At 43.8% G+C, this 124,807-nt stretch overlaps 3 protein-coding genes and 1 long non-coding RNA gene across 5 annotated transcripts in view; 2 read left to right on the top strand and 2 right to left on the bottom strand.

Moving 5' to 3' along the window:
* LOC129706063 (potassium voltage-gated channel subfamily KQT member 1-like) overlaps positions 1-40,381 on the top strand; it is a 49,307-nt gene extending 8,926 nt beyond the window's left edge. Inside the window, exon 4 of the mRNA XM_055650031.1 lies at positions 39,052-40,381. Within this exon, the coding sequence (XP_055506006.1) occupies positions 39,052-39,207 (156 nt within the window). The 3' untranslated portion in view covers positions 39,208-40,381. The remainder of the gene's footprint in view (positions 1-39,051) is intronic.
* An 18,190-nt stretch (positions 40,382-58,571) lies between these two features.
* Positions 58,572-83,465, bottom strand: LOC129706065 (uncharacterized). Its single transcript, XR_008725003.1, has 3 exons — positions 83,044-83,465; positions 82,039-82,119; positions 58,572-60,551 (listed from the first exon to the last, which is right to left on the bottom strand). It is a non-coding gene; the product is annotated as an uncharacterized LOC129706065 (long non-coding RNA).
* Positions 83,466-84,487: 1,022 nt separating this feature from the next.
* Positions 84,488-87,915, bottom strand: cdkn1bb (cyclin-dependent kinase inhibitor 1Bb). The gene is made up of 3 exons (XM_055650033.1): positions 87,442-87,915; positions 86,886-87,020; positions 84,488-85,291 (listed from the first exon to the last, which is right to left on the bottom strand). Exons 1-2 carry the CDS (start codon positions 87,884-87,886, stop codon positions 86,896-86,898), a joined length of 570 nt encoding a protein of 189 aa, XP_055506008.1. The 5' UTR covers positions 87,887-87,915; the 3' UTR covers positions 84,488-85,291; positions 86,886-86,895.
* A 2,892-nt stretch (positions 87,916-90,807) lies between these two features.
* On the top strand, positions 90,808-120,849 carry cdkn1d (cyclin-dependent kinase inhibitor 1D). 2 transcript variants are annotated; one of them, XR_008725004.1, is made up of 2 exons: positions 90,808-91,098; positions 118,846-118,980. XR_008725004.1 is itself a non-coding variant. In XM_055650034.1 (2 exons), the coding sequence occupies exons 1-2, from the start codon at positions 116,841-116,843 to the stop codon at positions 118,971-118,973; spliced, it is 513 nt and encodes a 170-aa protein (XP_055506009.1). In that variant the 5' UTR covers positions 116,784-116,840; the 3' UTR covers positions 118,974-120,849. The 2 variants fall into 2 exon arrangements, 1 of the variants encoding a protein (XP_055506009.1); XM_055650034.1 differs by lacking the exon at positions 90,808-91,098 and adding an exon at positions 116,784-117,225 and having other exon boundaries at positions 118,846-120,849.
* The last annotated feature ends 3,958 nt before the right edge of the window (positions 120,850-124,807 follow it).

The following is a 124,807-nucleotide window of genomic DNA, read 5'->3' on the forward strand; positions in this document are numbered from 1 at the left end:
CAAGATTAAAACCACATTACAACTCGTGATTGCAACCCGGGCTGATGCTAAGGGGAGGATTACAGAACCACGACAAGACATTGCAGAGAAATGTAGATGTAGCCCAGTTCATTCCACAGATCAGACTTCCCACCATTAGCACCATCTACACTTCACACTGCCTCACATCTATCAGTCACCATAATCAAACTCTTGTCCCACCCTGGTCATTCCTTCTTGCAGAAGGTACAGAAGCTTGAAAGCGCACTCCATCATACTCAGGAACAGCTTGGGGCAAAGTCCAATTCACATTTACCTCGAAGATAGACACAAAAAGCTGGAGTAACTCAGCGGGACAGGCTGCATCTCTGGAGAGAAGGAATGGGTGATGTTTCAGGTCGAGACCCTTCTTCAGACCATTGTGGACGTTGGACTTTGTCTGTGGAACTGATGCGCTACAATGCTGAGAACTATATTCTGCACCCTGTATCTTTCCCTCTTGTACCTGAGTTTGCCTTGATTGTATTAATGTATGGCTTATCTGATCAGTTTGCATCGCATGCAAAACTTTTCACTGTACCTCTCTGTACAATTAACAATAATTCTCCTTTCAGAAATACAGGCTATCTTTATGCTGTAAGGACTAGTTTGGTTGAAAGGCACAGCATTGAAACAGGCCCTTTGACCCAACAAGTCCATAGCAAACTTTGGATGGTATTATCTGATTGAATAGCATGCAAAACAAAGCTATTCACTGCACCTAGGCAACCAGTGGGGAAGACAAAGGTACAGATAGTCCAGGAGGTTGTGGAGTGAAATGCTCCCGTCCAGTTGGAACAGACTGACTTAGACAATAGGTGCAGGAGTAGGCCATTCGGCCCGTCGAGCCAGCACAGCCATTCAATGTGATCATGGCTGATCATTCCCAATCAGTACCCCGTTCCTGCCTTCTCCCCATATCCCCTGACTGTGTACGTCAATGAGTTGCGCATATGTTAGTGCTGGGATAGGGGCAAGTTGGGGGAGGGTCCCTGACTTGTGGACCTGCACTTGTTAACTTGTTGAGGGCAGCACGGTGGCGCAGCAGTAGAGTTACTGCCTTACAGCGCCAGAGATCTGGGTTCGATCCTGACTACGGGTGCTGTCTGTACGGAGTTTATACGTTCTCCCCATGACCGTGTGGGTTTTCTCCTGGTGCTCCGGTTTCCTGCCACATCCCAAAGATGTACAGGTTTGTAAGATAATCAGCTTAGGTAAAATGGTAAATTGCCCCTGGTGTGTACGATAGAACTGGTGTATGGGGTGATCGCTGGCTGGTGCCGACCTGGGGCTAAAGGACCTGTTCCCATGCTGCATCTCAAGTCTAAACTAAACGTCCGATTAGCAGAGAAGGTTATTGGCTGCAACCTTCCCTCCATTGATGAACTGTACACTGCAAGGGCCAGGAAGCGAGCGGGCAAGATCATCTCTGACCCCTCTCGTCCGGGCCACAAACTCTTTGAATCACTTCCCTCTGGAAGGCAACTCCGGACTGTCAAAGCTGCCACAGCCAGACATGAAAACAGTTTTTCTTCACGAGTAGTTTGATCTGGTATTTTGATACTCCCTTTGATCTGGTATTTTGTTGGTTCACACGTTTGATCAATGGTGTTTTATCATTAATGTTTTATTATTATTAATGTTTAGTGTTTTCTGAGTCATTCGTAACTGTCACTGTATGTCATGTTGTTACGTGGGCGGAGCACCAAGGCAAATTCCTTGTATGTGAATACTTGCCCAATAAACTTACAAACTTAAAAACGGAAGAGCTAAAATAATTCAGACAGTTGGGCAACATTTATGAAAAGAGAAACCAATATTTTGGGGTTGGTGGTTTTCTACAGATGTTGTTTGACTAACAGTCAACTCTAACTTTTAATTAAGATTTTAGCTTAATGTAGTTTAGAGGTGCAACTTGGAATAAGGCCCTTCGGCCCAACAAGTCCATGTTGTCCATCGATCACTCGTTCACATTAATTCTATGTTATCCCACTTTCTGGTCCACTCCCTAAACACCAGGGGCAATTTGCAGAGGTCAATTAACCTACAAACCCACACGTCTTTGGGAATTAGAAGTATCTGGAGGAAACCCACGCATTCACAGGGAGAACATGCAAACTCCACACATGCATCAGGATCAAACCCAGGTCTCTGGCAACTGCTGTACCAGCTGAGCCACCATGTGCTGCTAAAATTAGATAGGACCTCTTTTAAAAGATTATATTTGAGATTTATTTCAGCATTTATTGTCCTAATTTGTTCTCAAGCTCTATCTCAACATTTATGTGTTTAACTGAAGATCCAAATTAAGACATAAAGAATTGCAGATGCTGGTTTACAAAAAAAGACAATGTGCTGGAGTAACATTGGATCAATCAGCATCTCTAGAGAACATGGATAGACAACATTTCATGGCAGGACCCTTCGATTAAAGATTGTTGGTGGGGGGGGGGGAGAAAACTGGAAGAGAGGTGGGGGCGGGACAAAGCCTGGCGAATGATAGGTGGATACAGGTGAGGGGACCTTTTGATCAGCAGATGCTTGGACAATGGCCAGAGATGAAAAGACAAAAGGATAGAGGAGAAGAGAACTGTGAAACCAGAGGAAGGACACAGGTGGAATATCTCTGGAGAACATGGGTGGGCAATGCTTCAGGTCAAGACCCTTCTCCAGATTGATCTAACTTGTGAATTTATTTCTTTGCGTATGGATTTGATACAACAGTTGGTTTAGGTATATTACGTAGCCGCTACACCGCTCCTGCAATGGACAAAATTAGTTTGAAGGATTGTAGTATTCAAATTAACTTGGGGCAATGGGTCTTGCTTGTGGTTTGACATGGCAGCTGTAAATGTAACAAGAGCCAGGGTCACGATCAGTAGTGCTGCCTTTATTGTCACAACGCTGATTAATGCCACACGACAACTAATTTCTCTAATTGTATAACAGCATGTGCGCTGTAATGCTACAAGTTAAATTAAATCCATTCTGACAGATACATTAGTGATCTTCTCAGCACTTGCAGCCATGCGTTTCCATACACCAGGCTCATCGCTTCCTGCTTCCTCCACCCTGTATCTAAACTGAACTGACCTTTAACTGATCAACCTCTCAATGTTAAGATGCGATTTCCCTAAAGATCCCTAGATCAACAGCTATGAAGTGAGTGAGCACCAGTATTGTGATTTGTGCCAGTTACTTTATTGTTCAAAGTTTTGTTCTCAGCACAGATGTTTAAGAATTAACTGCAGATGCTGGAAAAATCAAAGGTAGACAAAAATGCTGGAGAAACTCAGCGGGTGAGGCAGCATCTATGGAGCGAAGGAATAGGTGACGTTTTGGGTCGAGACTGTTTTTCGGACACGGAACGTCACCTGTTCCTTCGCTCCATAGATGCTGCCTCACCCGCTGAGTTTGTCAGCACAAATCATCTTTTTCTTCTCAATCAATGAGAACCTAATCTGCAAGTTTAGAAGAGTTTGCCCTCGATTAAAACTCGCAGCATGGTCGACACGTGGTCCTAGGAGGTCCTACGAGGTCACTGGAACTCTCCTTCATGCTCGAGGGAAGTTCCCGCATACTCGCAGCCTCAGCTAGGTTTGGCATGGTTCTTTTTAACTCGTAGTGCAGTGGAGTGGGGTTGCTATTTAGTTACAGGCAGTCGAGGGCAGCCGTAGGCAATCTCCTTCGCTGACCGGGCATTTTAATTGGCTCATTGGAGTTTTCAGGACCAAGGAAAACCGACCAGTAGGTAAAATGCTCGCTAAACTTTATTAAACGTTGTCTGGCTTCCTCAAAGTGTGTCCACTTCTTCACCCCCCCTTCTCTCCCTTTCTCTTCCCCATTCTCCTCTTCTCTTCCACCCCTTCTCCGCGCTCTTTAAAGGACTTACCGTACATTGTGTAGCCGTCTTTTACCTTCCTCTTCATCGTGGGTGTGAATTTCCCACTCCCCCGCTTCCCCTGGCCCCCGCCTTTGCTGTGTGTGTGTGTGTGTGTGTGTGTGTGTGTGTGTGTGTGTGTGCGTGCGTGTGTGTGTGTGTGCGTGTGTGTGTGTGTGTGTGTGTGTGTGTGCGTGTGCGCGTGTGGTCGATGTGCGTGTGTGTGACAGTGTGTGCGTGTGTGCGTGTGTGCGTGTGTGTGTGCATGGGTGCGTGTGTGTCTGTGTGTGTGTGCGTGTGGGCGTGTGTGTGCGTGTGTGTGTGCGTGTGATTAGTTCGCCGCAGTGGGACAGCCCCTTAAGTAGCTTTAAGGACGAAGGACCAATTTTAAAGGAGATGTGCGTGTGTGTGTGGCACATGTGCGTGTGTGTGTGGTGTAGTGAGTGCGTGCGTGTGTGTGTCTGTGAGTGCGTGCCTGTGTGCGTGTTCTTGGGCTGTGTGTGTGTTATTGTGTGTCTGTGCGTGAGTGTGTGTGATGTGTGTGTGATGTGCTATGACGTGTGTGTGGAGTGTGGTGTCTGACAGTGTGTGATGCGTGTGTGTGTGTGTTTGTGCAGTGTGTGCGTCAGAACAGTGCGGTGCGTGAAGCAGGCGTTTGGCCCACAATGTTGGTGCGTGCGTGATGCGTGCGTGTGCGTGTCATGTGCCTGTGCGTGATCCGTGCCTCCTCTCCCTGCAGGTGTGCGTGCGTGTGTGCGTGCGGAGTGCTTGCGTGCACGATGTTCGTGCGCGACGCGCGTGGGTGTGTGCTGTTGTGCGTGTGCTCTGCCGCGCGTGCGTGCGTGCGTGTGCGTGTGTGTGCGTGCGTGCGTGTGTGTGTGTGTGTGTGCGCGCGTGCGTGTGCGTGTGTTGCGTGTGCGTGTGCGTGTGTGTGTGTGTGTGTGTGTGTGTGCGCGTGCGCGTGCGTTATGTGTGCAGAGTGCTGGAAAATCGAAGGTTGACAAAAATGCTGGAGCTTCCAGCGTGTGCGTGTGCGCGTGCGCGTGCGCTGCTTAGTGTGTGCGTGTGTTTGCGCGCAAGTGCCGTGCGTGCGCGTGTGCGCGTGCGTGTGTGTGCGTGTGCGTGTGTGTGTGTGTGTGTGGTCGGTCGCTCCGGCTCGCGGTTTCATCGCTGACAGTCGATCCAGCTCAAAGTTTTTCAGGCGAGTGCCCTCGAGCTTGAAGGTCGAAGACAGTCTTCTGAACTGGCAGATTAGGTCGCCGCAGTGGGACAGCCCCTTAAATCGTAGCTTTAAGGTGAGAAGGACCAATTTTAAAGGAGATGTGTGGGGAAAGTATTTTACCCAGACGGTGGTGGGTATCTGGAATGCGCTGGTAGTTGAAGCAGACACGTTTGAGTTAGGCACATGGATATGCACGGAATGGAGGGACATCGTTACGTGTAGGTAGATAGTGATGGTCTTGGCATTGTGTTCAACACAGAGGTTGTGGCCTGAAGGGCCTGTTCTTGGGCTGCACTGGTCTATATTATTGGGTGCTCTGTGCTGTTGAAGTTGTCAATGATGCTCGATGCATCACAGATGTCTATCCTGACGTCTAATCATGGAGTTTGGTAATCTGACAGTGTTCACCCGATACTGGTTCCCTTTGGTTACTGATTTTTAATTCAGTTAGAACATAGAACTCAGAACAGTGCGGCACGTGAACGGGCCATTTGGCCCACAATGTTGGTGCCGAACGTGATGCCAAGCCAGGTTGATCGCATCTGCCTGTACATGATCTGTATCCCTCCTCTCCCTGCAGGGTTTGAAGGAATATGGATCATATGCAGGCAGAGGAGATTTGTTTAAATTGGCATGATGTTCAGCTCAGACACTGTGTGCCGAAAGGCCTGTTCCTGTGCTGTTGTGTTCTATTTGGCTCTGCCGAAATCTTGCTATTTTGCTTAAGAAGGAACTGCAGATGCTGGAAAATCGAAGGTGGACAAAAGTACTGGAGAAACTCAGCGGGTGCAACAGCATCTATGGAGCGAAGGAAATAGACAACGTTTCGGCCCGAAACGTTGCCTATTTCCTTCCGGATTTCGGCCAAAACGTTGCCTATTTCCTTCGCTCCATAGATGCTGCTGCACCCGCTGAGTTTCTCCAGCACATTTGTCTACCTTCTTGTTATTTTGCTTCCAGACTTAACAGTTCTTTTGCCAAGTCAGCAAGCCTCATTGCTAATCTGTAAAAACTGGTAAATGTACCAGCCTTTCCAAGCCGGTCAGTGTTTGCTCAAGATGTGACGAGTAATCTTGGAAGTTGAATGTAACATTTGGTGATGATTACTCCAATAGCTTTTTGAAGTTATTGTAGTCTGTTGCACAATACCATCTTGGTTTGGATTTTATCCAACTGCACCCAGATCAAAAATAAATTGTACAACACTTAACAAAATAGATTCAGAGCTCTTGCTGGCATGACTAAATGTAATAGCTACAGTCAGATACTTTGAATGTGTCCAAATGCAAGGAAAGCAGATTTCCATGTTAGTAACTTAGTCAGTGGAATTTTATGATGGTTTCCAGATTTATGAAGGTTTTCATGTCATTGTAGTCAGAATACAAAGCATATGAAAGATGCAGCGCGTACTCAAGACAATATGACCCATGCTTTAGTTTTCGGCACAGATATGCCGATAATTAGCCAAAGACTAGATATATTACCTGAGGGCAGTGCCAAAGTCAAGTAAAGAATCTGTCAGGCAGTGTAGAGACTGAGAGAGAAGTGGCTACAACATCACAATGACTTGTATTTATGTTGGACCTGTGATATGACTGAACATCCCAAGATGCTGAAGGAGAGTATTTTGAAACAAGATTTGATATTATGCCATACATTGAATTATTATTGCAGATGGCCAATTAGTTTGAGGGTTTTTAAGGACAGAAGCACAGAGAGGCTGAGTGCTTTCAGGAGGTAATGGTGGGTTTGGAGTTTTGACAGCTGAAAGTGCTGTGGGGGTTTGAGGGTTGCCAGGCTTAAGAAAGTTCCAAGATCTCGGAGATATTTAAGAACAAGGTGGGTAGTAAAGGCATTGGAAGACCGCAACGTGTGATCGCTGCAGGTCAGGAAGAGCCTTGGAATAGATTAGTCTGTTCCATTACATAGGAGACAATCATGACTTTCAGAAAAGCCATTCCAGTACTGTGCCAGATGGAACGTCAATGAAAAACATTATGGAAGGATAGATTTAAATTGAGATCACCATAATATGTACCCAGTGGCTTGGGGAGAGGGGGGAGGGTGGAGATATGGTAGCTAGGGGAAGGGTTGCACAGACACAGGGGTCAAGGATTCTATGAGGAGAGTGGTGATGATGACGGCAGAATGAAGCCAAGGGGAACAGTACAGTGATTGACTGTTCAATGGACCAACCAACGTATGAGTGATTGAGAATGCAGTAGGAACTTTCTTTTGTAGTAAAATATTAAATATTATTGCAACTCTGCATGATTTTATCAATGATATGTTATCCAAAACTCAACGACAATATACCAACAAATTAAAGCATTAGATCAATGAATAACATGACTGTTTAATGCCCTACCAATGGATAATTAAGCATCAAACATAAAATGATAAAACAAAATGTCTTGGAGACATTTTAATATTGACATAGACATGAAATAAATAGGGCATCTCATTGCCTATTAGGACTTAAAGAATGAGAAATAAAGAAGGGAAGGATGGAAAGTAAGACTGAATTAGAGGAGATGAACATAAAGGTAATTCACAGAAACGGGGAATAAGCAAGGAATGATACACAATATTGTACACAAGGTCATGTGATAGGACATTCTGCCCATCAAGTCTACTCCATCTTTCAATCATGACTGATAGAAACATAGAAACATAGAAATTAGGTGCAGGAGTAGGCCATTCGGCCCTTCGAGCCTGCACTGCCATTCAATATGATCATGGCTGATCATCCAACTCAGTATCCCGTACCTGCCTTCTCTCCATACCCCCTGATCCCCTTAGCCACAAGGGCCACATCTAACTCCCTCTTAAATATAGCCAATGAACTGGCCTCAACTACCCTCTGTGGCAGAGAGTTCCAGAACTTTGTGAAAAAAGTTCTTCTCATCTCGGTTTTAAAGGATTTCCCCCTTATCCTTAAGTTGTGACCCCTTGTCCTGGACTTCCCCAACATCGGGAACAATCTTCCTGCATCTAGCCTGTCCAACCCTTTAAGAATTTTGTAAGTTTCTATAAGATCCCCTCTCAATCTCCTAAAATTCTAGAGAGTATAAACCAAGTCTATCCAGTCTTTCTTCATAAGACAGTCCTGACATCCCAGGAATCAGTCTGGTGAAAGCCGTCTCTGCACTCCCCCCATCCAGTATGGCAATAATGTCCTTCCTCAGATTTGGAGACCAAAACTGTACGCAATACTCCAGGTGTGGTCTCACCAAGACCCTGTACAACTGCAGTAGAACCTCCCTGCTCCTATACTCAGATCCTTTTGCAATGAAAGCTAACATACCATTCGCTTTCTTTACTGCCTGCTGCACCTGCATGCCTACCTTCAATGACTGGTGTACCATGACACCCAGGTCTCGCTGCATCTCCCCCTTTCCCAATCAGCCACCATTTAGATAATAGTCTGCTTTCCCGTTTTTGCCACCAAAATGGATAACCTCACATTATCCACATTATACTGATCTATCTCTCCCTCCTAAACCCATTCTCCTTCCTGAAGGAGCGTCCTCTAATTCTGAGGCTATACCTCTAGTCCTAGACTCTCCCCAAATTCCTCTCCACAAATTCTGATTGTTCACATCAATCAAAAACAGAATCATATGCAGCACGTGAAGATGGTTGACATGGAACCAGTTTCACTTGTCTCCAAACAGCCATCATCAAATATCAGCTTGAATTTGTGGTACCAGTTCTTTGCAGAGTGGTTTGGTGACTAACTTGGTTAGCCAACAAGTGCGGGTGCAAACAGCAAATACAGGCAACCACTCTTCTGCTGAGCATGTAATTGTTAATCCCCCAGAACTGATGCAGTAGTTCTTTTTATGAAGTTGTAAAGTTGTTCCCCTGACCATAACTTAGTTTTAACTGATGCATGGCTAAATATTTTTCCTAGATTGTGAGCGTTATAATAATAGAATTTGTTCACTAATTTTTGACAGTATCTGTTACTTGACGAAGAAATCTTTACTCTTGCTGATGGATTTAATTAACCAATGAAAGCAAATCCCACAGGAATTTCTTTCTGTTTTATAAATACTAAAAAAAAATCAAAGCCTACAGTTTCAGCTATGTAACAAGATTCATATATTTTGAAAGCAGCTTCCCTGATCTTGGCCAAACTGCAAGAAACACAAAGCATTCCTGGTGAAGGTGGTCACTTGGGACCCTTCTAAACAAAGTAATGTCCCGACCCAAAATGCCGTCTATCCATGTCCTCCAACAAAACTGCCTGACCCACTAAGTTACTCCAGCACTTCTGCGTTTATTTTTCTCAAGATTCCAGTATCTGCAATTCCTTGTGGCTACCTGGCTTTGTTTACTTTCCTTATAGAAACATAGAAATTAGGTGCAGGAGTAGAGGCCATTCGGCCCTTCGAGCCTGCACCGCCATTCAATATGATCATGGCTGATCATCCAACTCAGTATCCTGTACCTGCCTTCTCTCCATACCCCCTGATCCCTTTAGCCACAAGGGCCACATCTAACTCCCTCTTAAATATAGCCAATGAACTGGCCTCAACTACCTTCTGTGGCAGAGAATTCCAGACATTCACCACTCTCTGTGTGAAAAATGTTTTCCTCATCTCGGTCCTAAAAGATTTCCCCCTTATCCTTAAACTGTGACCCCTTGTTCTGGACTTCCCCAACATCGGGAACAATCTTCCTACATCTAGCCTGTCCAACTCCTTAAGAATTTTGTAAGTTTCTATAAGATCCCCCCTCAATCTTCTAAATTCTACCGAGTACTAACCGAGACTATCCAGTCTTTCTTCATATGAAAGTCCTGACATCCCAGGAATCAGCCTGGTGAACCTTCTCTGTACTCCCTTTTCTTATGTTGAGTCAATCTTGGCAAAATTAATATCGATGTTGAGAATTTCAGAAGCAAGAACCAAAAGAACTGCATACACTGGGCAGATCAGGCAGCAGAGTGAGTTGACATTTCAGGTCAATGATCCTTCAGGACAGTGAAATCGGGAAGTGGCGGCGCTGTTGGACGGCTGCGGCTCGCCTGCAGTCCGTGTTTTTACTTTTTTTTTGGGCTTGTTTAGTTAAATATTTGGTTATTAGGTTGTGTTATGTGTGGGGGGGGGGGGCTGAAACAGGGCTTTCTGTCTCTCCCGTCGGGGGAATGCGACTTTTTCTTGTCATATCCCCCTTCTCTGCCTCCGTGTGCGCTGAGGCCTAATGGCGGAGCTGGTGGTCTCCAACCTGAGACCGACCTCGAGCCTCCGGAGGTAGAGCCAGCCAGGACTCACCAAGGCGAGGCTGGCCATCTTCGAGCTGTGGCGGCATTCAGGCGCTCCAGTGGCAGCGGCATGACTCGGCGCTCCGGTGAGGGCGCCCCGGTGCGGGGCTGAGACGCTCCGGTGGCAGCGGCACAACTCGAGGCTGGGACGGCAGCTACCCTGAATAAGGGTTCCGTACCGAAACGTCACCCATCCTTTTTCTCCAGAGAAACTGCCTGACCCGTTGAGTTACTCCAGCACTTTGTGTCTACCTGTTAACCAGTGGTCTGTTGATTGGTGTGTTCACATGACTTATTGTTCAGGTTTACTTCCTGCTGCACACGGTTCTGCAGATGTGGAAGTACTTCATGTAATCAGGTCATCACGAGGTGAGTGACCACATGGCTGTGCTTTGTTGCAATGTGACCATTGGCCAAAGAAAACACTGATCGTTGATATTCTTGCGTTTAAGATCAGTCGACATTTCAAAATGATGCAACAGTCTCTGCTCCAACCCTTCAACTTCCAAATCCTTCCCTCCTGTTTTCTCCCTTCTGTTTGCAGTGGGGGGAGGTTGAGAAGTGCACTGATATTGGTTCAGCTCCATCTCCTGCTGGTACTTATGCTGAGATTTGATTACATTGCTCTCTGGCACAGACTCCATTTATTAATTAACAAAGCAGAAAGTCAACAGTATTTTAGCTCCTCCTGCAAGCGGGCACGGGCTGTTATACACAAGTGACATCAACATTACTGTTTTCCCTTCACGATTTCTAGTACAGTAACATTGAGGTGATACAAAGAACTACAGATGCTGGTTAACAAAAAAAATAAATAAATAGACAATAGACAATAGGTGCAGGAGTAGGCCATTCGGCCCTTCGAGCCAGCACCGCCATTCAATGTGATCATGGCTGATCATCCCCAATCCTGCCTTCTCCCCATATCCCCCGACTCCGCTATCTTTAAGAGCCCTATCTAGCTGGCTCGAAGGGCCGAATGGCCTCCTCCTGCACCTATTTTCTATGTTTCTATGTTTCTATGTAAATGTCTCCACCTGGGAACTCTTTAGGAGTTTGTAAGTGGATAATGCTGGTTGAAGCTGCTGGCACTGACTCAAGCTGTAACTGTACATTTTAAAGAGAAAATATCCATCGCTTCTGACTGGCGATCAACGTCATTACAAAGCTGTAGGAAACTTGCTGAAAAATGGGTAAGGAGGCTCCTGGCTCCCCGACCAACGCCAGTCTGTTTCACTGTGAAATCTCCTCAAGGTATGCCGACTTTGTTTCCCTCTCCCCTTACTAGGGCTGAAGAAGGGTCTCGACCCAAAACGTCACCTATTCCTTTTTTGGCCACAGAGCTGTATGATCTGCTGAGTTACTTCAGCATTTTGAGTTTATCTTTGGTGTAAACCAGCATCTGCAGTTCTTTTCCTCCCCAGGCTTCCAGGCATGGCTATGGATGCCTCGGTGTCTGCGGCGGAGAGAGTTCCACATGGCCAAAGAAGCCATGGTGAAGCAGCAGCTGTGTGTGAAGACCATGCATCAGGTTGGCACTTGGACTGAGCACCACAGGGCAAGGATGATTGTCACCGCTGCAGAATGTTTGATAACCTCACATTCAAGCCCAGGTGAAAAACATGAACAAGGGTCCTCAACCTGAAACATTTCCTTGTTCTCGTTGTTCTCTCTCCACACATGCCAACAGTTTCTGTTTCATTTCAGAATTGTTTCTTTAAAGTTTCATTTATAGTGAAAAACCTACAAACCCACAGAGAGTGGTGAATCTCTGGAACTCTCTGCCACAGAGGGTAGTTGAGGCCAGTTCATTGGCTATATTTAAGAGGGAGTTAGATGTGGCCCTTGTGGCTAAAGGGATCAAAGGGTATGAAGAGAAGGCAGGTACGGGATACTGAGTTGGATGATCAGCCATGATCATATTGAATGGCGGTGCAGGCTCGAAGGGCCGAATGGCCTACTCCTGCACCTAATTTCTATGTTTCTATATAAACCTGCCAACTGATGACAGCAACCCTGGGCTCGAAAACTCCACCGAACCATACATTCCCATCACTCAACAGGCAACAATTACTAACAGTCACGATTCATACCTAATAGTCAATCAGCCCACCACACCCTTGCATTTTAATCTAAATTCTCACGGCCACAATCCACAGCTTCAACACATTGGCCAGCCACATCACCCACAAACACACAGAGAGACTTACTGACATACTTCCAATAGTTGACATGTTCACAAATACCACAGCTACATTTCAGTAGAAATATCTGCAAGCTGCAATTCTGCAAAATAGTTTAAAAATCATACAGGGACTCGGACAACTGATGATAACAAAATCAAATGAAAGTTGAAACCGGCAATCATAATATATTCATACTGAGATTGTATTTAGCATCAGCTACATAGCCAGTTTGAGTAAAATCATGCTTAATATCATTTTAATTAAATCCTCATCAACAACTAGAGAGACAGCTTCTTCCCCTCTATTATTAAGTTTCTGAACAGTCCTTCCATACGCTAGGGTATTGTCAGATTCACCCTAACCCATTTGTAGACATGGGACTTTGTCTGTAGAACTGGTGCACTACAATGCTGAGAACTATATTCTACACTCGGTATCTTTCACTTTACTCTACTCATTGTACTTGAGTTGATGTGTAGTATTGTATTGATGTGTAGTATTATCTCGTCTAATTGAATAGCTTGCAAAACAAAGCTTTTCACTGTATCTCGGTCGGTGTACACAGGCAATAATAAACCTCAACCTAAATCATGGTTTACTGACTGATGGACGTGGCAACCAAGCAGGGAGCAGATAGCCAAACCGTTAAATATGGTACATTGATGGATTTTTGTTTACTGGGAACTGTTCCGCTCTGTCTCCTGAATGCAATGTGATATATACAGAGTACACATTCCCTGCCTGATAGAGCTGATAAACAGAAGCCACATTAAGACACAATGTCACTTAAAAAGAAATGGATTCAGATAGAGTGAAAGACCCAGTAAGTGGGGGAAATGCAACAAAAACACTCAAAATAATTATAATGATATAAAAAAAAGCTGGAAAGTGATTCCCGGAACGGTTACTGTACTTTTGTCATAAGGAAAAGGAAAATAAGCTGATAAACAGAAGCCACGTTGAGGGTCACTTAAAAAAAATGAGGTGGAAAATGTTCTACTGGGAATTTATAATCTTGTGGGAAGTGATTCCCGAGGTGTATGAGATGTGACTAGGATGGGGACTAGGGGAGATTATGTGTTCGGCACGGACTAGAAGGGTCGAGATGGCCTGTTTCCGTGCTGTAATTGTTATATATGGTTATATGAGGACTGGAGACATTGTGACACGGCCTTTAAAACTCTAAAAGTGCTTCTCACAGTCTTATAGGATACAGATCTTCCAATATTTGTTACGTTTTACCATATTTACATAAAGCCTCTCTTAAATAAATAACTTGTGGCACCAAACTTCCTATCCAACACAAAGGGATTACTGACAAGGTTTCTACCATATATATACCAACATATTTTCAGAAGCACTGCGTGGATTTGGAAACAGAATCATAAAGGCCAATGGAGCACAGACTAATAGTTGTGTTTTAAATATATACAAAATATATTTTTTATTGGTAGATGGCATCAATTCATTTGACAAATATATTTTCTTCTTCAAACGAAGGAAGACATCAGAGTATCCAAAAGATAAACATACATCTCTACTCCACTATACTGTAAACTTGAAGTGTTGGGTTTCCACTAACAGTTTCCCCAGCACACCACATCTCTGGAGAATGTTTACAGGAATGTTCTCACTGCTGAAAGAATCAAGTGGCTGTTCAGGACATCGCTAAAGTTAAAAATCCAGCAGCACACTTTTATAATATGATAGTTAATACTTAATGCAATTAAATTCATAATAAAAACATTCTTTTCTCTGTCACTCCATCCATTCTGGAAAGCTCAGCTACATGGTTTGTATTCTTTCATCTAATCAATCAAAGCTCATTAACAGGAGAGAAGGAATGGGTGAAACTTCAAAATGGTCGAGACCCTTCTTCAAACCCTAACCAGTCTGTAGAAGGGTCTCGAGCTGAAACGTCACCCATTCCTTCTTTCCATAGATGCTGCCTGTCCCACTGAGTTAAGGGCCTGTCCCACTTGGGCGTCATTTGCGCGACAGGCGTGACAGTCACGCAAAACTCATCTAGCAGGGCCCTGCGTCTTTTGGGAGCCATTGCCATGTTGTTCGTACTGTAGTTATTTTAGTCTGATCTCCTTAACAAGGATTTTCCAAGTGAAACATTTTCAAAACTCAGCCCGCTTGACACCTGGGTGAGGTATCACGTGGTGCGGTGCGCAAACGGCGCGCTGCCACACGGTTACGGACGTTGTCGCACGGTGACGCATAATAAACGGTGACAATGTTCGTGCGTCACGGTGTGTAACCATGCATCACCACACGCTACACGTACACCATCAGTACATCAGCGTGCGCCAGGGATACGTCACGCAGGTGGCGTGAGAGGATTTTGAACATTCCAAAATCGTGGTGCGATAGGGAAGCTCCACGCGTTACCGTGCGTCACTGCATACGCCACCACGCACGTGTCACGATGAGCCAACCAATTTTTAGGATGTCGCATAAATGATGCGCAAATGACCCCCCAAGTGGGACAGGCCCTTTACTCCAGATTTTTGTGTCTATCTTCGGTTTAAACCAGCATCTGCAGTTCCTTCCCACACAAGCTCATTAACAAGCATGTACAGACATTTATAAAATCATGTAGGAATGGATAGAGTGAATGCACAGAGACTTTTACCCAGAGTAGGGGTTTCAAGGACCAGAGGACATGGGTTTTTTTAAGTTTAGTTTAGTTTATTGTCACGTGTACTGATGTACAGTGAAAAGCTTTTGTTGCATGCCAACCAGAGAGGGGAAAGATGTAATTAGGAACCCGAGGGGGCAACCTTTTTCATAGAAGGTGGTTCATGGGGTGAGGGGAACATTAACAAAGATGATTAATGAAGGCCAAGAGCAGAAAGCATGGAATCACATGTGGGTTGTTTTCAAGTTGATAATCTATTACCAGTGTGGTGCCACAGGGATCAATGCTGTGATATAAACACTAATTATATTAATGACGTGTGTGAAACCAGGTTTGGAAAGTAAGAATACAACATCTCTGCTAAGTCGATATGAAGCAAATGAGCAAACAAATCACAGAGCATAATATCAGGTCATTCATTCAGTTGCAAGAATGGAATGCTTTTTAAATAATGGGCAATTAGTAAAAGATATAGAAGTGTGAAAACACACACCTCCAGATTCGGGGACAGTTTCTTCACAGCGGTTATCAGGCAACTGAACTATCCTGCTGCAACCAGAGATCATATATAGAAACATAGAAAACAGGTGCAGGAGGAGGCCATCTCATTGGGACCCTCAGACTATCTTTGATCAGACTTTACTGGCTTTACCTTGCACTAACTAACATTATTCCCTTATCATGTATCTGTACACTGTAAATGTCTCAATTGTGGTCATGTAGTCTTTCCGCTGGCTGGTTAGCGTGCAACAAAGGCTTTTAGCTGTACCTCGGTACACGTGACAATAAGCTGAACTAATAAAGACACAAAGTTCTGGAGTAACTCAGCGGGTCAGGCAGCATCTCTGGAGAATATGGACAGGTGACATTTTGAGTCAAGACCCTTCTTCAGAGCGATTTTTCCAGACACGCTGCCTGACCCGCTGAGTTACTCCAGCACTTTGTGTCTTTTCTTGTATCCGGCATCTGCAGTTCCATGTTTCTATATGTTTTGGCAACTAGTAAATGTTGTCTTCAAAGGGATTTTTGGGTGTTGGTTTCTGAAGTGGCAGGAATGGAAATAGGCAAGTTAATCAAGTTATTGAGGAGACAAATAGTGTGTTGGACTTAATTGAAACTAGTTTGGTGTACAAATGTTAAAACAAAAAAATGCTGAGACTTTACAGAACTTCACCGAGATTTTATTTCCAGTATGGAATGGACATTTGTTCTCCATAACTAGAGAAAAATATACTTGTCGAACTCGCTGCAGAGTGAATTGGATAGATTTGGCTCGGGGGATGAGGTTGGATTGGGAGGAGAAATTGAGTAAGATTGTCCTCTACCCTTTCCTTTATCCAGCGGTACCATCGGACGTTTGCATTTCCTCACTTTTTTTATGGATGACACAAAATTTAATCATTAATGTGGCATTAGAATGCACCCGTCAGAAAAAAAAGTGATATGGGAATGTCAATCAACAGCAACATGGCCCCATTATTTGTTGGAGTTCCTTATTTTTGGATCATGGATTTTATATCTTCAGTATGCCACGAACTGTTGCACAGATTTAAAAAAAGACATAAAAATCAGTATCTCGTGTATACGGGATCACTGCGCCAGGCTCTCAGTTTCATCAACTGTGGAAAAAGTATAATAACATCAAATGTTGCTCAGCAGGTTTGGCATTGATCTTTGGAATTTGAATTATTAACATCAATGGTTGCTGTGGTCTTTAATTATGAAGTGAAAACATTTCTAGCACAATGATTCGAGTTGTCAGGCGAAGTATGAGTTTGGATGTAACTTGCTTTGTTCAATGCTAACCCTGTAACATCATCATTCCGAGGTGAGGTGAGGTGAGTGGCCATTTGTGCATTGGCTTTGTGAACCCAGATGTAAAGCCACAACTTCCACAGGCTGTGGAGGTCAAGTCAATGGATATTTTTATGGCAGAGATAGAGAGATTCTTGATTAGTGCTGGTGTCAGAGGTTGTGGGACGAAGGCAGGAGAATGGGGTTAGTAGGGAGTGATAGATCGGACATGATTGAATGGCAGAGTAAACCCGATGGGCCGAATGGCCTAATTCTACTATCACTTATGACTTATAAAACAAAGCTATATAATTACAGTATGTGCCACAGTCTGTATAGCTCATGGTACTACACATTGATGTGTTCATTTATAAAAAATAGCTTGGGTGTAACCTCAATTACTCATGGTTCTTTGGTAAACTATTGATGTTAAAGTTGTGTTATGGCTTTAGGTGGAACCTGCATTGACTGTAATTGCCTAGTAACCATGTGTACCATAATTATTCCTGATTGTGGTTATATGGAAGATATAAAAGTACCTAAATATTTGTTACTCTTGGCTAAACCCTACAATTAGTAAATGGGACAAAGTCACCTGTTACAATGAGTGTAAAGGGATTGTGTAATATTTTTTTTAAATAATTCTAATGATATGGCTATTACTAAAGGCCCTGTCCCACTTTCCCGAGTTACTCACAAACTCTCCCGAGGTTTCCCCTTGATTCGAACTCAGGGAATGTCGGTAGCGAGTCCGTAGATGTTTCGTAGCGGCTCGTAATGCCAGCCGTAGGAACTCGGGGCATCAGGTAAGTCGGGACGTTTTTTCAACAGGTTGAAAAATGTCCACGAGTTTAAAAAAATAGCCCCGAGTACCTACGAATGGCTATTACCGTAATTCTCTGAGTTCAAATCAAAGGGAGAGAGTAACTCAGGGAAGTGGGACAGGGCCTTAGGAATCCCAGCATTTATTGCACACGGTGACTTTCCCTTGAGAAGTTGAAGGTGAGATATTATGTTGAAGCTCTGCTGTCCATTGGCTTAGCAGCGATAAAGGAACTGTTAACATTCAGGTTGGATGGTGGGTGACAGAGATAGCTTTGTTGGTGGTGGTGATTCTGCTCCCTTCCTGATGGTTGCAGCGTGGGGAAATGCCATCAAAGACTTGTAAGCCTACTCCAGATATAAAATACCCAGCTCAGTGGAAAATGCTTGGAAAAGGATGGTTCAGGTGGTGGGTTGGTGCCAGCGAGGCAGCCCTGAGCGTGTTTCATTCTCACCAGTGGAGACTGTGCCCCCAATCCTACATGCTCAATTGGGCACCTTAGTTCTGCTTTGAGGTCCACTCAAATCTAATCATGTTTGAATAAGGCTAGAACCAAATGAATTCTGACAGATAGCAAACAGGGTTTCAGAATGGACTTTGACTCGTTTCATTTGACAAGACTGTAACGATCCTTATATCTCTTTCCTGTAGTTTGAGAATAGGCTGATAGTAATATTGGCAGGGTTAGATCCAGGGTCCAGCAGCTTCTGTATAGTATCTGTTTAATGCACTGTTTTGGATTCTGTATATTCTAACAAGCACCACTGGTACACTTATAAACACCAGGCAATGTAGGGACATGTAGACTTGACTGGTTGATGGATTCCTTTGTTTCCTTAAATCAGATCAAATTTCATTTTCAGGGCCTGAGCATTGCTTGCAAGGCCAGCATTTATTTTCTATCGCTGATCGCTCGATAAGATGATGATAAAATGCCGCCTTAAAAGACTGGAATCCTTCTTATGTTGGTATACTCACACTGCTGTGAGGTAGGGAGTTCCAGGACATAGACCAGATGACCAGTTGGAAGAAGGGTCTCAACCTGAAACGTCACCCATTGCTTCTCTCCAGAGATGCTGCCTGTCCCGCTGAGTTATGACCAGATGACTATGACAGATAAGCCATTCATTACCAAGTCAGACCTATGTACAACTTGGCGGAGCGCTGGTGAGCAGTCGTGTTTCTATTTCTACCCTGGGAAAAAGGTTCTGACTGTTTAACCTGTCCCTTAATTTTATATATTTCTATTAGCTACCCCCTCAACATCCAATACTACAGAGAAAAAATTCCAAGTTTGTGTCACCGATCCTGATAGCTAATGCCCCCAAGAACTGGCAGAATTTTGGTAAACCTCTTCTGCACCGTCTCCAAGTGCCCGCAGCCTTCCTGTAATGTATAGTCATTCTCCAAATGTGGTCCAAGCAAAGTCCTATAAAGCAGCAACATGCCTGCCTTCCATGACACTCAAACTCAGTGAAGACAAGCATACCATACACATTCTTTATAACTCTATCTACTTGTGTTCCACCCATCTATATTTACATCTATGAATTGAAAAACATTGAAAACAGATTTAACCGAGAGCAACAATTTCCAGCTCAAATTGGCCTAATTGTTCAATTTGGCTGGCCATTTCACATACCCTTTGCAACGCAGTCCAATTTCCACATTGGGGATGCTCAGCATGCAAGCGAACCTGGACCACATTCCTCTGGCAGTGCCCATTTTTGGATGTTCTCAGGACAAAATGGTCTTACAGACCACGGTTCTGCCCCACATGAATTTAAATACTCACCAAAACTTTTGGGCTTCTACTTAGTTTAGTTTATTGTCATGTGTACCGAGATAGAGTTAAAAGCTTTTGTTGCGTGCTATCCAGTCAGCGGAAAGACAACACATAATTACAATCAAGCCATTTACAGTGTACAGATACATGATAAGGAAATAACGTTTAGTGCAAGGTAAAGCCAGCAAAGTCTGATCAAAGATAGTCTGAGGGTCACCAAGATAGTAGTTCACCACTGCTCTCTAGTTTGGTGAATGATTCAGATGCCTGGTAACAGCTGGGAAGAAACTGTCCCTGAATCTGGAGGAGACAAAAGGAGATTTTGCAGTGGAGTAGACGAAGGGTCTGAAGAAGGGTCTCGACCCGAAACGTCATCTATTCCTTCGCTCCATAGATGCTGCCTCACCTGCTGAGTTTCTCCAGCATTTTTGTCTACCTCTGACTCTGGAGGTGTGTTTTCACACTTCTCTACCTTTTGCCATATGGAAGAGGGGAGAAGAGGGAGTGGCCAGGATGCGACTCGTCATTTATTATGCTGCTGGCCTTGCTGAAGCAGCGTGAGGTATAAATGGAGTCAATGGAAGGGTGGTTGGTTTGTGTGATGGTCTGGACTACGTCCACAATTCACTCCATCTCCTCTTGGCTCTGATCCCTGTGATCCTTGGACTGCCCCTCACTAACCTTCCCACCGCCTGCTGCACCCCACTCCTGTCAGTTGTACAACCTGTGGCTCAGTCCATCCCAATGCCTCCTTCCCTGCTACAGGGTGTGCTGTAAACCATCCCTTGCCCCTGTTCATCTCCTGTGCTACTCTCTGGCATGGTGAGTGGAGTATCAGGCAACTCAATTTCAAGAGACTCCTGGCTGTAAGTACAATTGCTCTCGTAATGTCCTGAGAATGCTATGAGACATAACAAATATGTGTTCAGAGGTAGTGGTTTATTTACAAGACAACACACTAACTATTTATATGCTAAGAATGTAAGACTTTCCGTAAACTGAATGTTCTGGACTGCTTGTGAAAGTGGGCAAGGCAGCATTATCCTGCTGGGAACAGACGATAAACAAATCCTCGCACAGCTACCGAGGCAACAGTGTGTTCCACATTTAAACATACACCACACTCTGCTTCCAATCTATTTAAGCAGTAGTAAAATACAAGTAACATATCAATTGATACTTTAATCTGGAGTCTTCCTGATCTCCTTATAGGACTTGTTATTGAATCAAACCCATTTCAATACTAGGTTTGAAGACAGAGAATATTCAACTACTCTGTCAGACTGGCTGGGCAAGTGTAAAGTTCATGAAGTCTGCACTGGGTCCAATCAGACATTACCTCTTGATATTATGTCTTTCAACATCTAGACGTGGTACATCTGTAGATAACCTCATCATACTTTGGGTCTCCAACGTAGGTTCTATCTGCCCTTGATTCATAAGAAGCTCACCTGACTAGGTTTCCTGTTAGTTTATGAACTGTGTGATGTACGACTGACCTTGCTGCAGTGTCCTGTCTTATTAGCCAACAATGTCAATTAGGGATGGACACAAAATGCTGGAGTCACTCAGCGGGACAGGCAGCATCTCTGGAGAGAAGGAATGGGTGACATTTCAAGTCGAGACCCTTCTTCAGACTGTGAGTCAGGCAAGGGGTAGTCTAGAGATATGGAGGGGCAAGGTATGAAAACAACAGATCAAAGCAGACTGTTCTGTGTTATATGTTCTATTCTTCCTCTATTATTTTCTGAACATATTGTCACCATTATCATTCCCAATCATGACTGAATCTATTGCTCCTAGATAACCAGGAAGCATGAAATTCCCCTCACTCCCTCAACACTTGCATCAGGGTATATGGTTGCAATATTATACACTTGCACTCATGCACTAGTTAGGGATAAGCCATCACTGACATTAATTAATGTGAAGAGAAGTTTGCTGCAGATGTATTTTAGTTTATACTGCTTTATTGTCAGGAACATATATAATAGGTAGAGCACAAGCTACCGCTCAACTGCGGTACATATAGTTTCATCTCCATTGCTTTGCCAATTTTGGTTTGCAAATACCTGTAAATACCTGTAGTAATATCACACATTTTATTTGTAAAATATTGCACCTCTAAAAATGATGTGTTGCACGTAATTCCCCGTAGATCCCCGAGCTAACTGAGGCTTCTAAAGCAACTTGTTGTTTTGATTGGTCTGGTCACTTAAAGTAACATGGGTGTGATGGAAAGGCTATTCCAGAAGGTTTCTGCTTATAAACTCTTCACTGTATCTCGGAACACATGACAATGTTGTTTGTTAAAGTAAAGCACTTATTGAAAGTTTTAGGATACTAACTCATCCTTTGAATGTAGGTGTTTGAGAGAAGATCTCAGCTAATTGTAATGAGTCACTTGAAAAGGGAACTGTTGATGCTATCAAAGTGACGTTTCGGGTTGAGACCCTTCTTCAGGTCTGAAGAAGTCTCGACCCGAAACGTCACCCATTCCTTCTCTCCAGAGATGCGGCCTGTTCCGCTGAGTTACTCCAGCTTTTTGTGTCTATATTTGGTTTAAGCCAGCATCTGCAGTTCCTTCCTACACAGGTTCTTCATAACACCTGAAAGGTACAAGCAGTTTCAGTCTGAGCAAAGGAGCAAGAACATTCCAACCAATTTCAGGGTGTTTAGAACCAAGTTTAGTTTGAAACGGATTTGTTCAGGAATGGGATTGCTGGTGGCTTCATGTTGAAGTAGAGATTGGGAAAGATTGTGGCAGATTTGAGGTGTGCCTTGAAATGATCCAGTTCCTAGCGTGGCTGTGTGTCAAGACTAACTGTCTCCATGTAGACAATTAGTACTCTGCCACTCCACTTATATCTCTGTCTGTAACCACACAAAACTCCTAAATTACACTCTGGAGGAGGCAGGTTGGCTGCACAACGCAGCTTATTAAATGCAACACAGATATTTCTGATGTAAAACATGCACTTTGTTTGCCAACAACAGTACAGCATTCAGTGATTTAATAAAATTGAAATCTCCTGTTGGAAGTCAGAAGAGCCAGGCAAAGAATTGCATTCTTTATTTTAAAGATAATTGTAAATTGTGAGTGAAGTGGCTCGCCCTGTCATTGTAGAGGAATAAGTCAGGGCGATTCATTGCTGTGCTGGCAGCTTATTACATTCATGCTGCCTACTGTTTTATTGCCTCTTGTCTCTGGGTGCCACTGTGACTCAACTGAAGGTGACAACCAAGTAAACTATGCAGGCCGATTCCGAGAAGGGATTCTGGATTTCCCCCCACCTGAAGGAGCTCTCCTCTCCATCTTTTATCAGTCTTCAATGTAAATATCTGGGAATTATCAGATTCAGATTCAAAGATTCAGATTCAATTTTAATTGTCATTGTCAGTGTACAGTACAGAGACAACGAAATGCATTGAATTATTATCCCGTGGCTCCGTATTATTATTGTATAGAAATTAACAGGTCACACTCCTACTGTTTGCAGGGTTGTCAGTAAAATGGAAGTTGTCATGTGGCTTATGCCTGATTTTTTAGATTACCAATTAATAGCAGAGGGGAAGATGCAAACGCCGAGGGCTGGAGTTGATAGGCGAGGAACACGGATGAGGTGATGTTTCAGTTTATTTACATGTTGTTGAATTGATTTAATTTAGATAAATGTTTTAAACTAAGTTTTGATTTAATTACGCTTCAATGTTGTGAATCTTAGTGCATCATGGTGGCACAGGTAGTACAGCTTTCTGCCTCACAGCTCCAACCGTCTGGGTTCAATCCCAGCCTTGGCACTGCCTATGTGGAGTTTGCATGTTCGCCCTGTGAGTGGGGTTTCCCCTAGATGTTTGAGTTTTCTCACACATACCAAAGACGTGTAGGTCGGTAAGAAAATCTGCTGTAACTTACCCCAGCTATGTAGTGAGTGTAGAATTTGTGCAGAGTAGGAGGAAATAAGGGCACAATGAAATGGAATTAGTTTAGAATCAGTGTAACTGGCAGGTTGGTGGTCATCGGGGACATGGTGAGTTGAAGGGCCTGTTTCCGTGCTGCATCTCTCTGTGACTAGTTGAAGCAGCATTCATAGTTATTGACTGCTGGCTGTGCTGAGGTAGGGCTTGGCTCACTGGCAAGGATTTTTCTTATATGCCTAATGGATGTGGGGCTTATTCTGGCCTCACCATGCAGTGGTGTTACGTCTGACAACACCTCACAGGTACCAGAGCTTCATTGGTGAGGATTGGGCAAGTTGACAACTGGGATTCACAGAAAAGCTTGTACATATCAAGTAGATCATCAGGAATGGTATGTGGGTCATCACGGCAGTAAGGTCAGGCCGGTGAAGCTTTCAAGGAGGTTTGCAAGAGTAAAGAGGAAGCATGCTAGACATGTTGTGTAGGAAGCAACTGCAGATTCTGCTTTACACTGAAAACAGACAAAATGCTGGAGTAACTCAGCGGGACAGACAGCATCATTGGTGAGAAGGAATGGGTGACGCTTCGGGTCAAGACTCTTCTTCAAACTGGGAGTGAGAGATTGAGGGAGACATCCTCTCCCCTGACTGTCAGTCTGAAGAAGTCACAACACAAAGCATCATCCATCCCTTCTCTCCAGAGATGCTGCCTGTCCCGCTGAGTTACTCTAGCATTTTGTGTCTGTGCTGGGAAAGGGTAGCTGGCAACTTTGTAGAGTATGTAATGAAATTGTTGCTATGTCCACTACCAGAAGGAGACAGCAGCAATGGCAATGACCACAATGACAAAGAGACCAGATGCAATGAATCCACATTGCCGCTTGTAATCACACGCATTTACAATGGAAAGGAGGCTCGATAAATGAGGAATAGGATTGTGAATTACACATACAGATTTGAGTTTGCCGGTGGAGTTTGGCAAAAGGATCATTTCTCACCAGGATGTGAACAGGATATAAACAGTAGTGTTTGGATTATTTGGAGTGGATTATTTTAACTTGGAATGCCAACAAAAGCATACGAATTCTGTGAAATGAAGCAAATGTTAGGGTTACGTAATCAGGGTGTGTGAGGGCTGGCTGGAGGGTGAGTAAGGAGTGCATGTTACTGAATCCACTCACCTCCTACATGTACAAAGCCCATCAACAGTTGCCACCTGTCCTGGAGATTTGCTTAGAAATCAAACTGGAAACGACATGACCGTTTGAATATTTGTTTGAATTCTACAGTAAATTGCATTATTTAGAAGTAATAATTGATAAAATATCACAGATGCTACACAGTTAACAAAAGAGTCAAGAATAACAGAAAAAAAACGGAAAATGATGGAAAAATGTAAGTAAAATATGAAACAAAATGAGTCATATTTTCTGGAGCGTCATGGGCATTTTTAAATCATTGCAGTGGATGGCTTATGAGGAGAATAAAGCAAAAGAGTATTGCAATTTTGGCACGACCACAATCGTACTACCACGTACAGTTCAGTGCCATGAAAGTTTGTTCCATAGCACTCACAACTTGGATGCCAGTATTACTAAAATAATGACATATGGCAACGGCAGCTTATCAGGATACTTGTAGTGAATGAATGAATGAATGAACGAATGAACGAATGAATTAAACTTTATTGTCATTCAGATATACACCTAGACACAGTGCACCTTGAACAAGATTGTCGATATTTAAAAAGTTCTAGCCTCGGTTTTGTTGATTGTTCAATAATCTTATGGCCTGGGGGATGAAGCTGTTGCAGAACCTGGTTGTCCCGCTCTTCATGCTGCGGTACCTCCTCCCAGAGTTCAGCAGTGTAAACAGTCCATATTGTGGGTGTGTGGAGTCATATTGGCAAATGCATTAGTATTTTCACCATTCGTTACCAACCTGTCTATCATACAGGGTAAAAAAAAGAGTAAATGAGCATGTCAGACAGCAACATTGGAGAACATGGAGAGGTGACATTTCCGATTGGGATCCTTCTTCAGACTTGACCCAAAATATCTCCTATCCACATTCTCCAGAAATGTGCCTGACCCGCTGAGTTACTCCAGCACTTTGTGTATTTTGTTGGTACACAACATCTGCAGTTCCTTGTTTCTATATTGTACAGGGTAAGTAGATCATTAACTCCGTGCTGCCTGGCTACAGCTCCACAGTCCTTGCCAAATGAACATATATTGAGCACCAGGAAGCGTTTTCCAAACGTACTGTTTAAATGGAGCATCCGTCAACTACTCACAACCTGCTTGCTTATTGGTTTCTCTTCACTACCAAAACATTTACCTTTGATTTTCTTTCCCAGAGTTCTTTAGAGTTGCTGAAGTCTTCAGAAAATAATATAGAACAAGTCTTGATTTCAAGTTTCTGCACAATCCAGTCCCTCTCATACCTGGATGCACAGAGTGGAAGGATGAACATAGGTTGCAGAGAAAAGGGAAAGTTGCTAGAGGAGGGGAATGGATGGAGAAAGAGAAAGCTATCACCAAGACGGCATTGGTGACAAGTCAACTGTACAATTAGACATATTCCCCTAATAAACCTCAAAGGGACATCAGTGAGTTGGGGTGCACATCCACCTATTCCAGATTGATATATAGTATACAGCAGGCACCGTTGTTATAGCATTGAAGGTTTTGCAGTCAGAATGTTGAGGGTGAAGATATTGTTTCATTACCTGCATTGTCCGTGGTCCTGGGAGGGCTGAACAAGGGTAGCAGTGGTTTAGCTCTGAAATGAAGAAAAATCTCTCTAGTTAGTAATCAGGAATCCTTGAAACTCTCTTAGAGAAGTGCAGATGCTGAGTCAATGTACAGTCAAGACCAGGGAACTAGGAGCATCAGAGACTATTGGGGATAGGCCAAGAATGTTGGTATTGATGTAAAGGTTCATCTATCATCTAACTGAATGCAGAACAGAACTGGGAGCCCAAGACCTAATCCATCTGTTTCTAGTTATAACACCTTTATACTGTTAATGAGACAGATGTAAAAGGATAATGTGAATCCATATGATCGAAAACAAGTGAAAATTAAACAGAGAAGTGATACCATTGTAGATCAAAGGAGGCATTGATAGAAATATTACAGGTTCAAAATAAATTGTTCCCAAAGAGGAAACAGGCACTGAGGTGATTGGAGAGTGGACAAAGTATTACTGAGAAAACTGTCCTTATAAAAAGAGGATCGACGCAAAATGCTGGAGTAACTCAGCGGGACAGGCAGCATCTCTGGATAGAAGGAAGGGGTGACTTTTCAGTTTGAGACCCTTCTTCAGACTGATGTCAGGGGAGAGGGAGGTATATAGATAAGAAAGTGAAAGGTGTGAAAATAGGGCAAAGGGAATGGAGATAAATGAAAATGTAGAATAGATCATTATTAGCTGTCATAGAGTCGGTGAGCAGGAGGAATCACAGAGGGGGTCCATATAGAATGCAGAAAGGGGAGACGCAGCATATATTCTGTGGCCCTGGTAGAAATAATGGAGACTCTGCTATTTGACTTTAAAGATCAATAAATTGAAGATCATGTTATCATAATTCTGGCTGGGAGAAACAGGAGATTATACTTGGTTGAATAACATGATTGTGCAGATTTGTCAACAAAATATAATTCCGATAACACTGATGTGAACAGAGTGTGACAAAGATTGAGAATCTACGAGGATAGAAAAGTCCTGGAAGTTGGAAAGAAATACAACTGAGGTTATTGTGAACTCCATTGGAATTATAATAGACATCAGTGGGCAGTCTACAGGATGTGTTGAGAGGGATGTCTAAGGAGGAACAGAACAATTAAGCAGATCACAGAAATAAGGGAGGCAAGGCTGGTCATCTAAAGCTAAATAAATGAAATTGTTTTCACTTTTCCTCTGAGTACATTCATTCAGGCATATTGTGCCCTAATAGTGATACAGTTCATGCATCTGCACACTGTACCAGATTTCTCATTCACCACATGACAGAGGTGTGTAATAATTGCTGAATGATACCTATTTGAATGAATTTCACACATGCCACTGATATAGTGAAGTAACGTACTGAACTGATCTGTGTCACACATTCCCTACCTTTCTGTGTAGGAAGGAACTGAGTCACCCATTCCTTCTCAAATAGTGGGTCCAATGTACTCCGACAGAAACCTGAGCAAACTTAAAATGTCTTTTCTTTGTTTCTTGTGCATACACTGTTAATTCACAACAGAAAAGAACACATATGTATTGTGTAAATAAATTAGATGAAGTGATTTTGAAAGAAGATATTTAATTGCCTCTGTACTCCACAATTTGAGATTTGTAATAGAAAAAAAAACCATATGTGGTTAAAGTCCACATTGTCAGATTTTAATAAAGGCCATGTTTGTACATTTTAGTTTCACCATGTAGAAATTACATCACCCCCCCACTTCATTTCAGGACACCATAATGTTTGGGACACAGGAATGTCATGAAAATGAAAGTAGTCATGTTTAGTATTTTGTTGCATATCCTTTGCATGGAATGACTGCTTGAAGTCTGCGATTCATGGACATCATCAGTTGCTGGGTGTCTTCTCTGGTGATGCTCTGCCAGGCCTGTATTGCAGCCATCTTTAGCTTATGCTTGTTTTGGGGGCTAGTCCCCTTCAGTTTTTTCTTCAGCATATAAAAGGCATGCTCAATTGGGTTCAGATCGGGTGATTGACTTGGCCACTCAAGAATTTACCATTTTTTAGCTTTGAAAAACTCCTTTGTTGCTTTAGCAGTGTGTTTGGGATCATTGTCTTGCTGTGGAATGAACCGCAGGCCAATGTGTTTTGAGGCATTTGTTTGAACTTGAGCATATAGGATGTGTCTACACACTTCAGAATTCATTATGCTACTACCATCAGCAGTTGTATCATCAATGAAGATAAGTGAGCCAGTACCTTCAGCAGCCATACATGCCCAGGCCATAACGCCCCCACCACCGTGTTTCACAGATGAGGTGGTATGCTTTGAATCTTGGGCAGTTCCTTCTCTCCTCCATACTTTGCTCTTGCCATCACTCTGATATAAGTTAATCTTCGTCTCATCTGTCCACAAGACCTTTTTGCAGAACTGTGGTTGCTCTTTTAAGTACTTCTTGGCAAACTGTAATCTGGGCATCCTATTTTTGCAGCTAACCAGTGGTTTGCATCTTGTAGTGTAGCCTCTGTATTTCTGTTCATGAAGTCTTCTGTGGACAGTGATCATTGACAAATTCACTCCTGACTCCTGAAGAGTGTTTGTCATCTATCGGACAGGTGTTTGGGGATTTTTCTTTATTATAGAGAGAATTCTTCTGTCATCAGCTGTGGAGGTCTTCCTTGGCCTGCCAGTCCCTTTGCGATTAGTAAGCTCACCAGTGCTCTTTTTCTCATTTAATGATGTTCTAAACAGTTGATTTTGGTAAACCTAAGTTTTGGCTGATGTCTCTAAAGGACCTGTCGCACTTAGGCTATTTTTTAGGCAACAAGGCTGTAGCCACATGATCACCGTGGTGTCGCCTGTATGGTCATAAGTTGTCTCTTCAGTCGCCCAAAGAGTCGTAACGTCTTTGTGGTCGCTGCTGGATTTTCAGCGTCGAAAAATTTGCGGAGACAGTCGGCGACAGTGGGTTTGACGCCAATGAGCGTAGCTTGACTTCTCGTGACATAGATGCTGTCGTAGTTGTCGCCAGGTGACATAGGTTGTCGCTGGTGCTGACTTTGTTTTGTTGTTAAAGTAATGATTCTATTTCAAATTTTACGTCGAAGGGGGGTCCAATCGCCGGTTGTTCAGCGACCTGCTACGACTATGACAGTCGTCGGCAGTCAACTAAACATAGCCTAAGTGGGACAGGCCCTTTACAGTTTTATTCTTGTTTCTCATAATGGCTTCTTTGACTTTCATTGGCACAACTTTGGTCCTCGTTGATAAACAGCAATAAAAGTTTCCAAAGGTGATGGAAAGACTGGAGGAAAGACTAGGTGCTGAGAGCTCTCTTATACCTGCATTATGGAGGCATTTAAACACACCTGAGCAATTACAAACACCATGTGCCCCAAACATTATGGTGCCCTGAAATGGGGGGGGCTATGTATAAACACTGCTGTAATTTCTACATGGTGAAACCAAAATGTATAAAAATACCCTTTAATAAAACCTGACAATGTGCACTTTAACCATATGTGATTTTTTTCTATTACAAATCTCAAATTGTGTAGTACAGAGGCAAAAAAATAATGGTGGATCTGTCCCAAACATTATGGAGGGCACTGTACTTCTAGGTCATTTATATATACGCTTGCTTCTCTTAAAAATGCTTCCCCGTGTCCAATCCATTAAAATCAGTTATTATAAACACTTTAAATGAATCACTCAGCAACCTTTTAAATTTGAGATAATACAACACAAGTTTACGTAACCTAACCTCTAAACGCAAGTTGTGCTTCATCTCTGACAGACACAGGAATCGCATGCAGCAATTAAGCCAGCCATGTTGCTTTCATTAACAAAAACAAGGCAATTTTGTACTGCCTGGTCAGTAATGATTTGAGCGTGCTGTGCCAGCATTAACGGGTCTGTTTATGTCTTTATCACCTCAGCAGGGGCCCAGTTTCATGAATGGCTACAGCAGTAAAAGATGGTCTGCACAATTTAAAAGCAACCCACAGCTGTTGAAGGTTTATGTTTATTATTGTCACGTGCACCGAGGTACAGTGAAAAGCTCGATGGTATATCTGATCCAAACAATCAGTTCAAACTCAAGTACAATAGATATAGGAAAGGGGGAGGTACAAAGCGCAGGACATCTTGGTGGGTAGAACGTGAAGCAGATGCTGACTGACTTTCAGGAATTGAAGCATGTTCTACTTTTTGAACAAGATTGGACCAAAGAAAGAAGAAGAGGAAAGGTGATCAAGAGCCACAGGGATCAGGAAGCCTCTCAGCACATACTCACCAGTCCAGGGACTGTACACTGTCCTAGTATGGTTAACAATACCCTTTAAGCACCATGTCTCACCACTGCTGTGTGCTCACTGATCAGTGCTCCACACTCCATCACTCACCCACTGACATTGTCTCTCACTCAGTACTCATCCCTAACTTCATCTGCCTCAGTGCACACACATACAGTCTGCACTGTTGCATGCTTCACACCCACATCTTGCACCAAGCACACATACAGATATTCAACAATAAGCAGGTGCAGGAAGGAACTGCAGATGCTGGTTAAAACCGAACATAGTCACGGTGGCACAGCGGTAGAGTTGCTGCCTTACAACAAAAAATGCAGCGCCGGAGACCCAGGTTCGATCCCCACTACGGGCGCTGTCTGTACGGAGTTTGTACTTTCTCCCCGTGACCCGTGTGGGTTTTCTCAGAGATCTTCGGTTTCCTCCCACATTCCAAAGACGTACAGGTTTGTATGTTAATTGGCTTGGAAAATGTAAAATTGTCCGGTATAAATTGTCCAACTTCCAGCATAGTCCCTGGTGGACTCTTCAGAGGTGATGACCATAAGGTACAAGGTAGACACAAAAAGCTGGAGTAACTCAGCGGGACAGGCAGACCCTTCTTCAGACTGAAAGTCACGAGAAAGGGAAACGAGAGATATAGACAATGATGTAGAGAGATATAGAACAATGAATGAAAGATATGCAAAGAAGTAACGATTAAAAAGGAAACTGGCAACGTTAAACAGTTCAACAATAAGCAAATTAATTAAACGTGTAAAATACAAAGTACTGGAGTAACTCAGAGGGTCAGGCAGCAACTCTAGAGTAATCCAGCATCTGCAGTTCCCTGTGTCTATATTTAGGCTGCTGTCGGTCTAATGAATGCAGGTTGTGGTGAAGGAGGCTGTATGTTGGCATCTTACCTTCAGCAGCATATTTCTGCTCTCTGACCCAGAGCTCCTTCACTCAGGTGATAGATCAGCAGTCCTAGTGATCTGAACAAGTCTGGAATCAAGGTGAAAATTAGAAGCGACACAAAAGGAATGAAATTGTGGTTAGACCCAAAATGTTGGAATAACTCAGCAGATCAGGCATCGTCAGTCTGAAGAAGGGTCTCGACCCAAAACGTTACCTATTTCTTTTCTCCAAGATGCTGCCTGTCCCGCTGAGTTACTCCAGTATTTTGTGTCTATCTTCGGTGTAAACCAGTATCCGCTGTTTCTTGCTACGCATAAAATTGTGGTGGTGGGATGCAACTCGCCCAAGTCCCAATCCATCAACTGTTGGTGCAACCCAGGGCAGTTTCCTACATACAACTATTTTCAATTGGTTTGTTCATGATTTTCCCTTCATTACGTCTGAAGAAAAAATATGTGTTGATTACAAGGCATTTAATTACATTTACAAACCCCTAGGTATTGAAGCAACCCAAACACAACATTCAAGCATGGGCTGGTGTGTGGAGCTGACACATGTCATCTGTGCAGCAGACAATGGCCACCTTCAACAAGGGACACTACCTCCCTCCCATTGACGGCATAACAATAGATGAATCACCTACCATTTAATATCCAAGGGCTTAAGACCGACCATTAATTTAACTGAATCTGCCAAATAAATACTGTACCTACAAGAGATTAGAGGCTGGGTATCATGTTTCACATTCTCACTCCCCAATACTATTCAATCAATAACAAGATACGTCAGGAATGCAAAAGGATTCCCTTCACTGACAAAATTCAACAATATCCAAGACAAAGTTTAAACATTGAGCATCCCAAAATAAGTGTCTGTCACTGTGGCTAGAGCAATTTGTAAAGGCTTCCTTCCTCACAACACCAGGCAGACCTCTGATCCCTACCACCCAAAGAGCAACATTCATTTGGCAATACCACAACTGAGCTGATCCAGAGATAAATACTCCTTTGTGGCCACTTAGACTGGCAGATGGAAGTGGGCAAACAGCAGTGGTCAGGGAGTTAGTGGGAACACAGAAGCACAATGGAATTGGACTGAGACTGGGATAAGCAAGGATGGAAGTTGGAATTTGAGAGGGCACGTCGGGACCTGAAGCAGCCGCCAATACAGTTTTAATTTGGAGTTATGAAATATACTGGCTCCATCAAATTCCGTGCAGTGATGACTTCATTTTAAACAATTACTTTATCTGCATTAAACAGGATGTCCTTAAAGCTTGCGGCTGACAAGTAATGAAAGCTCATCTTCCCGAGTCCTATGAATGGCGTATGCGGGACTCCAAGGAAACTTCTAGCATTGACAATTAATCTAATTCTTGCATCACCTGTTCCAATATAGCACAGTGCAAACCTGGCTGATAGCGACCTTTGTGCAAACTTAGGTCACGTTTTCATCCTTAAAACTGGCTGCAGCTCTATCATATTTCAGTGACAAGATTGAATTTTGGTTAAGATTTATGGAACTAAATTTGAGTAGAATATCTACTTCCCCTCCATGCCACACAATACAATGTGCTGAACATTTACTGAAAATATATAACGAGAGGTTTGTTTATGTTAAAGCTTATATTTCTTTAAAGCTTATATTTTTTCTTTTATTTTCCTCTCAATTCACTTATTTATCATAATGAGCTTTTGGTCTTATATATTTCATGTTCCCAGTGCCAGTTATACCAAAACAATGGTTTTGTCAAGGTAAAGCCACGTTAAAGAGTAAAACCGTGTTAATGTTCAAGTGTAATTAACACGATGTTTACTCAAATTGAAACATCACCCTTTCCTTTTCTACAGAGATGCTGCCCGACCCGCTGAGTTACTCCAACATTTTGTGTCTATCTAACAAGTTTGTGTGTTGGAAAGTGATTCTTTCTCCTAGCTCTGGTCTATTTGGCAAAGTGCTGTTCCCCCTTATCTTTGATATTATTTGACACAAAAAGCAAGTATTAAAGAAGTTACCGTAGTTTTAAAATGATGAGCCAACAGATCGTGACTTCCACCATAGTAGGGTTACATCTTTGGAATCCAAACTTTCCTGCTATAGGGAGAGATACTCAGAGTTACTTTGACATCTGGCTCTCTAGTCTTGCAATTCTCATTCACATCAACTGCTTCATAAATGTACATACCAATAGTGCATTTTCAAATGAGTTTTGTTTGACATATTTGTCTCCATTTCCAACCCTTCTAACAAATGCTGCACTCTGCATTCTTAGACCCATGTGTCCCACTGGTCTTGTATATATTGTCTGGCATTAAAAAAATGTACACATGGAACTCTAAAAATGAACTCAACAACTGTTCCACGCAGGCAAAACCAGATCCAAGAACAGGTTTACATTTTGTTTAAACACATGAATTTATAGAAGCCATACAACATGAATTTCTCAAGAATAATTGTCCAAGAAAAACAAAATCTTGCATTAATTATAAAATATTGTGAAGTAATGCTCATAGTTTTTCCTTCAAAAAACTAATTCGAGAGAACCATGACAGGAGAGACTACCAACTCTATTTTTTTTTTTTTTTTAAAACCTTTCCACTAATTTCCTGTTTTTGAATCCAGCATAGAATAATGGACATTTTTTTTTGGTAAAAATGTAATCATTTTCTTCTCAAGATGGACTTGCATTGTACACCAAATACGCTCAGTTCAGGAAACAGAATAATTTAGCTTAATTATCAGTTGCTTCTCCTGACTTTAGAGTATCATTTCTCCACCCCATATATATTTATCTGATAGAATAAGGAAATAAACAGCTTCTGGGTCCACACCCGATTGTTGTGAGCAATATGAGAATAGTCAGCCCCAACAGGTGGCTACTCTCATCTCACTGGCTCAGCCTGGTTTACTAAATTGAAAGAAAGATTGTTTTTATCAAATACTTTTAGATTCTTTTCAGTATGACCCAAAATACTTTACAAACAGTGATGATGTAATGCAAGATATGTTGTAGTAAATTTGCACAATACAAGCTCCCAAAGACAATGTTATGGAGTTATACAGCAACATGGAAACAGGCCCTTCGGCCCAAGTTGCTCATGCAGACCAAGGTGCCCCATGTACGCTAGTCCTACCTGCTGAATTTGGCCCATAGCCCTCTAAACCTTTCCTATCCTTGTACCAGTCCAAATATATTTTAAATATTGTTATAATACCTGCCTCAACTGCCTCCTCTGGCAGCTTGTTCCAGGTACCCACCACCCTCCATATGAAAAGTTGCTCCTTCGGGTTCTTATTAAATCTCTCCCCTCTCACCTCAAACCTATGTCCTCTAGATCCTGATTCCCCTACTCTGGATAAAATAATGTATTACATCACTCCTCAGCGTCTTGCACTCCAAGGAATAACGACCTAACCAGCCCAACCTCTCCTTACAGCTCAGGCCTTCAAGTCATCCTCGTAAATCTTCGCTGACATGACTTTCAGGAAACCAAGTACCTGCGCTCCTGAGTGTATGCCAACACTACCATATTTAAGCTCTACGTTTCTGCAAATGTATGATCTTTACACAGCTTTCTCATCTAAGCCACCAAAATGGACAGGTATAATGCCAAGTATGAGTTGGCCTCAGCAAAACTCATTGGGCAATGGTCAGACAAAAGAATATTGCATATCAGCTTTGTACAGCAAACACAGGTATGTTGTCACTTGGTCACAGCAAGACAGATGTGGAGAATTTAATATCTTTACGATCATTTTTGCTTTGTTCCTGCAAGAAACTGCTCACACTGATCCACTATCATGGTCTGTGAACCTTGCCTGGTGCTCACACAGATAGTGCTAGCTACCCATGTATTCCTGACAAGATTCCTGCACAATTGTGTGTAATTTTTCTGCAGAGGGGACCACCTAGTGGGCATCAGGCATCGTCCATTTGCAGTTTCCCAATTCATTATCTGATCACAGCTCTGAATGATGGCAGGGTTATTCCAGCAGGAATATACAAGCTGTTGATGCTTATTGGCTTACGGCAGCCGAAAATGCTTCAGCAGCTGTCATTCAGCTGTTATTTTCTTTGCATCGGCTGGATATTGCCGTGTAACAGCCACGCAAGCTAAGCACGGGAGTGAGAGACTGAACATCGAGGTTCTGATTATGGGGAAGCTTGCACTTTACCTGACTTTACCAGCTGGTTAGATGGGATACAGGGCCTCGCATCAATGTTGTTAAAGGCATCCATTACTACTTACAATTTGTTAGTAATGAACTGCGGATCTTTGAATTTTACAAAGCCATAAACAACCTTGACCTACAAAGCATTACCCTTTCTATGACTTATCATATCACCAACTTCAGCTCGCTTTGATTAAGAATATATAATTGGTCAGCTGTTTTTAAACACTTATCTTAATTAGCGAACAATAAAGGATGTAGAATGTCACGTGAAAGTAAATAATGGAAAGGTTATCGACTGGTCCTACCTTGTCAGGTGTATGACGTATAAACTGAAGGCTCTCCTTAATCCAAGAGGTATTTAAATATCAATATATCTCTTCTGTGAAAGAGTGCAGTTCTCTTACATTGACCTCATTAGCCACACAACTGGAGAGTGGAGGCAAGTGATTGTCCCGAAGCAGCAGCTCTCAAGTCTGCCAACACCATTGCCATGAAGGATAAGGGTTATGCAGTAGGGACATGGTAACACCACCACCTGCAGATTCCCCTCTCATCCCACAACATCTCAGCAGTGGCGCAGTCGTAGAGTTGCTGCCTTAGAGCACCAGAGACACAGGTTCCATCCTGACCTCAGATGCTGTCTCTACAGAGTTTGCACGTTCTCCATGTGACCTTATGGGTTTTCTCTGGGTACTCCGATTTCCTCCCATATTCCAAAGACGTGCGGGTTTTGTACGTTAATTGGCTTCCGTAAATTGTCCTAGTGTGGAGGATAAAAATAGTGTACGGGTAATCGCTGGTCAGCATGGGCACGGTGGGCCATAAGGGCCTGTTTCCACTCTGCTTCACCAACCCAAACCAAGACTCAGGTTGGAAATATGGCTATCCCAATCTACTGTGGGGATTCCTTCATGAGAAGCACTGCAATAGTTAAAGATGATAACTTGACATCAGCTGCTGAGGCCAATTAGGGAAGGCAGCAAATACAGACATTACTAGTTTAGATTTAGTTTGTCACATGTACCGAAGTGCAGTGGAAAGCTTTTGTTGTGTGTTATCCATTCAGCAGAAAGACAATACTAGTTACACCTCGATGCCAAAAACTGTTTTTTAAAAAAGCATCAGGATGATGTTGCAGAGAATGCTCTACTGTTTGTAGGAACCACTCTGTGTTGGGTGTGGGGTGGACAGGGATATGAGAGTGATGGGAAAGTTGCTTTGCATTTGGACTTTAGTACATCAATGTGCACTGTTACAGAGGCATTAGCCACATCAGATTTCTCCTCCTCACCCACACCAGCAATCATTTGAAGTATTTTCTGCACTCACTACAATTCATTTTTTTACAGAGCACAGAAGACACAGGGAACTGCTGATGCTGGTTTACTAAAAAAAAAAATAAAGTGCTGGAGTAACATTAAAAAACCACACCCTGGGCACCCAATTCTCCACCGTCTTGGCCCCTTTCCTTGCCGGGTTGTACCTAGTAAAGGGCTTTCCAAATTCATCTGGATACCCACAATGCAGATTATACATCCTAATCGATTGCTTGTTCACAGTTCTGGATGTTATATTTTATTCAATGCTTTGGTGTTGGACTTTAGTTTTTGAGTACCATGGGTGCCAGCCACCAGCCACATTTAACATCAGTAAATATCTCCTCGTTGCCAGATGGTCATTCTGCTTTGAGATGAGGGATAAAGGAGACTTTTTGGCTGCTATCCAAATATCTTGCACACACACACCTGTAAAATTATACCATTGCGGTGACAGTAACGCTATACATAGACTGATTGCAAACCTTTGCAGTTGATGACTGCACCTGGCTGTGCATGGATGTTACAACCACTACAGGCTGCCTGTTAATGATGCCATTGACTCTAGATATCCGCACACTGCCACCGCCCACAACACTACCTCATTCTAACTCATCCTAGATGAAAATCGAGATGTTTGCATTCTCTCAACAACAAGCACCAGCCACATTTTAAATGAAGACACAAAGTGCTGGAGTAACTCAGTGGGCCAGGCAGCATCTCTGAATAACATGAACAGAAGACGTTTCAGGTTAAGACATTTCTTCAGACTGATTGTCATAGAGGGGAAGAAAGTTGGAAGACCTGAAACATCACCTATCCATGCTACCTGGCCTGCTGACTTTGTGTCCTTTTTTGTTAACCAGCATCCACAGTTCCTTGTGTCTACAATCGTCTCCAAGCTGCCAAAATGGTAATTCAGCTTGGAGGAGAGAAATGAGGTAGGATAAATCACTTTTTACATTCTGGGCTTTCAACTGCAAGAACATGGCACAGCCACAGCTATATCCACAGGCAAATGTATCTCTTGATAAATGGAGTGATACCCTGAGATCCGGCTGCTGTGGGAATAGCCAGTAAACAAGGTCAGCTCGACATAGACTACAAGACCTACACCAAACCCAAACCAATTAGGAGCAGACGAGGGCATTCGATCCAATTTGTGATCCCAGCTACAAAGACAGATGTATACAGCAATTCGTTCTTCCCCCGCACAATTAAAGCATGGAATAATCTCCACCCTACTATAGTTACCCAACCAGATGCAACTACATTTAAAGTAGCTCTTTCTTCCAAATAACCCTTTCTGGCTTAAGCCCTCCCTTCTTCACCTCCAGTTTAAATTCCATTTGGAATATTTTGGAGGACCAAGAAACCAAGAACCAAGATCGTCTGCTTATTGAGAGCGAGAGCCAGAACAGAAACAATATTTGTGAAATGTGGGCAAGATCACAAAATGTAAGGATTGTGAAGGGCATAGCGGTAGGAGGTGGCCAGAGGTCAAGCTATGTTAATCAAACCAAATCACAGATGGACTGACCAATTCTGATACAGAAGAAGCAAATGACTCAAAGCTGCAGAATTTGACAGCATCTGGAGGGCTGCTCCTCGAGCTTATGCTGGACACTATTACAACAGTCCCAAGACTGCATATGGATCCAAGTGGAAGGAATAGAGAATTAAAGAGACAAGCAATAATACGTTTGGATTGCCCCTGCAGTAAGGCAAACCCGACTCTAGGTTTGGTTTCTCTTTGCAGAGGATGGCACATTGAATACCAAATGTATTTCACAAGGTTGGAAGCAGTGCAAGTAAACCACTGCTTCATCTGGAAGATCTATTTGGTGTTTAGGATGAAGGGAAAGGAGAGGGTGCAAGGTCAGGTTAGCATCTCGTGTGGTTGCATGGGAATGTCCCATAAAGGAAAGACTGGTGAAGATGGAAGAACAATCCAGGGAAGAGTCCCTTTGAAATGCTGAAAGGGGAGGTGGAGGGGGAAGGGAATATAATCTGGTGACACAACATGACAGTTGCCTTGTCAGTATGATATTGTAAACCTACGGGCCAGGTTGATGAACTCACTGTTCTGTTTTTGTCGACAGATCACAAAGATAGACCAGAAATTAGACGACATCCTGATTCTGTTGAAAGACCAACTTGCCATACAACAGCTGCCACATTGCTCAGGTTCCTCACCATCAACTATCAGCCTCTCTGCCCCCACTCCAGAGACACATGCAATTACTTCTGAAGCTTAAGGCTGCATAAGCAGTGATTTCAATGAAATAATCCAAACTGGTGAACATTCTTAGAGCACCAGTGGACAAAAAATATATCCAGATGAATGAAAATTGCCCTTTCTCTAGGGGTAATAGTCATGGCCCATTTCTGTTGAAAAATATACTTCTCTGTAAAACGTGTTTATTTTGTAAAAATGTCAATCAATCTTCCTTTTTAGCTAATGGATTCTAAATGTTTTACCATGGGAATTTAAAGCGTTGTTAATGTTTTGCAAATCAAGTTTTTAAACGTCCACTGAACACACTCTTAATGAGTCAGTATTCCTCCATGTTGAAGATCACTTGGAAGCATCAAATAGGAAGGTCCTAGGGTAGAGGACTTCACAATCCATCCCCAAAGGTAAGCTCAACCACTGACTGCACTGCCCGCAAGTTCCAAAGGTTCTACTGCCAGTGCTGTGGCAGGTTGTGGAAGAACTAATACCAGGGAACAATTACCACCATTTTCTCCCCCAGTCTGACTGTCATAGATGCATCCATCCACATCAGAGATCACCAGCACACAGTCATGGACTTATAGAGTCAAAGTCTTTATACTAAGCCAACGGGTTTGTAGGTTAATTGGCTTGGTATAAAATGTAAAGAAATTGTCCCTAATGTGCGGTTGCTGGTCGGTGTGGACTTGGAGGGCCGAAGGGCCTGTTTCCACGCTGTATCTCTAAACTAAACTAAACTTGAATGGCTTATCCTGTCACCTCCAATGTCTCCCCACCACAAATCACAGTTTAATTGTTGGCTCTTAGCTCCATCGACTTCTTGACCTTTTTATTGCCTTTATCCCACAAACAACATTAAGATTACAAAATTGGATAATTTTTCTTGTCTTTTTTTAGAGAGTAATGGATCTTGGATTATTTAATCCACAATCTAGGTCATTGGCTACCAATATCACTGTAGTATTAGATCGCACCAATTTATTTCCAGTTGTGCCTTTAATTCAACCATCCTGTTACAAATGCAGTATGCATTCAAATAAAGCACCTTCAGTTTGTCTTTGTACCATTGCTCCCTTGCTCAGACTCTAGTTGAAGCATATTATCCTTATGTTTGTACACATTGTCACTTCCTGACATATTCTAATTAGCATCACCAATTTTTATTGCTTTGTATTTTCTAAATTGACCCTGACCAAACTTGCCCCCTATCCCCAACCAGGGGAGGGGAGGGGAGGGGTGGGGAGAAAAGGGGGGGGAGGGGAGGGGAGGGGAGGGGAAGTGGTGAAGCTCACTTGGTCACAGAGAGAACGTACAAATTCCACACGGACCGCACTGGACGTGGGATTGAACGAGAGGCAACAACTCTACATATTCTGCCACCCAAATCACTGGTCCCAACTAGATTCAAGTAAAGCCCACCCTAAAGCAACTCATTTGATGGCATGGGAGTCAGTTCACCATGACAAGAGAACACAATGCCCCTCGAGTAATACACTTCAAAGCCAAGATCTGTGAAACCTAGAAAGGCTAGTGTTCACACGGAATCCCATCTCCTCCTGGGCTTCAGTGACACATGTCATAATCCATGTCATAGCACTTTGAGAGTAGCTATACAACAGCGATAGTTTGAGGATCACTGGTTATTTTTCAAATATACAAGCATCAATGTTAGTAGGACCAGCCAGTCACATTTACATTCCATCCATAAATGAAACAGAACAGTGATGCACAATATTGATCAGGAACAGTGCAATACTGTGCCTACCACTGTCTTTACCTTCGGGATTTTTCCTTAGTCCTATTTCAATTTGCAAAAAATTCACAATGAATAAATGCAGTAGTAAAGAAGGAATAGGAAAATAAAGATAGCAGAAATTGTGAGCTTTGGGCAGAGATTCAGTGTAATATATACACTGGCAAAGTATTACAAAATGGATGTGGAATAAAAAACTGTTTTTGAATAGTTATATTTCTATAATATGTTTGCAAGGTCATTCTTTGTTTACGGTTTACGAATGAGAAATGTTAGATTACATTTCTAAATGCCTAGATTTTGGATTATTTATTTGCAAAATTCTCCGGTCGAATAAATTCAGAATTCATTATTGTAATTTTAATGGGTCTTCCTAATGTGGGGAAAAGATCACCAATTTGTCACACTGTTGCACTTGATTTTGGCTGGATAGATAGTTTATTGCAAAGATATTATAACATTTCAGGAAACTTAAAGCAGTGACATTCTGACATAACATATTAATTATGCATATCATAAGCTAATGAAGATTTTAGCCTTCAAAACAGGAGCAAAAATATAGGGAATAGTAATTTGTGAATAATACTGGGACGGACTGTCACAGTGAAATATGAAAATAAAACATTGGTAAAACTTACTCTATTGTATGTATGTTTATCTAATTTTCCAATATTATTTTAATACTGTTTATCACATCTCCCTGAACCTACTGAGTTATAATGAACTGACAGATTTAGACATTCATTATATCAAATCAATGTTTCCCCTCTTACCACCATCTGGTGGAGGCACGCGATCTACAGTGAACAGCTAACTCAGTGCCATTTCCAAAAGTAGCTTTTCTGGTGGGCAGAAGAAGGCAGCAGGCCCGTACGAAGCTTTCGAAAAAGAGGGGTGGCATGACAGGATTACAAAAAATGTAATGTGAAATCGTGTGCGCGCTGCGCACATCATGAGCGCGAAGCGTGAACTTCCTCGATGCCAGGGCCCGCTTAAGGACCTTGGAAGCTCCGGGGTTTTAGATGCTCTCTGATGCATTCTGAGCCTTATTTTGGAGCATTTTTGCACCAAATTTATGACCAATATTTCAGAAATTAACAGGAATCTGAGAGGTAACTTTTTCACACAAAGGTTGCTGGTGTATGGAACGAGCTGCCAGAGGAGGTAGTTAAGGCTGGGACTATCCTAATGTTTAAGAGACATTTGGACACGTACATGGATAGGACAGATTTAGATGGATATATGGGCCAAACGCATGTGAGTGGGGCTAGTTTAAATAGGACATGTTGGTCGGTGTGGGCAAGTTGGGCTGAAGGGCCTGTTTCCACACTGCATAATTCTATGACTAAAACGTTAAGAAGAAAAATGAATGTAGATAAGTAGAGCAGATTTGAAAGAGGAGTGAAATGTAAAGGCAGAGAGAGGTTTATGGGTGGAAAGGAACATAGGAAAGGAGGGGGGAGAGTGGGCTTGGGCAGATGGGTGAAGGGAAAATAGACAATAGAAAATAGAGTGCTGGAGTAACTCAGCGGGTCAGGCAGCATCTCTGGAGAACATGGATAGAAGACATGTCATAGAGGGCTGGAGTAACTCAGTGAGTCAGGCAGCATCTCTGGAGATTATATTTTGGGTCAAGACCTTCAGTAATATTCATGATGTGGCATGCATAGACATTCCTGAATGTTACCCAAACCATCGCGAGTTACTTTGTTATGGTGCTTGCCCTCTCCTATAATGTCTCTGCTGCCATGGGTGATGCAGGACAGGACACGAGCTTTGGGGCATGGTGTGAAGCTGTTGCAGTCTGTCCCAGCCTGGTAAAAACCTGGATGGAGTGGATGTGGAGAGGATGTTTCCACTAGTGGGAGAGTCTAGGACCAGTGGCCACAGCCTCGGAATTAAAAGACATTCCGTTCGGAAGGAGATGAGCAGGAATTTCTTAAGTCAGAGGGTGGTGAACTGTGGAATTCATTGCCGCAGACAGCTGTGGAGGTCAAGTCAATGGACATTTTTCAGGAGGATTGATAGATTCTTGATTGATACGGGTGTCAGAGGTAATGGGGAGAAGGCAGGAGAATGGGTTTGAGAGGGAAAGATAGAGTCATAGGGTGATACAGTGTGGAAACAGGCCCTTCGGCCCCGCATGTCCCATCTGCACTAGTCCCACCTGCCCACGTTTGATCCATATCTCTCAACTACCTCCTCTGGCAGTTTGTTCCATACACCTACCACCCTTTGTGTGAAATACATACCCCACAGATTCCTATTAAATCTTTTGCCCTTCACCTTAAACTTATGTCCTCTGCTCCTCGATTCACTTACTCTGGGTAAAAGACTCAACCATATCTATTCAAATCATGATTTTATACACCTCTATTAGATCATCCCTCATCCTCCTGTGCTCCATGAAATAGTCCCAGCCTACTCAACCTCTCCCTATAGCTCTGACCCTCTAGTCCTGGCAACATCCTCATAAATCTTCACTGTACCCTTTCCAGTTTGAAGACATCTTTCCTATAACATGGTGCCCAGAACTGAATACAATACTGTGAATGCAGCCTCACCACCTTCTTATGCAACTGCAACATGACCTCCCAACTTCTATACTCAGCGTGACCCGCTGAGTTACTCCAGCACTCTGTGAAACGTCACAGAACAGGGCAAGATTAGCAAGTTTGCTGATGATACAGATGTGAGTGGTTTTGCATATAGTGAAGATGGTTGTGAAAGATTGCAGCAAGATCTGGATCAATTAGCCAGGTGGGCAGAGGAATGGTTGATGGTTGCATGGTTCCTTGAAGGTCGTGTCGCAGGTATATCAGGTGGTCAAAAAGTATTTTGGCATTTTGGCCCTCATCAGTCAGAGTATTGAGTATAGAAGTTGGGAGGTCATGTTGCAGTTGTATAAGACGTTGGTGAGACCGCATTTAGAATATTGTGTTCAGTTCTGGGCTCCATGTTATAGGAAAGATGTCAAACTGAAAGGAGTACAGAGATCCCCATCCTGGATCAGTCCAATCAGGGTTGTGTCATCCACAAACTTGAGAAGCTTGACAGAGGTGTCTGTGGAGGTGCAGTCATTGGTGTGGCGAGAGTAGAGGAGAGGGGAGAGTACGCATCTTGCGGTGCTCCTATGCTGAGCGTTTGCGGGTCCGAGATATGCTTTCCCCGCCTCACATGCTGCTTCCTGTCAGTCAGAAAGCTGGTGATCCACCGACAGAGGGGTTCAGGCACAGTCAACTCAGAAAGTTTGGAGCGTAGTAGCTCTGGCACAATGGTGTTGAATGCAGAGCTAAAATCAATAAACAAAATCCTTGCATAAGTCCCCTGGCGCTCTAGGTGCTGGAGGATGAAGTGTAGGCCCAGATTGACTGCATCATCCACAGATCTATAGGCCCAATATGCAAAATGCAGAGGGTCCAGCAGAGGGATTGTGATATTTTTTCAGCTTGGCCAGCACAAGCCTGTCAACGGTCTCCATGACTACAGAGGTCAGTGCGACAAGCCTGTAGTCTTCAAGACAAGTAATCCTTACCTTTTTGGGTACAGGGACATTAGTGGAGACTTTGGAGCAGGCAGGGTCAGTGCATCTTTGCAGGTACTGGTTAAAAATGAGTAATTGGGTGTGAAGTGTTGGTGGGGGTGGGAAAGGGACCACTCTTTTCTTTACTGGAGTCTTTCCTTAAGTAGGTGTGAGGTGGTGAATGGGAAGGAGAGAGCGCAGGGTCCATTCTTCTCAGACTGGGATCTGGCTGTGTTTGTTGGGGAGGGGGTACCCGTGTTACATTTCTGATTTTCAAACCTGAAGTAAAGCTCATTCAGGTAGTTCGTCAGCTGACGATTGTCCAAAGAGCGGGGGAGGGGGGGTTTTCCTCTTATAGCTGATGATTTCTTGCATGCCCTTCCAAACTGAAGAAGAGTCATTAGCTGAGAACTTGCTCCTCAACTTCTCAGAGTACCTTTCCTTGGCAGCTCCGATTTCTCTTCTCAGCTCTTTATCGATTAGGCTATCTTTTAACTCTTTAACGATCAGGCTATTGGCTTGACGCATATTTGCCCCCACCCCCATTCCCCCGATCTCGAAATGGAAATGTTACATCTGTATATAATGATTCCATTTAAATGGATATTTATGTCACAAACTATGGAATTCATATTTTTCAGTATTATTATCAAGGAAAAGAGAGCAGTTCCAATTGTTTGATATTATTTGATATTGTTTAAAATTATTCATATGGAGGAGAAAATATAATAGCTCTAAAACCTACCTTAATTTTGCAATTTCACTAAAGATAATCCCCCTTTCCCTCTTCCCTCCCCCACTTCTCTCTCCCCTCCCTTCCCCTCTCTCTCTCCCGCTCCTACATACCCCCCCCTCCTCTTTCTGACAGGGGGGACGAAGATGAAGGTGGTGTGGGCCCAGCGGGGGTGGCGTGGGCACAGTGGGGGTGGGCGTGGGCACAGTGGGGGTCAGTGGGAGTGGTGTGGGCCCAGCGGGGGTGGCGTGGGCCCAGTGGGGGTCAGGTGGTGTGGGCCCAGCGGGGGGAGTGGGCCCAGTGGGGGCCCAGCGGGGGTGGTGTGGGCCCAGCGGGGGTGGTGTGGGCCCAGCGGGGGTGGCGTGGGCCCAGTGGGGGTCAGCAGCGGTGGCGTGGGCCCAGCAGGAGTGGTGTGGGCCCAGCGGGGTGGTGGTGTGGGCCCAGCGGGGGTGGTGTGGGCCCAGCGGGGGTGGCGTGGGCCCAGTGGGGGTGGCATGGGCCCAGCGGGGGTGGTGTGGGCCCAGCGGGGGTGGCGTGGTTCCAGTGGGGGTCAGCAGCGGCGGTGTGGGCCCAGCGGGGGTGGCGTGGGCCCAGTGGGGGTCAGTGGGGGTGGTGTGGGCCTAGCGGGGATGGCGTGGGCCCAGTGGGGGTCAGTGGGGGTGGTGTGGGCCAGCGGGGGTGTGTGGGCCCTAGCGGGGATGGCGTGGGCCCAGTGGGGGTCAGTAGGGGTGGTGTGGGCCCAGCGGGGGTGGTGTGGGCCCAGCTGGGGGTGGTGTGGGCCCAGCTGGGGTGGTGTGGGCCCAGCGGGGGTGGTGTGGGCCCAGGGGGGGTGGCGTGGGCACAGTGGGGGTCAGTGGGGGTGGTGTGGGCATAGTGGGGGTCAGTGGGGGTGGTGTGGCCCAGCGGGGGTGGCGTGGGCACAGTGGGGGGTGGCGTGGGCACAGCGGGGTGGTGGGTGGGCACAGTGGGGGTCAGTGGGGGTGGTGTGGGCCCCCAGCAGGGGTGGCATGGGCACAGCGGGGGTGGCGTGGGGGGAAGGTGGCTTGTGCCCAGGTGGCGAGGGGAGTGGGCCCCGCCGCAGCTGCGTCTAGTGTTGGGGTTACAGCCGTTGGGTTCAGATTCAGCCACTCCCGCCCGGCGACGGGAGGACGGTCTCCTGGTCGCCAGGGAAGCCGTTGGTGAGGCTCCGATGCCGCGGATGGAGGCGCTGGACTGGGCCCCCCCCTCCCCTCCCCGGGCCCAGAGAAATGGGCACTCCCTTATCCCACGGGCCAGATCTTTTTTCTGATTTTTTTTCCCCCGATTTTTTTTTCTTTCTTTTTTTTTTTTCCCTGGGGATTTTTTCTTACTCTGGGGGGGGGGAAAGGGGGGTGCGGTTGCACCCAACGCACCCCCCCCCCCTTCGGACGGCCATGGGCAGGCAGCATTGTGGAGTAAGGGGATACAGTGAACACATTTCTACCACGGAAAGACAGATTTGTTAAATGCCGTGGAGTAGTTACTACCCACAAGTTAGGATTACAGTTCTGAAAGGTGTGTAGGAGCATCACGGTCAAGTCACTGATCTAGAATGGTCTGAAGCAGGATCCTGACCCGTGCCATAGAGGGAGTACAGAGAAGGTTCACCAGATTGATTCCTGGGATGTCAGGACTTTCATATGAAGAAACATAGAAACATAGAAAATAGGTGCAGGAGTAGGCCATTCAGCCCTTCGAGCCTGCACTGCCATTCAATATGATCATGGCTGATCATCCAACTCTGTATCCTGTTCCTGCCTTCTCTCCATACCCCCTGATCCCTTTAGCCACAAGGGCCACATCTAACTCCCTCTTAAATATAGTCAATGAACTGGCCTCAACTACCTTCTGCGGGAGAGAATTCCAGAGATTCACCACTCTCTGTGTGAAAAATGTTTTCCTCATCTCGGTCCTAAAAGATTTCCCCCTTATCCTTATACTGTGACCCCTTGTTCTGGACTTCCCCAAAATCGGGAACAATCTTCCTGCATATAGCCTGTCCTCTTAAGAATTTTGTAAGTTTCTATAAAGACTGGATAGACTCAGCTTGTACTCGCTAGAATTTAGAAGATTGAGGGGGGATCTTACAGAAACTTACATCCTTTAACACCATTAGTTAACAATAAAAATAATCACATTTTAAACAAATTAATTGGCTTCTGGCATTTGCTGCTGAAAGTGTTCCCTACCGTATAGAAATATAGTAAGGTTTTATACAAACACATGGGTTTTAATGCTATTTAGAGGATCTTAAACCACTGAAATGTAGTTTGTGTAACAGGACCAACAAGTTTGCACCAACATTATACAGCTTCTATTTGTTTAGTTTGCATTATGTACGCATCCCAGACTTACATTTCAATGCTTTCTTGAGCATTTTGTACAATTATTAACAACCTATTCCACAAAATGGTTGAGACTTTGCTGGCAACAATTGATTTTGAGGGAAACAGATTGGGATTTTTGATGCGCATGGACATGTCCAAACCACTGTATATTCAAATTGTCACAATCGGTCAACATCTACCACCTTGCAAAGGAAGAACAACAATAATTTTACTTCGGACTCACGTGAGTGATTCCGTGAAGAAGACCCGCCAGACGTTGTTCGCATGGCAAGACACCGGACGTGCAGGGCTTCGCTCCCTGGCCATGGTAAAGTGAAACCTGTAGGTAAGACTTTTATTACTTACCAGGTTTGATGTTCGTGTCATAAAATAAAGATCAAACTTCTAACTGGTAAGTTCTCGTTTAATCTTACTATCAAATACCACACAAGCACTTGAAGAGTTTAGGTGAACTACATTGGCACGTCTCACAACTACAATTAATTCTATACATCTTTGTACCCTTTGACTACTAAAGCTGCATTATGAAAACTAAATCACCCACAAAACTGTTTAAAACCTGTTTTTATTTTTGGAAAAACTAGTTAAATCTGGCTACAAAAGATCTTCTCTACATTATGAAAATTTGAAAAATTCACCTTGCATCTTTATTGGGTAAACTTTCTTACTGTTTTGCATATTGTTGCTTACAACAAATGAAGCAAAGTGCTGAGAATAACCATTTATATTATTAGTCTGTAAAACTACCAAATATGATTGTGTTCTATAAATTATGGCAATTGGAGCTTTGGAGATTTTGCCTGTTACTTTACTACACATCACATTATATTGTAAATGGTCTTACTAGTCATAGTTTGTAAATAAATAATCAACTGATCTAGCTCCGTTGTATACATTAAGAACAGAAGATTGTGATATACGCAAACAATCATAACTCATCCAGTGTAGTATCCCATTCATTCCTATATTTGTGCTCTTTTACAACGGAAACAATATCAACTCTTAAATTCCATCTCATCTATATTGGGAAAGTAAAAATCCCCTACGAAGACAACCCTATGAATCATGCAGCTGTCTGCAATCCTCTCCAATTCCAGTTGGTTATTTTTGAGGTTTATATTTCACTCCCAACAAGATGATCATCCACTTTATATTTCTCAGCTCCACCCACATAGCCTCACTGGATGATCCTTCTGTAATGTAATCGTGCAAATTAATACTATAATGTTCTCCTTAATTAATAAAGCAACTCCTCCTGTTTTATCCACACCTGTCTTTCCTGTCACACCTGTACCCTGGAACATTAAGCTGACAGTGAGTTCTGTCCCTCCCTTACTCATGTTTCTGTAATGGCTATAATGCACATGCCTACCCACGCCCAGAGTTCATCTGCCGTACCTGTCAAGCCTCTCGCATTGCAATAATTGCATTTTAATCCAACCATCTTTCCATGTTCCCTGCCATCTTCCTGCCTATCCTGTCAACTGAACTTGCTGTACACACTTCCAGTCTCTAACCTGCCTACTGCATTGGATCCCATTCCCCTACCAATCTATTCCAACCCTTCCAAATAGCACTTGCAAACCAGCGCGCCAGGACATTGGTCCCTCTCCAGTTGAAATGCAATCCCTCCCTTTTGTATAGGTCACCTCTGTCCCAGAAGAGATCCCAATGGTTCAAAAAATCTGAGTCCCTGTCCCCTGCATTAATGTCTCAGCCATGCATTCAGCTGAACTATCTTCCTATTCCTACCCACACTAGCACATAGCACAGGGAGTAATCTGCAGATGCACCATAGAAAGCATTTTATCCGGATGCATCACAGCTTGGTTTGGAAACAGCTCCAACCAGGGCCGTACGATATTGCAGCAAATTGTGGACACAGCTCAGACCATTACACAAACCAACCTCCCTTCTATTGATTCCATTTATACCTCACGCTGCCTTGGCAAGGCCAGCAACATAATCAAGAGCCAGTCACACCTTGGCCACTCCCTCTTCTCCCCTCTCCCATCAGGCAAAGGGTATATAAGTGTGAAAATGCTCACCACTAGATTCAAGGACAGTTTCTTCCCAGCTGTTATCAAGCAACTGAATCATCCTACCACAACCAGAGAGCAGTGCTGAACTACTATCTACCTCTTTGATGTCCCTCAGACCATCCTTGACAGGACTTTGCTGGTTTTACCTTGCACCAAGCATTATTCCCTTGTCATGGATTGATTGTAATCATGTATTGTCTTTCTGCTGACTGGTTAGCATGCAATAAAAAACATTCTCGGTATATGTGACAATAAACTAAACTGAACTGAGATCACTATCCTGGTGGTCCTGCTTTTTAACAATTGTTTAACCACTTATCCTAACTCTGTGGGGGCTCAGCACTGTACAGCCGGCATCTCGGATGTTGGAACGGAGTGGATCTTGGGAGAAGGTGGTGATGGGTGGAAGGAAGAGGCGAGCAGGAAGGAGAGGGGTGAACCTATCAATGTCTCCAGTGCCTTCAAGGTTGGCTTTAGGTGGCTCCCCTGGGACAGATAGATGGCCCGGGTGAGAAGAGGAACATAGCTTTGTAGGCAGGACCAGATTTAGATGAAGAGAGGCCCTAAGCTATTTCGCTTGTGAGCCCCCCCCCCCCCCTCCTATCCCCCCACCCTCACGACTAGAGGGCCATGACTACCCCACAGTGACAGTGTGACACTTTTAGATCCTACTGTATGTTGTCATTAAACAGTTGGTTTTAAAATACATATTGGATTCACCGTGGAGCAGGCGGTGCTTTACCTGGATCACCGTTTGAAGCTCTGCAGTATTGGGCCTGTTGCTTCAACATCATGGAGCTGTGGTTTGCAGAGCTCCCAGCCTCGGGCCGCGCTGGTTTTAATATCGCGGAGCCCTGGGAACCCTTTGCTGAGGGCCACCAGCGTGAATCTCCACCCAGCTCAGCCTGTGGACTTTGAGAGCCACGGTCTCCGGTAGGAAGTGGCCGATTCGGAAGTCCAAGCTGCTGAGAATGTTCTCCAGTTCTGACATCGGATGGTGACCCCCAAATTTAATTGTACCAATGGCCATGAGGGGGGGTCCAAGAGGGGGTCCGTTGGAGACTGGAAAAGGGATCATCAATGGGGGCGAGGACTCCTTCCCATGGAAGAACGGTGTGAGGCGGAGGCGATGAAAGAAGAGCTCCAAATCGAGGCGGGCGTGGAGCTCATTGAGGTGGGGACAGAGGGGAACAAACGTGAGGCCTCTGCTGAGGACCATTCGGTATCAGAGAGGGGGAGGTCAGGGGGGATGGTGAACACACAGCAGGGATGGGGGTTGGGGCCGGGGGAAGGCAGGTGGGTGGACTGAGGCCAAGGCGATGTCTGGTGGAGGGGTGGTGGGTGGTCAGGGGGTAGGGGGGTATGAGGACTGAAGTGTGGGTGGGGAAGAGCTGGGGTCACATGGTTTGAGGGGAATGGGGAAGACCCAGTGGAGCAGCCACTGAGATTACCAGGTTTGGGGGACTAGCACTAGGAGCCAGCGCAGTCAAACCCGGGGGAGTGCTAGTCTGCAGCAAGGAAACTTCAGGCCCGGTGCTGAGTCCAGGCTGCAGGTAAGGTGACGGCTGCGGGCTGCTGGAAGGCGGTGGAGAGGCCAGGGTCAGCGGGCAAAGATTAGGAGGTCCCGGTGGGTGCATGGTCGGTGGGGCGGCGAGGTTCGACGTGTCCGGTGAGACAGTGAGGTGAGTAGGCCCCCCTGGATCTCGAGGCTCTAAGCTCAAGCTTGTCCATCTTATACGTAAATCCGGCCCTGTTTGTAGGCCAATCTGGTTGAAGGCGACAGAGGAGGCCCTGCAAGAGACTGGGGCTTACCAAGATTGAGAACTGATTCAGTAGCCTGACTTTAGTCTATGGAAAAAACACCAAAACATGGTGGCACCCGCATGTGTAAATATGCAAAATGAATCTCACTGTGCAGTTGCACATGTGATAAATAAAGCACTTCTCCTAGAGCACACAATTACAGAAAAGTAGAATTGGAGATCAGAATTATGGTCACTTTACTGACACATTCAATAAAATAACACGTAGACATCAGATGCACAATTCTTTCTTAAAATTAGGCCACATGCCTCACCAAAATAAATTTGGTAACATGATTGTGAGCATGACTATATTTGACTGCCCGACTTCCGGGTATCTGCCTAAAGTCCAGGGGAGATTAGACAAACCAAAAGGCAAAAGATTGAAAGTAAACCTGCAGCAAACAACCAGAGAAACCCGACAGGAACATGTGTTTTGTCATTAATGCACTCACTAGCAGAGGTTGCAAGGGCAGCTGTGACTTCCAGAATCACTTCAGGAGCTATTTAGTCCAGAGGTCCTGAAAAACAGGAGATTCAAATTTACACTTCCAAAAGACCAAATACCCAATTCTGTAGAAGGATCATGATCTGAAACATCAGTCTGAAGAAGGGTCTTGACCCGAAACGTCACCCATTCCATCACTCCAGAGATGCTGCAGAAGACCGTAAAAAGTTGTGAACACTGCCCAGCCCATCACCAGCTCTGACCTCCCCACAATCAAAAGGATTTATAGGAGTCGCTGCCTCAAAAAGGCTGCCAGCATCATCAGAGATCCACACCACCCTGGTCACACACTCAATTCACCACTGCCATTGGGAAGAAGGTACAATAGCCTGGAAACTGTATTATCCAGGTTCAGGAACAGCTTCTTCCCTACAACCATCAGGCTATTAAACACTACAACCTCAAATAAGTTCTGAACTACGTAGACTATTAATGTTATTATTGCACTATTATTGTTTGTTTTTTATGTGTAAGTATGTGTGCGTGTGTGTATATATATGATAGATAGATAGATAGATAGATAGATAGATAGATAGATAGATAGATAGATAGATAGATAGATAGATAGATAGATAGATAGATAGAATCTTTATTTGCCACACGACCAGGGTTGGTGGTATTTGGGTTTGGTACATGATGGTACACTGCTTTAGTCACATTAACACTAATAACAACACAGATCACAGTAATAAAGTGCATCCCATACCACATCACAAATCACAAATCTCACCAACAATACATAGTGCAAAAGAACAGACAAATAGACAAGACACTATATACATCAAAAGTCCTTAATATTTACTGTTATTGGAGGGAATGGAGTGTTCTTATTGCTGAGGGGAAGAAACTGTTTTTAAAGCGGGTGGATTTTGTAGCAAGTGACCTGAGGCTCCTCCCTGAAGGGAGAGACTGGAAAAGGTGGTTTGCTGGATGGGAGGGGTCCGAGATGATCTTTATTGCCCGTTTTGAGGTACGTTGGAGGTAAATGGAATGGATTGAGGGGAGGGGGGAGTTGATGATCCTGGAGGCCTTGGAGACAATGCGCTGTAATCTGTGTAGTGAGTGACTGTCAGTGTTTCCGTACCAGACTGTGATTGAGGAGGTGATGATGCTTTCAATGATGGATTGATAAAAACGGACCAGGAGGTGTTTGTGGACTCTGAACTTTTTGAGCTGTGTGAGGAAGTATAGGCGTTGTTGTCCTTTCTTGATGATGTGGTCTGCGTTGATGTGCCATTTTAGATTATTGCAGATATAGGTGCCCAGAAACTTAAATGAGTTTGTGGAGGTTATGGGATGGGAGTTGACATGGACCGGGGGTTTGGGGTTTTGTTTGCGTCTGAAATCTATGATGATTTCTAAGGTTTTTGATGTATTAAGCTGGAGGTTGTTGTCTGCGCACCATTTGACTGCGCTGTCCACTGTTTGATGGCATTGTGATTCGTTGTTGTCTGAGATGAGGCCAATTATTGTTGTGTCGTCTGCATATTTAAACATTTTGACTGAGCTGCATTGGGATGTGAGGTTGTTGGTGTAAAGTGAAAAGAGCTGAGGTGACAGAACGCACCCTTGAGGGGCTCCTGTGTTGAGAGTCAGAGGGCTGGAGAGTTTTTCACCCACCTTGACTCTTTGCTGTCTGTTTGTCAGAAAGTGCAGAATCCAATGGCACAGGGCTGGGTGAATGCTCATGTCCAACAGTTTATTGTAGAGTTTAATTGAGTGTATAGTGTTAAAGGCCGAGCTAAAGTCTATAAACAGGATGCGTGCATAAGTGTTCGGTGATTCCAGATGATGTAGGGAGTAGTGAAGAGCTAAGTTGATAGCATCCTCCACAGACCGGTTGGCGCTGTATGCAAATTGGAAAGGGTCCATGATGTGGGCAGTGATCTAAATATATGTATTTGTATGTGTATACGACACACACTGATTTTTTCTTCTCTCATTTATATTGTTTACAGTGTACTATGTTTACATATTCAGTTGTGCTGCTGCAAGTAGCTGGGACATATGACAATAAAAGACTCTTGACTCCAGCATTTTGTGTCTACCCAATTCACAGGCCCCGTTTATGGCTGTGGAAGTGCTTATATTAACATACCTGTACCTGTACCCCTGTACCCATTGAATGGCAATGACGCTGAACATAGTGCGCTGAAAATGCCATTGTGGTGCATGCTATCTATATAATTAAAAGTCTTGACCACTTCCTGTCTGTGCTGTATATTGATTTTAGAAAAAACACTACCCTGTATCGCTGTGATTTTTGGCCATCTTACTCATAGTCTTCCTCCGCTGTCTGTGAGTGTGTGTGTGTGTGTGTGTATGTGTATGTGTATGTGTATGTGTGTGTGAGTGTGTGTGTGAATCTGTGTGTGTGAGTCTGTGTGTGTGTGTGTCTGTGTGTGTGTGAGTGAGTGAGTGAGTGAGTGTGAGTGTGTGTGTGTGTGTGTGTGTGTGTGTGTGTGTGTGTGTGTGTAAGGTGTGTGTGTGTGTGTGTGTGTGTGTGTATGTGTGTGTGTGTGTAAGTCTGTGTGTGTGTGTGTGTGTGTGTGTGTGTGTGTGTGTGTGTGTGTGTGTGTGTGTGTGTGTGTGTGAGAGAGAGTGTGTGTGTGTGTGTGTGTGTGTGTGTGAGTGTGTGTGTGTGTATGTGTGAGTGTGTGTGTGTCTGTGTGAGACGGGGAGCTGCAACACGGTGGTTCCCTGGCTGTTACTTTCCATGGTGTTTACATGCAATGTGTTCTAACTGGTTTTGAAACTAACATTTAGATGCAGAGAAGGGTTGGTTGGAAACAATCACATGATCGCCAACAGCTGAATGTATAAAGCACGTGTTCCTTCTATATTCAAACGCAAGAAGCAGCTGAACTTTGTGGAGGAATGTTTTAAATTCTGCGTCAATTCCATTTAAAAATACTCCCTGCTAGCACGTCGCCTACGTATCACATGTTGTTAACATGTATTTGAACAATTATCTAACTACTTTCCTCCCGGTCGTTCATCTCACTGTAGTTGGCTGATGGACCTATTGTACAATCAGGTTTTGGAGTTCATTTCAACTTTATTTGCGTTTGTGATTTGATTTTTTTCACTCGCCAAATGAGCTGAAACAGCATAAAATCGGATTCCAGAAATAAATATTTGCAAAAACAAAGAGAAACAAAAAAAAATCCTTTTTGAGGAAACACTTTACAAAACTCTTCAACAAAACCATTAGGAAAATGGTCATTCGGAGTTGGAAAAAATACTTAAACGTCGCCCAATACTTCTATCCAGAGATGCTGCCTGTCCCGCTGAGTTACTCCAGCATTTTGTGCGTATCTTGGGTTTAAACCAGCATCTGTAGTTCCTCCCTACAACTTAAACTATTAACCCGAAGACACGACGTGAACTTTCACTCATCTGGCATTAAATTAATATTATTACAGTCTTTCCTATTTTAAAATGTGATTGGAAATGAAAGTAGGATTTGTCTTTAATGTTTGATCACTTGGAGGTATTCGTGAGAGGAAGATCAAAATAACCATTTGTTGCCATACTCTATTTTGCTTGACGTTAAAAAATAACGTGTTACTTTTGTATCTTAGATGTATCTTATTTTGCAACTGTAACCGAGTGTTAATTTTACATCGGTTGAAGAAACATCATTCAGAAGCAGGTTGGGTGATCAGTTAGGTGATCAGCATACAGCATATGTGTTGTTCACTCCGATTGACAAATGTTGTGCTGCTGCAAGTAAGAATTTCATTGTTCTATCTGGGACTCTTGAATTCGGAAATTTGCCTTCACTAAAACCTTTGTTTAAATCCATCTGAATTTCGCCCGTCGCTAAAGCTTTGGGAAGGGCACAGGGAAAAAACTGAAGGTCTGGACCCCTGGAATCCCGCTTTCCTATCTGTGTGTCGGGTTTGTAGAGCGACTGGGGGCAATGTACCATTCCCTGACAGTGGGCGTGGCGGTATTGGCCCCACAGTGGATACAAGTGAGATGTGGCACTTGTATGAAAGGCACCAGCAGTTACCCGGTGCCGTGTTCGCTGCACGCCACACAATTGTTCGCTTGCTTGCCGGTCCATTTAAACATTTTGACACCGAGAAGCAGCTGTTCCGATTTAAAGTGTGTTTTCCTCAACCCTGGCCAGACGACCGGTATTTAGTTTCACGCAGCAGCCGTTTGTGATCACACGGAGGGCAGGCAGCACGCCGTGTGTTAGTTAATATGTGTATTTACGGTAGTTGACGATTGTCCTTGCTATATTTATGGGCTTTGCAGTGCGCCGTGATACAGAGAGAGGGCAATATTAGCAGCCGGGAATGAATGAATGCAGGACAAATTCAAAATGGAAACAACCAGCAGCTTGTTCATTTAACGTTTTTTTTAAACCTGCCTTTTGTTTTTGTTTTTGTTTTCTCGCCGCCCTCTTCCTATATTGAAGCAGTGAGCCGAGTTGTTTTGAATCTTGATGAGTAGCTACCCCGTTACATGTACACTGTCTGTCCAATAACCGTCCTCAACGTACGGGGATTTCCCCCGGGATTGGGTTCCAACACAATAGGCTCTAACGATTGTATTTGTCGTCATTGTCACCGTTATCGATGCTATCAATCGCCTGCCCTGATGCCGCAATTACATTGCTTTTGGCTGCGAAAGAAGAGTGGCTGTCGGTGTTGATTGGCAGGTTTCAATCCAAACACACATCTCTGGACCCAACAAGGTCTCTCTCCTATCTTAGATGGAGTTTGTTCAGTGTAATTTATTGTCACGTGTACCGAGGTACAGTGAACAGCTTTTGTTGCATGCTAGCCAGGTTACAAGCGAGCTATTCACAGTGTTCAGATACACGATAAGGGAATTACGTTTAGTGCAAAGTAAAGCCTGTAAAGTCCGATCAAAGATAGTCCGAGGGTCACCAAAGAGGTAGATGGTAATACAGGACTGCTCTCATAAGGTCATAAAGTCATAAGCCATAAGAATTAGGCCATTCGGCCCATCAAGTCTACTCCGCCATTCAATCATGGCTGATCTATCTCTCCCCCCTCACCCCATTCTCCTGCCTTCTCTCCATAACCTCTGACACCTGCACTAATGAAGAATCTAGCTATCTCTGCCTTAAAAATATCCACTGACTCGGCCTTTGTATGTCTTTCCACTGACTGGTTAGCACGCAACAAAAGCTTTTCACTGTACCTCGGTACACGTGACAATAAATTTACTTGATGCCCCTTTCCACAGATGCTGCCCATCCATTACTTATTTCCAATATTTTATGTTTTTACTACAAATTTTGAAAATCCTTTATCCCACCATCACAGATTCATCAACTGGTGAAAAATGTAGTACTGAAGGAAACAAAATTACAAATTAGTTATTCAGCTGAGCTAAAAAAATAATCTTTGTGTACAGTTGAGAACAGGGCCGGATTTAGATGAAGAGAGGCCCTAGGCTATTCCACTTGTGAGACCCCTCCCAATCCCCCACCCCCCAGGATGAGAGGAAGATGGAAGAGTCCACCAGATTGACACCGATGTGCATCCGAGCGTGGCCAATGAGATGAGGGCTGGAAAATATTTATTTATTGCCAGTGCTAGTGTCGAGTTATCAGCTTAAAACACTATTATTCTGAAATGGAGGGCAAGGAAAATTACTACAGTGCGTTGTGACAGCATATGTAAGAAAGGCCTTTGACAGTGTCAAAAATATTATACACCAGGCCCGTACGAAGCTTTTCAAAAAGGGGGGTGGCATGGCAGGATTACAAAACTTTTATGTGAAATAAGTGCACGCAGCGCATATCACAAGCGCGAAGCTGAAAGACCCTTTTTGCCGGGGTCCACTGGAAGGGCCCTGGAAGCTCTGGGGTTTTAGATGCTCTATGGTGCATTCTGAGTCTTATTTTGGGGCATTTTTGCACCAAATTTATGACCAATATTTCAGAAATAATTTTCGTTGTCAAGAGTAATGAGTGGTTGGAATGGGATGATTGGGGTCATTGTCGTGTACTTTTTTAAAATCAAGAATTGAAGCTGTCCTTGATTTAATAATCAAGTTGCACTGTAAAATGTTATGTAAAATGTTATAAAGGAGCATGCAAACACTGCAAATAAAATACTGTAAGTTTTTGCAGTAACTAAAACCTTTTTTTAGAAAATGTTTTGTGTGTTGATTTTATTGTCTGTTACTGTTCGACTGTGTTAGTGTGTGCACATTAAAAATATGATGCAAAATGAAAGTTGCAAACTATGAAATTCATATTTTACAGTATTATTATCAAGGAAAAGAAAGCAGTTCCAATTGTTTGATATTATTCATATGGAGGAGAGAATATAATTGCTCTAAAACCTACCTTAATTTTGCAATCTCACTAAAGGTAATACCCTTTCCCACTCCCCCCCTCCTCCTCTCCTTTCCCCTCCCTCTCCACCTCTCACTCCCTCTCTTTCTCTCTCTCCCCCTCCCCCTCCCTCTCTCTCTCTCCCTCCCCCCCTCTCTCTCCCCTTCTCCCCCCTCTCTCCCCCCCTTTCCCCCTCTCTCAATCCCCCCCCCTCCCCCTCTCACACCCACTCTCTCTCCCTCCCACGCAGCGAGGCTCTGACTCCGCGCTGCAGACAACGCAGCCCCCACCCGTCCCGGAGAAATGGGCACTCCCGCGAAGCAATATTCCACTACTTACCTGGAGTAGACACGAGGCATCGAGGTGATTGTGTCGAGTGCAAATGGAGATCTGAACCTGTCCGGGCCCACTGCGCACACGCAGAGAGACAGCGTAATTTTGCGTTGCTACTGCGTCACCGGCTTCCCCCAACTGTGCAGGTCGCAATTTTTTTCCCCAAAATTTCCAGCGGCCGGAACCAGGATTTCAGGGAATTTCCGTCAAAGTGGAAACGCTGATAGCGCTCCAATTTTTTTTTCTCAGGATTTTTTTTACTCTGGGGAAAAAAACATTTTGAGGCCCTCGGCTTCAACCTTTGAGGCCTGTAGGTAAATCCGGCCCTGCCGAGGCCCCCCTAGATCTCGAGGCCCTAAGCTTAAGCTTGTGAAGCTTATACATAAATCTGGCCCTGGTTGAGAGACATTTAAAATCCAATCTAATAATTCATACCTTTAAGAAAGCATTCTTTTGGAACCCTATACTCTGAGTTCAGCCTGATTCTCACACCAATTGTTCTATTTTTGTTCATTTCTAGCAGACAACTCTGCCAAATCTCCCAGTATATGTTTCCAGATTGACAGCAAGTGTGGCTATACACAGTATGTTCTCCAGGTTGTGTTTGTAAACCCACCCTTCCCCTCAACCTCTCCTGCCAGAGTTAGAGAAGGCCTGGCAGCACAAAGTCAGGAAACCAATATTGGAACATAGAAGGTAAATATAGATTTGAACCCTTCTGGACTGAGTAAATGAAAACATATTGGCTTTGCTTATTTATGCACTTTCTATTTATGACACAGAGACATTTTTGTGTACTGTTCTCTACACAGATCCGTTCATTAGCTCACTCAAGAAACTTACTCTGGATGTTATATCCGCAACACCGTCCCACATGTTTCCATGCCATAGATGTCCCTGTATTGTGTCTAAAGCACTCTGACACTTTACAGTCCTCCTTTCCAAACTCCACTGCAACTATCCCGTAAATCACCAGAATGGACAAAATACTTACCCTGTTGGAGTTACTCTTCTCACTTATTTCCCACACACACATTTATTTTTTTCAGTAACTTTACTCACAAGCTAGTTCCCAATTAATTAGACAGAAAATAAGCACCACATCAAAACACCTCAACACCAACAATTCACTGTGGGCAGTGCAGTAGTACATAGGTCAGTGTATAATCAAATTTGAACCACTAGTTATAGAGTCTTACAGCATGGAAACAGGCCCTTCAGCCCAACTTGCCCACACTGTCCAACAAGTCCCATGTACACTAGTCTCATCTGCCTGCGTTTAGCCCATATCCTTCTAAACCTTTCCTGTCCATGAACCAGTCTAAATGTTTCTTAAACATTCCTACCAGTCAGAAGAAGAGTCTCAACACAAAATAACGAATGTCCATTCCCTTCACAGTTGCTGCCTGATCTACTGAGTTCCTCCAGCACTTTGTGTTTTGCTTTGCAGATTCCGGCATCTGCAGTTCCCTGTGTCTTTTTGAAATAAATATTATTAGACATATATATTTATCAGTATATCATAATATATATATATTTTTTTAACTTTTCCACCAGTGTACATTGAGGCTGGAGGGTCTTGTGCATACCATTCAAACCTGCATGAGCACTAACAAGTTCAAGCCCTTTTAATAAAAATAATACAAGCTAAAATCACTGTGGGTCATACACCATCTGTGGGGAAGAATGGGAGAAATGTCATCACCCAAAATCGGCAAATCTCTCCATCCGATGCCATGGTCTGACCTCACCTGATGAATATTTACATGCAAATGCATTCTTGTTCTCGTTCAGATTTCCAGCATCTTCATCAGTCGGAATCATGTTGTTTTCAGCCAGTGCAGCTTCCAAACCACTGCTGCTGTTGCAACCCCAAGTCAACAATCTGTGGGCTGGATAAGTCCTCCCTGCGTTGCTATTGAGTCCAGCAATTGATCTCCTCATTGTTGTAGCTGCTCGTCCAACAAAGTTTGTTCATCTGAAGTTGCAAAGGAAAAAGTACCCATTGTCAGTAATAGAGGCTCAATGAGGGTAAGGGGTAAGGGGAAAAAGAAAAACAGAAAAAACAGATTGTGGATCTCACAGTGGCATAGCAGGTAGAGATACTGCCTCACAGCACCAGAGGCCCAGGTTCAATCCTGACTTCGGGTGCTGTCTGTGTGTGGAATTTACACGTTTTCCTTAAGAGCACATAGGTTTCCTCGGGTTGCTCCGGTTTCCTCCCACATCCCAAACACGGGTTTGTAGGTTATTTGACCCTCTGTAAATTGCCCCTAGTTGTGTAGGGAGTGGATGAGAAAGTGGGATAACATAGAACTCGTGTGAACGGATGATCAATGGTCGGCATGGACTAAGCGGGCTGAAGGGCCTGATTAGTTCTAAATCTGGTTTAGAAATTCACTACATAAAATAAGATGGATTACAATGATCCATGTGCTTCAAAGTGAGTGCCACCTTAAATTCAGTTTTCAATCATGTCAGTCAGATTGAGAGGTCAAGTGCCATAGGATTTATTAAACTGACTGGCTGCTCAGCAAGACTTCTGACCCAGCCTGTTACTACTGGGCTGGTATCAATATTATGTCACTAGACCCCTTGTTGAACTTAAAGGTACCAGACTTGTTCTGGAATGTGCTTTCTAATCCAAGCCAGTTCTGGAGTTAAAATACAATTCACTGAGATTCAGTCAGAAACTGGCAAAAAGCCAGTACCTGTACTCAGAATTTTAACCAATTAAACAACATTTTTGTAAGCTGGTTGGGTTGAAATTGTGGCTTTGGATGCACATTGTCAGGAAATTAATCCATTTTACAAACTAAAGACAAAATGTTTGCACAATAAATATTCTGGAAAATGTCCAGTCCAGAACAGCAGTTATTATATTTATACGGTAGACAAAAATGCTGGAGAAACTCAGCCGGTGCAACAGCATCCATGGAGCGAAGGAAATAGGCAACGTTTCGGGCCAAAACCCTTCTTCAGACTGATATATTTCTATGTTTACTAACATTGGACACTACACACAGATCCACAACAGTTTCAGTGAAAAAAAGGCATATTTAAATTAAAGAAAATAATGATCCTTATGTTTTGGGATTTTTGGGTATTCTTTACCTTTGGGAAGAATTTGGGAATGGGCTATGTTGCAGTGTTATGTTTCAAAATAAAGTAAAATTCACAGGTTTAAGTATAAAGGAACAGCTGCAGGCATTGAATACGTGTATTAAAGCCAGATGAGTCTCTTTTGTGGAATGCTGCAACACATTCCAAACACACCTCTTCCTTTCCTTTTTTGCACCCACACACTAGCACCATTCACTTCTCAAAACTACCTATTGCACAACGAACAACTACTCCCACCATTACTTCCTCAGCCCCATCACAAAGACTTCCCTTTACAGTCTTTACTTTCCTCGTTCCATTGTGGACATGCTGCGTGAAGCCAGTTTGTGATGAACCTCCAGCGTCTTCACACAACTCAATGTACATGGGAAGTAGACACAAAACGCTGGGTTGACTCAGCGGACGGACACCGTTCATACTCATTAATTCATATTTCCTTATGATACAAGTTCTGCTCTTGCAAGCTCTCAGGGGAATTCCCATGACCAATTATTTCCCTAGGATTCATTCTTTCTCACATAACCACCAATTTCCCACTGATTCTTTCCTGTATCTGCCCATCTCAATGCCACCTACAAATTCCCTTGAGCTCCATGCATTATAAAATTTGTTGCAACAATCTCTCGAAAAGTAATTAATTGCCTGGCATGCAGCACTAATATTAGATACCTTGCAGATATCAAAGATTCGTAATCCGATGAGCTTAAAGATGATATGAGCAGCACACTCAAAGGTAAAGTGGTCCTCCCAACTGCAATTGATCATCATCAATGAGACAGACTATTTGGTTTTGGAATATTTTCAGGCTCGTATGTATTTCGATTAAGTTAAATTCAGTGCATTGAAGGTAAATCCACAGAGTTTACTAGCAATTTGGGAACGTGCATTCAACCCAGTAGCCAGGACTTCATGAAGTGGCTTACTGAATTATTTGTTTACCATATCAGTTTAAAACAGTGGGGTTCAGTAATCAATTCACATACACGTTATTGGAATGGTACTTTCAGAGGCCCAGTAGAGCAATAATAGGTTTGAATGGCAGCTCATCTCGCCTATTCCCACCACTGAGAGCTGGTGTGAGCCAAAGGTTAAGTCTTTGGCTATTTCTTAAGCTGAAACAAGCAGAGTGTGGAGAGGTGTGGAGTGATAAACAGTCACAGAGGGAAAGAACTCTCTTGGTGAGGTTAGGACTGACTCCGTTCAGGGGTTTGCTAATATGCAAAATAAATGTAGCCCATCAATTGACATTTAAAACAATTATATCTAATGCTATGTATGCAAAAGGCAAATTAAATTTCGCTGTAAAATGCATTTATCTGTTAAATATTATATGTCAAATATATTCATCCTGTTTCAGAAGATAAAAATTGTGGTCCATTTTCAAAATTACATCTTCGATTGGACAAAATATAGTGATTTAATTTTTTGTTATAAATTTGCTTTATGAGAAGACTACCTATCGGACAACAAATGGAAACTCCTGACTATTGATGAATAGAGACCACATAGGTGGATGACCTGTAATATTGAACCCAACACCTGATGTTTCCTGCTGGCATCTTGGATACCATTAGGAGGTTCCCACTTAAAGAAATCAATGCAAAAATGGTTCTTCCCAACTAGGAAAAGCAATAATTAATGTACTTAGAATGTGTACCTATGATGCTATGGTTGTGTCTAGATATTCCAATAAAAAAGTATTTATTGCCCAGAATCATTTTATCATCCCCCCCCCCCCCCCCCCCCCCCCCCCCCCCCCCCCACCTTTCTCTCCCCTATTACAATGTCAAAAGAAAAGTCCGGACCCGAAATCTCACCTATCCATGTCGTCCAGGATGCTTCTTGATGAGCTGTTGCTCCAGCACTTTGTACCATTAGGGTCTCCGGCTGTTAAATCTGACAGTCTTTGTTTTTCTTCCTTTCTCCCTTGCTTTGCTGGAGCCAGTGGCTTGTGCCAGTACAGATGTAAAACACTAGTAACACTGGTGCTAGTAACACTACAGTCATCTACTGCACCCTGGACCACTGCTTTCCACTGTTTACACACAACATAAGAAACCTCGTTTCTTTTTGTGTCCATCCATACTTACAGGAACTGAATTCCAAAGCCTAACTACTTTCTGAGCAAAAATATTGTGCCTTATGCATGCCCCTGTCTTTGTGCCATCCAATATCAGGAGCAGCTTCACTATACGTACCCATGGAATCTGGAGGGGTGGAGTGAAAAACATTCACAAAGAGAAATAATTGATGTCAACCTTCTTTGTTCTAAGTGACACAAGGACAGAATGTGAAACTATTTTTTTCTCACTATTTGACTGTATTATTTTAATTGAGCTTTAAACTGACAAAACTATTGGGATAATATCTATGGAATGGTTTTCCATGTACATCATTAGCTGAACACTATTATCGAGCTACAACAAGCACAATTTTAGTCTCCCTTCAGTTTCTCCCTAATGTCTGTAATTCCATCCTCGCATTAATTTAGAGAGTGTTTGTGTTCTGTGTCACCAACTGTCCATGTGGCTGAAAAATATTTAAATTAATGAATTTAACAGGAGATTTACTGGGCCATAAATTGCTGGCAATAAAATGAAGAGTTTAATGTGCTGTTATTAGTGAATAAATCACCCAGCAATTTGTGGCAAAAGATACTCGTGACTTGTAGATCACTTTGAATTGCTGGATGACTTCCAGCATTCTTCCTTATGAAAACAGCAGCGCACAGTCAAAGTCATTGTGAGTGTCATGAAATTGATGTACTTCCACATTAGTTACCAATTATACATGCTGCAGAAAACTAGTACTTAAAATCATTTTACTGAAAAAATACATGTTGCTGCATTGCCTCTCAACATCTTTATCCACGAAACAGAACAGATCCCTTGCAAGTAGTAAATTATTCTTAGATACATAAAATGTTCATTTTAATTTTCTTCCTCTTTTTCCTTTCTGTCTCATCTTTTCTCCCAATTCAATTTTGATCGCATCCCTGCTTTGGCTCAATTTGACACTATTTCCCTCTTAGTTCTTTCTCTGTCTCCATCCCAGATCCCAGATCTCATCGAATAGACAATAAATGAAATGTTGAAACCATAAGATAGCATAGGAAATTGGTTTCTTGGACTACTATTCCAAAATCTTGATTTCATATCAGATCCATCATTGCCCTCCCTGTTTTCCACCAACCTGGGTCTCCAAAATATTCCTGACCAAAGATATTTTGAGAGGGGGGGATCAGCAGGTCAAGCAGCAGAACATGGGTAGGTGACGTTTCAGGTCAGGACATTTCTTCAGTCCCGAAACATCACCGAGCCATATTCTCCAGATATGTTGCCTGACACACTGAGTTACTCCAGCACTTTGTACATCAACCAATCAATCAATCAATCAATGTATTCATCTCATACACAATAAAGTGCAGTGAAATGAATTTTGGTTCACATTGCTGTGAACCAGCATCTGCAGTTCCTTGTGTCTCCATATTTTGAGAGGATATGTGTTAGAAATGTTAGAAATAGGATGTGTCAAAAATGCATGTGCCAGGAAATCAAGGATTACTATGCATCTTATTTAATTTATCAACAAAACAGTAATTGGACTTTAAAATATAATTGATCGCGGAGTGCTTTGGGAAACTCGATAGACTGGTTCCGTCCAGAAAAAAAATCTTGACATTTGTAATTAGTGCATTCTTTGTAATCTTCCATGATGATTTAATGGTAATTTTACATTAAGATTTGTTGTGACTTTTTTCCTTAGAATGTTTTAGTATTTTAGTTGAAATCTATACTGGTGTACACATGGCTGCAATTCTTGCACATTTTGTTCACATAGCATTTACAGAATAATTCACTGAATAGTTTTGCATTTTTCTTGATAACAAGACAATAATGTCCCTTTGTGGAAGTGCTTGTCATGGGAGAGTATGTTTTGCAAAAATAAATATAGGAAGGAACTACAGATGCTGGTTTAAACCGAAGATAGACACAAAATACTAGAGGAACTGAGCGGGATAGGCAGCATCTCTGGAGAGAAGGAATGGGTGACGTTTCGGGTCGAGACCCTTCTTCACCTGAAACATCACCCATCCCTTCTCTCCATAGATGCTGCCTGCCAGTGACTCCAGCATTTTGTGTCTATCTTTTGCAAAAAAGAAGTGTTCACTCTGAATTTACATCTCAAATGTAATATGGTGATTTGACATATGGTAACTGGACTGTAATCTTATAAATGTATGAACAAAATTAATACATAAATATTAGAGAGGCCATTCACATGATAATAGCAGACGGCTTATTTTGCTCAATACAGCTTTGTCTATAAAAAACTCAACTATGAATCTACCGTACAGTGGGTAAACAAGCATACTGGTTTAGTTCTGGACTAGTAATTCAGAAACTAGGAACAATAATGTAGATAAGTAAATTCAAACCATATCCCCTGTCTGTGGAAGTTAAAGGCAACTCATTTCATAAGCGAATTTAAAAACTAACATTAGTAATGACAATAACAAAACGACCGTATTATTCTGAAAAGAGGTCTGGTTTATGAACTCCTTCCAGGGAGTCCTTATAAGACCCAGACAGATACACTGCAATATGTTTCATTCTTAACTACACTCTGCAAAGGTGTACCAAGCCATTCAGTCCAAAGGGACATTTTGAAAGTAAAAATGCTTGCATTGTCCATACAGGACGAATGAACAATATCTAAATATTCCCAAGGAGATTGTGAGGTTGTGTACGGCGGTATCAAGAGGAATCAAAGACAGATTATTATCCAAATGGAGAAAGACAGCAAATGAACAAAGTTAGAAGGGATGCAAGTAATATATATACTTAAGAGAATGTAGAGTTTGGCTCAATATTCCTTAGTGATGAGATGTGACCTTCCTCAAACAGATCAGATTGTAGGGTATATATTGGGATGCTTTCACTTGTGGGAAAGTCCTAAAAAAGGAGATGGAGTCTCAAAGAATGGGACTGGTCATTTAAAAAATACACAAATACATTTCTTTTCTCAGCAGGTAGTGAGTCTCTGAAATTCTCGGCCACAGAGGATGGTGAGCCAGATCATTAGATATATTCACAGTGAAGATAAATATTTGAAATATTGAAGAACTAAGGGCTATGGGGAGCTGGCACAGGAGGAGTTGAGACCAGCATAGATCAGCTATGGTAATTGCTGGAGGCCTACTCCTACTCCTATTTACCTGTGTTTTGTGTTGATTTATTTTGAGGAAGGTGCAGAAATTGGGGAATAGGAAGGCATTGCGATTGATGGAGAAGTCTTAAACCATCTTTCTATAAGCTCTATGTATTCCTCTGCGTCAAAGATATTCATCCCAGCCCTTCTATGCTCATGGAGCTCCATTCAAGAATTTATAGCAATTTCCGACATTTCTGAATTGCCCTTTGCTTTCTTCAGGTAAACCTGGAAGTCAGATTAAGGAAGAGTCTCTTTGCATCTCGTTTCAACATTTATTTCTGCAGATTTTAAACAGATCTTTGAAATTGACGTTCTTCCACTATCCTTAATGTCTGACAAGGAGCGCCTGCATTTCAATGACTGGAATGTGTCATTTTTACTCATGTATTGCTTTTGTATGATCCTATAGGCTCAGCATTCAAGTTTAATAGGAGTAATCACTCCCTTTCTCTGAATACCTGAAGACAATGTTCCTTATAACCCGATCATTAAATCAGTGAGACATCGGTGGATTTGAGGAGTAGGTTGCCATGTTTGCTTTCATTATTTTTTTCTTCTTTATAAAGCAAACAATTTCAGACTACATCAAATTTCTTGCCAGCAAAGTGCCATTAAATAATGGCAATGGAAATGAATTGTATGTTTTATTATTGTGCCTGTTCAGTCTAATTGTTTTGGAAATCCAAAAATGTTCAATATTAATGGGTATCTGCATTTTTTTTAAATGAGCTGCCAAAAATATTCACTTTTTTGCCCAATGTTCCCAGTTTACTGGCTCACTTCAACTCAGGCTGGTCCCAGAACATTAGCTCCAAACTTTATTGGTTTTCTAACCAAACCCGCTCCCTGCCTTTCTCCAGAATGGGTCTAACTTACAATAATTGAAAATGTAGATGCCAGAGTTCATGGGCTGGAGCTTCAGAACTATATCCGGAGGGAGCATTGCATTGTCAACTATGCAATCTTTCATCTAAGATGCCAAACCTCATATGTTCCTTTCGAAGCTGTGGCACTGTCCCATTCACCTCTACCCCATTAAGGACATTGGACTTTGTGTCTGGAACTGATGCACTGCAATGCTGAGAACTATATTCTGCACACTTGTATCTTCCCCTTTGCTCTATCTATTGTACTTGAGTTTGACTTGATTGGATATTTATGCACAGTATTATCTGATCTGATTGAATAGCACGAAAAATAAAGTTTTCACTATACTTCAGCACACAGTAGAAGAAAAAGCGTAAAGCTAATCTGCAGGGAAGCAAGTCCAATGCATTTCAGATCTTTTCATACATAGTATTATATTTTGTAATTAAAGTTCTACATTGGATTAAAATAAAACCATAAAATCCTTGAATTGCTCAATAGTTCAGGCCACATCTGTAGGAAAGAAACGGGTGATTTTCAGGTCAACGAAGTGGATGGAGCCAAAATAAATGAGTTAGATTGCAGGGAGGGTGCAGAGAGGTCGTCTAATAGGAAAACCTGGGTGACCATGGCGATAAGCAGCAAACAAGGTTACCTGGTCAATGGAGACACAACAAACTGCAGATATTGGAATCCCGAGCAAAACACAAACACCTGTCTATTCTCTCCACAGATGCTGCCTGACGCACTGAGTTACTCCAGCACTTTGAGTTTTTATCCAGTCATTGAGAGAATGGGAGCAATTTTTGAATGTAAATATTAACAAAATAATGAAGGCTTTGCAACATGCAGGCAGGAAGTCATGTCTGCATGTTCTGACACCCAGAGCAGCACACAGAACATTAAATGCTGTACCTCAATTTGCAGTGGATCTTGCTGTAACAGCACAGGAGACCACAGAACGACAGGTCAGAGTGGAGTGGGATGGGGAATTCAAGTGGCAGGTACTGGATGCTCAGGATCACCCCTGCATTTACTCCTAAAGACATAGATAAGTAAATTTGAAGCCAAGTTGAGAAGGCAAAGTCCCTTCTAATATCCTGCAAATGCTGCATGTGTAAAAACTGAAGTAATTGCTGGATCTATGTTGTGTAAATCTTTAAATGTTATTTTTATGGGAGTGTATATTTTAATTTAGTGATGCTAGTTTTCCAGTTTGGTTCAGGAACCAAGGCAAACTATAGAGAAAATCAACACAATCTTCTTCCTCTCTTTAATCTATTTATACATTTTTCCTAACCAACGATCTTTGGCTTTATAGCATTTCCAGGAGACAGAAAATGTTCAACTTTTTCCAAGCCATGTTGCACACAACTGACTGAGGAAATCCAAACATTTGTGAAAAGGAGTAGTCTCCTGATCTCTCTCTCAGTGTGTTTCATAATAGGAAAGCTCCTGTGAAATCTCTCAGACAAGGAAGACTTTAGATGGTTTTTGACAAAGAGAATAATTATATCAAAATTTATGTTCCTTCGTCCAGTCACAAAATGTCAGTGACTTCATTTCCTACCATAGGATGTGAGATCATTTGAGCTGCAAAAATTACCATGAGGAAAACAAAACAATTTAAAGTAAACCATTCTCATGATATTTATGTGTTAGAAAACAAAATAAATAAAAACAAAGAAAATGCTACGACAAAATAAATATAAAGCTTAATTGCAAAATACCGTTTCTTGGATGGAATTACTGAGTTTGAACTGAGTTTAGTTTATTGTCACGTGTACCGAGGTACTTTGAAAAACTTTTGTTACGTGCTAACCAGTCAGCGGAAAGATAATACATGTTTACAATCGAGTCAGGATGTACAATTGGTGTTGTGTTGCTTCATACTTTGTGTGGTGATGTTGCAGCACAATATCAGGGATGCAGCAGTACTCTTGTCTCTGAAACAGAAATGGATTGAATCTCCATTTAAAGTATATAAAATCTAGGCTAATTCTTCAGTGCTTTGTGTACCTAGCAACTCTGACTGGGACAACTCTTCCTTCCAGAAACCTCCCATTTCCAACCATGACACTCAATGATACAAAGATTCTTAAACAATATGAAAATTGGGGCTGGCCTGAGATTGCTGGTTGATGATTTCATTCAGGCTGTGGGTCCATTCTGTGGGTGATGGTGGAATCATTGAATCAAACACTATGAAAGCAGACTGATGATGACAGAGTTGGTTAAATGAATCCATCAAATGCTGATGAGTTGTTGCTGATATCTTGGTGGCCTACCTGCATCTGATGAGGACCTAGTTCTGGGATATCTCCAAGCACTGCGACAAACAACATTTTTCTCCAATGGGAATGGAAATGCTACTAGCTTTGGCTAGACATACATGACATGTCACTGCATGTCGATATATGCATCCTATGCAGCATCCTATGCTATGAGAAATCTGGAATAAATCTCAGAGAATGCAACTAAAAATATCACTGTGTAGGAAGGAACTGCAGATACTGGTTTAAACCAAAGGTAGCAAAATGCTGGAGTAACTCAGCGGGACAGGTAGCATCTCTAGGGAGAAGGAATGGGTGACGTTTCGGTTTGAGTCTGAAGAAGGGTCTCGACATGAAACATCACCCATTCCTTCCCTCCAGAGATGCTGCCTGTCCCGCTGAGTTACTCCAGCATTTTGTGTCCACCTAAAAATATTACTGTTCCATCAACAATGGATCAAAATCCATGAACTCATACTGCAAGTTGCATCTGAGAAATTAAGTCATCATCAGTTTCCCAAGGGCACTTAGGGAAGGATTTTGGAGGGTCTAAAACATTAAATACAATTTTACGGTGAGAGAGGGAAAGTTTAAATAATATTTACATTGTGGTAGATGTCTGGCACTCACTGCTCGAGGAAGTGGTGAAAATAGATATGATAGCAATATTTAAAGGCCATTTAGACAGGCATGTGGACAGAATGGGAATTGGGAATTGAGGATATACATGTAGATCATGTGCAGGCAAATGTGCAAGCAAAATTGGCATCATGGTCAGCACAAACATCGTGGGCCGAAGGGTCTGTTCTGTTTTGTACTATTTTAAGTTATATATTCTGTAATGTTCACTCTCCTCAAAGTTAGTACAAACTCAGTATACTTTGCAACACTGAGATCAGCAAAACACAGAGAAATCCACAATTATTGGAGGTTAGGAGTAACACCAGAAAAAAACAAATACAAACGACAACCAGTCAGAAAAAGGGTTTCGGCCCGAAACGTCGCATATTTTCTTCGCTCCATAGATGCTGCTGCACCCGCTGAGTTTCTCCAGCAATTTTGTATACCGACAACCAATTGAAGATAGCCGAGTCCCATTCCTTTACCCAATAGAGCTTTATAAAGGGTCACAGACCTGACATGTTAACTGGTTATTTTTCCACATGGTCAAGGATTATATCAGGAAATGTACAATATAGAAAACTACCCTGTAAAGTTTTTTTTCTGACCTTGGCATACCATGCCAAAGTCAAGGCCAACCTTTGCAAGAATACTGTTACATACCATAAATACTGGTAGTGGCCCTGATGGTGGTTTCATGGGTCATCAATCAAGACAGATGATAATGATTGCCATTACTGTAGCCAGTGTATTATGCTGTGAGGAGGATAGTTCACGATCACTATTTGATCTGCTGTGCAGTTTACTTGTGGTAAACATGGTGCATAATAGCCTCAAGTCAGGTAATCCACTCGATAAGCCACACCCCTAAAGAAGTGATTGGATACCTTCAACAGTTTCAACTCTATTAATGACACTCAGAATATTTTGGATAGTCATCATTGCTAGCGATGAACCACCTGAGCCAAAAGCAATCTCGACAACAAATCCACAAATCAACAAGGTCTGGTTTTACATGTATATAATAACTAAAACCTACTAACAAAGAGGAGTGTTTCTTGATCAGCTGGGCAAGTAGGCAGAGGAGTGGCTAATCCATTGTCACTACCAGGGTGTCAGAAGTTGTGGGGAGAAGGCTGGAGAATAGGGTTAGGAGGGAGAGATAGATCAACCATGATTGAATGGCTGAGTAGATTTGATGGCCTAACTCTACTCCTATCACTTATAATCTTATGGTACACAAAAAAGCTGGAGAAACTCAGCGGGTGCAGCAGCATCTATGGAGCGAAGGAAATAGGCAACGTTTCGGGCCGAAACCCTTCTTCAGACGTTTCGGCCCGAAACGTTGCCTATTTCCTTCGCTCCATAGATGCTGCTGCACCCGCTGAGTTTCTCCAGCTTTTTTGTGTACCTTCGATTCTCCAGCATCTGCAGTTCCTTCTTAAACACTTATAATCTTATGATCTATCCTAACACACCAGGGACAATTTACAATGTTTACCAATGGCAGTTAACCTACAAACCTTCAAAGTTTCATAAGAATTGTAAATCTATTTTTAAATTCAGTGTATAATGAGATATAGCACAAAAATAGAGGATATATAGTATTTTGAATAAATTGATGGAATGTAACAGAGATTACAAGTTAAATATCCAAATTTTAGATTCAGTATTGTTCATTTTTGTGCATCTTAAATAAAGGTATTTTTGTGGCATCTGCAGAACTTCAATGCTGCTCAATCTGTCAGAAGCAGTCTCACTTGGTAACACCCTCCTACCATCCGGGAGGCGCTACAGGTCTCTCCGTTGCCGGACCAGCAGGTCCAGGAACAGCTTCTTCCCTGCAGCTGTCACACAACTCAACAATGTACCTCGGTGACTGCCAATCCCCCCCCCCCCCCCCCCCCCCCCCCCCCCAGCGCCCCCCGGAATTGCCATCCCCCCATTGTCAACAGGCCAAAATGTGAGCAACTCTTAAACAGTAGCCTTTGGGAATATCTTCACTAAAGGACAACAGAGGTCCAAGAAAGCACCTCACTGCTCCCTTCTCCAGTGCAATAACAGATGAGCAATGGTCCAGTTGTGCTCACATCCCAAAAATACAATACATTAATTTTATGTGGTGTGGTTCCTATGTACATCTACTGCAAAAACTGAATAAATATATACAATACAAGGCATTGTTTCGAAATGGATCGGAATGCAACAAAAGTATGTGCCATAGATCAAATCAACCTGCTTCTTATCATATTCTTTAGGCCCTTCTTCAGTAGAATATCTGTCTCTGAATTGTTTGTATTCAGTCAGCATTGTGAATCATTCTTGCCTTCACCAATCCTTAGAATGGAATCAAGTCACTTCTTCTTTTTCTCTTTGCCATTACAGGTGTATTGATATCTAAGAATATAAGAACAGCCAATGATAATTGTCCCAATATCACATGATGCTTCATTTGTTATAAAGAACTGGAAAGTCAAAAACATTGAGATGAACATTTAGTTAAATATTAAAAACCTTTTACCTTTTTTTGAGTGTGCAATTGTTTAGAAAACAAATTCTCAAAATGTTCGTTATCTAACAATAACTACAACATTGTATGGACAATTTTTTTCAAACCCATTCAATACATTTTGCATCGTTTCCAACTGCCTACGAATCCCTGGAAATATGATTTGTGATTTGATTTTTTTTTAAATAAACTGACATTAAGTAATTTTGAGAGAAATTACAATTCTTTTGGCTTTTGCCATCATTTTGCAGGTAAATGCAACATATTTTATCATAAATGTATCCACAGAAATGTTTTTCAGCATGCCCAATTGTAGCAGAGAAATCAGATCAGTTGCTACAATGCTACTGAGCCATTGACAGCTTATGGACATCATTAACTGTGGCAGGGGGAAAGGTGATAATCCCAACCAGTCAAATCTAAACAGCTTCTGCGTGTGCTCTTGTATTTTGTTTGGGAAGATGAGAAATTTCTACATCATTCAAGTGTTTTGGATTGCCTTGTGCTTTTTAAATAGATAACAATGTATTTCTTTTATTAGCACCTCATATTCCGCCTGGGCAGCTTGCATCCTGATGGCATGAATGTTGAATTCTCCCAATTTTGCTAGCCCTTGCTGTCTCCTCCCCTTCCTTAACCCTCGAGCTGTCTCCTCCCATCCCCCCGCCCTCGGGCTACTCCTCCTCCCCTTTTTCCTTCCTTCTCCCCTCCCACCCCCCATCAGTCTGAAGAAGGGTTTCGGCCCGAAACGTCGCCTATTTTCTTCGCTCCATAGATGCTGCTGCACCCGCTGAGTTTCTCCAGCAATTTTGTGTACGACCTTCGACCTTCCAGCATCTGCAGTTCCTTCTTGAACACTTATTTCTTTTATTAGTTTTGTTTATTAGTTTAGAGATACAGTGCGGAAACACCGAGTCTTTGGAGTGTGGGAGGAAACTGAAGAGCTCAGAGAAAACCCACGCGGTCATGGGGAGAACATACAAACTGCAAACTCCGTACAGACATCCCCCTTAGTGGCGATTGAACCAGGGTCTCTGGCGCTGTAAGCACTGTAAGGCATCAACTCTACCACTGTACCACCCTACTTGACACCAGTAATCTAGATATCAGTAATCTTTTCATTGTTACACTTTATTTGTTGGTCTGCAACTCTCGTATTAACCCGCGTTCTTGTATACTTGAAACTCTTCAAGTCACAACACAATTTTTGTAGCTCCTATTATTTATTGTCCTTTGTTAAACTTGAATATCTCTCACTTCCGCATTATGGATCGTCACCGGTACTTTCCTGAATATTTCTTCCTTTTCTATCATAAACCTTTGAACAATTATGTTCCAATTGTTTGTTTTCAATCATATCATGTTTCTTTGAAATGTGCTTTTATAAACCCCGTATGAATAATTCACAAACATGGCATGGATTTTTTTTTCGAAACCTTTTAATTTCCTCAGTATAATTTGAATTACATTGTATCTCAGCTGCTTTCTTTTAAAAGTAGAGGCAAGCACAGCTTGTAGAGCTGCTGCCTCACTGCACCACAGACACGGGTTCAATTCAGACCTTGGGTGCTGTTCATGTGGAGTTTGCAAATCCTCCCAGTGACCACATGGGTTTTCTCCTAGTGCTCCAGTTTCCTCCCGCGTCCTAAAGGTTTGTAGGTTAATTAGCCTCTGTAAATCACCTCTAATGTGTTGGGAGTGGATGAGAAAGTACAATAACATAGAACTACTATGAACGGGTGATCGATGGTCGGCATGGTCTCGGTAAGCTGACGGGCCTGTATCACTAAACTAAACTGTTCTACACACTTGTACGGTGAAACAATTTTAATGGAAACGCACTGGGCGCATTTGAAAAAGCTTCATGAGTTGGTGCAATCATACAGCAAAGAGGAAGCCCGGTTAGCCCACTGTACCTGGGCTCGCTCATTAAAAGACCTATTCACCGAGTCTTCTCCCAGGATGATTTCCCATATTCCTGCAATTTTGCCTTTTTAATAAAATCCCATTATTTCATGTACGTTAATGTTGGAATAAGTAAAATACTTGTTTTTTAAAAGTTATCCTATATGATACATCACTGAGATGGGGACTATTGTATTACTGACAATGACTTACAATGGTTTTGGCTGGGTAACCTCATTGGGGGGGGGGGAGGAAATCTTGAGCTATTATTACACCGACCACAAAAGTGTGAAATATAGTCTCAGAATATTAGGGTAAAACATAACCATATGGTATTCTATGACATATAATTTCAGTAAGTATTTGTATCACTTAATGGATAGTTTAGGTGCATTTACGCTGTGGCAGCTGGTCTGAGGAACTGCACTCTGGGCTCCAGCCAAGCTCGCCTGTTTACACTGCTTGGCTCCTGCCTGGCTGAAACTTTAACCATCCTGTTTAGGAGAAAGCTCTGCGAATGCCTTAATGCACACAGGCACAGAGCTGTCTCCCAAAAATTAGAAACAACAACTTTGCATTTAAACAGCGCAAAATGTAAGTGTTGAGAAAGTGGAGGGGAATGAATGTCTGTCTTGCACTTAAAATTAATGACAGATAGGTTTACAGTGGAGGGTCCAAAGGAACCAGTCTAACAGTGAGCCAAATTTAAACTCTATGGTGCATCAAGCCAAATACCACCACTTCCACTTTAGTGACAGTGTGAAGCTGCAGGGGATTTCTACCGGTATTAAAAGTGTCACTGAAGGTTATCATCAGCCATTCTATATTTGCAATGGGCACTTTCTGAGTCTCTGTGGAGCACATGTGAAACAATGCACATTTTACTTGTTTGAATGAGTGACACTGACATTTGTGCACAATAAAAGCAGAGAAATTAAGAGCAGGAATAGACCATCTGGCCCAGCCTGCTCTGGCTGATCCTCTAACTCAATCCTATTTCCATCCATTATTGCTGTACGCCTTAATTTCCTTCTTATCCAGAAAGCTTTCAATCTCTGTGCTGGATGAGCTCAATGACTGAGTGTGCACAACCCTCTGAGGTAGCAAATTCCACATATTCACCATACCTTCAAAGAAGCCATTTCTCCTCCTCCGAGTCTTAAATGGCACACCCCTTTCTGAGGCTGTGACCCTTGGTTCTAGACTCCTGCAGAAATGTGGTAATTTTCAATGCAATCATCTCACATTCTTTCCAAGAAAATACAAGCCATATTTACTTAATCTCTCTTCAATACACCATCCCAGGATAAAATGTTGTTACACTCCATCTATGATAAGTATTATATCCCTTCATAAATAAGGAGACCAGAACCACACAAAATCTGCTGTATCTCCCAATTGCTAACCATTTTAACTCCCATTCCCATTCCCACGCAGACCTTTCCTTCCTGGGCCTGCTCTATTGCTAGAATGAGGCCATGTGCAAACATCTCATATTGAGCTTCTTGTATGTCTTACAACCCAAGATATCAACATTGAATTATCCAAGTTTAAGTAACTAATCCACAAACACCACCCACTTTTCACCCCTCTGTCCCCTGTGCCCCATCTGGATTGTGCGCCCATTTCTCCCTTTCCCCATCCCTCTGTACCCTTCCATCTATACTTATTCCTCTGGCTTCATATTTCACGTCTCTTCTATCATCTCCTGGGTGTGTAGGAATGAACTGCAGATGCTAATTTACATCGAAGATAGACATAAAATGCTGGAGTAACTCAGCAGGACAAGTAGCCTCTGTGATGGTAGATTCATGCCGATGGTATTAGGGAGACGCAATAAACTGCAGGTGTTGAAATGTTGATCTAAACAACATGCGGTGGAGGGTCTCGACTCGAAACGCCACCCAGTCCATTTTCTCCAAAGATGCTGAGTTACTCCAGTATTTTGTGACTATCATTAGTGTAAACCAGCACCTGCAGTTCCTTCCTACACAACCCAGTGGGTCAGGCAGCATCTGGGAAAAGAATGGACAGGCGACGTTCCGGCTCCGGGCCCTTTTTACGATGTTATTATATGAGCTATAGATGGTGTTGATTACTGTTACTGATTACTGGGATCGCTGCTGAGAACTCTTCAAATACGCCCTCTGCAGCCCTATCCACTGATGTTTGGTTTTACATTTATGCGAGTTAACTATTTGCGCAGCTTGCCATGCGATTGAAAATTATGGGATATTGGGGTTTTCAATGGGTGAAATCATTCTCGGAACAGTAATAGATAAAATGCATATTTCACTCGCTGCTTATGTCTCATATCAATGAAACTGTAAAACAAGCACATTTCTCGTTTTTCGAAAATAAAGAAAAGGACCAAGCACCACGTTGCGTAACATCCCCCCCCCCCCCCCCCCCCCCGAAATGACAGTGAACCAGAATAAAAACGAGAACTATGGAAGCCGCGTTTGGTTTTGGAGATATAAGGACGTGTCAGTCCACAGCTTCTTATAGCAGAAACAGTCCCGAATCCAGACATCACAAAATACTGGAGTAGCTCAGCGGGTCAGGCAGCATCTCTGGGGAACGTGGGTAGAGGACGCTCTGGGTCGGGACCCTTTCTCACATTTCAGAGTATGAAACTTAGCTTATCCGTGTACTCCAGAGATGCTGCCTGACCCGCTGAGTTACTCCAGCGATAGCGAGACACAAAATCTCGGCAGGACAGGCAGCATCTCTGGAATGGAGAATAGATGGGTAACGTTTCGAGTCTTCTTCACACTCCAGCACTGTGTTCTGTGCAAGATGCCAGCATCTGCAGTCCCTGTGTCTCTGTCCAGGCCGCTACTATTGCCATTGCGGAATCAATAAGTCAAGAAGCAGTCCGCTCGGAACACCGAGATCTATCCATGCTAGATGTTACCCGACTTCTCCCGCTAAGACCACGTCTCCAGTACACTACGTTATCGTCTCGCGTTCCTCAATCGTGCCAGCATTTGATTAAGTTGAGCGAGTACTTCCTTAACACACGGGAGACAGTAGATTAGTGTGTGAACTAACGAAGAATAGTCACTGAAAATCAACCTACGTACATATTCCCTCTCCCCGCTCAGTCTGGAGAAGGGTCTCGAAACGTCGCCCATTCCTTCTCTCCAGAGATGCTGCCTGTCCCGCTGAGTTACTCCAACATGTTGTGTCTTTCTACTATGTACGTTTGTTGGGGTGGCCGTGGGGGGGGGGGGTCATAGTATTTCTAGTTTCTGAATGAAGCAATACATTTCATGAGGGCAAGGGGTGCTATTTTTTTCGAGAGCAATTCATTTGTTTTCGAATGTCTTCTTCAAATGTGGAACAGTTCTGTGGAAGTATTTGGGAAACATTTATGGAACTGAGAGTCGTTCAATTTCTGAGAAAAACGTCAAAGTCACAGTAACTCGGTCAATAGAAGACGAAACAGTCAGCAGTTTTCGATTCGCGGCAGCAGTCGTCGTTATTACTTTAAAGATATATTTAAAATCTTCGTTCATGGATTAACGTAATGTTCATTTGGAGATCTCGGTCAATGAAGTACTTGTCGGCTCGTGTCATCGAAATAATAATCCAGTGAAAGAGAGCAATCATGTTGCTTATTCATGCAACGGGTTTTTCTGCGGTTGGTGTTGGTTTAAGCAGACGTGAATTCGGTGAAGTGAGGCTGTGGTGGCGTCTGGACATTTCTCATCTGCCACTAAAAGTTGTGAAAGTGCTTCATCTTTATCGCCAGTAGTCAGTATTTTACCGGCTGCCCCTTCAACTGCAATATAACCAAGGGTCGTAGACATGATCCACTCTAGGAATAGGGTTGAGGATTAATCAAAACTAAAATCGTCTTATTGAGTAATGAGGATGAAAATCCGACAAAATATTTTCGTGAAATTAAGGTTGTTTCACAAAATGTAGTAAAATCGACCTCCGATCAACAACTGTCCATTGAAATGTATATAAACCCCTGTCTATAATTCCGTAAATGTTTACAGTAATCGTGCCATCCAGTGTGGGTTGCGGGTTCGATCCATTTCAATAATAATTTTCAATTTGCTGACATTTTAAAAGCATTTGTGCGATCAACGTTACTTTATCACCACTAACTGTGAAAGATGAAGTGCCCCTGCGTGTAAAATATAAAGAGTGGATTATGTAAGATTCAGTGGTAATTCATACGTAATTATTAAGATTGGATCACATCTGAACATATTATGTTGAGAATGTGATTTCAGATCAATTAAATATGATCCAGCAAAATGGGGATACGAATTATAAACCCGAGATTCATATTATTTTAGTATATAGAGACACAAAAAAGAATCTTAAAATCTCTACAATTTCTCTCCACTTTATACAAAACGTTTTGGCGATGAAATCAATGTATCTGACACCTAGTTTCTGGTAATCTGATATGATTCTACGCGTATTAATTTGACACTTTACAACCATTGGAAGATTGCATTTTTATAAATGAAGAAGCGTTCCGGCAAGAAACGTCGCCCATCCATGTTTTCCAGAGATGCTGCCTGACCCGCTGAGTTACTCCGGCACTTTGTGTTCTACTTATAAAAAGTAATGTCTTACCGTGGTAATAGTAACTCTCATTTTTAACTCTCATTACATGGATTTTAAAATATTTGTTTTTAGCCTGTTAAACAAATTAAAGACAGTGATGTCTAACTAATTTAACTCTCATTACATGGATTTTACTAACTAATTCTTGGACTTGTTGACCGAGTTCTCATGTGGAATATTCTTTACCTGAATCTTTATATGAAGACATTTGTCTCCCAATCTAACTTTTATTTCTGCTTGCAATGTAATACTGTATAATGTAAAATGTAAAACTTAAACTCTCTGCCCACCCAACAACAAACACCTTCAGACAAGGTGTACACACACGAGAAAGACGATAACTATGCTACAATATGAACTTTGCGCGTACATCTCACGTCTATTTCGAATATTATTCCAAAATATGAAAATATTATCTCTTTCACTTGATAGTGAAATTTAACATAACGTTTATAACGTAAAATATGTAACATAACAATTTTTGTGACATTTTAGAGGCGTTTGTAGAATTAACATAACTCCATCGGCAATAACTGTTAAAGATTAAATGTTGCTACATATATAATGCACAAAACATGGACCACTGCCAAAATATATTGTCCACTGATAGGAATATGTACGAGACCACGAAAATAAGCCATGTAAGGAACGATTTTTAATATCTCAACGAAGGAACTGCAGATGCTGGTTTGCACCTAAGATAGACACAAAATGCTGGAGTAACTCAGCGGGACAGGCAGCATCGCTGGAGAAAAGGTATAGGTGACGTTTCGAATCGAGACCCTTCATCACTTCATAATTGATGTGCTTAGTTAATCGTCTTTCCACGTCACACTACCATAAACGTACAGATATTGCAGTACCTTGCCAACTTGATCCTTGTGCCACGAAGTCCAGACACCGAGTCTCAACACTGGTCATTCATCCTCGTGTGCATCGAGCCTCCAACAATCATGTTGGTCTATGTTGGTCGTTGGCATAAACCAATTTGTTCCTCCACTGAATATAATCATTCATTTTGTGCCTCACACCCAATGTTGATATACGCATCATCTGCCCCTCGCTCTTCACAACAATTGCCAGAAGTACCACTTATACATACACGCATCGACTAAAAACGCATTCCGGTTCTTCCGAAACGACCCGAAACGTTGCCTATTTCCTTCGCTCCGTGGATGCTGCCTCGCCCCCGCTGAATTTCTCCAGCATTTTTGTCTACTTCCGGTTCTTCGCTCCAGATTTTGGCGATTATTTGCTTTATTTGGCCTAAATATTTGAGGTGCTTTCTTTGTAAGTAACGTAAATTTCATCCAGAGCGATAATGATTTTTTTTTAATTCTCCCTCCAATAGAATGCAGAATATGCAAGGCAGCTAAAGCTTCAGTCAGACAAAGGTGTATAAACTAAAATCGGATCTTAAAGTCAACTGAAAACATACATGATTTCTAAACATTGAAACAAGATGCGCGGAAGCATTTATACACATCATGTCAGTAGTTTCAAAGCACCTTGTAGAGAGAGCGAGAGAAAGGCAAAATAGAGGCCATTTTACTGAAGATGCTATCACTTAATGCCATCCACTTGATCTATTATCAAATTAAATCAATTCTACAATTAATCAACAGTACTGAATATACTTTAGATCAACATCGACATGCATTACTGACTCAGAAATAATCCCTGTTTCTCTGTCGCAAGATTTCTTCTTAAAATACATTGTACTTCTTCCCCTAAGATTCGTCTGTCAACAATATCTAAAATCAGTCTGAAGAAGGGTCCCGACACGAAACGTCGTCTATCCATTCACTCCACTGAGGCTTCCTGGCCCATTGAGTTACTCCAGCACTTGGTGTTTTGCTCAGGATTCCAGTCTCTGTAGACAAAAATGCTGGAGAAACTCAGCGGGTGCAGCAGCATCTATGGAGCGAAGGAAATAGGCAATGTTTCAGGCTGAAATCCTGAAGGAAATAGGCAACGTTTCGGGCCGAAACCCGGAAGGGTTTCGGCCCGAAACGTTGCCTATTTCCTTCGCTCCATAGATGCTGAGTTTCTCCAGCATTTTTGTCTACCTTCGATTTTCCAGCATCTGCAGTTCCTTCTTAAACACTTCCAGTCTCTGTATTTCCTCGCGTTTAAAATAGACATCATTGATTATTTGTGTGAGATTATATTGATTTAGAGTTCTGTGAAAGCGTGTTGTAATTACGTGTAATGCACATTTTCAAACAAAGCAAATGTTTTATGAATGGTGAGATGTTTTTGAGGCGGGGGTATAAATGACACCTCGTGTGTGTGTGTTAATTTCAAACGGGAACAGATTGCACTTAAAGCAAAGCAAGACATGAACATGTCAGTATCACCTTGGTGTACACAAACTGCGGCGTTTCAATGTGGTTTTGCATTGCATTCACTTTTCTGCCTGACGCACCAGATAGCACAACCTTTTAATAAAAAAAACATAAATGCATTAGTTTGGGCGTGATTTTTTTTTTGGGGGGGGGGGGTGGCTGGAGGTATAGCAGTATCCATAACACTGTCTGACAGTAGCTATCCCTAAGGCTTAACAAGCTGAGTGCCTTCGAATTATTTCCAGAATGATCAATAAATGCAGATGCTAAATGCATTTCGTTGTCTCTGTACTGTACACTGACAATGACAATTAAAATTGAATTGAATCTGAATCTGAATCTAAATGGATCTCGCAAATCTCCAGGGCATTCAAAATATTAAAAGCTTTAAAAATATTTCAACAGAAGCAACATTCACTCGCCGAAGTGTCAATAGTCAGTGGAAACGTGGCAACTGTTGAAATGCATCAAATATCTTTTGCTCTTTTGTGTATTCCAGTGTTAAATTTCAGTGTTTGTAAAAAAAAACAACCTTGTCATACTGATTAAAAAGAAACTTGCCGAAATCATAACACTGCTGGTCATACTGATTAAAATAATAAAAGTGGCCCCTAAACACGGCTCATCTCAAGTAAATTCACTGTTTTGCATATGCTTTCCCAACAAGTAGTTTCTGGAGAAATCAGTGTACTTAAAAAACAATAATAAAACCATGTAGATGTTAAAAAATAGACATTTTGACAAAGATGGTTTAGCTGAGGCCTACACTGGAGGTTTTAAATAGACACCTGTCCCCATCAGGTCGGTTGCTGTTTGAACATTCCTCCCACAAGGTATTTGTAAAATAATTTGAAAAACTATCGACATTATTAGTAAAATCCGCCCCAGTTTGGACAACATTTGCCAGTCCCTTGTGTTTCCATTGCTCAACATTCATATTGATCGCTTTATGTTTTTGCATTTGCTTTATTTATCTCTCTCTCTCTCTCTCTTCTAAAATGACAGCAAACTACTCACCGGCTTCCTAATGATATCCAGGAGTGAGCGGCCGGCAGAATTTTTTGTTTAAAGACATTCATTTGCAATTCGTTTTAGAGTCAGCGAAGGAAGGAAGGAAGGAAGGAGCTGATGGGAGGAACCTGTCGCGTTGTAACATCAACTAAAAAGGTGCATTCGCCAGAAAATTAGAATCTCTCTTTATTCCCCACTCCGTCATTTGAAAAACGCGTCTCTTGAAAGCTCGGTGCATTTAGTTGTTTTGTGTCAAGAGACATTATTGCCTCGTCCCGCCCGCACTGACAGGACTAACCGCGCGCCTAAACTAAAGTCAACTCCAGCCGCCCGACGGTGCAATGTGTCAGTTCCCGCACCCTGGTGCAAAATAAAAACCTTTGCAAAATGTAAATTGCAAAAAAATAAATAATAGAATTTGGGCGCAGTTTGACAGAAAATGATGTTTTTATTTTTTTGCGGGGGGGGGGGGGGGAGGGGGAGGAAAAGACGGTTATTGTCGTTTTTTTCAAAAAAAAATAACGCGGGTTCAAAAAGTTGGCCGGGCTGAGGCGCGCGGGGAGAGGCGGGGATTGATCGACGTGTGGCTGCTCCAATGGGATGCGGGCTCAGTCGCCGCCGCCCCTCCCCCCATCCTTCGTCACGGTGGAGACTGACCAATGGGGCGAGGGTACGGGGGCGGGATCTCGGGCCGGGAGTGAGCGCGCTGACGTGTGTCGCGGGCGGGCGGGCGGGAGCGCGCTGACGTGTGCCGCGGGCGGGAGGGAGCGCGCTGACGTGGGCCGCGCTCGCGCTGCCACTGGCCGCCGCCCCGTGGCGTGCTCGCTCTCCCCGGGAGCCCAGCTGCCAATCACCCCCCGCACCACACTCTCCATGCTGCAAGCGCCACTTCCGCGACTAACCACCCCCAACCTTTTTTTTGTTAATTTAAAAAAAAAAAAAAAATTCCACCATGCTTTTTAATCTTTGCACTTTCTGCACATGCATCTGTTGATCATTCTGCAAACAATTCCAAAGGGCTTGTTGTACCCTCAGGCTTAGCTACTGTCAGGCAGAGTGTTGTGGACGCCGCCCCACCTCCAACCTAAAAATCACGCCCAAAACTGATGCACTTATGTTTTTAAAAAAATATATAAGCCTCAGAAAAAAATCGTTCCAGGGTGGATAGGGGTAGGTCAGCGATGTTATGAAAAGATAGTGCTGCAAACATGTTATAATCTTTCATCCAGCATTGACAAAATCAGTTGCAAAGGTAGGAGGTTGACAACAATTCAAGTATTGAATTAAATATTCAAACCACCTTCCTGACCGTACATGAGGCCGAAATCCACCCAACGTTACCTCGTTCGTCAATCAGCACCTGCACCCTCTTCTCCCTCCAATTAAGTAGTTCATTGTCATTAGTAACACGCGAAACAGCTGTGAATCACACACTTTTGAAAAAAGGGGGTATTGTACATTTTTCTTTATTTGATTTCACGATGCAAACCAAAAGGCAGCATCTTTCCACACGTTACAAAACAAACAAAAAGAGAAATATAACCAATGCTAAGGCAGAAAACAAGCCTGGCTCAGGACGCTTTTTCTTTCCAGCATGGCCTTACATCATGACAGGCAAAATAGAGGAGAAAAATCTACATTAAAGCATTTACAAATGCACATGAAAATATGCCACCGTGGCTTAACGGAAAATTATCTTCTAGAATCCAAAACAAAAACATCAATTCTTTTTAACATAAATAAGTTAGTATAATTTCTCAGTGTCTTTACAAAGTTATGTACACAGGTACATTAGATTTTTTTTTTTTTAACATACAATACACAGCTCGGTAGTTTTGCAAGTCCATAGGGAAAAAAACCTACATTGCTGCTATTCAAATCATATATATTTTTCTAAACTCTGAACTTTTAACATGTTTCCATTCCCTCCCCCCCCCCCTCTTTTCCCCACCAAACTGGTTTATGTGCTACAAAAAAAAACTATATACACAGGTAGTAAAATCAGCCAAGTGAAAAGGAAGAACCACAACCTAATTGCACTGCGATATATCCATTCTAAAATGGGCGGTTTTAGTGTTCACTTGAGTTCAGTGCTTGGACTCTCTCCACCATGGGAGAGGCAACGATATGTGTATGTGTGTGTGTGTGTGTGTGTGTGCGTGTGCGTGTGTGTGTGTGTGTGTGTGAGTGAGGAACGGGTCCCTCCTCCTGTAAGCACTGCCATAGATGAACAAGGAAAAGAGGATCATCGTGTCTGAAACAAGGAAAACACAAATACAGTTTAAAATTAAGTGTATCTTTCCCCCCAAATGGAAACACAGCTCTAAACAATTTATAATCTTTTAACCCAGTATAATTTGCAATGACAAGGTTGTCAGGCAGCATCTCTGGAGAACATGGGTAGGTGACGTTTGGGGTCGGGACACTTCTTCAGACTTCTGTATTTTCTTTCTAATTGTTTTCATTACTTAGATCCTAATTGGCACAGCCACGCTGTTCACTTCAAGCCACCCATATCGAGTGCAGCTGCCCCAAAAGTTGCTAAAGCAACCGGTGATTTGAAGCAAGTATTACCGGGAGCAATATTAATTTGGTCTTCTCCCCCACAAGACAATAACACACACCCCCTTCAGACTTATCCAGTGTTATACCTTGCTCTTGAAGTAATCTACAAGAAAACTATTCCAGGCAGCATGTCAGAAATTTACTGCAAAACACACGTACAGTTGGGGTGTTGTAACGTTTCAATAGATTAATTAGTATTATCGGATTAGCAAACAATAATTGCCATTGCAACTTTCAAATGCCATTTCTAAACAAGTGAATTTGTTCTCTAGTTATAGAACCATTGGTGAAGGGAACGAGGTGTTTGACACTGACAGGATCTACCGACAATAGCAGCAGCTCTTCCTTGGACTTTTAAGAAATTGGATCCGAAAATCAATCAAAATACCAAACGGTATTTGACTCGAAACAAATTGTGAATATTTCAGCATCTGCAACTGATTAAGTGAAATATTTTTGCAAAGATTCAATGCCAAGTGAATGAAATGTCATACCGTGCTATCTGGGACTAACCATAAACGTTGCGTACGCGACTTTTCACCAGCGAATGAGAATTTTATTTCCAACGCCCCGGTTTGGGGTAGACCGTGTGGAGGATTGAACACGGGTATCTAGTCTACTGTAACCACTGTTAATCCCGTTTATTGTGACTAGCCACTTCAAAGCTTCCTTCCCCCAGTCATCCACACCCACCCCACCCACCACCTTCGTGTAATATTTAGTCTAAGGGGCAGTGAAAGGAATGTAAAGGCATTAGGTAACATGTTGAAATTATTTAAGACACTTCTATGGACGTTTGCCCAAGGTACTACAGCCGATGAGATAAGTGATATTGGTCAGGTTTTAACTTAGATTATTTTATATCACCATGAAGGTTGGTCCTACAGAAACGTTCTTGTGGTTGTATGCACTGATATCATTCTGTTACTGCAACAAATGGGCAATAAAGTCTACATTATTAGGTGGTGAAGTAATTTAAGATAGTCACGGCGACGTTTCGATAGCATCGCAGGACGCTCCTGAGTGGGCATTGTTATTTGAAAACCAGCTGGAAACAATCACCTGCGCATACGTGTCGTTTTCGAATTAAAGAAACATTAGTGACATTACAATCCAGATCAGCTTCAAATCCTCAACTTGTGACCGCCGGGACAATTGGTCAAAGCAAGATGTTCTCTCTGCTTTTGCTACAGTCACACCTCAAGCTTCCAACTATTAAAAACCACACGAAGATTCATTCGCCCACGAAAACTAAAAATCGTAATTTTTTTTTTGAAAACTACCTTGTGATTTCTATGTTTGATGTCCACGAGAAATCGTTTTTTTCGGTGTCTTTTCTAATGTGCCCGCGGTGGGAGAATTTGTTGACCAGTCTGTTTCGGTCTTCGAATTCAACCTCTTTGCGTCTGGGATGTCATCTGCAAATTACATAACCACACACAAAAAATACATTAAAACAGAACATCTCAAATCAGGATGTCAATAAATTTCGAGGTAACTTCTGTTCTGACTTGCCCCAGTGTTTACCGGCATTAGTCAACCACATATCAACAAAAGCACTTTAAAAAAAAAGGACGTTTGGTTCATCTTATTTGTTTTAAATATAAATAAGGCCCCTGAAATTGTAGTATCCTTTTTCAAACGTAGAGGGATTTATTTCAGATTAATCGCAGACAAACCAAAGGACTGCAGGTTCCGTGTGAAATGCATGAAAATTACTGGTTGGGCGAATTTTTTTTTTTTTTTTTTTTTTTTTTTAAACGTGTATTAAAAGGTCAGAAAGGTCCGTTTGAAAATGGATCCTGTGGCTTTTTAACAGAACGCATCTTTGTCACCTACCGCCTGACGCAGACCGCTTACGGGGACTGCTGCACCGCTCTGTGACCAGTTCCTCCCGCTGTAGGTTCGCTAAGTCCGTGTCGCCCTGAAGCCGGGTCCCTGTGTAAACTATCGCATGGTTGCCATTCACATCAATCCCGCACTGCTCGGCCGGTGACACTTGCTCTCTGGAGGGCCGCCAGTAAAAATTAGGCACATCTTCACGATCCACGGCTTCCCATTTGTAATTTCCATCCAACGGCTTGTCCCTCTCGAAGTCGTAGTTCCATCTCCCTCTGTCCTGCTCGTGAATCTCTTGTTTTTTCAGCTGCAGGTCTCGGTTCAACCCGTCGTGGTCTATGGGACCGAAGAGGCTGCGGCAAGCAGAGGGTTTCGCGTTCCCTGTTATCTGCGCTGCCATTAGTTCCAGCGAGGGACTACCATTAGAAATGCGTACGTTTGACATTTTTTCCCCCTTCGTAACAACCCCCACCCCCCCTCCCCACCACCACCCCCCTCCCTCCCTGCCTGCCTGCCTCCCCCTCTCGCTGAGAGCCGTCCACAGCCCCGACAAGTAAAGCTGCAGAAATTGCAAAGCTTGCGCGCCCGTGCAATTCTCGCCGAAGCTCCAACGCGCAGAACCAAAGCAAAACAAAACGCCACCCTCACCCCCCCACTCCCAAAAAAAAAACGGCAACAACAACCGTTTACGGCGTATCTCCGCAAGACTCACTCTCTAATAAGGCGGAAAAAAAACTGGCTTTTTTTCAGTTACCCAATATGGCGAAGGAGGTTGACGACGAGGAAACCGAGTGACGGACAGGGAATTTTAAAAAGCGAGCACCGTGCAATTGGTCCAGAGACACGGAGGGCCGCCCACGGTCCCGCCCGGCTGCACCAGACTTGGGATCCCGGGCAACCAGCGAGCTGCTGCCTGCCTGCCTGCCAGCCAGCAGGCCAGCCACCGTGCTATGATCTAAACGCGCCTGGTTATTGACAAGCAACCCTCTCCCTCTCTCTCTGCCACTACCCCCACCCTTCCCCCGCCGGCCAGGCGAGAGAGACAGACAGACAGACAGAGAGAGGGGGTCAGGCGACCAGTGGTGTTAGTGGCAACGATCAGACTCACCAGCGCCGCCCTCCTGACAACCCCCGCAAACACAGCCCACCTTGCCACAATGTGTAGGAAGGAACTGCAGATGCTGGTTTAAATCGAAGGTAAACACAAAATGCTGGAGTAACTCAGCGGGGGCAGGCAGCGTCTCTGCGGAGAAGGAATGGTTGGGTGACGTTTCGGGTCGAGACCCTTCTTCAGACTGAAACGTCACCCATTCCTTCTCTCCAGAGATGCTGCCTGTCCCGCTGAGTTACTCCAGCTTTTTGTGTCATAGAAACATAGAAAATAAGTGCAGGAGTAGGCCATTCGGCCCTTCGAGCCTGCACCGCTATTCAATATGATCATGGCTGATCATCCAACTCAGTATCCTGTACCTGCCTTCTCTCCCTTTAGCCACAAGGGCCACATCTAACTCCCTCTTAAATATAGCCAACGACCTGGCCTCAACTACCTCCCTCTGGCAGCTCGTTCCATCCACCCACTACCATCTGTGTGGAGAAAAGTTGCCGCTCAGGTTCCTGTTCAATCTTGCCCCTCTCGCCTAAAACCTACAGTTTCTTGCCCCCTAGTTCTAGCTCGCTAGCATTTAGAAGATTGAGGGAGGGTGGGGGGGGTCTTATAGAAACTTACAAAATTCTTAAGGGGTTGGACAGGCTAGATGCAGGAAGATTGTTCCCGATGTTGGGGAAGTCCAGAACAAGGGGTCACAGTTTAAGGATAAGGGGGAAATCTTTTAGGACCGAGATGAGAAAAACATTTTCACACAGAGAGTGGTGAATCTGTGGAATTCTCTGCCAGTTGAGGCTAGTTGAGGCCAGTTCATTGGCTATATTTAAGAGGGAGTTCGATGTGGCCCTTGTGGCTAAAGGGATCAGGGGGTATGGAGAGAAGGCAGGTACAGGATACTGAATTGGATGATCAGCCATGATCATATTGAATGGCGGTGCAGGCTCGAAGGGCCGAAAGGCCTACTCCTGCACCTATTTTCTATGTTTCTTGATTCCACTACTCGAGGTAAAATACTGTGCATTCGCCCTATCTATTCCCCTGGTGGTCTTATACACCTCGACACGATCACCCCAGAACCTGCACTCCAAGGAGATAAAATGTCCTAGTCTGTCTATAGCTCAGGCCTTCGATTCCTGGCAACATCCCTGTAAATCTTCTCTGCGTTTAAGAAGGAACTGCAGATGCTGGAAAATCGAAGGTAGACAAAAGTGCTGGAGAAACTCAGCGGGTGCAGCAGCATCTATGGAGCGAAGGAAATAGGCAACGTTTCGGGCCGAAACCCTTCCAGGGTTTCGGCTCGAAACGTTGCCTATTTCCTTCAGGGGTTCGGCCCGAAACTTTGCCTATTTCCTTCGCTCCATAGATGCTGCTGCACCCGCTGAGTTTCTCCAGCATTTTTGTCTACCTTCTCTGCGTCCTTTCTATGTTAACGACTCACCTTTCTTAAAGTAGGGCGACAAAAAATGAACAGTGTATCCACCTCATGATTTGATACCCCTCTCTCAGATCAACTGTCATCTGAGATATTCTCCACCGACATACACGGTTTGCCGACTTCCAATGTGAGGTTCAAGATTCAAGAGAGTTTATTGTTATGTGTCCCTGATAGGACAATGAAATTATTGCTTTGCTTCAGCACAACAGAACATAGTAGGCATTGACTACAGAACAGATCAGCGTGTCCATATACCATTGTATAAATATATACACACACGAATAAATAAACTAAACGGTTAAAATGTAAATAACAGATAATGGGCTATTAATAGAAACATAGAAACATAGAAAATAGGTGCAGGAGTAGGCCATTCGGCCCTTCGAGCCTGCACCGCCATTTAATATGATCATGGCTGATCATCCAACTCAGTATCCTGTACCTGCCTTCTCTCCATACCCCCTGATCCCTTTAGCCTCAAGGGCCACATCTGACTCCCTCTTAAATGAACTGGCCTCAACTACCTTCTGTGGCAGAGAATGCCACAGATTCACCACTCTCTGTGTGAAAAATGTTTTTCTCGTCTCGGTCCTAAAAGATTTCCCCCTTGTCCTTAAAAATTCCCCCTTATCCTTAAATGTTCAGAGTTTTGTCCGAGCTAAGTCTGGACAAGACCCGATCATTAAAGTGTATTGTTTTAGAGTAATACACGATTGCACCGACTGGTTACTCCTAAATTCAAAAAACAACATTTTGCAGTGTGTCAGATTCTGTCGGCGCTGGGCAAACTGTTGACTTATTACAAGGAGGTGCCCAAGGAGTTAATGTTCTGGCGGTTATATATTTAAACGCGCATTGTGGAGTGGTTTCAAATTTTCCTCGCAGGATATTTTACACTTGAAACTTGGACTTTATGCTCCCCTCCCTCCCCCAGCACTGGTCGTATTATTCTGGTAGATTGTTCCTCTGAAAGCCCACCAGAGGTTAAACAGAGAAAATGGGCTTGAAGACATGGACAAGTCGGGAATACACTCTCAACACGGGCGCGAGGGTTTTACGCCGCTCCGCTGTGGACATTTTGACCGGCAGTTCGTGCCTCGCTTCACTGGACCATCAGGTGACCTGTACACGGCTTGAAGTTAAATAAATAGCCCTATCGCAGCTAATATAGACACAGAGTGCTGGAGTAACTCGGCGGGTCGGGCAGTGTCTCTGGGGAACATGGATAGGTAACGCTTCAGGTCTGGAGCTTCTCTAGACTCATTCAGCCCCATCGCAACGCAGTCGTGGGCAACATCTCTGGAGAACACACATGGATAGGAACGGTTTGGGTTGGGGGGGGGGGGGGGGGGGGGTATATGGGCCAGACGCGAGCAGGTTGGCCAATGTTCCTTACGTATGCTTTAAAATAGAGTTTTCAACATTTGATGCTGAAATCTCAGTCCGTGTTAATAACAGCAGGCGGGCGGAGCGGTTATGACTCATATTTGGTGTGGTGGGTGTATGGAACGAGCTGCTGGAGAAGGTAGTTGAGGCTGGGACTAACCCTTTGTTTAAGAAACAGTTCGACAGGTACTTGGATAGGACGGGTTTGGAGGGAGATGGGCCAAACGCAGGCAGGTGGGACTAGTGTAGATGGGACATGTTGATCTGGGTCTGTTTCCACGCTGTATCACCCCGTGGCTATTAGACAACAGGGACATCTATTTCAAGCCCCATCCCCCCGTAAACACCGCTACAAACATTCCACCCACCCCCCCCCACACACACACACACACCCACACACACACACACACACACACACACACACACACACACACACACACACACACACACACACACACACACACACACACACACACACACACACACACCTGTATGCACATATCACTCGGCAGGCTTTGCCCGGCCCATCTTCTCTTCCTGCTCCCCCTCCCCCACAATCAGCCTGAGGAAGGGTCCCAACCCGGATCATCCCCTGTCATGTCCACGGAATCAATGGATATGGGGGCAAAGCAGAAACAAGATACAGATTCAGGATGATCAGCCATCATCATATTGAATTTCATAGCAAAAGGATTTGAGTATAGGAGCAGGGAGGTTCTACTGTAGTTGTACAGGGTCTTGGTGAGACCACACCTGGAGTATTGCGTACAGTTTTGGTCTCCTAATCTGAGGAAAGACATTATTGCCATAGAGGGAGTGCAGAGAAGGTTCACCAGACTGATTCCTGGGATGTCAGGACTGTCTTATGAAGAAAGACTGGATAGACTTGGTTTATACTCTCTAGAATTTAGGAGATTGAGAGGGGATCTTATAGAAACTTACAAAATTCTTAAGGGGTTGGACAGGCTAGATGCAGGAAGATTGCTCCCGATGTAGGGAAGTCCAGGACAAGGGGTCACAGCTTAAGGATAAGGGGGAATCCTTTAAAACTGAGATGAGAAGAACTTTTTTTCACACAGAGAGTGGTGAATTTCTGGAACTCTCTGCCACAGAGGGTAGCCGAGGCCAGTTCATTGGCTATATTTAAGAGGGAGTTAGATGTGGCCCTTGTGGCTAAGGGGATCAGAGGGTATGGAGAGAAGGCAGGTACGGGATACTGAGTTGGATGATCAGCCATGATCATATTGAATGGCGGTGCAGGCTCGAAGGGCCGAATGGCATACTCCTGCACCTAATTTCTATGTTTCTATGTTTCTATGAATGGCGGTGCTGGCTCGATGGGCCGAACTCACCCCTGCACCTATTTTCTATGTTTACATGTCCTCCAGCGACGCGGGCCTGACTTCCCACCACTTTGTGTCGTTTTTTATCACCATATTAATATCAAAACTCCGAGACTGCGCGCATGAAAACTTCCCGCGGTGAATCTACATTATTATATAAAACGCACTGTGAATTAATTCAACGCTGTCCACGTTAATAGAACCATGTTCACTCATAATTAGAAAAGAATGAAATATCTGTGCGGTGATGGCAGGCGTGAAACTAAAACCTAGAAAGTAGTTGCTACAGAACCATTCTATGAAACTTATTTCTCGTAGACCCATTCTTGTCTGATCTGCTTTAGAGACATTCTCATAACACGTCAGGCCGTTTTATCTTCTTGCAATCAAGGGCAGCAATCTAACGCGGGGAATGATTGCCTGGTGAAATTACAACTGAATCGTTTGTAGCGGTTTAAGTGCAAGAGACACAATGTCAATAACGGTGGTGTGGGAACCCTGAAGGAAATAGGCAACGTTTCGGGCCGAAACCCGGAAGGGTTTCGGCCCGAAACGTTACCTATTTCCTTCGCTCCATAGATGCTGCCGCACCCGCTGAGTTTCTCCAGCAATTTTTCTCCACACCACCTTCTTCAGACGTGCAGGAAGGAACTGCAGATGCTGGTTTAAATCGAAGATAGACCCAACATGCTGGAGTAACTCAGCGGGACAGGCAGCATCTCTGGAGAGAAGGGACAGGTGAGGTTTCGGGCCGAGACCCTTCTTCAGACTGAATCAGACTTAATTCTGAAGATGGCTCGCATGTTTTTCACACAGGGAGTGGGGAATCTCTGGAACTCTCTGCCACAGAGGGTAGTTGGGGCCAGTTCATACCGATCTTTGAAGAGGGAGTTACATGTTTGCACTGTGGCTAAAGGATCAGAGGGTATGGAGATAAGGCAGGTACGGGATTTCTGGCAGTTGGATGATAGGAGATGATTAGATTGAATGGGGGTGCAGGAAACTAGAAATTAGGGCAGATTGGCCCATACTCCCCTTCGACCTAATTTCTACCGTCTATGTCAATATGTCTATGGCTGGTCCAACGCGTATCCTTCTCTCCAGAGATGCTGCCTGTCCCGCTGATTACTCCCATTCTGTAGCCACAAGGGCCAATGTCAATCCCTCTTAAATTTCGCACTGTTACTGTTTGCAAACATCTTGTACTAAATATAAACGCATTTGCGGACAGGTAGATCCATAGGAGAGGTTTAGACTCTCATGTGTGCAAAACGCGGGCAGGTGGGACTAGCGTAGACATGGCACCTTGACCGGCATGGACTAGGTGGGCCGAAGGGCCTGTACTCGTGGTGCATGACTCTATTTAGGGGAAACACAATAATAGCCGCTGATTGTTTCCCATTGCGGTATCACAGATGTGCTTTTTAAAAGTAAAACCCCAGCCTTAATTCAGTCGGATGCCTCGACTGTTATCGTTGCTAAACTTGGAGAAAAAAATAAGATAATAATGTATAATCCTGCCATAGCCTCGCCACAGTGATTCGTCAAAGGATTATTCAATTAAATACATTACAGGTTCAAATAAATACATTCCGATACCATTGCTCCACGCCGTGGTTGGGATGGGAGTGGGGGAACGTATACAACGAGACAATGTCAAATCGTTACAACGCATACAACTACCCCGAGACCACTTGTCATTCAAATATTTTGCTGAACCACTCGACGCGTGTTTTTTTCCCCCGGAAGAGGAGTTGCAATTAATTGTTTTTAATTGCAACTCAGTGAAATATCACTTTCCTGCAGTTCAAAATCAACGTGAGGTGGGTGTAATTTAACACTGCGTTGATGTGAATGTGACGGAGTTAGAATGGTTTTGGGGCGCTGCTGAGCACAACTCCTACTCTGCACAAGGTAGGGTGGGCTTTAAGAACATTCTTCCGGTTAGATGGCAGGTGTGCAGAGGGTGAAAGAGGCAGAGCGAGTGGCACAGGCCTGGTGTTCTGCCTGAGAGTGGAGACAGTCAGGACAGTGTTGGGCGCAGTACTTAATGATTCCACGTGGGGAAGATCAGATCAGGCTGGGCCATATTCGTTTCGATTTGTATTCATTTAAGTTACACACTAGTACAAAACACAAAGTGCTGGACGAACCCAGCGCACCAGGCAGCATCTGTGGAAGGAATAGTCCACTGTTCAGACTCAAGACTCTAGCATCTGCAGTATCTCTATTGTCACGGTCCAATGGAATTGCATATGGGTGCTGGATATCAGTGAGTCTGAAGAAGGGTCTCCACTTAAAACACACGCTCTCCTCATGTAACTGCTCTGCACCTCTCTATACAAGTACATCCTTTCTAATGGATGAAATGCCATTGATAAAGCACCAGAGGATCCTGGGTTCAGCAAATATCCCGAGAACCTCTTGCAGCAATGTTGTGATGATGGCCTCCCAATAATCTCAACTGCCTTCCTTTGTACCTGGAGAAATAGTGTGAGATTTCGGCCTCATTCAAGTTAATATCCGTGCTACCTAGGCTTGCGGGTTTAAGTCATCGGGAGAGGTTGGTTTGTACGGAGCATCTGTTGAACACATCCTAGAACATAGAAGAGTACAGGACAGTTACATGTCCTTGGGCCCACCATGTCCGTGCCAAATATAACGTCAAGATTCAAGTGTCCCATAGTCCCTTGTCTCTCCAATACCCACCAGTGGTCCAGGCTCAGTATTAGTTAATGGTCAGACAGAGTGAAGCAAGCTGTCTTCAATCAGTCTGGGCATATATATGCTGAATACAATACTGGAGAGAGCCTTCAACAGAGGAACAAGTGGTGATGAGTTGTGTAGGGGAAAGAATGGGTGAAATGTAAAAAAAAAACCTTCAACAATAACTCTACCATAACCTTGTTGAAATACGTTGTCATGGTCAGTTGTAGGATATGCTGTTTGTGTTTGCCTTCAAGGAAACAGTTAAATATTAATTATAAGAAGTAAGGATAAGGGGTAAGCCATCTAGAACGGAGACGAGGAAACACTTTTTCTCACAGAGTGTTGTGAGTCTGTGGAATTCTCTGCCTCAGAGGGCGGTGGAGGCCACTTCTCTGGAGACTTTCAAGAGAGAGCTAGATAGGGCTCTTAAAAATAGCGGAGTCAGAGGATATGGGGAGAAGGCAGGAACGGAGTACTGATTGGGGATGATCAGCCATGATCACATTGAATGGAGGTGCTGGCTCGAAGGGCTGAATGGCCTCCTCCTGCACCTATTGTCTATGTATCTATGTAGATCTAAACCTATGCATTCCCAGACAATTCATTGGGAAACACATGATTACGGGACCATTTTAACCAGATTCAGGATGGTGGATCAGCCACACAAGGCATCAACATTGGCCTTGACAGTGAGGATCACCTCCCGAATTATGACATGTTTAAGGCAGAGATAGATAGATTCTTGATCAGCACGGGTGTCAGGGGTTACGGGGAGAAGGCAGGGTATCGGGTTAGGAGGGAGAGATAGATCAGCCATGATTGAATGGTGGAGTCCACTTGACGGGCTGAATGGCCTAATTCTGCTCCTATCACTTATGAACATGAAAAATAATACGTTTCAAAACCTTAAAATGTACACGATTCTTAACATTGAGCTTATTTGTGTCAGACATTGCTGGAGTGAAGCATTCAGTGGGGCATGTGATGGCCAATGAGTTGTCATAGCAGAGCATCAAATAGAGCATAGAACAGCACAGTGCAGGAACAGGCCCTTCAGCCCACAATGCCCATGCTAAACACCATCTCTCCTGCCTGCACCTAATCCATATCCTCCTATTCCTTGCATATCAGCAGGGAAAGTTCTTCACTGTACCTCAGTACACATGACAATAAACTAAACTAAACTATTCGACTATAGACACAAAATGTTGGAGTAACTCAGCGGGACAGACAGCATCTCTGGATAGAAGGAATGGGTGACTTTTCGGGTCGAGACCCTTCTATATCTGTTCCCCAATCTAAAAGCCTCTTAAACATCACTATCATATCTGCCTCCACTACCCTGGTAGCATGTTACTGGGCACCCACCACCTCCTGGGTAAAAAAACTTGCCCCACACATTTATCCTCAACTATTTTCTGACAGTATTTTGTTATTAAAGTTCCTACATTAAAGTTGCCAGATTTTGGCACAACTCTTTGCGGACCCCACCTTTACTGTTGGTTATTTGGTTAACTATTAACAAAATAGTACACTTATTATTATTTTAATAAACTATTTTAAGTTAGCATCGTTCAGTTTTCAGCAAACTGCTGTGGCCCCTCTCGTTATCTGCAAGATTTCAGGATACAAAGGTTTGTGTAGATGGGAGAGTGACTTTCCCCACTGCACACAGGCGATTGTGTTTTTCCTTCTTTTCTCCGCTCTGAATGAGTGTTTGACGTAAACACACTAATTCACAGCAACTGCACAACCCTGTCAGTGTAAACTGGATGTGGGCAGACTCCACCCACAGTGTTAATGGGGTAATTGCATCCATACAACATAAAGACTTAAACGTATTTCTGGTTTAAAGTCAGACAACTTAACTCTCATGGATGAAAGCTGTCATCTCAACCATCTGATATTCCCTCGGCTTCAACTCTCTAGAATTTAGGAGATTGAGAGGGGATCTTATAGAAACTTACAAAATTCTTAAGGGGTTGGACAGGCTAGATGCAGGAAGATTGTTCCCAATGTTGGGGAAGTCCAGGACAAGGGGTCACAGCTTAAGGATAAGGGGGAAATCCTTTAAAACCAAGATGAGAAGAACTTTTTTCACACAGAGAGTGGTGAATCTCTGGAACTCTCTGCCAGAGAGGGTAGTTGAGGCCAGTTCATTGGCTATATTTAAGAGGGAGTTAGATGTGGCCCTTGTGGCTAAGGGGATCAGGGGGTATGGAGAGAAGGCAGGTACGGGATACTGAGTTGGATGATCAGCCATGATCACATTGAATGGCGGTGCAGGCTCGAAGGGCCGAATGGCCTACTCCTGCACCTAATTTCTATGTTTCTATGTTTCTTCACGCCAGAAACTTACTGTACAAGACCCTGTGTTTAAGAAGGAACTGCAGATGCTGGAAAAATCGAAGGTAGATAAAAATGCTGGAGAAACTCAGTGGGGAGGCAGCATCTATGGAGTGAAGGAAATAGGTGACATTTCGGGTCGAAACTTTGTACAAGACTCTGTGCTCACACAATCTGACACATTTTCTTAATTAAAAAAAAAAGAATTCCATAGGATTCAATTATTACAGTAAGATAAACAACACAGGAATTAAATGCAAGTTGTTCTGCTGAATATCTATTTGCTGTAACAGAAAACATTTGTCTATTCTGGGGGATAAATTTAATTTTGCTTCATATTATTATGGACATGGATTGAAAATTTAAAGCAATAACATTAACTGCCAAAAAGTCAAAGGCATTGTTCCGTGCCCACCTCTTGTTCAGCTTTCTCCCTCTTCTATTAGTCTGAGAAGGGTCCTGACCAGAAATGTTGTCAGTCCATTCCCTCTACAGATGTTGCCCGACTTGCTAATGTCCTCGTATTTTGAAGTCGCTATGGATGTGCAGGGAATGGAGAGATAGGGATCACATGGTTTAACTTGGCTTCATGTTTGGCACGAAGGGCACATGGAAGGGCCTGTTCCTGTGCTATTTACCAGATAACACCCATGATGGCACTGAGCCAAGCTGTATTACAATGATGTTGTATGTGGAACTCCAAAGGTACATCTTCCAGGATCTGCACAAGCGCTTCGCTTTTAGGCCAAACGTTTGTTATTTGGGGCCTACATACAACGAGACTAACAAAGTATCAATGCCGGGACAAAATGAACTAATGAAAGGCAACCCTAGTACAGAATGAAAAAGCAATTGATAATATGACTGAATATATCAGTGAATGAAAATAATGCACTATTGTATAAATATGATTTATTCCTGATACGACGAATCAATTGATTTTGCACACCTCATATTCAGCACCAACTATCCACAGTAGTATCTCAAGACATTATAAAATTGGAAGATGGCACGTTAGAGCTGTTGCCTCGTGGTGCCAGGGACCCGGGTTTGATCCTGACCTTGGGTGTTGTCTGTGTACAGTTTACACGTTCTCCCCCTGACCGTGTGGGTATATATGGACGGGAAGGGAATGGAAGGTTATGGTCTGAGCGCAGGTATATGGGACTAGGGGAGAATATGTGTTCGGCACGGACTAGAAGGGTCGGGATGGCCTGTTTCCGTGCTGTAAATTGTTATAGGGTTATATGGTTTCCTACGGTGATAGGCGGGAATCCTGTGGAGGACGGGCGACATATTCCCCCCCCCCCCCCCCCCCGCTTTGAGAGGTGGGGGACAATCTCCCCCCCCCCCCACCATGTTTTGTAATGCAGACTTTATCAGACGCTTTCTAAGGGCTGAATCGGCCCATTCGCGGGGCATTTCAGCGCCCGGCGCGGCTTAAAATCAAACTGCAGCATCAACGCAACCGAGGCTCCCGATGCCGGGCGATGAAAGGCCCCGTGAACAGGCCAATAGAAGCCACACGATTTGGGCCGGGCAAAGCTGCTGTTGCTGGAGTTGGGAGTCGGTCCCTAACCAGGTCAGCTCCCGATGTCACCGTCCACAGGGCCCACGGCCGAAGCCTCGCGTGTGTGTGCAAGCGTGTGGACGCCAAGAAATTGTGTCCTCCCCATGTTTTGATAGCGATTTCCGTGCCTGCCTGCTCTGTCCGGGAGCTCCTGTTTCCTCCCACATCCCAAATGCGTGCAAGTTTGTGGGTCAATCAGCCTCTGTAAATTGTCCCTGGTGTGTAAGGAGTGGATGAGAAAGTGGGATAGCACACAGAACTAGTGTGAATGGGTGATGGATGGATAGCATGGACTTGCTGGGCCGAAAGGCCTGTTTCCATGCAGTCCACATGAAATAAGGTGTAACTGGATCTATTGCGCCCTCTGGTGTTTAGTGGAAGCTATTGATCTCAGTTCCATTCCTGCACTAGCTGCTGTTCATAAACAGTGGGTTGAATCTGGAGTTAAAACCAACAACACTTATTTAAAATACTCAATAACATATCAGTAAATTGTCAGATGGATAGTTGTTTACATGGTAGTGGATTTATTTCTAAAGTGTGTGATTTAACTGTACTACTGTACTAACTTTACAAACATTCTTACAAAAACATACAAAATTCTTAAGGGGTTGGACAGGCTAGATGCAGGAAGATTGTTCCCGATGTTGGGGAAGTCCAGGACAAGGGGTCACAGTTTAAGGATAAGGGGGAAGTCTTTTAGGACCGAGATGAGAAAAAAAAATAATTCACACAAAGAGTGGTGAATCTGTGGAACTCTCTGCCACAGAAGGTAGTTGAGGCCAGTTCATTGGCTATACTTAAGAGGGAGTTAGATGTGGCCCTTGTGGCTAAAGGGATCAGGGGGTATGGAGAGAAGGCAGGTACGGGATACTGAGTTGGATGATCAGCCATGATCATATTGAATGGCGGTGCAGGCTCGAAGGGCCGAATGGCCTCTACTCCTGCACCTATTTTCTAGTTTCTATGTTTCAATACTGTACTGTACGTCGACAAAAATGCTGGCGAAACTCAGCGGGTGAGGCAGCATCTGTGGAGCGAAGGAATAGGTGACGTTTCGAGTCTCGCTCCACAGATGCTGCCTCACCCACTGAGTTTTGCCAGCACTTTTGTCTACCTATGATTTTTCCAGCATCTGCAGTTCTTTCTTAAACATACTGTACTGTACATTATGTTGGCTATTTGATTTTTTAGAATAACACTCAGACAGGAATGTGTAAAGAACGTGTGTTACAGGGACGTTGGTCCCTGCCCCAATCCCTCCCCTGGGGGGAGACCGCTTTTCGGGGCTCCTGCAACGACGACTTCTCCCGCCCGAGTTGCGGGGTTGAAGAGCTCCTGGAGCGGGGCCTGACACCACTGCCCCGCGCGGCTGGAATGGCCGCGGACTCTGCGAGCGCACGCCGGGGGCTCCAACACCAGGACCCGGTGTGCGACCTCGCACCACCCGGCGTGGCTTTAATGGCCGCGGGACAATCGCCATCGCCAGCCGGGGGCTATGACTTTGACTCTGACATCGGGGGGGGGGAGAGTGCAGTGGAGAGATAAGTTTATTTGGCCTTCCATCACAGCAATGTGATGGATGTTTATGTTAAATGTAATTATGTTGTGTCTGGGGTCTATTTGTGTGTAATGTATGGCTGCAGAAACGGCATTTCGTTTGGACCTCCAGGGGTCCAAATGACAATTAAATTGACTCTTGACTCTTGACTCTTGACTCTTGACATCTGATAGAAATATATAAAATGATGAGAAACATAGATAGGGTAGACAGTCAGAATCTTTTAGCCCAGGGTGGAGATGTCAAATACTGGAGTGGAGGGCACAGCTTTAAGATGAGAGGGGTAAAGTTTAAACTAATTGTGTGGGACAAGTTAATTTGTCACACAGAGGGAGTGTGGAACATTCTGCCAGGGGTGGTGGTGGAGGCAGATCTGTTCATGGTTATTAAAACGCTTTTAGATATGTAGGAGCATTGAAATGTGGTCTTCCCATCCCCATCACTGATGCTGCCTAGCCCGGTGAGTTGCTCCAGCACTTTGTGTTTTACTCAGGATTCCAACATCTGCAGTTCTCAATAATGCACAGGTGTGTGTTGTTGTCATGTGTCCCAGATAGAACAATGCTGGCCCAAAGGGCCGAATGGCCTACTCCTGCACCTGTTGACTATTGACATTCTTACTTGCGGCAGCACAACATGACGTTTCCTTAATTATGGCCTGATAACGGCGAAAAAACTACTACTTAAATTTTGGAAACACACGTCAGTCCCTACTGTGCAGATGTGGATTACAAACATGTCCGAGACACTACATTTGGAAAATATTAGACTTGTCTTGGCAGAAAAAACAGATCAATTTTTCATGACCCTTTACCGAATTCTTACAAGGATAGTATGGTGCAACTATTTTCAAGTTAAAAAGCAAAAATTGAAGCTGTACATTAACTGTATAATTTTATGTCGATTGATTTATTCTTGTACAATTGCTTCTAATAAAAATAATAATACAAAAGAAAAGCTTTTTACTGTACCTCAGTACATGTGACAATAAGAAAAATAATACCTAAAACAAGTTTATTTACACCGACCCTGTTATAGGTTCCTCTGCATGTGATTTTTTTTTGGTCAATTTCATTTCAACTCATAGCCCTCACAATCGCTTGTCAAGGGTCAAGAGTGGTTTTATTGGCGTATGTCCCAGATAGAACTATAACAATCTTACTTGCAGCAGCACAACACAATATGTAAACATAGAACTCTGTAAACAATATAATTAATGAAAAGTTCATAGATAGTTCATGCATAAAAGTCCATACATAAAAACAAACAAACAATAATTGTGCAAAAAGGACAAAGCCAATGTCACCAAGTCTATGTTGTAGTGTGTAACAGTCTGGTGGATGTAGGGACTAGAAATACTAAGATTCTTCGAGTGAAGCAGGAAGCTGTGTTGATACAAAACCTGCAGTAACATTGCCGCATTGAATATTGATGATGTATCTGTTTGAAACATTAAAACCAATGCTTGAAATAACCTCTGAGATCACACTATAATATACACACTGAATGAAAGATAGACTGAGTTAAATATTCGCAGTGTCATCTCTCTCAATGTCTACAATAGTATCACTGCAGGTTGGGGTATTTGTTGATAAGTCTCGATAGCTTGACACTGTAGCAGGAGCTGATGTACTCGCATCCTGGAGGTGGTGGTGCATGAAGCTGCTCTCTCAATATACTTCCCTGTGCTGAATAAAATATGGCATGAGGAAGCTTGCGAAGGCTTTCACCAATCAAGCATCAGCTTATTGTTTAGTTAGGGACCTGCACTTTCCCTGAAGCAAACACACTTGAATGGCATATCACATTTAAACTTTCTTTTTATTGGGCACGGAATGTTCTTGGCACGATTATTTAAAGAAACCATGCCTGATCTGAACTGCAAACAATTTATAATGTAATTTGTAACAGCTCCAAGGACTTTTGCTTTAAAAAGAAATATTGAAGAGAAACATGAATGTAGCATTTTTGCAGCACAAATGTACAATTTGACCTTTAATGTAATATTCTATCTTGTAACATCAAGATCAAATAAACACCTATTTCAAGTGTAACTCTGAACTGACCGAATCACTCCTCATTCACCCTAGTTAAATGTGTTGTTGATCCAAAAATAATACTTGATTGACTAATCCCGTTTCAAAAATACCATTTTCTGAACCTATTGGTGCTTGACTGCCTCAGTTGTACCAAAGATATCACCACCTGCTGCTATCACAGCCTATAGCCCCTGTGCTACATCTTTCTATATTTAAATCCTATTTAGATTTGGGTTCAGCAGTGAAATGACCATTCAATTGGTCTCAACCGAAAACGTAAGAAATAAGAAAGAAATAAAAAGGCGTGTTCATACTCTACAAATATTATCTTTACTGTGGTTGTGAATCAGTTAAAATAAATAGTTATGTTCCCACTACAATCTAAGGTCAGCTTTACCCCACTTAACATTTTGTTCCCAATTGTACCAATTGCCTCTGGACTAGACTAGTGATGATCAGTGGGAACCAGCTATGCTAGCCTGCTAAGATATGGGAATGTGTTCTCTGCCAGTTAGCTGTCTGCTCTCCAGCTTTCAGTTTAATTTAGTTTAGTTTAGAGATACAGCGCAGAAACAGGCCCTTTGGCCCACCGAGTCTGCACTGACCAGTGATTCCCGCACACTAACACTATCCTACACACACTGGGGACAATTTACAACTACACCAAGCCAATTAACCTACAAACCCGTACGTCTTTTGAGTGTGAGAGGAAACTGGAGCACCCTGAGAAAATGCACGCAGGTCACGGGGAGAAGGTACAAACTCCATACAGACAGCGCCCGTAGTCAGGTTCGAACCCGGGCCTGGACATTACAGTTTTCAGGCTCCTGTACCGTCTTCCAGATGGCAGGGGTGAAATAAGTGTGTGGCCAGGGTGGTGCTCAGCAGTCAGGATATTGAGTAAGGACACTGGAACATTATGTTACAGCTGTATTAAACTTTGCTGGTCACATTTGGGGTATTGTGTTCAGCTTTGCACATCTTGCTGTAGGAAGGATGTTGTTAGCTGGAAAGATCAAAGGGCCTGTACCACTTTCACGAGGTAATTCACAAATTCTCCCGAGTCTCCGATAAATCCCTTTGAACTCAGGTGGAGAGGTCAGAGCTGGTGATGGACTGGGCAGTGGTCACAATTTTTTGCAGTTTTCTTGGCTCCTGTGCATCCAAGTTGCCGAACCAGACAACGATGCAACTAATGTTCCCACCTGTCTATGTTCTCTCTCTGCAGATGCTGCCTGACCCCCAGAGTTACTCCAGCACTTTGTGTCTTTTTTTTTTGTAACCCAGCATCTGCAGTTCCTTGAACCCAAGTTTAACTGCTGTGGAATTTCTGGGCATTAATGTGCTAAAATGGGAAAGTCAACCGGAAAATGCTTTATATGGAAAGAAAATATCGATATTAGTGTTAGCAACCACATGACATTTTAAAACATTTTCACGGCTTATTATATGGAAAGGAAATGAGGCTCTGACATGATTAATTAGAAACATAAACAGTTTAACTCTGAGCCAGTAATCAGATACATACCCTGCAGTAATAAAACATTTATTTTCAGATTTGACTTTGTTTTAAAATTAAATAGATACAGGAGTTTGTAACAAGTGACCTCCAGGTTGAAGAACAACATCTTGCCAACAACCATCAGGCTCTCTAACACTGCACAACACTAACTAAACTATGAGTTATTGGTCACAACCGTTTCCTGCATTTCTAAACTAATAGGCGAGGTTTTAACGTGGTGAATATTTTTACACTGTGTTACCTCTCAGTTCTGCATCGCAGCGGTAGAGTTGCTGCCTCACAGCGCCAGAGACCTGGGTTCAATCCTGACCACGGGTGCTGTCTGTACGGAGTTTGCACGTTCTCCTCGTGACCTGCGTGGGCGTTTCTCCGAGATCTTCGGCTTCCTCCCACACTCCAAAGACGTGCAGGTTTGTCGGTTAATTGGCTTGGTGTAAATGTAAATTGTCCCTAATGTGTGTAGGATAGTGTTAGTGTGCGAGGATCGCTGGTCGGTGCAGGCTCGATGGGCTGAAGGGCCTGTTTCTGCGCTGTATCTCTAAACTAAAAACCCTAAGCCAGTTATGCTGCTGCAATTAAGAATTTAATTCTTCTGCTGCCAGTACATGTGACAATTAAACACACTTGACTCTTAAATCTTCCTCTCCTCCACCCCACAAGGGTGACTTACAGATAACGCAAGTTACAAACTTGCCCCAGAAAAAAACCCAGCAAATTTCTAACATAACTTGAATAAACCATAGGACTTGCCACTTCTGATGGTGAAGGTGGAAGCTAATTTTAATCTTTCAATTCTGACATTGGTCACTTCAAAGATCCTATAGCGGAGCAAGATAGACCACTCCTGCTAAATGCAATGGGCTGACGTGTAGTACGCAACGGAGCAGAACGTGGGCCTTTTTATCATCCATTTCAGTAACCCGACCCGACCAGACCCGACCCGCAGTGTAATCAACATTGCGGGGGAACAGTTTGTGTTAATAAATTATAATTCTGAACATGAGGAGAAAATTTTTCCCAAATAACTTTTAGTTTTACGAGGGTGTTTCCGTAACCGGCTTCCGTCTCCGCACCAGTATCTTTGCTCCGCTACGGGATCTTTGGTGCGGAGACGGAAGCCGGTTACGGGAATGGGGCCGAAAATTACCCATGAATCTGCCCATGACCGCACTAGGTATTTTTCATCGAGTGGACTATCTTGCTCGCTGTAGGGTCTTTGGTTTGCTTTTGCCAGCTTGGGGAGATGCAGGGGGTGGAGTAAAGGGGAAGTAAACGTAATTGTACTGGTAATAACATTTTACCAATGGAGTTCACATCATCTAGCTGCTAAATGAATTGCTTCACTCAGTCAGAATCAGAAATACAAAACAACACAGTGTCATGGCTCCTACAATTAAACCCTCAAAATGCGTTCCCTCTTCAAAGTCGATGGCTGGCTTCACTTTACTGACCCGATTAACACAATTACATCGCATTTTTTAAATAGCTCAACAGAATTATTCAGCGTTAAGATAATTAACAACAAGAAAACTTCACAGAATAATCAGATCCTTAATCAGAGAAATTAACATAAATATTGAGAAGTGACTGACAGTGGCTCAGGGTGATCAGTCAGAGGGTCATCCAGACTTTCTTTAACTTTAGACAGATACAGCATGGAAACAGGCCATTGGGCCCACCGAGTTCGTGCTGACCAGCGATCACCCCGTACATTAACATTATACTACACAGTAGCGGACAGTTTACTATTCTACCAAAGCCAATTAACCTACAAACCTGCACGTCTTTGGGATGTGGGAGAAAACCAGAGCACCTGGAGAAAGCCCACACAGTCACAAGGAGAACGTACAAACTCCATACAGACAGCATTCATAATCAGGTCTCTGGCGCTGTAAGGCAGCAACTAATCCACTGTGCTGCCCCTAATAAACTATCCTGTGGAAACATGGAAACAATAGGTGCAGGAGTCGGCAATCCAACCCTTTGAGCCAGCACCGCCATTCAATATGATCATGGCCGATCATCCATAATCAGTACCCCGTTCCTGCTTTCTCCCCATATCCCCTGATTTCGTTGGCCCTAAGAGCTATTCCTAACTCTCTCTTGAAAACATCCAGTGAATTGGCCTCAACTGCCTTCCGCGGCAGAGATTGCCACAGATTTGCAACTCTCTGGGTGATAAGGTTTTTCCTCACCACTGACCTAAATGACCCTTATTCTTCAACTGTGACCTGGTTCTGGTCTCCCCCAACATGCTGTATCTAGTCTGTCCAATCCATTAAGAATTTTATATATTTCTATAAGATCACTTCTCATCCTTCTAAATTCCAGTGATTATAAGCCCAGTCGATCCATTCTTTCATTATATGTCCCATATCAATAACAGAATAATGGTTCAGGACTCCCCCAACATCGGGACCATTTTCCCCACGACGTTTTCGGTGACCTGATACATCAGTCAATGATGCAGACAGTCGCCGAAAAAATCGCCAAGTGGGACAGGCCCTTTAGAGATGTTACATTTAATTATTTTGTCTAAATCGTTAATATATCTTGTAAATAACTGGTATCCCAGCACCGAGCCTTGCGGTACTCCACTAGTCACTTCCACCAATTCTGAACAGGAACCGTTAAATCCTATTCTTTGCTTCCTGTCTACCAACCAGTTCTTTATCCATGTCAATACCCTACCCCCAATATCATGTGCTCTCATTTTGCACACTAATCTGACAGCACATCCACTGGCTCTCCATTATCCATTATACTTGTTACATCCTCAAAAAAAACAGAAGATTAGTCAAGCATGATTTCCCCTTTATAAAACCATGCTGACTTTGACCGATCCTGTTATTGTTTTCCAAATGCGCTGCTATTACATCTTTAGACATGGCTGATCATCCAACTCAGTATCCCGTACCTGCCTTCTCTCCATACCCCCCTGATCCCTTTAGCCACAAGGGCCACATCTAACTCCCTCTTAAATATAGCCAATGAACTGTGGCCTCAACTACCTTCTGTGGCAGAGAGTTCCAGAGATCGAGAATTTAATAATTGACTCAAGCATCTTCCCCACTAGCGATGTCAGGCTAACTGGTCTATAATTCCCTGTTTTCTCTCTCCCTCCATTCTTAAAAAGTGGGGTTATATTAGCTACCCTCCAGTCCACAGGAACTGATCCTGAGTCTATAGAACATTGGAAAATGATCACCAATCCATCCACGATTTCTAGGGCCACCTCCTTGAGTACTCTGGGATTCAAACCATCAGGCCCTGGGGATTTATCTGTCTTCAGTCCCAATAGTTTTCCCAACACCATTTCCTGACCAATGCGGATTTCCTTAGCTTTCCCCCTCCCGCTAGATCCTCGGTCCCCTAGTATTTTGGGGAGATTCATTCTACTCTGTGAGATAACACATTTTTGCCGTGCTATCTGGCAATGTTTGTGATTGAATTGATTGAAAGATAGAGCATGGAAACAGGCCCTTCGGCCCACTTAATCTACTATCTCACCCATCCCTTACACACTGGGAGCAATTTACAGAGGGGACAATTAACCTACAAACCCGCACGTCTCCAGGATGTGGGAGGAAACCGTAGCGCCCGGAACGTGCAAACTCCACATTGACAGCACCTGAGGTTGGGATTGAACCCGTGACTCTGGCACTGTGAAGCAGCCCCCTCACCCCCTGCACCACCATGCCGCCCCTTTGACCAGGCTACATGTTGATACCAGAAAGCATCTGATGAGCCACCAGAATCTGTTGCCTTTCCTTCCCTGATTATAACAAGTCATTTCAATTCGTACTTTCATTTCTGAGCATCTTCCCACCTGAAGTCAGTGAGTGATCATTTCCCTGCGGCCTCTCAGTGTACACCCCCCCCCCCCCCCCCCCCCCCCCCCCCCCCCCCCCCCCCCCCCCCCACACACACACACACACATGTACAGTGGCTTGCAAAAGTTTTACGCCACACTTTTCCGTTTTTTATTTGTAAAAAAATTTGAAAACCATGTATCATTTTCCTTCCATTTCACAATTATGCGCCACTTTGTGTTGGTCTCTCACATAAAATCCCAATAAAATACATTTACGTTTGTGGTTGTAACGTGACAAAATGTGGAAAAATTCAAGGGGTATGAATACTTTTGCAAGCCACTGTATATCCTGCACTACCCCTCCCACAACCCTCATCCTCATCGGACATCCTCATGCCCCCCCCCTCCCCCTCTCCCCCCACACACCCCCAGCCCCCCACCCCCACCCAACCACCTCCAGAAACACTGTCTATAACCAGCATGAGATCAACTCCAATATCAGGAAACATAACATCATGGAGGTACCTGGATAGGAAAGGTTTCGAGGGATATGGGCCAAACGCGGGCACTCGGGACTAGTATAGATAGGCCACCTTGGTCAGCATGGTTGAGTTGGGCCGAAGGGCCTGCGCTGTCTGATTCTATGACTGTAAGTAATGGAATGTTTGCAACACTTCATGAAGACGGGACAGCCAACATTCCCCACAGCAATTAGATATTGGCAATAGGTGCCGGCCTTGCCAACAAAGTCCCCGCAAAATGCTTTCAGTCGGGCCTTTCAAATGTGAAAAAGTTGCTGCTTTGATGGAAAAAATGAATCAGTTCACTCTGTCTACGCACGTGATATCTCACTGATATCCTAGAGTTGTGATATTTAATTGCCTCACAGCGCCAGAGACCCCGGTTCGATCCTGACCATGGATACTGTCTGTGTGGAGTTTGCATGTTCTCCCCGTGACCGCGTGGGTCTCCTCCGGGTGCTCCGGTTTCCTCCCACATCCCAGAGACGTTCAGGTTTGCAGGTTAACTGAGCTCTGTAAATTTCCCCCCCCCCTGGTGCGTAGGGAGTGGATGAGGGAGTGTGAAGGGATGATCGATGGCCGGCATGGACTCGGTGGGCCGAAGGGCCTGTTTCCATGCTGTGTCTCTACACTTGGAAACGTAACATAAAGCTACCACGGTTTGTCCTCAGCTGCAGAAATGACTTTCCCAAATCCCAGTTGCTTTCACTGTCCTCTCACTGAAGTTCATCTACGGGTTAAATCTCAAACTTGATGTTTTATTCGAACATCTGATGGCCATGTGATGGAAATGATCCAAATGTCTTCATTTACACATTGATCTAATTTTGTCCTTGGGCTTGTTTCCGTTGAAATATTTGGCCTTAATTATTCTGTTTACTTAATATATCTTTGAGAAGATGGTTGGACATTTCTTGTTTCCTTAATAATTGCATGATGGCAGAGGCTGCAGTTAAGACAAGCTGTAGCGAGCAGTTTACATTAAAGCATCACGGACTGAGGTGTGTTACAGGTGAACTGTAACAAGGGGCAGTAATTGTCGGCATCCATTGTACAGAGTACCCAGAGTACAGAGGAGATTTACTAGAATGTTGCCTGGGTTTCAGCAACTAAATTACAGAGAAAGGTTGAATAAGTTAGGTCTTTATTCTTTGGAGCGCAGAAGGTTAAGGGGGGACTTGATAGAGGTCTTTAAAATGGTGAGAGGGATAGACAGAGTTGACGTGGATAAGCTTTTCCCATTGAGAGTAGGGAAGATTCAAACAAGAGGACATGACTTGAGAATTAAAGTTCAAAGTTCAAAGTGAACTTTATTGTCAATTCAAATAAATTGGATTGAAATTGCGTTTCCCCATACTCCAAATGTGCAAGTAATATTTATAATACAGACAGACAATATACCAATAAGATAGACATATACATTATTTAAAATATTCACAGTGTGCCAGAATGTAGTAAAATTTTGAGGTAGGTTATTAAGGTGCAATAATAAAGGTGCAATGTAGAAAAGTGCAAATAGCATACTGCAGACATTGAGTTAAAGTTAAATGTTCATGGAATTTTCTTGAGTGTGTTGAGTAGTCTGATGGCCTGAGGGAAAAAGCTGTTTTTGAATCTGGTGGTTTTGCTCCGCATGCTGCGGTAGCGCTTGCCAGGTGTCTTTGATGATATTAGTTGCTCTCTTGTGTCAGCGAGATGGGTATAAATCCTGGATTAAGGGACAAAAGTTTAGGGGTAACACGAGGGGGAACTTCTTCACTCAGAGAGTGGTGGCTGTGTGGGATGAGTTTCCAGTGAAGGTGGTGGAGGCAGGTTCGATTTTATCATTTAAAAATAAATTGGATAAGTATATGGACAGGAAATGAATGGAGGGTTATGCTCTGAGTGCAGGTAGATGGGACTAGGTGAGAGTAAGTGTTGGGCACGGACTAGAAGGGCTGAGATGGCCTGTTTCCGTGCTGTAATTGTTATATGGTTACTATACGGTTATATCTGGAATAAACAACAAGGTATTCCACTCTGGTCACTGTGACAGCCAAGAAAACTCCAGCCCCAATAGATGAATGAAAGCACAATACCACAGTGTCGGCTGTTTACGATACGACACAATACGATAGAACTATTTATCCCAGGAGGGAAGTTGATCTGTCAACAGTCATAAATAACACAAAATACATGAGATATGAAATTAAAGTGGCGACCCCGCCCCTCGGGTCCCCCAGTCTCAGTCTCAGTCCCTCCCCCCGCACGAATGAGGAGGAGTTGTAAAGTTTGAAGCCACAGGGAAGAAGGCGCTCAAAACGTTCTGTGCTGTATCCTGGTGGAACCACTGTTGCTGAAGGTGCTCCTCAGGTTGACCAGTGTGTCATGGAGCGTGTGTGAGCTGTATTGTCCAGGATGCTCCGCAGTTTAAGGAGCCCCCTCCCCTCCAAGACCAACGCCCCATGAATCCAACTCCAACACGGCCCCCAGGACGGTTTGCATAATGCAGAAGGTTCGGAGAAACCTCGCTGCTTCAACGTATCAAACTCGTGACATCGAACCCGACTGAAAATTATATTTATTCCACTAGCAGAAATGAGCCCATGTTAGTGGACAGGAGCACAGGCCTGTCTCTTTGGGATTAATGTTCACGCTGGTTCTACAGTGTGTTATCCCATTTTTGTATCCACTCTGACCTCGGGTGCTGTCTGCGTGGAGTTTGCACGTTCTCCCTGTGACCACGTGGGTTTCCTCCGGGTGCTCCGGTTTCCTCCCACATCCCACAGACGTGCGGGTTTGTACGGTAATTGTCCCTCTGTATATTGCCCCTGGTGTGTTGGGCATGGATTAGACTAGTGTCAACGGGCAATGGGTGGTCGGTTGGGCCGAAGGGCCTATTTCCATTCTGTACCTTCCCATCAGAATTCACTGTCGTAGGATTGATTTGAAAGAAAGGGCAAATATCAAGGTGGTTTTTGTTCAACTTGTGGTTGTTGACACGTGGCAGAAAATCCGGGCAGGGCCCATTCTCTAGAGACACAAACCCTTTATACTAACCCTTGCCTGCGCACTCTGAGCCTCAGAGATTGGCATTCCCGCAACATCCCAGCTGAAATAAACGCAGCCACAACCTTGCCTCTAGCCTGCCTGTGGAGAATGTTAAGCCTGGAGTGATATTTGCCAAGTGCTGGTGAATTTCTGGAGATTGAATCACAAATATTTCACAGTGTGCTTCCCCCTGTTCTCTTGTTCCAGCTAATTACTTGGCTGGCGAAACTGGAATCGATGCAAATCAAGTCACAAAGCCGTAGGTCTAAACGTAACGGATTATGAATTCATGTCACGTGTGTGTACGTGTATGTACGTGTGTGTACGTGTGTGCACGTGTGTGTACGTGTGTGCACGCGTGTGTACACGTGTGTATGTGCATGTCCTGCATGTACCTGTGTGTACGTGTGTGCACGTGTGTGCATGTGTGTGTACGTGCATGTCGTGTGTGTGCATGCACATGTGTGCACGTGTGTGTACGTGTGTGTGTACGTGTGTGCACATGTGTGTGTGTACGTGTGTGTGTGTGTGTACATGTGTGTGTGTGTACATGTGTGTGTGTGTGTGCGTGTACGTGTGTGTACGTGTGTGTACATCTGTGCCTGTGTGTGTACGTGTGTGTACATGTGTGCATGTGTGTGTGTGTGCGTGCGTATACGTGTGTGTGCATGTGTGTGTACGTGTGTGCGTGTGTGTACATGTGTGTGCGTGCGTCCCAGTGGGTGAGAACATCTCTCAGTGCAATGGCAAAGAAAATGTATAATTATATGAAATTCCACTGTCGTTGCCAGTGAAACTTTGGCATAAAAAACGTTTGTGGCCACGATGATTTATCGATGAGCTTGGTAAAGAGTCACCAGTATACACAAGAATGCCACTAAACAGATGTACAATTAGATCTCTTTAACGTTAAGGGCGTGAAGTGATTTTAGTTGTCGTGTGTGAAGACTTCATCGATGTGTCTGTCCATGAAACTCCACGGTGGTGAAACCTTGGAACAAAATCATTGCCAGGACTTGAGGGCCTGAGCTACAGGGAGAGGTTGGGCAAGCTAGGACTTTGTCCTTTGGAGGGCAGGAGGCTGAGGGGTTATGTTATATAGTGGTGTATAAGGTCATGAGGGGGTGGAAGATTGCAACCTTCACCTTGGGGGGGGGAACCCTTTTTCAATCTCTTACCTTGCCGGAGATGCGATTGTTTTCCGGATCGTATCTCTGGTTGCTCTGCGGCCTACCATCATGGAGCTGGCGGCCTCGCTCGGGACTGACTTTGAGCCCCACCGCAGGGCCGTGGACTTACCATCGGAGCCGATCCCTTGCCTGGGATCGACGCACCAACCGCGGCCTGCGGACTTCACCATCGAGGAGTTCGCAGTCTCGGGTAGAGACCGATGTCGGGAAGTAGAAGGTTTCTACTCGGGAGATGAGATTCCCCCCCCCCCCCGATGCAGGAGCTCGATCGCCCCGACACGGGGGGCACGACCGCCGGCTACGGGAGCCAAGATCGCCCCGTCAACGGGGGGCTCGAGGACCCCGACCTCCATCACAGTGAGGAATGTGGAGGAGTCACTGTGGTGGATGTTCATGTTAACATGTGTTTTGTGTGTTTTGTTGCTTTTTATTTGTATGACTGTACGGCAAATCAAAATCCTCATATGTTGCAAAACATACTTGGCTAATAAAGTGCGACTATGATCATGAGTATGATAAATTCTAAAAAATATCTTACTTATGTTAGTGATAGGATTGACGTTGCAACAGGGAACACAGTGTTTCAACGTGCTGGTGATTATTGCTCTGAGGATTGTTGCTCTGGGGATTTTTGCTCTGGTGATTATTGCTCTGGTGATTGTTGCTCTATTGATTGTTGCTCTGGGGATTATTGCTCTGGTGATTATTGCTCTGGTGATTGTTGCTCTGGGGATTGTTGCTCTGGGGATTGTTGCTCTGGTGATTATTGCTCTGGTGATTGTTGCTCTGGGGATTGTTGCTCTGGGGATTGTTGCTCTGGGGATTATTGCTCTGGGGATTATTGCTCTGGGGATTGTTGCTCTGGTGATTATTGCTCTGGTGATTGTTGCTCTGGGGATTGTTGCTCTGGTGATTATTGCTCTGGGGATTACTGCTCTGATGATTATTGCTCTGGTGATTATTGCTCTGGTGATTATTGCTCTATTGATTGTTGCTCTGGGGATTATTGCTCTGATGATTATTGCTCTGATGATTATTGCTCTGGGGATTGTTGCTCTGATGATTATTGCTCTGGGGATTATTGCTCTGGGGATTGTTGCTCTGGGGATTGTTGCTCTGGGGGTTATTGCTCTGGGGATTGTTGCTATGATGATTATTGCTCTGGGGATTATTGCTCTGGGGATTATTGCTCTGGGGATTGTTGCTCTGATGATTATTGCTCTGGTGATTATTGCTCTGGTGATTATTGCTCTGGTGATTATTGCTCTGGGGATTGTTGCTCTGGTGATTATTGCTCTGGTGATTGTTGCTCTGGGGATTGTTGCTCTGGTGATTATTGCTCTGGGGATTGTTGCTCTGGTGATTGTTGCTCTGGTGATTATTGCTCTGGGGATTATTGCTCTGGGGATTATTGCTCTGGGGATTATTGCTCTGGGGATTGTTGCTCTGGGGATTATTGCTCTGGGGATTGTTGCTCTGATGATTATTGCTCTGGTGATTATTGCTCTGATGATTATTGCTCTGATGATTATTGCTCTGGGGATTGTTGCTCTGGTGATTATTGCTCTGGTGATTGTTGCTCTGGGGATTGTTGCTCTGGTTGATTATTGCTCTGGTGATTATTGCTCTGGGGATTGTTGCTCTGGTGATTGTTGCTCTGGGGATTATTGCTCTGGTGATTGTTGCTCTGGGGATTGTTGCTCTGGTGATTATTGCTCTGGTGATTGTTGCTCTGGATTGTTGCTCTGGGGATTATTGCTCTGGTGATTGTTGCTCTGGTGATTGCTCTGGGGATTGTTGCTCTGGGGATTATTGCTCTGGGGGATTGTTGCTCTGGTGATTGTTGCTCTGGGGATTATTACACTTGCCATCACTTTCTGCCAAAGCAACCAAGACCATGTTATTGTGACACCGTGGTCCGTGTACAAACACCCACCAACTCTCCCTGGAATCGCTCACTGGGGATCGAGGAAGGGACAAGTCGTCACCATAATAATAATCTCCCACTCCTCTGCTAAATTCACGTGATAGGAGCAGAATTAGGCCATTCGGCCCATCAAGTCAACTCCACCATTCAATCACGACTCATCTATCGTTTCCTCTCAACCCCATTCTCCTCATAACCCCCGTCACCCGTACTAATCAGACCACTGTTCTGTGATTCTTGAGTGTGCGTGTGTGTGAGAGTGAGTGTGAGTAAGTGTGTGTGCGCCAGTGTGAGTGTGTGCGCCAGTGTGAGTGTGTGTGTCTGTTGTACAATCCATCACCCCACAGTCACTGGGATTTAGCGCCGCGGGACCCCGGGCGGGAATCGTGGCGCCGGGGGGGGGGGGGTGGTGAGAATGTATTTGAGCTGGGTCACGGGTGGCACTTTATGGCGACGAGGCCGGGAGTCTGTCGCTGCCAACGCGGGAGAGCGCGGCACGGCACAGCGCGCCGATCAGACACGTAAGTGGGACAAGCCCTTTGCTACACAACTACCCGCTGGCGCCTGAGCCGCAAGTTTGCCAACTGTACAAAACTTTCCTCTCCTCTCCTCCCTTCCCTTCCCTTCTCTCCCTCACTCCCCTCCCCTCCCAAATCAGTGGTGACTCTCCCAAACTCCCCCCACCCTCCCAAATCAGTGGTGACTCTCCCAAATCCCCCCACCACCCCCCCACACACACACAATGCCGCCGCCCGGCCGCTGTTTACCGCCGCCTGTGACAGTAATGCCGCTCCCCTCCACAGCCCAGTTGAGTTTACAGCGGGAACTGACTGGTTGTGCAGCTGACAATGATCGTCAGAGAATTGCAGAATAGTTCAGTTTAAAGATACAGTGTGGAAACAGGCCCTTCGGCCCGCCGAGTCCGTGCCGACCGACGACCCCCACACATTAACACTGTCCAACATATTAGGAACAATTTACAATTTTTACCGAAGACATTTAACCTACAAACCTGCACGTCGTTGGAGTGTGGGAGGAAACCCGAGCACCCGGAGAAAACCCACGCAGGTCACGGGGAGAACGTGCAAACTCCGTACAGACAGCACCCGTGGTCAGGATCGAACCCGGGTCTCTGACGCTGCGAGGCCGCTGTAAGCCGTTTGTGAAGCTGCTGTGTGTGTGTGAGTGTGTGGCTGTCTGTGTCTCTGTGTGTGTGTCTGTGAGTGTGTGTGTGCGTGAGTGTGTGTGTGTGTGTGTGAGTGTGTCTGTGTCTGTGTGTGTGTGTGTGAGTGTGTGTCTCTGTGTGTGTCTGTGTCTGTGTGTGTGTGTGTGTGTGTGTGTGTGTGTGTGTGTGTGTGTGTGTGTGTGTGTGTGTGTGTGTGTGTGTGTGTGTGTCTGTGTGTGTGTGAGTGTGTGTGTGTGTGTGTGTGTGTGTGTGTGTGTGTGTGAGTGTGTGTGTGAGTGTGTGTGAGTGTGTGTGAGTGTGTGAGTGTGTGAGTGTGTCTGTGTGTCTGTGAGTGTGCGTGAGTGTGAGTGTCTGTGAGTGAGTGTGTGTGTGAGTGTGTGTCTGTGTGTGTCTGTGAGTGTGTGTGTGTGTGTGTCTGTGTGTGTGTGTGTGTGTGTGTGTGTGTCTGTGAGTGTGTGTGTGTGTGTGTGTGTGTGTGTGTGCGTGGTGAGTGTGTGTGTGTGTGTGTGTGTGTGTGAGTGAGTGTGAGTCTGTGTGTGTGTGTGTGTGGCTGTGAGTGTGTGTGTGTGTGTGTGTGTGTGTGTGTGTGTGTGAGTGTGAGTGTGAGTCTCTGTGTGTGTGTGTGTGAGTGAGTGCCTGTGAGTGTCTGTGTGTGTGTGTGTGTGTGTGTCTGTGAGTGTGTGCGTGAGTGTGAGTCCTACTGCTGGGGGTGACGATGATGCATCCCCCGACAGAGGACCAGGAGGTGGGACTGGGGGTCGGGGCGATGCCGGCCCGTGTCCGGAGGAACCTGTTCGGCCCGGCAGGTCACCGCCAGATGCAGCAGGACATCCAGCATCTACTGAGGGCCAATATTGAAGCGGCCGAACACAGGTGGAACTATGACTTCAGCGAGGAGGCGCCGGGTGAAGGGAGGCTACAGTGGCAGGGGCTGCAATGGCAGGAGGTGCCGGCCTTCTACCGGAGCCGTCTCCTCCACTCTAGCTCTCTGCAGCCGCTCAATGTGAACCGTGGATCCGAGCAGCCGGCGTCTCCCCGCCACAAACCCGCAGCTCAGGCCAGCCCCGGGCAGAGAGGGAGGCGACAGACACGTATAACAGGTACCCTGCACGTCAAGCCATTTCACTTTGCACATCATGAGTCTTTAAATGCTGGAGTAACTCAGCGGGTCGGGCAGCATCTGTGGAGAACATGGTTCGGTTCTGGACACTTCTCTTCCAGAGATGCTGCCTGACCCGCTGACTTACTCCAGCACTCCGTGTCTCTTTTTGTAATCGTACAGCATGGAAACAGGCCCTTCGGCCCAACCTGCCCGCACCAACCAATGTGCCCCATCTACACTAGTCCCACCTGCCTGCGTTTGGCCCACATATCCCTCTGTCCTATCCATGTACCTGTCCAAATGTTTGTTTAAAGGTTGTGAAAGTCCCTGCCTCAACTACCTCAATACGAGAACAATTCCAGAACAAGGGGTCATAGTTTAAGGATAAGGGGGAAATCTTTTAGGACCAAGATGAGGAAAACTTTTTTCAAATGGAGAGTGGTGAATCTGTGGAATTCTCTGCCGCAGAAGGTAGTTGAGGCCAGTTCATTGGCTATATTTAAGAGGGAGTTAGATGTGGCTCTTGTGGCTAAAGGGATCAGGGGGTATGGAGAGAAGGCAGGTACGGGATACTGAGTTGGATGATCAGCCATGATCATATTGAATGGCGGTGCAGGCTCGAAGGGCCGAATGGCCTATTCCTGCACCTATTTTCTATGTTTCTAATAGACAATAGGTGCAGGAGTAGAGGCCATTCGGCCCTTCGAGCCAGCACCGCCATTCAATGTGATCATCCCCAATCAGTACTCCCGTGAGTTCCACAGATTAACTGCCCTCTGACTAAAGAAGTTCCTCCTCACCTCCTTTCTAAAAGAGCGCCCTTTAATTCTGAGGCTGTGCCCTCTGGTCCTAGACTCTCCCACCAGTGGAAACATCCTCTCCACATCCACTCTTTCTATGCCTTTCACTATTCTGCAAGTTTCAATGAGGTCCCCCCTCAACCTTCTAAACTCCAGCGAGTAGAGGCCCAGTGCTCGAAGCCGGGTCTCTGGTGCTGTGAGGCAGCAGCTCTAACCGCTGAGCTGCCCTATTTAATGAGTGTGTTACTGTTACCTTATACTGTATTAGATTGTTCACTGTTTCTGCACTCAGTCTGCACTTCGACTCCCCCTCCCATTCCCAATCCGACCTTTCTGTCCTGGGCCTCCTCCATGGCCAGAGTGAGTCCCACCACAAACTGGGGCAGCAGCACCTCGTATTTAGCTACTTTGGTAGTCTAGGGGTCTTTTCTATGTGCTTTTTCGAGCTATCCTTTCACTTCTCACTTTTTCCCTCTGTTGTTCTTTCTCTCTTCTTTTAAAAATTAATTAAAAATTTAAAAAAAGATATTTTGCTTGGGTAGTTTACACCCCAGCGGTATGATCATTGACCTCCAATTTCAGGTAGTCCTTGCTTTCTCCCTCCTTCCCCTCCCCTTCCCACCTCTCCCACAAGCCTGCTGTCTCCGCCTCTTCCTTTATTCTTCCCGCCCCCCCTTCCCCGCCCCTCATCAGCCTGAAGAAGGGTCTCGACCCGAAACGTCACCTATTTCCTTCGCTCCATAGATGCTGCCTCACCCGCTGAGTTTCTCCAGCATTTGTGTGTCTACCTGCACTCAATTTAGCTCTTTCCCCAACAGATTACTACCCAATAAAGCGATGTTCACCCCCAGTCCATTCTAGCTGGGGCAAGGAGCCATCTGGGACAGAACATGTGGCGACTTCAGAACAACTCAGCATAACCCGCAAGTTCCTCAAGATATTGTAGCCTGAAGATTTCGTATTAAATCACAGATTATTCATCAATTCTGTTTTAAAAAAAATGAAGTGCTGATTATTTTTAACTACCATCATAGGATCAGATTCAGATTCAGATTCAGACTTTATTGTCATTGAGCAGTGTACAGTACAGAGACAAGGAAATGTAGTTAGCATCTCCCTAGAAGAGCGACATGAATAACTGAGTGGGACATTTTTCACTGAAGTGCTTGTGATTGCTACAAATGACCACTGAAACCTGCAGAACAACAATAGACAATAGGTGCAGGAGTAGGCCATTCGGCCCTTCGTGCCAGCACCGCCATTCAATATGATCATGGCTGATCATCCCCAATCAGTACCCCGTTCCTGCCTTCTCCCCATATCCCCCGACTCTGCTATCTTTAAGAGCCCTATCTAGCTCTCTCTTGAAAGTATCCAGAGAATCTGCCTCCACCGCCCTCTGAGGCAGAGAATTCCACAGACTCACCACTCTCTGTGAGAAAAAATGTTTCCTCGTCTCCGTTCTTGAACTGCGGACCCTGGTTCTGGACTACCCCAACATCGGGAACATGTTTCCTGCCTCTAGCGTGTCCAAACCCTTAACAATCTTATATGTTTCAATAAGATCTCCTCTCATCCTTCTAAACTCCAGAGTGTACAAGCCCAGCTGCTCCATTCTCTCAGCATATGACAGTCCCGCCATCCCGGGAATTAACCTTGTAAACCTACGCTGCACTCCCTCAATAGCAAGAGTTTATTGGAGAAACTGAGCGGGTGAGGCAGCCGATAATTTTGTTTCAAATCAGATAAATTTGAAACCTCTTTGATTCAGCAGCGCTTTATATTTGACACAGACTGTTTGCAAGATTGCATTGATCAGAAATCCTTGAAGAATTTGGAAATAAATATGCGATTTTCACTGGAATCTGAAAGCACACTGTCTTGACATCAACCTCACCATTCTCATTCTCCAGGGACCTTGGAAACATAGAAAATAGGTGCAGGAGTAGGCCATTCGGCCCTTCGAGCCTGCACCTCCATTCAATATGATCATGGTTGATCATCCAACTCAGTATCCTGTACCTGCCTTCTCTCCATACCCCCTGACCCCTTTGGCCACAAGGTCCACATCTAACTCCCTCTTAATTATAGCCAATGAACTGGCCTCAACTACATTCTGTGGCAGAGAATTCCAGAGATTCACCACTCTCTGTGTAAAAAATGTTTTTCTCATCTCAGTCCTAAAAGATTGGAGAAACTGAGCGGGTGAGGCAGCATCTATGGAGCGAAGGAATAGGTTACGTCAAAACTTCACCAAAACGTCACCTATTCCCTCGCTCCATAGATGCTGCCTCACCCGCTGAGTTTCCCCAGCACTTTTGTCTACCTTCGATATTTCCAGCATCTGCAGTTCTTTCTTAAGCAATAATTTATTGTGCTTTTGGAGATTCCCGAGTGGTGAAAGGCTTGGCTAGAGTGGACGTGGAGAGGATGTTTCCACTAGTGGGAGAGTCTAGGACCAGAGGTCACAGCCTCAGAATTAAAGGACATTCCTTTGGGAAGGAGATGAGGAGGGATTTCTTTAGTCAGAGGGTGCTGAATCTGTGGAATTCATGGCCACAAAAGGCTGTGGAGGCCAAGTCAATTGATATTTTTAAAGCAGAGATAGATAGATTCTTGATTTCTACAGGTGTCAGGGGTTATGGGGAGAAGGCAGGAGAATGGGGGTTAGGAGGGAGAGAATAATCTGTTGATGGGCCAAATGGCCTAATTCTGCTACTATCACTTATGAACTTGCGCAAATCAAATTCAGACTTCAGTTTTCTCTTTTTGGTAAATAAATGATTGATTTTCTTTTGTACATGAAGTCTTGGTGCACAAAATAAATTTCAGCTGCATCTTTCTCATTGCAAGTGTCTGCAAATAATTTGTGTTTTATTTGTTCTTATTATATAACTGTACGCATTTTCTGACCTGTGATTCGACCCCCACCTTTACATATAGGAGGTGGGGTGGGCTAGACAACATCTGTACATTGAGGGACCCTGATGCACAGATTGTCAATGTTATCACCAGGTTACAGGCTGTGGAAAATGAGCCAAAGATCCAGTGCCGACACTTTGAAATGTAAATGAAATAAATGAAGGGTGCCCCAGATAAATTTTGAAACCTCTTTGATTCAGCAGCGCTTTATGTTTGACACAGACTGTTTGCAAGATTGCATTGATCAGAAATCCTTGAAGAATTTGGAAATAAATATGCGATTTTCACTGGAATCTGAAAGCACACTGCCTCGACATCAACCTCACCATTCTCATTCTCCAGGGACCTTGGAAACATAGAAAATAGGTGCAGGAGTAGGCCATTCGGCCCTTCGAGCCTGCACCGCCATTCAATATGATCATGGCTGATCATCCAACTCAGTATCCTGTACCTGCTTTCTCTCCATACCCCCTGATCCCTTTGGCCACAAGGGCCACTTCTAACTCCCTCTTAAATATAGCCAATGAACTGGCCTCAACTACATTCTGTGGCAGAGAATTCCAGAGATTCACCACTCTCTGTGTAAAAAATGTTTTTCTCATCTCAGTCCTAAAAGATTTCCCCTTTATCCTTACAGTAGCACATTGGCGCATCTGGCAGAGCCACCTCCTCACAGCACTAGAGACCCTGGTTCCATCCTGACCTTGGCTGCTGTCTGTGTGGAGTTTACACGTTCTCCCTGTGACCTCGTGGGTTTCCTCCGGGTGCTCCGGTATCCTCCCACATCCCAAAGACATGCGGAGTTGTGGGAGGGAAAGAGGGAAAACACGGAATGAGTGTGAATGGGTAATTGATGGGCAACATAGGCTCAGTGGGCCGAAGGGCCATTCTTCCATTTTGTATGTTAAATATACCAGAATGCTCATGACACTTTCCATTCCCCAAAATATCCCATTCCTCATTCCAGGAGTCATGTATTTATAGGAATCCAGTGCAAGAAATAAACCTCAAAATGAAAAAAATAAATAATGTTCTCCCAGATTTAAAGAAATTAGATTTTAAAATAACATCAAGTAGAGCTGAAAGTCTCTGTAGAAGGACAGGAGTGCAAGGTCCTTACAAGAAATTCTTAAGGGGTTGGACAGGCTAGATGCAGGAAGATTGTTCCCGATGTTGGGGAAGTCCAGAACAAGGGGTCACAGTTTAAGGATAAGGGGGAAATCTTTTAGGACCGAGATGAAAAAAACATTTTTCACACAGAGAGTGGTGAATCTCTGGAATTCTCTGCCACAGAAGGTAGTTGAGGCCACAGTTCATTGGCTATATTTAAGAGGGAGTTAGATGTGGCCCTTGTGGCCTAAAGGGATCAGGGGGTATGGAGAGAAGGCAGGTACGGGATACTGAGTTGGATGATCAGCCATGATCATATTGAATGGCGGTGAAGGGCCGAATGGCCTCTACTTCTGCACCTATTTTCTATGTTTCTATGCTACAGAGTTAATTTGGTTTCTATCCGCAGTCTTATTCCCTGATGTACATCCTCAGCACCACACGGTGCACTGATCCACAAACGCGGAGATCTATATTTGAATTCCATGATCAGGAGTTTGAGTTGAGTTGATTTTCACGTGTAGCGAGGTACAGTGTTGCGTGCTAATGCAAGTTGACAACAGAGACAGGGCACGTAATTGTATTGTATTGTATTCAAATTTATTGTCATTGTCTCAATTTGAGACAACGAAATGAATTTCCCTTACAGGCAGTATCATAAAAAAATTTTCATTAAAAAAAAAAAAATCATTAATAAATAAATAAATAAATAATATAAATAATAAAACATATTAAAAATAAAATTGAATTGAAATTGAATTAAAAAAAAAAAAAGCACAAACACAGAAAGTCCAAGACACAACATAACATAAATGGCACCAAGGTGAGGATAATCATTGCTCTCCCCAAACACACCCCACCACACTGCACCCATAAAGACAGAGCTCTTCCTTCTAAAAATGAATTCCTTGCTCAGATTTGTACAACAAACTGGGAACCAGCCCGTCTCTTGCACAACTAATGCTATGTGGGACTGATGTGTTTATGATTCTAACAAACCGTCATTGACTTCCATTAATCCTTCTCTTCCTCCACAGATGCATCTCATTGTAAAAACACCAACAAATCCAATTGTTTGTGTGTCTTGGCAACATTGAAATTAGGTACAAACTCCAATCAAATCCAATCAGTCAGCTGCCAACATGGAGAGGGCGGTCCGGTGTATGTAATGCTTAAGCAATGTTTCAACAATGAGCGTTAACATGGTTAATGAGTAATCTAAATCCACAATACCGGCCTTACATAGGGCGCTTGGAATGTGTACGTTGAGGTTCTGTATCATTGAAAGTTAACCTTACCAATACAATCTTGGTCTCCTAATCTGAGGAAATACATTCTTCCCATAGAGGGAGTACAGAGAAGGTTCACCAGACTGATTCCTGGGATGGCAGGACTTTCATATGAAGAAAGACTGGATAGTCTTGGTTTGTACTCGCTAGAATTTAGAAGATTGAGGGGGGATCTTATAGAAACGTACAAAATTCTTAAGGGGTTGGACAGGCTAGATGCAGGAAGATTGTTCCCGATGTTGGGGAAATCCAGAACAAGGGGGTCACAGTTTATGGATAAGAGGGAAGTATTTTAATGACCGAGATGAGAAAATCATTTTTTTTCACAGAGAGTGGTGAATCTGTGGAATTCTCTGCCACAGAAGGTGGTTGAGGCCAGTTCATTGGCTATATTTAAGAGGGAATTAGATGTGGCCCTTGTGGCTAAAGGGATCAGGGGGTATGGAGAGAAGGCAGGTATGGGATATTGATTTGGATGATCAGCCATGGTCATATTCAATGGCGATGCAGGCTCGAAGGGCCGAATGGCCTCTACTCCTGCACCTAATTTCTATGTTTCTATGTTTCTATCCTCCAGAAGTGAACTGCTCGTTAGTTAATCCCTGTAGTAAAATGAACAAATTCCAATCATCTTAATTACTACTTAACTGGATGTGTGTCATAAAGTCATCAGTGATAGGAGCAGATTAAGGCCATTCGGCCCATCAAGTCCACTCCGCCATTCAATCATGGCTGATCTATCTCTCCCTCCTAACTCCATACTTCTGCCTTCTCCCCATAACCCTTGACACCTGACCTAATGAAGAACCTATCTATCTCCGCCTTAAAAATATCCAAAAATACCCATGTATGTGTTTTGCAAGATAATTGAATAGGAATATTACACGGTTGGGCACGCTAGAGGCTGGAAAATTGTCCCCGATGTTGGGGGAGTCCAGAACCAGGGGCCACAGTTTTAGAATAAGGGGTAAGCCATTTAGAACGGAGAGGAGGAAACACTTTTTCTCACAGAGAGTGGTGAGTCTGGAATTCTCTGCCTCAGAGGGCGGTGGAGGCCGGTTCTCTGGATGCTTTCAAGAGAGAGCTAGACAGGGCTCTTAAAGATAGCGGAGTCAGGGGATATGGGGAGAAGGCAGGAACGGGGTACTGATTGGGGATGATCAGCCATGATCACATTGAATGGGGGTGCTGGCTCAAAGGGCCGAATGGCCTCTACTCCTGCACCTTTAGTCTATTGTCTATGTATCTATGACTGAAGGGAGGGAGGACACTGGAGGGGTGTGTGTGTGCGTGTGTGCGTGTGTCTGTGTGTGCGTGTGTGTGTGTGTGTGCATGTGTGCGTGTGTGTGTGTCTGTGTGTGTGTCTGCCATTGGATGTGTGTGTGTGTAATGTGTGTCCCATGTGTGTGTGTGTCTGTGTGTGTGCCAGTGTGCGTCAGTGTGTGTGTGTGTCTGTGTA

Source organism: Leucoraja erinacea, chromosome 19 (genome assembly GCF_028641065.1).
Source record: "Leucoraja erinacea ecotype New England chromosome 19, Leri_hhj_1, whole genome shotgun sequence".
Classification (NCBI taxonomy): Eukaryota; Metazoa; Chordata; class Chondrichthyes; order Rajiformes; family Rajidae; genus Leucoraja; species Leucoraja erinaceus.

What these genes read in the sequence shown, in the direction of transcription:
- cdkn1bb (XM_055650033.1), bottom strand. Translation starts at nt 87,886, where the DNA reads ATGTCAAACGTACGCATTTCTAATGGTAGTCCCTCGCTGGAACTAATG. An exon ending in TAAGCGGTCTGCGTCAGGCG is followed by an intron (nt 87,021 to 87,441) that starts GTAGGTGACAAA and finishes TGTAATTTGCAG; the next exon opens with ATGACATCCCAGACGCAAAG.
- cdkn1d (XM_055650034.1), top strand. Translation starts at nt 116,841, where the DNA reads ATGATGCATCCCCCGACAGAGGACCAGGAGGTGGGACTGGGGGTCGGG. An exon ending in GCGACAGACACGTATAACAG is followed by an intron (nt 117,226 to 118,845) that starts GTACCCTGCACG and finishes TTTCCCCAACAG; the next exon opens with ATTACTACCCAATAAAGCGA.